This window comes from Coloeus monedula (assembly GCF_965178545.1).
Source record: "Coloeus monedula genome assembly, chromosome: 13".
Classification (NCBI taxonomy): Eukaryota; Metazoa; Chordata; class Aves; order Passeriformes; family Corvidae; genus Coloeus; species Coloeus monedula.
Genome location: NC_138793.1, coordinates 1,336,377 through 1,440,041, shown reverse-complemented (window position 1 = coordinate 1,440,041; position 103,665 = coordinate 1,336,377). Strand labels below are relative to the sequence as shown.

The following is a 103,665-nucleotide window of genomic DNA, read 5'->3' as shown; positions in this document are numbered from 1 at the left end:
GGTTGTACCTCCCCTGTGAGGGAATCGCGGTGTCCCCGTCACGGCGCAGCGCACCTTGGGGTCCAGTATCCGCCCGCGGCTGTGCGGGGCCGCTGCTCGTGCGGGTGCACGGTGAAAATACCGTCCCTTGTCGGGGTAGTTTTACCCGGGGCTGGCCCCCGGCCGGCTCTGCGGCAGCGCTCGGAGGCGGCCTCAGCACCAGCCTGGGACAGGGCTGCGTGACATCCGCACCCCGACAGCCGCGGTCCGCCCGGGCAGCGAGTGCCGCCCTAGGTGCCAGATCCCAGCTGTGTCCCCGGGTTCCAGACCCCTGCCCGTGTCCCTGTGTGCCAGATCCCTGTGTGCCAGACCCCCGCCCGCGTCCCTGTTGCCCTCATCCCTGCCCGCCGTCCTGTCCACCACAGCCGGCTGAGCTCTGGGCAGGCCGGGGCAGAGCAGCAGCTGTGCCATCCTTGGACGGAAAAGTTGTTCTTGGGGCGTAAAGCAGGGCGTTGTTTAAACATGGGTGTGTAAAGGAGTTTGTCAAATTCCAGAGATTGCACTCTTCAGCTTAGGGGAGCAAATCCCAGTGAAGTCATATTTTAAGTACCTAAGCCCCTTTATGGATCTGGGCCCATATTAGAGTCACAGAGCATGAACTTGACTCAGAGCACTAAAACTACAGCCCAAGTCTTAAGCTGCAGAATCAGCATCTTGTCCTTGCTGCAAAACAAATTTTCAAAATTGATCCTTAACAAAAGTCCTTCCACACCTCACTCTTGCTTGTTTCTAAGGTTTGCTTTTTCAGACTAAAATAAGTCTTTAATAGACCAAAACGTTTTTCTTCAACAAAATAAATCTTAATCACTTGACATATTTTCAGGTTTTTTTACATTTTTGGAGGCCACTCTCAAGCTTCCAGTCATAGGTTTGGGTAATTTCCCCAAGACAAAGCTGCTTCTCTCATGCCACCCAAATCTACCTGGCCATTCCTCACTGCATGTGGTCTCCTGCATGCCTTCATGTAAGGCTGGAAAATAAAATGGCAAAAATTGAACTTTGGAGTTGATTCCATAGAGAAGAACACAAGTGCCCAGTAAGTCTTTAGGAAGACGTATCATGCACATTGCGATGTCACCTTGACATATGTTTCTTCTTGTCCAAGACCTTTAGGATAAAACCCTGAATAATCGCAGACTCCTGTTTTCAGTCAGGAACTGTAACCCAGTTGCAACCTGTGAGGTAAAGTTCTTTGGCTTAATAAATATCTCCTATTAGTCACAGGGAGAGAGTAAATACCCTTTTCTAAAATGTTAATCTTACTGATAGCATTTGATAGTCAAACATGAAACACTCCTGACTCACCTGTCAGATTTTTCTCAAATCAGGGGAAGCAGAATTTGTTGAAGTGGTCTTGCCACATCCCTACCAAATCCAGGGACCTCACAGACACATTTTCCCTAGCTTCTCTGCTGTTATTAGCAGTAGGCATTGTTCTCAGAGCACGTTCTTTGGCTGATCAGCCAAAGGCCTGCCGTGTTTACACACTAGCAGTCACTTCTCCTGCAGGTCCTCCCAGCTATCCTATTGTTTTCTTAAATGGTAATAATGTCTTGATTTTGCACCAACTTTTCCACCTGTATTATTTCAAAACTGGCAAATCCCATCCTGCCTTTCACTGTAAAACTTGGGTGGTGTCTGAGCTGTTAACTCTCTTCATGTTCGGGATTTCACAGTCAGGTTACAAGACCTGCTAAAAGGTCCTTTGACAATTCTTAAATCCTCATTCATTACTATACACTATACTTCTCTTTTCTGGCTACTTCACTTTTCCACTTTCTTTCCAAACTACAGAATCACATTAGCTTCTTGCTGCTCTAATCACAAGAATTGTTATTATTGAAATAGTTCTTTTCACACAAAATATGAATCCCATGGCCTTGTACAGCACAGCTGCTCAACTGTAACTCAGTCCATGTCTGAATTTCAATTCATTCGATTTTGACTGAGACACAGGTCTCAATTTGGTTTCCCCTTCCCTGTCTTATTTTATCATAGTCCTTGCACTATTTGAATTATCTAAAAATCCTCCAGGTCTTAAACCTCGAAGATCTTCAAGTTTATCTGACCCAATCCCAAAGTAAGCAGGGTTTTGTTGACTTCACATCCCAAGTGTACAAGCATTCTTATGCTTAATTGTATCTGTACAAGAATTTATAGGCTCAGGTAATCAATAAGGTAATTGATAATCTATTGACTCTAGTTCACAGCAGGGACAAATTGACTGTGACATCACTGCCTTGCTACCAATTCTGCTTTCTAGGACACTAATTTGGTTGCCCATAACTAATGTTCCTGCTGCTCACATAACATAAATTCCATTGTCTTTCTTTTGTAACATTTTATTCTAAGATTCTGAGATATTCTTTCTCATTTCATTAACCTTAAATTATATAAGTTGTCCGCCATTCATATTTTCTTCCTTTAGACTGCCTCCTTTGGGACCGGCACTTTCTTACTTCCTCTCTTCTTCCTCTAGAATGCAGCGAGTTCTAGAGTTCAAACTATTCCTGCAGCAGACTATGTAAATTTTATGACATATAAGAAAGATAACCAGGCCAAGGTCCTGATTCTAATTCTGCAAGACCACAGGGCAAAGTCTGTAGCAGTTCCAGGAGCTGCTTGTCTCTCCGTAAGCTGTGCAACAGCTGAGCACTACAGGGACAGCAAGGCCTTGTCCCCTGTGAAAGGACCAGTTCATTTCATTGTGGAGGTACAAGGAAGGTTTGTCTGGGTGTTCAGCAGTTAAACCAGCTGTTCCTTTGACAGCTGAGAGCTGTAATACCGATTTCCCTCAGGATTCATTTTAAGGAAGCTCTAATGTAGATGGAAGAGATCAAGTCAAGACAAGCCCTTATCTCATGAAAGGCAGGTAGTGTGAGCACAGTGGTGCTTCAGCTCCTGCAGGATAACCCACTGAAACACATGCCCATTCCAGAAAAAGCCAAAGGCTACCACAGCGAGGGATGACATCCTTTGGGGCTAAGAAAGGGCATTTCAGTAAAGGATATTCTGTAATTGATGGACATCAGTTTTGTAGTTGATAGGGCACAATGGTGGATTTACCATTTCACAAATGCCAGCTTCTATTAACAACAGCTGCACAATGACCTACTTAAAAAAAGACAAGTGAAAATTCCATTTTGGAAGACAGCTGCCTGGAAATTAATATTTCCAAATTAATGTGGAGAGCCTAAATACTACTGCCTCAGGCAATTGTGTCAGAAAGGTTAAGTGGCACGTTTAATAGATAATCTCTATGATTAATTTATCAGAAAGAACCAAGTGGCTAATTTCCCCTAATTGAAATTTTCTGTCCTGATAAAAAATTTTCATATGTAATTCCACTTCCATTTAAATCCATTGTGCTAACTTATTATACAAAAGCAAACAAAGCTACAGTCTTGAATCCTGCTTTCTTCTTCCACTAAAGGAACAAAATACTTGCATGGCCACACAGAAAGTAGTAGAATGGATTCTCCTGAGGACTGACGATAAAAAAAGGGATCAAACTTTCAAATCCAGTCCCTAGTTTCAGAGACAAAAAAGGAGCCAGATTTGCAGAGTGCTTCACAGCCATCAGCTTTTGCTTTTAGCTGTGGGACAAAGCTGGGTGCAGCTCGCTGTGGGGAATTGGGTGGACTAGGGCTCACTCAGAGCACTTTGGAGGGATTGGAGCAGCTGTGGGGCAAAAGCACAGAGCAACCTGAGGTCAGGAGCAGTGCCACTGCCCTGACTCAGAAATACTTGAGCTGCTGCTCTACACCTACATTTTGAAGTATTTCTAATAAAGTAAGTGTCCTACATTTTCAAGGGTGGGATGTCTTGCAAGGAGAGGTAGTCTTTGTTTTTCAGACTGTGATGGTCAGATACAAACTCCTCTACAGATCTGGCACAGAGAGAGCAAACTTTACGCTAAGCATAGACAGGAAGAAATTGCTCTGAATTTAACTTTGCTGGGTGAATCAGTTAGACAACATGAGGAGGAAAAGAAAAGGGTACCTGGCACATGCAACAGTGGAGGAAACTTGCAAGGGGAAAAGTAATACAGGACAGAGAGCAGCAGTTACCTGTTTCCTTTGGGCCACGAGGTGATTTGTGTGTGGAAAATGTCATGTACTGTAAGATCAATATCTCCCTTATATCCAAGTTGTTTCTACTCAGTCATTTTTGTTCCTGGGCTTGTCTTTTCAGAATACTTTTTAAGTCTTTCTTGATGATCAGGACAGCAATCACAGGTGGTCCTTACTTTGGTTAAGGCTCCCATTGCTAATTCTGCCTATGTTGTATTGCTTGTCTATTGGAATTAATTTCTGTATGGAATAATTGTTTGGTTCTAGCAACTGTGTGGTTCATATTGTCCTCATAAGGACTTTTGATTCATTAGATAAAAGAAAAATTTGGCAAGTCCAGGTTTAGGAAACATGGATATTGGTGGATCTTGTGCAGAGTTCAGCACTTCCAGGGCTTTGAATGCACTGTACAGATGCTTGGTGCTCCTGACACTTGCTGCAGAGAAGTTCTGTTCGGCAGTGCTGACAAAGTGAACCTTTACACAGTTCTCTGACAGGTTCCTGAGGAGTCCCTAGAGCTGGGACTCCACACGCCCAATCCCAGGTCTTGCACCACATCTTTTGTGCTTAAAAGTACAGCTGTCGATTAGATTCGTGATAGGTAAACATGTCTTGGCTGGAAAGTAGAACTGTGTTTTCAATACGCTTTTTATCTATCACAGGTTTTACAGGTTGTAAAACTCAGGCAGAGAAGTTCTGCAGATTACACCCTCTCCTTTCCCCCTCAGAGGGGTGGGGGATTCTTAAATATTCCTGTTTCAGACCTGCCGGGTGTCCACAGACTTTGCCCTGGGAAGCAGCCCCAGGTGTGGAGGAGGGTGTGAACAGCGCGAGCAGAGCTGGAACCCCGGCCCGCTGTCCCGCCCAGCTGTGCCCGGCAGTGCAGGACAATTCCTGCCGGGAAACGCCGCCTTCCGGGAGCAGCCAACGGGAATCGCTCACAGCGAGGCGGGGGAGCTCGGGAGCGCCGAGTGCGGGAGCGCGGGAGCGCGGAGCGAGGGGTGTGGAGAGTGAGAGCGCGGCATGCGGGGCTGCGGGGTGGAGAGTGCAGGCATGTCGGCCGCGGGATGCGGGAGCGTGGAGGTGCGGTGTCGAGTGAGGGGTGCGGAGTGCGGGATGCAGAATGCGGGGTGCAGAGTGCGGGGTGCAAGAGCGCGGGATGTAAAGTGCGGGATGCGGGATGCAGAGTGCGGAATACGAGATGCGGGGTGCGGAGTGCGGAATGTAAAGTGCAGGATGCGGGATGCAGAGTGCGGGGTGCAGGAGCGTGGGATGCGGGGTGCAGAGTGCGGGATACGAGATGCGGAGTGCGGAGTGCGGGATGTAAAGTGCGGATGCCGGATGCAGAGTGCGGAGTGCAGAGTGCGGGATGCGGGAGCGCGGGCTGCGGGATGCAGAGTGCGGGATGCGAGATGCGGGGTGCAGAATGCGGGGTGCAGAATGCGGGATGCAGAGTGCGGGGTGCAGGAGCGTGGGATGCGGGATGCAGAGTGCGGGGTGCAGGAGCGTGGGATGCGGGGTGCAGAGTGCGGAGCGCGGGCTGCGGAAGTGCGGAATGCGGAGCCGCTGCGCTGCTGCGCTGAGCGGGACCGAGAGATGGCGGTACCGCCCCGAGAATTCGCCACCCGCATGCGGGACCCGCCCGGTCCTTCCCTGCCCGGGAGATGCCTGAAAAGGAATTCTGAACTTCCCCGCTTTAGCTGTTTGTACACGCGATGGTGCTTTTGGGTGCCATCAGGGCGGTCCATCTCTTTACCCATGAAAGGTAACGGGAAAGTCGGTAGTTTCACTGGGGGTTCTCTTAAAAATAAATTTTTTTGAAAGATATCACCCTTAAAATACTCGAGATTTGTCCAAAGCACCAAATTATTTTATAAATATATATAAAACTAAGTTTTTGAAGTGTGAAACTATATTTTTTTAGTAAGACTTTGTGCTGGTTTCAGCTGGGGTAGAGTTAATTTTTTTCACAGTACAGGGCTATGTTTTGAATTCGTGCTGAACACAGAGTTGATAATATAGAAATGATTTTGGTTTTGCTATTGCTGAGCCAAGACCTTTTCTACTTTTTGTACTACTACACTGGTGAGGAAGTTGGGGGTGCCTGGGATGTTGGGAGGAGACACAGCCAGGGCAGGTGGCCCCCAACTGACCAGAGGGATATTCCAGACTTTATGACATCAGTATATGAAGGGGGAGAAGAAGGAGGAAGGGGGAGGTTTGCAGTGATGGTGTTTGTCTTCCACAGTCACCATTCCAGGGGACGTGGCCCTGCTCTCCTGCAGGTGCTGAACACCTGCCTGCCCATGGAAAGCAGGGAATTGATTCCTTGTTTTGCTTTGCTTGTGAGCACAGCTTTTGCTTTCCCTATTAAATTGTCTTTATTTCAGCCCAGGGGTTCTCTCACTTTCCCCCTCCCTGTTCTCTGCCCAATCCCACTGCTGGGAGGAGAGCGAGCCCTGCAAGGGCTTGGGAACTGCTGAGGTTAAACCATGACAGGCATCTTATCACAGAACCATAGAATCACAGAATAGGCTGAGTTGGGAGGCACCCATCAAAACCATCCAGTCCAGCTCCTGGCCCTGCACAGACGCCCCAACAATCCCACCCTCTGCATCCCTGAGAGTGTTGCAAACTCTTCTTGAGCTCAGGCAGCCACGGGACCAGGACCATTCCCCGGGGAGCCTGGGCAGTGCCCAGCAACCTCTGGGGGAAGAACTTTTTCCTGATCTCCAACCTAAACCTGCCCTGGCCCAGCTCCAGCCGTTCCCTGGGGTCCTGTCCCCGGTCAGGAGAGTGAAGAGATCAGAGCTGCCCCTTGTGATGATGTTGAAGACCGCAGTGAGGTCTGACCTCAGTCTCCTCTCTCCAGGCTGAACACACCAAGTGCTCTCAGCTGCTCTTCATTGAGGGCTTCCCCTCCAGACCCTTCCCCATCCTCGTGGCCTCCTCTGCACTCTCGAATAGCATCATGTCTTTTTTATCCTGTGGTGCCCAAAACTGCCCCCAGCACTCGAGGTGAGGCCACCCCAGCCCAGAGTGGAGCAGGACAATCCCCTTCCTGGCCTGGCTGGTGATGCTGGGCCTGATGCCCCCAGGACAGGGATGTCCCTCCTGGCTGCCAGGGCACTGCTGACTCAGATCCAACTGGCCATTGACCAGGACCCCCAGGGCCCTTCCCACAGCTGCTCTCCAGCCTCTCATTCCCAGTCCATCCACACAGCCAGGGGTGCCCCCTCCCAGGTGCAGAATCCAGCACTTGCCTGTGTTAAACTTCCCATGGGTGGGGATTCTCCATCTCTCTCATTTGTCTGGGTCTCTCTGTAGGGGTTTTCTGCCCTCAAGGGAATCAACAGCTCATCCCAATTTAGTGTCACCAGCAAACTTCCTTAGTGTTCTTTGAGCCCTGGGTCCAGGTTGTAATGAAGATGTTGAAGAGCACAGGGCCGAGGATGGAGCCCTGCAGAACCCCCCAGGCCCCCAGTCTGATGTCACCCCAGTCAGTGTCACCCTTTGTGCCCAACCCGTGAGCCAGCTGCTCACCCATCCCATGGTGTGTTTATCCAGCTGAACACTGGGCATTTTGTCCAGAAGGATCCTGGGAGAAATGGTATCGAAAGCTTTGCTGAAGTCCAAAAAGATTCCACCAGCTGGCTTCCCTTGATCAGCCAGGTGGGTTACCCTGCTGCAGCAGATCAGGTTGGACAAGCAGGACTTTCCCCTCCTGAAGCCGTGCTGGCTGTGACCAGTGACTGTGTGGTCCCCATGGAACCTCAACACCTCCTGGAATAATCTTTTCCATGATTTTACCAGGCACTGAAGACAATCCTACGTCAGTCCAGGGTCCTTCTTGCCCTTCTTGAACATTGGGACAACCTTCACTAGCTTCTAGTCAGCTGGGACCTCTCCAGATTCCCAAGACTGCTCAAAAATCTTTCTCCTTTAAGAAATAATTATGTGGGCCAAACCCCCTGTAACACAGCAGGCTAAGAACATGAATTGTACTATTATGGGAAAAAATCCAATTATGTGTAATAGAGGTATTTTCCATCAGTTTCTCTTTATTACAGATAGCTTTTCATCTGTGGAAAAGGGAGCCAGAGTAGAAGTAAGCATTAAACCACCATATTTTAAATTACTTGCCATTCTAAAAAAGGTAATGGCTACTAAAGTTTGAAACACAGGTAGGAAATGGGCTAATTTTCAGAAAGACATAAAATTGTCAAACTAGAGCTTTTTTATATTGGAATTATACTAGCAATTGTACTAAATAAAATAATAGCACTTTGTGATTTAATATATTTATCACTGATTTGGAAAAAAGGAAAGATTTGACAAGGGAGCAGCAAAATCTGTAGATGACAGGTTATTTACATGAGGGTTAGAGAGGCCTAGAAAGAATTGCAAAAGACCCAATTAGGTAACATCACCTGGGCAGGCTGACAGTAAACAAAACTCAAATTTGATAAGTACCAAGTATTGAGCTATAGAAGGGAAGAAGAGTTACTTGTATTATTCATTCTTAGAAAGGGTCACAACTTAGAGAGCAGACTGAGGTCATGTTTAGCTGTGGTCAAATCAAGTAAACAAAATGTTGGGATGCATAAAAAAGAAGATAATTAAGAAGTTGAGAAATATTAGAGAAATCAGTATTTTCATCTGGAAGAAAGTGTAACGATACGAGCTGCAAAAATCTCAATAAATGATGCCTGAGGGTTAGGTGAAATTAGTAAAAGGATGAGAAGAATGACCTGGACAAGGGAAAAGACAAACTGAAAGATGTTTGGTTTTTACCCTAAAAATGAATCAGGCATGAAAGGCCTTGATCAAAAAAAACCAAACATAAAAACTGCAGGACATTGCAGAAAAGGTAGATTTTGAACCTCAGTTCTTGCTGTCTTGTAACAGGAAAACAAGGGAAAATTTGTTGTGAAATGCAAAAATAACAATAATAATATAAACATGTAATTATATTACAAAACTTAATTGTTAAGGGAAATCATTGAGACAAACAGTTTCACAAGATTCAAAAAGAGTTTCAGTGGCTAAATTGTTACCAGTGGGACTGGAAAGCAGGGATTTCTTTGACTAAAAACTTGTGGGAAGTAGATGAAAATGTCGTGCTTCATGTTTTTACCATACAGACAGATTTAAGATTGAGATCTAATGCATACAGCATTATTCCTTACCTATGGGTCTTCTACACCTTCCCCCAAATCATCTGCTGGTGGCTTCTGTTGGAAACAAGGCATGAGGCTGTGCATGCGTTAGGTGAACAAATTCTATACCCACACTGCACAACATTTCTGCGGTGAGTTGTGTTTTGCTGTGATCATATAATTTCATTATACTGAAACCACAAATAGATTTCAGCGATGCATTTCAATGGACCAAACAGTGGCTTCCTAATTCACACATTATTTACCCTAAATGATTAGAGCAGGCAGCTACCTGAAAAAATAAATGTACTTAAAGTGATGCAAACATTTCTGCAGAACAGCCAGCAGTGTCTCTGTTCTTTCCTGGAACATGCAACTCCTTCAAACCCTTAAGAACACCGCCTGGCTTCTTAGCTCTCAGATTTGGGCTCCCAAATACCCAACACAAAGCTTCAGGCTGCAGAAACATCCTGCTTTGTGTACTGCTGAAGTCTCTCCCAAAATTGTTGCTCTCCTTTCGGGCTAACTTGACTGAAGATCCATGGAGTTCACTACTGCATGAGCAGTTAACATCTCTGTAAATATCTGATGGGGAACACACATGGAAGAGAACCCCAATCTCATTCTTTCTGAAAAACATACTAATTCCATGCTTTGTTTATCAGGCCACAAAACGAGTGTAATAGTAACACTTTACATGAATGGTAATGAGTTAATTAACATTTCCTTAAGTCCTAGGACCTCAGATTAATACTGCTCTGGAGTATAAAGACATAATATTATTTCACTGAGCATTTGTCATTTAGAAAGCTCTATGCCTAAAGCTTTAATCAAGCTCTGTAAGATGAGAGCAATTTCCTTTTCGTCACATTTAGGTCTCTTGTCTCTGCTAAGATGCACATGTAGTTAAACCATGTATTTCCTTGGAGAGGAGCACGGGTACCGCTGTTCATATGATCATGGAAGGCAAATCCAGCAGTAGAATCCTACACCTGAGAAAGGTCTACAGTTGTTGGAAGAGTTATTTTAGGGGATGCATTTCCTGAATTTACGAATTGTGATAATAAATCACTTCTATTAACACAGAAAAAAATCTCTTCAGTTAACTATTGTTTTGCTAAAGCTACCAAGTAATAGAGTTTCTAAAATGTCTTTTTTTTCCTAACAAAGACTGCTATTTTTTGTTAGATGGAACAATTAGTGGCTACTAGATATAAATCTGGTTTGGTAGCATAGGAATACATTCATTTTGGGTACAATTCCTCTTTACACAATAGATTTTAACCATTGTGTAGGAAATTAATTTGTAATTTACCATTATATCAGAAAGCAAGGGTATTTTTTTGAATAATAAGCACACAACCATGAATTTTCAGTAACACTGCTACAGAAGGCAGAGCTTTGGTCAAGAACGCTTATTTGAGTAGTGCAAAATCCCTTCAGATATGTATGTGTGACTGGAGGCTAAAATTTCACGGGCAATTAGCAGCTGTGGCACAGCCATTACCGGGGGAACCCGGCTGAAAACGCTGCTGTGGCATCAACTGCGGGAGCAGCCGAGGCAGGCCCGGTGCAGGAGCTGCTGCCGAGCCGCAGGTGACACTGTGGAGCGCCAGGCTGCTCACGGCGACTCCAGAGCGCCCATGCAGGACGCTTTCCCCCTCCCAAAAAACCTCTGGCAAAAAAGACAACCCAGAGCACAAGGTGTCAGCCCAGTGCCATCACCCGGCTGAGCGCACGGGGGGCCCGGGCAGTGCCTGCGTGCCCAGCACGAGCAGCGGCAGCACGGTGGCAATGCCCCTGGCAGAGGGCTTGTGCCGGCTCTCGTCCGGCGGCCAGGGCTGCCACAGCAGCTCCGAGCACAGCTGCTCTGCTCCTGCCTCCTCCTGGCAACCAGCTGCGGGCAGGGAGCGATGCTGCGGAATCCGCACTGACAGGTAAACTCCTTCCGAGGTATTTTTAGACATGACACAAAAACTTCATCTCTTGCAGTCCAGTGTTTGTTCCCCTTTGCAAGCAGTGAAGCTGAAATAAGATTTTTCACTCTTATTTCAAGTGTTTGGAAGAAAAGCAATGGTGCCTCCTCTGATTTTTATATCACATTTGGTTTGCAGTTTCAATTTACTAGTTGTCAGCCTGGCCCATTTAATATTAAAAGTTACTATAGCTGACTTCAATATGAAAAGGAAGATAAATTCAGGAAGTGCAAGCAAAAATTCTGCTCCTGATGCAACAGCCAGGGAGCTTATTCAGTCCTAAGTGCATTAGTGGTGACACATGAACGAGACAAAGCAGCAGGAAAAGGCTCATCTAAAAAGAAAGCAAGCAGACATTTTTTTCATGTAGAAGGGTAGCAAAGTTGTTAAAATACATGTACTTTCAGCCTATATTCACAGTAAAAGCACTTGCCAAGTTCACCTTGCCCAAGCCTGGTTTGCAGGTCTGTGATCCAGCTGTCCTGGTCTTGTCTTCATAAGGTGGCTCCATCAGCCAGGGAAATGGGGTTCTGCTGAAAACAATGGGGAATTCACTCTGATGTTAATTGAATTATGTCAGTTCTGGTAACTATTACTTTTTCAAGTAATTGTTGTATTTATTATTTGTTGTATTATCATTAATTAAACATTAATCATTATAATGATGCGTAATTATATACAAATTATACACTGTACTTAGTTTGCACATACACTATACAATAAAGGTCTTAAAACATGCTATTGAGATTGGATGCTACATCTTTCCAGTTTAAAGGTACCCTTCACAATGGAAATGGTTTAAAACAGACATTTAAGTTACTTTGGTTTCTAGAAAAATAATTTTTTTGCAGTCATAGGGCTTGGTTCCTCAGCTAGATTTAACGCAAAGATTGCTGCACATTTTAAAAGCAGCACAACTAAACTCTCAGAATATATTCCTTAATATACACTCACCTCTTCAAATATCTCTCACTGCTGCAGTGAATAGAATACATGTCTGAGGATGAGGAATTCGCAGCACCAAACAGGAGGTGACTTTAACTGTTTTGGTCATGTGCATATTAATTCAAAGTTCTGGCAAATTCCCCATGTGTGATATTTCAGTTGCAAGTCGAGTCCCTGAAGGGAAGCAAAGACAGCTTTAAGGCACTGCTCACACGCAATTCTTGGCAGCTGACCCACTAAAGCAGAGTTCTTTAGAGGCTTGGACTTTGCACCACTCTCATTTCTGCAAGTGGTTTCCTTCCTCCTCTCTTGGTGGGGCTCCTGCTGGGAATGTGACCCACATCACTGGAGTAGGCAGGGATGTGCCAGCCTGCATCTGCTACAAAGCAGCCTAAAAATACCCCCAGCTGGGCAGTGTCATTTGGTGCACAGCAGCACAACATCTAGAAATGAAAACCAGGCTGTCAGCAAAGACAAATGATGGTTCAGCTGCATGACAAACAAATCTTGGGGTCCTAGAAAACCCAGAAGCAACTATCTGATATACTGTTATAAACGTTATCTCTCAAGATTTATTATTTATTATTATTTATTATTGCAATTTAATGCATTTGCATCAGTGAAAGCATAATAAGAATGTTTCACCCAAGTTTACTATTAATATTTTAAGAAATGAGCCCATCTTGCAGCTTGTTTCAGTTCAAGGAAGTTCTCTGGATATGTAGATTTTGTTCTAGAAGATGCTACCCTCAGGTTGACATTTCTTCCTCTGCATAGCAGATGAGCCTGATTCTTTTGCCAGTCTCTCTCTTTAAAATCCCAGTTCTATAGACTGAAGCTTTTCAAAAAGATCTACAAGTTACTGCTGTCCTTTCTACAGACTCTGTTTGAAACACCTGCCTGTTTTATTTCGCTTGTCTGTGTTATTAGACACTTGAATTTAAAAGGTATGGTCATACAGGGGGCAAAAATTACTACACTGCAAATAACTGCAGGTTCCCAAATTACAGATACAACTTTGTACCTCATCATTCATGGTACTATCCAATTTTTCAGGGGATAAACTCTCCAGATCTTTGCATTTTTGAGGTCTTCAAATTCCTATTGAATTGGATTTTGAGGATATTTACAATTATTAATAAAGAAATTGCTGACCTTGAAACGACCACCCATCTTCGTTTTATGTAAAATGGGAGTGTGATTGGACACAGAAAAGAATAATATTAACTACAGCTCCTGGGCCTTCAATGAGATCTGTGTGCAAATGGATCTCACTGTAAGACCAGCACCATGAATTTTAAGATCATTAAGAAAAAACATGACTGAAGCTCACAAGCTTTTGTCAGTGCTACTATAGTTATGGCTGAAAATCCCCAAAATACATGTGTACCACTGTACAGCTGGAGAAAAGAGATTTACAAGGATTTCTGTTTACATGTTTTCAGAAAAATGGTCACAGACTCTTAAAAACGTAGGGTGTAAAACCACTACAGATTGAACTTCATTCTGATTATGTTCTGTGCTGGTTTGCCAATTCTGCATGCACAGAAACCATGAGAGAGAGACTTCCAAAGTCTTGGGATTTTGTTTTTCTCGTGAAACAACCATTCTTAGAATTATGAAGCAAAACAAGAAGTTTCTCGGAACTTGCAATCAAAAAGGCCTAAATTAGCAACTCTGAAGACTGTCAGTGTGTTTTTAATCCACATGAGGAGAAAACCACAACTCCTGCTAGGGACACATGTGTCTAATATCCAAATCCGACTTTTCTGTAACCATCCATCCCTGGGATCACTCTCCATACACAGGCAAGGGTTTGTTAGTTTAACACAGGGGTCAAGCTCATGTTGGTGGGCAATTATTCCAGGAAAGAGCAAATTGTGTTACCCAATAAATCTACAGATTGTTTCTTCTCTAGAAACAATATTGAGTAGATTGGGGGATACATGTGCACGTTCTACATCTTAATTTGACAACTCTATAGGAGAAGTTTTTCACTGCTTTTATGATTACTCATTGATTAGATTTTTTATTTCCTATATGACTATACATTTCAATCTCTTTTCTCCTTTTTCTTTTATGCTAAACCAAACATTTGTCAACTACAATGCCATAGCTGAAATATTTTCCTATTAAAAAGGAAGAAAAGCATACCCTGTATCCTATTATTTATTGCCTTCTCATCTTCCAGCTCCTGGAATTACAACAACCCTTGAGATGTGAATACAGTGTGTTGACACTCAATACCACTATAAAAGCTTAACTTTGCAAGAATTATATCATAAATTTCCTTACTCTTGGAATTCTGAAAGAAAAACTAACATATGCAAAACCCAACAACAGAAAACAACTGATGCATAGAATTTGTATGGCCTATGATCACTTTATCTTATCTCCCTTGTCTTTTAGTAACTGGTGGCTTGATGGGTGCCTAAAAGGATCTGATATACACATATTTGGCTTATAGTATCTTGACTCATTACTGTGAAATGAAAAAAAGATTCATCTATAGGTACTGTTTATCTCATCTTTGAATTATTTAGCAGTGCACACACAAAGGGAAGATCTTCCTTCCCTCAGTTGTCAGTTGCTACCACAGGGCTGTTGTCTCACGATCCCCCGCCCTCACAGACGTGACAACTCACACAAGAGCTGCATAATTTATATGTGCCGTTCTGGTGGGACTGATGGTTTGTTTCCTGCCTCTCACACCAGGCACAACTGTGATCTGATAGCCTGATACAGACTTGGTAGCTTGTTCCACCTCCTTTTACAATACTGCAATTGATTAGACATCATGTAAAAGAGCTATGGACCACAATTATCAAATTCAACAAAGCTACACACAATTTATATCGACAGAAGAATCGTGACCTTTGGACCCCAACAACAATAGAGAGGTTTGTATGTGCCTCTTGAAACAAGGAGGGCACAGAAGTTGAGACAGGGGATGCAGAGAGCACCATTAACCAGTCACTCTGACGTTGAGGGCATCTCTCTGCCTGGTGCAGCCAAAGGATCTCAGTTTTGTGGGATGCCAGAGAAATAACTTCTGGTAGCCCTTAATGTTCAACTGAGGAATTTCAACAGCAGAGTGAACCATAACCCCTGTGAGATCTGATTCTGCATCCCCGGCATGTGTCCAGCAGTGCAGGATATCTGTACCTAAGAACACAGCCACTTGGGTACCATTTTTGATGAGGAAGCTTAAAGAGCAAGCAAACAAACAAAAAAATTACTGGGCACTGTATCATCAACTTTAGTGATGAGGGGAGTGAGCTGCTCAAACCTGGTATCAGATGTGTCAAGGAGAGCCCGGCCCCGGGGGAGGCCGATGATGCAAACAAATCACATACACTCCTGGCAGCAGTTACTGAGAAAGTATGAAGGCATTGGAAGCTGACTAAACAAATCAGGAACCTGAAACCAGCCAGTGAGGTCACCTGTGCTGGTGCCAGGGAGGTCACCTATGCTGGTTTTCCTGTTGGAGCCAGAGGAAAATGGTCCTCAGCCAATCAAGCACTCAGGGCTGCACTCTCCCGTGGAAAACAGACGAGCCTGGGCTGCCAAGTTTTAGTAGGTAAGTCCCACTCTTCTCTGTCAACATCCCGAATATCTTCTCAAGCACAGGACAAACAGGTGGCCAAACCCCATCGTGGCCAAAGATGAACTCGTGGGCATCTCATGTTTCATGATGTCACCAGGAGACCTGGCCTGGTTTGGATAGGACACCCAAAAGAGGCTCTGCATGGAGGGTATAGCAAGAGTCATTTAGGAAGGAAGCTTTGTCAGTCCCAGAGGTTGTTCTTCTAAGTGGATTCCTGCCTTCCTGTAAGGAGGTTACTGAAATCCCAATCTCAGGCACAGACAGATCTATGATACACAGTGAAACACTGAGCATGTCAGCAATTAATGAAGAAACTCTAGAGAAAAGCCTAGTACGTCATGCCTGCATCAGATCACAGCTTTAGCTACTACACTTTTTTCTATGGTATCAAGTAATTTAGCAAAGTTTCATCCATGAAATATTAACTTATATGTTTCCCTGTTATCCTTCTATCCAACCTACTTTCATAATTCCATGTTCTCAATTACGAAGTTGCTCCTTATTTGGCAGTCTTCCACGATAAAAATCTGTATAGGCAAAAGGTAATAACAGTACCACTAAGGCAGTTGAAATTTAGTTGCCTTTGTTACAATGCCTCAACAGAAACTAAGTCAATGCAATAGCATTTGGGCCCCTATCCAGTCCCCCTGCAACAACCCTGTGTTGCAGGAATTACCACATGGAAATTATTTTAAACTACCATTTAGGCTTCTTTCTAGACCATTTAAAATGTTCACATGTATTTATAAACGTATTATTTTGGTGTATTTATATTAACATAAGTTAAATAAAATTTACCATTTGTATGGTAAAATGTTTAGTATAGACTGTTCAAACAACAATTTCATATCCAATATAAGACACTTACTAAATGTTGGACATTGTTGTTGGATTAACAACTAAAAAAGTCAAATTTTGTTATCTGAAACATACACAACAATTTAAAGGAATCATTTGAACAAGGTCAAACAAACAGCATCATTTGGTAGGTAGCCTCTAATTTCTGACACTTAGTAGAATGGACACTATTTTTCTATTCCTGTTTATAAATGTTCTAGAATTAATTCTAAATTTTGTTTCACTTCCTGTTAAATAGTATTTAGACTCTATAATATTGCAAGTCCTTAAAACCCTATTAATAAGTGGGGTCAGTTACATAAATCTACACTTTACTTTTTGTCAAACCTTACTGAGCCATATACTTAAATGCCAAATTAAGTAGAAAAAAAATTAGTCTAGTTCTCATTCCCACATTTGCAGCATATCTGTTTTAAAACAATATTCTAAGTTCTAGTATGACCGAATGTCAACAGTTCTTTTGTCACACAAATATTCTCTCAGCACCTCCATGTTTGAACAGTTCTAAGCCAACTGCTAATGCCTTACTAATAATGAATTCATGTTCATTTTTCATTCATCAGAATACTTTTTTTTTAAATATAAAGACTTTTCCAGTATTGAGATGGCCATGCAAACTATTTTACCACAGCTGGCTGAGAATGACATTTTTGTGGTTTTGCAAGCTGATTCCTTTTTGTGAAAGTTTTCAAAAAACAAGCAAAATGAGATCCCAGACATCTGAATCACCAGACAGTCAAAAAGAATTATGCATATGTTTAAGTATTTGACTTCCTAAAGCAAAAATATGAAATGCCAGTGACCCCTTTGTGTGTGCAGTTGGGAGCACCCCATTCCTGTGCTTAGGCTGCAACAGGCAAAGGATTTACTTCAGAGCCTAGTCCTTCATTTCAGCCCAACTGGAAGTCCGTTTTTTAAGCAGAACAACAATTTAAAACCAAACACATTTTCTCTTTCTTCTATGGACTAGGGACACTGACCTTATAAATATCTGAAATTCTTCCACTGCCCATAAACAAAAATGGACTGCAGGCAGTCATGATCATATGTCACTCTGACAAAACATTCTTACTCCTTGGCTACTTTTTGGAAAGGTTGTTTGCTGTCAATCAAGTGGCAAGTTCTGCTTATAATAATGGTGATGACATCAGATCTGTAGAAGAGAAGATTAGTATGGGGAGTCTAAATATATAAACCAGAAGGTCATGGGACACATCCAGCGCCAGTTGAAGTCAATGGCCTCTGTTCAGTTCGATCAAAACTGGACTGATCCATGTAGGATTAAGAGGTTTATATACTTTATATATTTATTTATTTTCCCTATAGCCAGTATGGCTTGCAGCCTAGCATTTTTTTAAGGTGACCTGGATCTTTGATTTGTCTGACAAGAAAAGGTGATCGTCCCTATTTTTATTTTTAGGTGGCCATATATAGCCAGCCATGTTCACTCTTTCCAGAGCAGGACTGGCCCTGCGGAGATAACAGCAGGAATTGCTCCAGAGAGCACTGGGGGCTCTGCCCACGCCTTGCTTTTGCCAGTTGGTGCTGTTTACAGAGGCTCTGGGCAAGAAGCCAACCCGTGTGCTAAGCCTCAGGTTGGACACAATGGTGGGGCAGAGCACTGAGGGCACAAAGCACAGGTCAGCAGCTTCCCTGGCAGACAGCAAAGGACTAAATTTCATTTGTCTGAAATGGGGTTTTCGTTGTCCAGGGCTGCAGGACAAAAGGACTGCTCTCACCCTGACAGCTGGAATGGATGACTTGTGAAATGTATTTTTAGAAGCCTGATTCGCCTACATGTATGCCTGCATTGTCAGACATCCAGGCAGCAGGAGTGGGTCAAGCTGTGGCCATGGGGGCTGTGGCACACTGTATGCACTGCACACCACAGCCCCAGCCAGACCTGCGTGCTCATTGCTGCTCAACTCCACCTGCACACACAGCCCAAATATCAGTGCAACACTGCTGCTGCTCATCCTGCACTTCAACATGCTGTCACTGCAGCATTCACTGTAATTAGTAACCACAAAGGGAAAATCACTGCTGATACAATAGGACATTAGTGGTCTAGTCTGTTTTCCAAAATCACCTTGGTTTTCCCCACATTTCCTTTTCCTAAACATATCTCCCTCTGATTAATAGAAACAACCTCTTGTAAATTAGGTTTTTCCTGTAGCGAGACAACACACTCTTGAGGGATTGTATTACTAATATTCATCCTCCTAATCTTATCCCACACTTTGCTGATAGGCATATCCTTATTAACATCTGCACATGGCTATTGTGCCAGTGCTGTTTTCCCAAGATAATGATTTCTTCCTCCTACAGCCCATGACATCGAGTTGCACTCATAATACATTTCAAAGCTGCTTTCCTCTCTCTCTAAACAACATTGTTAAATTTTTTGTTTAAACTGTGCACTGATTTCCTTCCCTTCCTATTCAGTGGAGGTCTCGGAGAGCACTTTTCACATATATGTAACATCCAATTTACACAGGACTTTACTAAATAGTTTATCATACTACCATCTTTCAAAATAAAATTCACAACATAAAAAAAAATAGACTACTCAGTATAAATACTGCATTGTAAGACTCCAGAAAAACAATTTTAAGGTACAATGTCACAATAGATATCTATACCACATATTTTCTAGCCCTTGAGAGTTTCCTCTTTATTCTGCATTGGTTATTATACACTCTGTTGAATTGCATGTTTTCATGCCCTGTTCATATTAGGAAGTGTGAACTTCCTATTTATTTCACAGTCTGTCTAAAATTCCTGCCATCTGGTAAGACACGTTAACTTTGAGGCTACAATTCTTACCAGTCCTTTGTGCCTGTATGCTCTCAGTCCACAAATTTAATCTGCAGTAAATTTCAAATGAAATATCTGCCCTTTAGAGATAGTTATGTGCTAAAAGTTGTTATACAGCACTGTAAAAGAACCCTACAACAATATGTAAATAAATCCAGGGAGTCAAAATAAAAAATATGCCTATTGTGTGTAACTCCACTGTTAATGTTGACAGAACCAAATTCTGCACACTCCACTGAATACAATTAAATCAGTCGGATAACAAAATAGGAGCATATTTGGATACCTCCAGATAGTGTGAAAGAACATGTTGATGTATTGAACTGTAAGACTCAGTCTGCAGAAAAGATTTCTGCCTGTGAATAAAGTGAACTTTAGTCAGCATGGCTCGTGTAGTTTTGGGATCTCTTGGTAAAACTGCACGTTGGTAAAACAGAATATGATTAGAAAGGGTTGTGGTGGTGGCCGTCAGTTCCTGCAGCAACACCTGCCAGCTGTGCACCAGGACAGGAGGGGGCTGTGTCCTGTAAGCAGCACATCACACTCTTCAGGTGGCCAGGAACTGCAAGGGACATGGCTTGGAGAGGAGAGGTGCCCTGCAGAGCAGAACAGGCAACAACAGCTCACCAGAGCCCAGCCTTCCTCTGGGACAGCCCTGGAGGGGACATGCGGCAAAACCCAAGCGTGAGTGGCAGTGTTTGCCTCAGTAACTCCTGCAGTAACTCCTGCAGTAACTCCTGTAGTAACTCCTGCAGTAACTCCTGCAGTAACTCCTGCAGTAACTCCTGCAGTAACTCCTGCAGTAACTCCTGCAGAAGGCCCAGCACTGCTCAGACTGACACAGCCTCAGCACTCAAGCTCCTCAAGAGCTGCTCGCCGATAAGGAGCTCCAGATGGGCCACCCTGCTTCCCAAGGCCAGGAAATACAAGCATCCTTAAAAATACGTCTGTTTGTGTGTGTTAATATCTTCCTCTTCATTCCTGAAAAAAACCCAAAAGCAAAACAACACTAAAGCAAAAAAAAAACAAGAGGCATTTTGTGTGTGCGGGGGTTTAGATTACCTGTAGGTCTTGCCTCAGTATCTGTACTGGAAGGAAGGAAAATTCATCTCAGTATTTTATTTTCTTTTCCCCTTCCTCTTCAGCTGCTTTTGAGTTCCTTTCCACTTGGTTTTTGCACTTCGTACCTACCTCCTTCCAATTGAAAGCTCGTTGAAACCTTATCAGTCTTTTTATCTTTTTTTTTTAAATCAATGTTTCAGAAACCATTTAGTTAAAAGGAGGGGAAAAAAAAAAGTTACCATCTCCAGTCCTTTGTAGTGCTCCTCCAACACCTCTCTCTCTCAAAGGAGCCAACAATATGACTGCCTTCTGTTCCCTTGTGTCTTTCCAAGTATTTCCCAGGTATCTCTTAATTTGAGGACTAAATTTACGAGGAAGAGACATGCTTAGTAGACATGCAAAAATCAGAAGAGTTCAGAGGGAAGGCACTGATGAGAAGCCCGGTCTGCCAGCAACCATCTGTTCTGGAGAAGGAAACAAAGCCACAGATTGCTCCTGGGCAGCTCCCCGCAGACACTACTTGAGGACTATTTCTAGCTTGTGGCTAGAAGGTGTCCAATAAATTGACAATTTCACTTCTTCCCACAGAGTTTTCTGATTAGCAGCACTGAAATTACTGTTATTTTCACTTTATGAGTATCATATCCAAGTGTGTGGCTTTGGGGTTTTTTAGGGGGGAATTAGAGCCAGATGATTGGATGCTGAGCTCTGTAGGCAAAATTTTTGCTTACATGTATTTAAACAGTTTTTAACTACTCTCCTCCTCCTACACATTACCTTATTTTCTGACTTTACTAGACATTTCTGTACATTATTAAATGCTTGTTCCATTTGAAATGTAAGATTCTAAGTAAGTCATGGAAATAAAGAGCAACCACTTTTTACTAAGGAAGACGGGATTAACAGAGCCTCTTGGTATGGAGATAAGATTTGAAAATTCATCATCTGGTACACCAAACTTTTCTGTATAAAACCTGCATTAGGCTTGAGAAATAATATGAAACCACTTTAAACTCACATCCTTGACCAGGTCTATTTCTGAACAATTCCTAAAGCTGGTAGCACCATGACAATTATGTCAAAGGTATCAGTTTGAGATGATGTTTGTGCGTTTTACTTAATTCCCAAATAAATCCATTGAACACCAGTGTCGAATCGTGCAGTTTGTTCAGCAAGTGGACAGAAAAGGAATACAGAACTTTGCAGGTGCCCCCGGCAATCTCCATCTCAAACAGCTCTCCTGAATCGGGACACTGCATCTGACCCCACAACAAAAGAGTGAGAAACCTCACAATTTTAAGCTCATATAAAATAGTCACTGATTAATTCTTCCCCCTCTCTCTTCTTTTGCCGCCAGGCCGCCCCTCAGGCACTTTGCCCCGCAGCCGGGGCCGGTCCCCGGCGCTCCGTGCCCCCCAGTCCGGGACCCCCCGGTGCGGAGCGGTGCCTCCCCTCCCTCCTCCGTCCGTCCGTCCCTTCCCCGCGGCCGGCGCCGCCCGCCCGCTCCCGCCGCCCCTTCCCGCTGTCACTCGCGGCTCCGCCCGCCCCTCGCCGGCCCCTCCCCGGCCCCGGCGGAGCCGCCGCCGTTTCCGGAGCGCTCGGCGCGGGGCCCGGGGCTGTCGCGGGCAGGTGAGTGAGCGCCGCGCCGACCCCGCCGAGCCCCGCGGCCCGGCCCGGCCCCGCCCGCGCCCCGCAGCCCGGCCCGCGGGCCCGGCCGTGAGGGCACCGGGCTGGCAGCGCCCGCGGCACCGGTGGACGCGGCGCGGAGGGCGGCAGCGCCCGGGACAGCCCCTGGGCCGCTCGGGAGGCGCCGGCGAGGGCTGGGGCGGGGCGGGAGCCCTGGCCGGGGGAAGACGAGGCGGCGGTGCCCGGGACCGTGGCCGCGGTGCCCCGGCGGGGCCGGGCCGGGCCCGCCGTGGCGGCGGGGGCAGCCCGGGGCGGTGTCGGGGCTGCGGCCGCCCCCCCCGTGACCCGTGTGCGGGCAGCCCGGCGGGGCCGGGACTGCGCCTGCGGGAATTCCTGCGCACCTTCCTGCTCCACGGTGACCCGGGGCGCCCGCCCGGCCCGGCCCCGCCGGCCCCCGGCGCTGGGGCGGCCCCGCCGCGCGGCCTCTCCCGGGCGGCGCCGGCCGGACCTCCCCGGGCAGCGCGGCAGCGGCGCCACCCAAAGCACGGCCGGGCTCGGGGCCCCCCGGCCCCTCCGCGCCCCCCGGCCCGGGGCCTGCGGGCAGCAGCATCCCCGGCCGCTGCAGGGGCTGCGTACAGATTGTTCACCTGATGCGAGTTGCAAGTGCCGCTTGTTGTTGCCGAGCCTTATGTTGTGTGCATATGGTAACTGCCAGAAGAAGAGGATAACGCATTTTGGGCTGTAGCTTAAAACTTTACTGATGTTCCTTTGCTTCTCCGTGCTTGAGGGGGTTTTATTCGTTTGAGTGGAGAGGAAATGGTAGAGGTATGTATTTGTCGGGTGAATGTTGGCTTAGGAACTTGAAAGCAGTTGGAAGGTCTTATTTGTTTGTTTTTATGTGAGATTATAAATCTTGTAACAGGTATAAATTGGCCGTTATTATTATTATTACTGCTTTTATAGTGGCACAGAGGTCTGGGTGTTGTGAAGAGCGGCCATACCTCAGTGGTGTGTAGCTGCAATAAACTTGGTGTTACAGAGTGGCTCGTCCGGTGGCTTTGGAGGCACACGCAGCTGGCACAAGGCTGAAGCTTGGCTCCCAAAATGGCACTGCATTTGTAATTGCCAGGGTGACTGTTGGACAATCTCAAATCTACAGCTTGTGGATTTTAAGGCTATCGTTGCTAGATGTTTCTATTTCCTCAGCCTAGTGCTGTCGGCAGAGAGGTAGTGGTGCTCTTGAGGAATTGTTTTTGTTTTCTGTGGGTACAGGCAGCTGAAGCTCCCCTTCTCTCACCTCTCTGAGGTATGTGGTACGTGTTGTGTGGCTCCTGGCCACATGAAGATTTTGGTATGCAGCTCATGGGATCAGCAGTGTTGGCCCAGTTCGGTATGTGCACAGGTGCCGTTTGTGTCTCACGGGTACCAACATGATTTTGCACTTGGCTCGAGTCTTCTATCAGGCAACATTTCTACACAAGATAAAGCTGGACTGTTCTGTAAAGAATGGCAAGTTTTCCAAATTCAAGACTTGCAGAAGGTTTTTCTTTCTCCCTGTATCTTCTGTTCTTTCCTTCCTAGAAGAACTTTCCAAGTATTTAATCTGTGGTTGTGATGAAGGTGTATTTCAGGTCAACGTACGTGTTTCTGGTGTTTGGAGGAACCGGGCTGGAAGCAGCTCAGAGCTGCTGCTTTCCATCCATCTTGTGGTGCTGCTTCCTAGGTCGGTGTGAGGCAGAAGTGCTGGCGTTTCTCATTCTGAATGGGGAGTTACTCAGGGTGCTTAGGAAACTAGAAATAATGCACATGGGGAATATTTTTCTAGTTGAAAGTCTGTTCTGAGACTCTGAAGTTTGGCTAACAGGTAAATAATCCCTCATAAAAAGTAATAAGGAAAACACATGCTGCAGATGCTTAAAAGTGAAGTCTAGGTTTCTTCAACTTCTTGGGCATCAGCTTGGATTTGGTCACTGGCATCTTATTTTTCTGAGGGTGTGCTGTCTCCATCTTGAGATCTTTATTCCCTACTTCTTCCTGCTATCTATTACTTTTCAACATCCCTTCTCCCCCAGCATACAAATGATGGCCAGTTTTTCTTTGCAGCAAAACAATTGTATTTTTCTGTTCTGAATAAGCTTTTCTTTAAACCTGGCACTGACTGTCATTTTAAGTGCTGCCACTTGCCTTACTCAAAACAGGGTTATGTCAAGAGAAATTGTGCTGCTGCTTTTGTTTATGTAGTAATACTGTAATAGGAAAAGACTTTTCTTGGTACAATGAATGCTGGTACACCAGAAATCCTGCTAATGATAGTGATTAATGGGTACTGCTCAAAATAGCTATCACTGCTGATATGACTAATTGTGCTGTATGAAAAGAGCTCCTTTATTCCCAGTAATCTCAAGGTGTTTCTACAGTTTTAGAGAAGTGCCTGATCAGTGCAGACAGATAGCTGTACAGGGAGATGCAGAACTTGCAGTGGAGTGTGGCAGCTCTCTCAGGAGCTTGCTGCTGTGCTGCAGAACAAGTCAGGGCTGAGAATGAGTATTTTCTTGTGGTGATTGTAGGTAGATAGAATATTATTACTGGGATTGGATGTTAGCCAGTGCAACACCCTACGTGTTGCAAACAATGCCAGGGTATTGTTAGTAGCTACAGAAGGGGTTTATATCATACATGAAAGATGACATTTCCAGCAGCATGGGTAACCTCATCACAGGCCATTGTGCTGGGGCTGGCTCCGAGGGCAACTGGCGCTGCTGCGCTTGACAAAAGTCTGTGTTGTAATTGCTCTGGTCCTCCTAGAGCTTGGTGATGTGTCTGGATACCCTTCCCAGGCCTTTGGGCAACAAGCAATAGTGACATGCTGCAGGCAATCCCATGCTCCTGGGCTACGGCATGTTCCAGGTTCAGTTTGGATTTTATATGTAGTGTGGCTGAAAGCAATGCTGGAAACTTAATGGGGACTGTGGATCTAAACCATAGGAGGTGCTGTGTCTTGATACCTGTAAAATCTGAACTTCTGGCTAGTAGGATGAAAAAATATTTTGAAAATTAAGTAGAATATGTTAAAGATGGGTTCCAAACTCACTGAGAAGAAGCTTGAAGTTATGTTAGTTGCACTTCTGGCTTTGTGTTTCTTCTCTTCTGCTGTTTATGTGCCTCAAGACAGTTTTACTTCAGGAGTTGTATAGACATTTGTCCTTTAAGCCATCACAGAAACCCTTAAGGTGTGTGTGGGGGGAATAGGACACATTCCATTGATATCCTGCTTTCTAGGTTAATTGCCAATTTGGTCTGATAGCATTCCACTCTTCTAGTGTTCTGTGGATAAACTGGTTTAGTCCAGTCCTTGAATTTTGCCAAAACAGTGATTAAAACAAGGAGAAAAAGAAGATTTTTTTAAAATGAAACTTCAAAATGATAATTTTGGTGTTAATGAGGTGTGTTTCACTTTGAAGAGCTCTAATGTGACAAGACAAATTGTTTTGAGAACTGTGGTCTTGGAATATCAATCTTGTCTTACCCTGCTGTAATTAATGAAGATTAGTGTGTTGGTTACTTAAGATAAATTTTGGGGAATTGATCTGTGTGATTCTGTGAAGGTCACAAGCTTTGCATGAGGCAAACCAACTTCCGCGGATCCAGGCTGGAACAGCTTTGGAGTAAAAGAAAAAGGAGTGAGTGTGTGTGAGAAAAAGCAGATTAGAAGGTTTAGAAATGCTGGTCAAGCTTTGAAGAATGAAAGAAAAGGGCTGAAAAGGGGAATACAAAGGACTCCAGGTACAGCTGTGGGGGAGTCCTGGGGTGTCTGTGAGTGTATGGATGGGTCTGAGGTGGGGGTAGCTGAGGCTCTGTGAGGCTTTCAGGCATCTTCGAGAGGCTGTGCAGCACCTCAGGCATTTTCCCAGCTGTGATGTTGCCATCGATGGCAAATTGGCTTCAGTCTGGTGATAACATATGGCAGCTTATCCAACTCAAGTTGGAAGTGTGATATTCTATGACTCGGCTTAGAAGAACCATTTTCACTACAGAAATAATTAGTCTACCTTCTAAGGAAAGCCCTCACAGGAGAACACGATAGCACTTGTAGATAGAATTTTTGATATATTAGCTAAAAAGCAAACAAAAAACTTCAGAAATTTTGCTGTAGAGTAACTGCCCATGTTTTACTGTTAGGGTCACATCAGAGAACACAATGCCTTAGGAAGCATCTTTACGATACCTCCCTAAATTACGATACCTACCTACCTACCAATTCCTGCTTGTGTTTTTAGTAACATTTTCTCCCTGAAATAACTGATGAGTATTTGCTGGTTTAGGCTAGCTAGATTTTCATTGTTCCTTCTTCATGGTCTTTTGTTGCTAGCTTTCCTAACAGTTTTCTGCTTTTTCAGTGGTTGGGGATTTGGGGTCAACGGGACTCTGTTTTGGTTTACCGAGTCATATTACAGTGGGGTACTTGCCAGGCACTAATGCTTTCTGATAAGTGCTTCTGTACAACAGCATTGCAAAAGACAGATTTTTTGGAAAATTTCAACAGGAAAATTCCTCCACCACCCTGTCGGTCACTCCTCACGTTGAGATATTCTATTTTTGTTCTTTCCTGACACTACCTGTGTGCTGTTTGGAATGCTATAAGGGAGCATGTCAACTGGCTGTTTAATAACAGTATTTTAGGTGCGACTCTTGTTTAGTTGTGCGCTCAAAGCTGACATTTAAATGGTACTATCCAATTATAGAAAATTCCTCGGACTCTGTGTTGAGTACTCTGCAATCTGGGAACAGAATAAATCTCCTCAACCTAAACAACTAATGAATGTAAGAGAAAGTTTGTTTCCCTTGTTAGAAACAATAATATTGAACTTTGTTTCCTTAATGCTTTATTTTAACATATGTTGGGAACTCTAAAGCAGTGTATAGAATGAGTTGTAGAGGAGAAGGTACAAGAAGAGCAGGAAGAAGGGACCGTGGTGGACCTCTTTTCCACTTCTCCACAGGCATCTCTAGTGTGATTCATTCATGTGAGGGTTGTCTACCAATGAAATTTATCTCTACTCCTGTCAGTACCTGAGTGTTTTTAGTTTCCCAAGTAGATTACCTGACTGTCATAGCTCATATATTTGTGAGTTTCTGGATGGTGTTGGGAATTCCTCTGGATTTACTGGGGTAAAATTAGATCCTTTGAAGCGTGTCCACATGATCTGTCTCATACCAGGATATTCAGGGCAATGTTCCTAGGTATTTTTTAATGAAAGTTGAACTTCCTGCTCTTCTGTACATATTACAGAAGTTGGCTGTGTACCTGGGAACAGTTTGAGTCCAAGCACAAGAACTTCCCTGGAGAAAGATAAAACACCTGAATGTCTACAGCTTATATTCCAGGAAAATCTGGAGATGTTTTAAGTATTGCTTCCTAATAGTCTAAGTACAAGGTAATATTTTTAAAAGTTCCTTAAAAATATTTGAAGCTGGCAATCTCATCCTGAAGAAGCCAGATATTCTTTTTATGTGATCATGTAACAAAACCGCTGAAAAGCAGAGAGAGCTGTAGTGTCTGGGAAGGACACGTTCAGAAACACTCTTCTTCTTTAAAGACTTTTCTTGTGTCTGCATCCTCACAGGTGGGTAGGGGAACCTGTGAGATAAAAGACTGGGGAATCCCAGGGGAAGGATCATAGTGGGTAAATGTAGTTCTGTGCCAGACTCCAGAAGATTTGAGGAACATAACCTCTTTCTGGTGAGTATTTCAAAATGTTTCTCAGAATGCTCTTTGCAAGTCTTGCACCAGATGATATTATATTATGTGGAAGGAGGAAGAATACAAGGAGGAAGAGGGTACCTAAAAATGTCATTCTTCAGTTCTGTATGTTTGGCTTCAGGGGAGCTTCAGTGTAGGATGAGTTTGTCATCTCCAAATACTCGGAAGAAACCAGGTTTGTCAAATGCAGGTAAACATGACTGCAGGTGTTCCTCATTTGTTAGAGGCCCCTGTGTTTTGTAAAAGATGGAAAGATCCTGAGGAGAGGAGATGTTTGGTGGGAGGGAAGGGTAGCACTGCTGCTTGTGTTGAGTGGTCTGCAGTTCCTGGTCCAAGCAGGAGTTAAGGCCAGGTGGTGCAGAATGGTGTTAACTACAACTGTGCAAAGACATTGTTACGGAATCCTGCTTCATCAGTGCATGTTTCAGAGCTGCAGAATAAACTTTATTTAGCCTTACCAAAGACATAGTTAGGTATTTGTGGTTTTTCAGCTGAGCAACACAGCTTGCAAATATTTAAATAATAAGGTAATAAGATGAACCCTTTTTGCTGTATGAGATGAGCATTTGCAAGCAAATGATGCAATCAAGAACTTTAATATGATGATGAAAAATAGGTCTAGTGTTAAATATGCATATATTCTTTAGGAAAAAACTAAAACCTTTCATTTGTTAAATAAACAAGAGAATGAAGGAACTTGATAACGATCAGAATTTTGTTTTACTGAGTTCAGCTGTGAGTGGTGCAGATGAAACCAAGACTGCTGTTGTTGGCAGGAGAGGATGGGTGTGAGAAGGTACTTGGACACTCTTTACCTACAGAGAGCAAACTGGGCATACTTTAGTAACTCATAGTGCAGTAGAAATAATTTGTCTTTCCTCCACATCTTCTGATAGAAACAAGGTAGTGTTATACTTGCACTTCTGTTTTGGCTGTTTTTGAAGAGAAGTTGCTGAAGTTTGTGTATAGGAAAGCAGGGTAGGTCAATTAAAAATTAAATTTCCTAAAATAATGCAAGTGTACGTGAACTTTTAATTATGTGGCTAATTTTTGTTTCATGCTGATGAAAATTTTATGGAGTCCTGGAAGGAAATGCCAGTTATTGGAGCCAAACCCTGAAAAACAGAGCATGTTATAGCAGCATCCTGCTTTTGAGAATATGCTTGGTTCTGTATTAAAATGTTGGAAAAGTCCTTACTCAGAAGAGTCTTTCTGTCTGTCTTGTACTGCTTTCAGAAGGAGAATGAAAACTATTCTTTTTTGAGCAATCCTATTAGGTCTCATAATTAACTTCTTTGTCTAAACATTGCAATAATTTCCAGGGCAACAGATTGTGATGTTGAATTCAGCATTTTGACCTCCTCCAGAGAGGAGCAAACATTGTAAAATTATAGGGAGGTATTACAAAATAACTTTGATAATTAGCAAATTTTATATCAAATTTGGCTATGAATTTAACACAGGCTTGTTCACACCTTCTTCTTAGCAAAGGTATTCTACAGATCCAGGTTATCAATCCTAATTTAAATGTTGTCTTTCACATAAATGGCTATTTCAGTTTTAAGACCAAATGCTGAGTCTTGGGATGGTGTATGGTCTGGTTTGGCAGTCTTTGGTCAAGTGCAATTAGGGCTTTATCTGTGTGGAAAAGTGGTGCATCTGACCTGTGCTATTTTGAACTTAATCTGTTGCTTGGTTTAGTGGTTAGAAAAGATCCTGCTCTGGTTAAGTGAATCCATTGCTCTGCAGATGTTTCTCGATATGAAATCTGTTGAAAACCACTAATGATACATCTTTTGTTTTTGTATAGGAATGTTACATTTTTGTGGTGATGAATTGGTATGATAGATTAAATCTGTAGTTGACACACAAGATTTAGGGAAATGGTTTTTGGGTAAAGTGCATTTTCTTCATTTGAAGACACAGTAGGAAAAGAGTTTGTTTGGACGTTTGGTTTTTTTTTTCCATCTTAGTTTCTGGAATGGTTGGGTTGTAGGAGGTTTGATTAGGATTGTCTGATACAGTCAGACAAATGAATAACAGACCATGGTTTGCTCTGGAATTGTGCTTCTTCTGAGCTTGGGTTAGAAGATGAGAGCTCTGTCAGGTGTCAGGAGGTGCCAGGTTGTTGCTGTGTGTTTGGGCACGTTTCTGGAGGGTGGTGTTCGCTCAGGTGTGTTGGGTGAACACAGGGTGTGTGAATTGCTGTGGCTCAGGGTAGCAGAGGGCAGGGCTGAGGAGCTCATCGGGCTTTAAAGGTACAATATATCAGTTTAATTTGTTCTTGAACAGCTGCACAGTTTGTTGCTTGTGCAGTGCATTGATGGGGGGGTTGTTACAATTTGCACTGATTTTTAAACTGAGCTTCTCAAGTCAGTTTCTGAGGACCCTAGGTTGGCATGTTGCTGTTCTTCAAGTTCCTCTGTCATTACCCTCTGATTCATTATTCTCTTGCACTTAGGGGGATTACTGATGGAAAATGTCTGTCTAGACTGCCTTCTCTTGTGTTTCACTTGAAAGGCCTTCATGGCCCTCAACTTTGTGCAGTGTGAGAGATGAAGAAGACTACTGCTGGTTTCATATGACTGACAACATTTGGCTTAAAGTTGTCATTTGTTCTTTTTCCTGAGACATTCACATTTTTATGGGCTTTTTTTCAGCTTCACATTGCAGCCAATGGGTGCTTTTCTCTGTCTGATGTAATATGTTGTTACTGGTATTTTAAGTCGCATTCTGAAACAGGAGAAAATTATGTATTTCAGTCAGTCTCTTACTGCTAAAAAGTTGTATCTGTATTTTGTTCTGAAATTGTTTTAGGACAGATGAGGCAGCTTCTTTCCAAAAATTCTTGTGGTTTCAGGGAAATAATATGTCTTCTTTGCATATGCTATTTGATATATTCTGATCTGGAGCCTGAGTCCTGTTCTCTGCTGTATTGATTGTATTTCACTGCACATGAAATGAAAGATTAAGAACAACAAGGGTAAGTATAGTAGATGAAATTTTTTACACTATGTAATAATGCTCCTTTTCCTTTTAACTTAAAGCTTTGTAAGTGATGCAGTCCTCATAATCATGAGTATTCCTAGGAAGGTATGCTGTGTTTTGACTCAGATCTTCAGTGTTGAAGAATAAATTATAATATGAATGCAGGGCATCTGGCATGCTGTGTCTATGCTAAATATTTTTCTCTAAAATGAATTCTAATGTAAGCAAAGTTAAACTGGTATAATTTGGAACAGTAGACTTGAGGCAAAAATGCAAGTAGCTGTGTGTGAATATTGATTATTGTGCTTGGTAGCATGTGAAAAACTTCATCGTGCCTCAAAGCGCTGTTGCCTTAGTGGACTTAAAATCCCTTATTTAGCTGTTGCTAAGGATTTGTGTTGAGGAGTTCTTTTAATTTCTTCTTTTACATCACCGAAGTCCTGTAGTTCATTGGCTTTCTCTGACCTTGCAGTGTCACAGGCAAGTAGTGTTTTGGCCAAAGGATGGTGGGTTTCTGTCTGAAACAGTCCAAGCCTGGTGATCTCAGAGGACCCACTTAATATATTCTGAAAAAAGGCAGGGAGTGGTAATTGCAGCTGTAGAGTAACCCTCAGAGAAGAGCAGCACTTGACAAATTGACTTACATGTAGCAGTGTGTGTCCTCAGGTGTAAGATACCCTTGTCTTAACTGTTGGGTATTGCAGCACTGTAGGTAAGATGTTGTGTATCTTTTTGGTAAGAACCAGCATTTTAAGGAGTAATACTTCAAAAATGATGCTTTGTAGTTGATGAAGGGAAGAATTGGTTTTTGTTTTTACTGGTGAAATGACTTTTTTCCTAAAACTGCTGCTTAGGTTCTTCCATATGGAAGATACTGTCTCAGCCTGGACTGGTTCTAAGCTGAAATGTTGTGTGGCAGGTACTTGTGGCTTACTTGCACTTACTTACACTGGGATGCCTCTCCTTTTTTTGTTTCTTTTCTTTGTTCAAAATATTGGGTTTTGTTAAATACAAGGAGACTGTAGTAAGAAACATAGCAAAGCAACTGCTCATAGTCATGACCTCAGTAAGTAAATGAGACTACTCAATGTAATCTTTTAGAATTACAAATATTAGGTAAAAACCCCTTTCCTTTATGAATAATAAGCTTAAATCTGTCACTTTTCACAAGGGCGTGTAGTGTTAGGAGAAGGGAGAATGGCCTTTGCTGAGGGAGAGTAGATTTAGATTAAATATTAGGAAGAAATTCTCCCCTGTGGGGGTTGTGAGGCCCTGGCACAGGGTGCCCAGAGCAGCTGTGGCTGCCCCATCCCTGCAAGTGTCCAGGGCCAGGTTGGACAGGACTTGGAGTAACCTGGAATAGTGGAAGGTGTCCCTGCCCATGGCAGAGGGGGGTGAGATGGGCTTTAAGGTCTCTTCCAAACCATTCTATGAATTCAGGATAAGATAGTCATGTATTTACAGTATTGGTATGTGGTGAAAACCTCAATGCCACAAGATTTTTTCCTTGATGCTTTTTCTTGAGTGGTTATCTAGGTGCTTACTAGTAGAGATTGCTTAATATAACATTGAAATAGTATTTATTAGTAGTAAATAAGTGTCAGTTCTGACTAAAAAAGATCCATTGTTTTGACCAAAGTGTGGACAAAGAAATGGCTCCTAAACAGAGTGTGTATTTCAACTTCAGAGGCAAAGGAATGCCAGCATAATCACCTGAAAAATGTGAAAAGCAGTCCATGGAATAATTTTCTGTTTCAGACAGAGAATAAAACAGCTGTAAGAGGAGCTCAGGTTCCATTTTACAAGTGACTCTGGTGTTTAAAATGTTTTGCTGATAGGCATGCAGCAACTCAGAAAGCAGCAGGATGCCTCACTAATAGCATTTGAGATCCCTAAAATGTAGTTTCATCTTAGTTTTGAATATGGTTGTATTGATATGCTGTAAAAAACCCCATCAGTTTCATTGCCAGACACAGAATCATCTCATTTTTATTATGTTGCTGAATCCAGTCACTCTCCTTTTCCACTGTGGTTATTTTTGTTCTTACTTTTAGTTTTACTTTTTTTTTTTTTCCTGCTTTAGACTTTAATTCCCGTTTAAAACTCTCCTGATTGTATGTGTTACACAGTGAGGATTGGAATGTTAGCTGAAAGATGGGGAGAGCAATCTGCTGTGCTGAAAATGCAAAAGATTTCCTGTTGTTACTCAGTTTGGTGTGAGTTAGTGTCCCTGAAGCAGCTAAAGCACTGCTTAAACTCTCCTTGCTTAATGTATATGTACAAGTGGTAGTAGAGGATAAAACCTCTTGATAAATCCAATAATACTCTGATTGTGGTTAGCCTTAGTTCTGTCTTTAGAACACATTGTTCCTAATAAAATAAATGCGCAAAGTGGTATGGCCTGCTCCAGCTGCAGAGTGTTACTGGATGCTTTGAAGGAAGGTAATTATTTTATTTATTTATAGACTTGAAATTTTGAGAAAATGTCTCACTGAAATTCAACTCCCTCAGTAGGGAGAACATGCATCTTGCAGTGTGCACGTAACAGGCATCGTTAGGTACATGCAGGAAATCCATATTTTGTATTGCTGTGGATAAAACCAAATCTATAAATACCTCAGTGTGTAGTAAGGATGCTTGTCTAATACTATGGGGTTTAGGCTGGCTGGCGTTAATCTGAAAGTAGGAAAAAGAAATTGGAAATAGACCAGTGTAGTTGAATTGGAAGCAAGAAAACAGGTTGTGTTTAGTGTTCCAAATTTGAAGGAAACTACACTTCATGTTATAATAGAAATGCAGAAAATAGATGTAGCATGCCTGTGTTTATGCATTGTAGTGTAGAGGTTTTCCACAAATACATATTGTGGACTTACGTAGAATATGGATATTGTAATTGCCTAACAGAGTAGTTCTAAAAGTGGACCAAAATCCTTACAGAGCTGTAGAAGGAAGGAGTACTGGTCGAGTAGGAACAGAGTTCCCTACTTTTTCCCGTCTAGCACTGTGGAGAACAGGAGTGGATGGAAATCCTCCTGCAGAAGCATTTGCTGTTTTGTTTGGTTGTGCTGTAGCCATTGGCACTTTCTGCTGCCATCAGTAATTCAGGGGCACAGGACATACAAGTTCAGGTTTTTGTCAGAGCCTACCTAATGGGGAAAAAATGTGGACGAAGGGGCATTATCATTAAATAGAGAACATAATAGAGAACTGTAGTGGAAGTTCAAGCCTGGTTAACTGAGCTCTGTTACTGTGCTGCTTATCTTGAAGCAGATGCAAGGAGAAATCTTTTCCTAATAATAATTTCACTTACCTTCTCCAGAGCCATTGTGGAAGTTGTTGTTTCCGTAATACTGATTATGGAAGAGCAGTGGGCATTGAGTTTTGTCCAAAATCAGCCTGGCTGAGCCATAACTGCTGTGTGATGGTTCCACTGGGGCTGGGGGGACTTGGAAGTGAAGGTGTGGGAATGCTTAGATGAGATCTCTGCTCAGATAGAAGATTCCTGCTGTGTTTCTTGAGGGGGTGGATTTGCAGTGTCCTCCCAGCAGGCTCCAGGCTGCCCTGACAGGGGAGCTGTGTGAGCTCAGCCAGGTGTGTCGGGGAAGGTTGTGGCAGGTAACAGTCACAAGGCACAGTGTCTAATAGAGTGTTTACCAGATCACGTTGGTATCCTTGTAGATCATATTAATGTACTTACTAGTTTAAATTGAATTGTTCAATTAATTTTTAAACATTAGTTTAATGACTATGTTGTTAAATATCAAAGAAAACCATCAGCTACTCTGGTGCTCAGTGTCCATTTCACCCCACTCCAGTACAGACAGCAGTGATTCCAGCACTGCTGCCCGCACTTACTGACTTACCTGGTGATGCTAGAGTGCTCTAAGTGAAAGGCTTATTTTCCAAAAAACAGTTCTCAGGTTTCCTTTCAGAAATTTTAAAAAAATCGTGGAATTTTCAGTGAGCTTAAAAGCTTTTCTTGCGTTCATTAGTAATTTGAATGTTTCCTATAGACCACTGTGTGTTGAAAGGGTTGTTTTGACTTAGTTGAATGTGCATTGCATGCTTTATTGGAAATGAAGGCACGGATCAGCATGCAGCTCCAGCCTGCATCAATGACTGTTCCAGGAGCCCTTTCCCTATGAAGTAATGATTTTAAAATGGTGTCACGTATGGATTCACTCTGCTACAACTTGGGTTTTTTTCTTTATGACTAATGAAGAATATTCTTAGCATAACTAAAACCACCTATGCTGTGTTTGCACAAGTTTATGAAAGATGGGAGTGGAAACAGTGCTGAAAAATTAAAGACTTTAATGCTGTCCTCAGTGAGGACTTAGAATTGCTTCAGTACCTTTCATAGTAAAGGCAGAGACTGTGGGAAAATTAACTTACATTTGCATTGATGAGCAATATTATATTAGTTCTTTAATTATGCATTTTATTACTATGGTGTCCATAAAAATGCTTAATTAATTAAATATTTTGAAATAGCTGGGTTATTGGACAGTGCTGTTGTGATACTCTTTTTCCATTTGACTAACAGTATCCGTTTGAAAACATATTTTCACATATTTTCCTAGTGGCATGATAAATTTTTGTGGCTGTCATTCCTTGACATGAGAATCTCAGTGGGGTTTTTTAAGATGCTTCAAATCTTCATTTTGAGGTGGGGTAGAGAAGTTTTCAAATGTTGACCCTTAAGACTCAATGAAGTTACCATTCAGAATATGGGTTTATAACATGATGGTTTTTCTGAGGGATGAGGCAGTCCTGACTTGCATTTCTTTATGTTGACAATGCCATTTTATAGATTTTTTTTTAAAAAAGGAAAGAAAGTATTGTTATCCCTCAGGAGTCATCCAGGAATGAATCTCATCGGCTGCTCCTGGGCGCCCTGCTTCTGTCATTGATAACTTTTGTTCCATGGTATCCACTGATGGATAAATACGTTAATGAGATCACTCTCGACTTCACAATTTCTCTGTTGTTTTTCAGTCCATTCCAAAATCCAGCTCTGCTACCTTAAAAAATTCTCACACTTGGTTTTCTCTAGTCTCATATGTGTTCACTTATCTACTTTTATTCTTAATTGCTGGAGGCTGTCCTCCCACTTACACTGTTCAATTTGTGTGGAACTGGTAAGAAATTCAAATGATGCCCTGCTGAGAATAGGATGGAAGCTGAAGGAGTGGGAGAGAGAAGCAGAACAAACCCGATGGTATTTACTAGAACTGCCTGTGCAAACTGCTGTGGAACAACCCATACTTATTGTCAAGCACATTGGTGAGGTATATATCTAAAAAAAATTAACAAATTGTGTCGTAACACCTAATGTCATCGTTCAAGGATTATTCCTCTTTCTTAATTTTGTTTCAGTGGTCAAATTGTCCTGATTGTCTAAAATATAATTTGGAAAGTAATTTTGTGAAGAACTAGTGGCAATTTCTTTGCTGTTAACATCCTAGGCTGACTAATTCTCTGATTAATCAAGTCATATCAGTATAGTTGGCCTTGTTTTGGAAGGCTTGCTTCTATCTTGGTGTGTTATAAATATTTTGGGGTGTGGGTCCATGAGAATTCCCTTTTTCCCCTCAGTTTCAGTAAGGGTGTTACCTAAGGGGCAGGGACCAGGTCGACCCCTCTGTGCAGGGTGAGGACAGACCCAGCTTGGCAGTGCCCGGTGCTCCCTCCTGCTCCTGGGGGTATTTCCTGGGACTGAAATCCCTTATTTTGGAGTAGGCAGAGGAGTGCTCAAAGAGTGGCTGCTGAAAACCCAGATGTGGGCCCAAGAGGGCCTGGCCATCTCAGGCTGCAACCTCGAGGCTTGGGATGCATCCTGGAAACAACTTGTTTTTCAGCACTTCGGAGACACAAGAACCTTTTTTCATTCCTCTGGGAACTGTTCTGTATCAAAGTGTTTTTGTGGGAGAGTTTGTTCATGCAAAAACATTTTGCCCTAGCAGCTGTACAAATCAGGTATAATTGGTAAAAATATGAAAGAGGTTTATGGATAGTGGTCATTAATTAAAAGTTGAGATCTTGACCACTGCCATTGTGGCCTAGATGGATGTCTGGTCTGGTAGGACACTTTTAATTGGTTTTGTGTAACAAATGTTACAGAATCAATGGTGAGCAAACAATTATATTTTGTTGTTGCAAAAACCCACACAAGTTCAAGCAAAGTTCTCTGAAATAGATGGTGTCAGATGAGATTTGCTTTGTAATAACCCCCTGTAATTTGTAAGACTTTAGCTTAATGTCCACAGATAGTCTCTCAAGTATGAATAATTGCTGGAAGTTAATGCTCTGCATTGCAAACTGCCCTGAAGTGCAGATCTGTTGTATTTTAAGGTCTTTAGATAAACCTTCCAACAAATTAAGCTGTTTCATTGCAGTGGAGTACTGACAGTAGTATTGAAAATCTTTTTCAGGGAAAGCTTTAAACCTATATTGTATAAATACATTGTTTCTAATGCTTTTAAAAGTAATGTTAAATTGTCCTCAACAAGAAACATATGGCTATAAATTCTGATGTACTCCATGCACTGTCCTGACTGTCGGAAGCAGAGTGTGCAATGTGGAGGATATTTAATTTAAAAAATTGGGATAAGGGTCGTGAATTGTATGCTAGAAATAGAAAATAAGATTAGAGGTTATGTTTCAGGCATGGAGCTGTCTCTGGGGGGGGAACAGAACAAGGTTACTTCAAGGTTTGGAGCCTGGATGGGGGATGGGAGAAGGGAGGAAATCCAGCAGTGGCTAAAAATGGTGCCTGGGGGAGTTTGTAGTAATACACACAATAGGAATTGCCAGGCATTGCCCTGATGCTGAGCATTGTGCATTGTAGCCTTCTCCTTGCCAGTGCCACATTAGTCATGGGCAGTGCTTGGTACCAGAGGGGGGTCCTGGCACCAGCACAAACAGTCCCGGTGCTGAAAAGGTTGCTTTCTCTAAACCTGATACTTGGGAAATGTATGTGGAAGGGGCCTGGCCAAATCCATGGTAGATGCATCAGCTGGTCTTGAAACATTGCTTAAATGTTTGGCATCTTTACAATGTCTCATGGCTGGCAGAACTTAACTGTGTCACAGGTAGTGCAGCAGAAAAGCCCTTCGTCAATAAAAGTTGCTGGGAAGGAGTGTCAGCATGGCTCAAGTCACCTAAATATCATTTAACTGAAGCCTAGTCTTTCGTGTTGCTAATAAATTTAAGTATAATTGACACATCAGAAAGTGCCATTTAAAATTTTAGATGTTTCTCTCCAGTCTTAGTTTGTGAACAAAAGTCAGCTCTTTTAAGGAGTATGGAGAGATGCCATAGCATATACTTGGTTAGGTGTGGACTTGGGATCTTCCACTTGTGTGTGTGCCACTGTTGGGACTTGGTGTTTCAGGGGGAACACAGCTGAGGTTTCAGAAAGATCTAACAAATAATGAAAGTTTAAGTCTCCAGGTTTGCCTCTGGGTGTTGTATTTCTGCTGAATAGATCAATTCCATCGTGTTAATTTGTTTTATGGATTAAAACGTAACATTTGTTCCTCTTTCCAAATGCATTATACCAGTATAAATATCCCATTGTATCCTCTGCTGCACAAAAGAGTTCTTGCACAACTCGGTGCAGAAATATTTGGCACATAACCTGGTGACAAATCATGCCCATGATTGAGGGCTTAGTTGTTTATATAAAGCTATCAGTACTTTTAATTTCAGGGTGTGGTAGAATGGTGTGACTGTGTTTTATATATTGTAGATTGGGATTGATAATTATTTGACAACTGATGATTTTATCAGGAAACATTTAAGAGTTCTTTGGTGAATAATTTTCAACCTAAGAACAAGGCAATTTTTTTAAAGGAAAAAAATCACCTTCTGTCAGCCATATGCCATCAGTATTTCTGTGCACATCAGTCTGACTGCTGTGTGCCTTTCCCTGCTGTATAGTTAATGCAGCAGCTTAGAGCCGGGAGGGAGGAGAGCGCTGTCAGGATTCTGTGTATGCATTTGTTAGCAAGGAGCTCTTGGGGAAGTCATTTATATGCCTTGGTAGCATCTACACCAGATTTATTTTCCAAATGTGTGAATTTATTTGTATTGAAAGAAATTAAACATCATTACTAAGAGTGTTAACTCTGTTTTGAAAGAAGCAGCGGAACAGTTGTTAAAATATTAAAATACTTGCTTTTCTTAATAAAAGGAAAGTAACTTTAATCAAGCTAGTCTTTGCAGGAAGAGCATATAAATGTAAACCCCAAGTAACTAATTGCTTTTGAAGACAGAAATTTCTTACAGCTTTGTCTGTGTAAGGAGTGGATGGAGGAGACCCAAGGTTGCTGCAGAGTTCCTCAGCCTGCAGCTTTTTGATGTTAAATTGACCTGTGGTGTATTTTGGCATTTACGTTGTGTGGATGAAAGGCAACAAATTACTGTGTGGACTGAAATAGCAGGTGGGATTACTGGAGCAGCTAATGGAGGGCAGTGGAATCTGGAGTCTCAACGATGGAAGCTGCTGCCATTGTGGCCTTGGCTGGGACGCTGTGGACAAGGCAGGAGGAGGATCCCTTTGTCCCCAGTGCTGGTGTTTGAACCAGTTGTTAACAGCATTTGCAGAAGATTGAGCAGCTCGGGGAAGGATTTTTTCAGTTGTCTGCTGTGTAAAGCAGGCAGAACAACTAGATAAGCACTAAGCTTTGGGTGGTCTTGGAGAGGGAAATGTTACAGGTGGCAAGTTTGGGCTCTATCTTTTCCTTTTGATTTGTATTAGAGATTTATAAACTGGAAGGGTGCTATATTTGATCTTATAACTAATCCTATTTTGGCCCCAGCTATGCAAGATGAGTTAGGGCTATTTTAAAAATCTCATCTATATTTAATTAAGCTTTAAAAATTCTGGCCTTAATGAGGAGGTGAATTCTGTGCCCAAGACACACAAGTAGCTTTTTTGATAAGAAAAAATGAGGAAAGGTTATGAAGTATGCATGCTACTGCTTCTACTTTGCTAATCTTTATGATCTCAAATTACTTATCACCACTGTTCCTTCATCAGCTACAGAGATTAGTTCTACATAAGATAATATATTACAAACCATAGATTTGTTAGAAATAAAGCATTTTGACAGTTCCAAAAGTCTTCTGTTACAAAGGTCTAGTTCAATAATGGTTTTTAGAATTAAAATGAAAACTACTCAACTCCTACTATTTATGGAATTGCTATTTACAGTAGTATTATGCTTTTGTAGTGTTATGTACACACTAATGTTTGGTTTTGTTATGGAAGGGAGACTGTAATTCACACTGGATTGCTCTGGTTTATTCATATCCTGTGACAGTGAATCAGATACTGCTGTCTATATACAGACTGAATTGCCAGCCAGCTTTGGGCCCAAATATGGTAAACATAATTATGTTCATTTGCTGTAAAAATACATTCTCCTTAGTTTAACATTTTCATGATTACAGTTTTCTGGTAATTCCATAATTTTCAACATGAGAGGGATATGAAAGGCGTAATCATCATGTCCCTCTCTTCAGTGTAGAATATAGTTTGTTTTCCTGGGCAAAACTCCAGCTGTTCAGTGATGAATTTACTGCTGCTCAAATACAGTGAGCCCATAAAGCATTTGGAAGGGCTGTTCCTGGGACAGGAGCTGTGCTGTGGAGACAGAATCTCTGTGTGCACAGACAGCAAAAACCCCATGGCTGCAACTGTCCTGTGGCACTGAGGGGATGTGCTGATGCCAGTTTTTCTGATACGGACTCCTGTTTCCTATTTTTGGAAATGAAATTAATATCATTTCAGAATACTTAATACTTCTCAAGTAGGAGCCTTTCAATGAATGAGTTGGGGGAGCATTAAGATAAAGCTCCTGCTCTGTACTGAAGAGAATAAATATTAGTAAATACTGGATTAGGTTTTAATTTGTTACAAAGGAGTGTTATGATAACTGTTATTAAATGAAAAAAAAAGATAGTTTACATGTGGAAATGCATGCTAATAGTTGCCAGTTCCTTTATACAAGGGGGTTAGGATTAGTGCATTTAATGCAGCTAAGAAAATGCATTTGCAGGGCTTTTTCTTTGTTTCCATATAGTCTAGTACTGAGAATGTTGTAGATGAATTCTGTGGCAAGTGTTGAGAATTCAGAAGCAGCACAGTAATTTGGGTAAGGAAAGATTGTTGGTGTTGAGTTACTCCAAATGTTTTGAAAGCTTTCATCATCCTTGCTGCAAACAGGCAAAAAAAAATCACATACAGGCTTTACAGGATTTGCTGTACATAATCTGTCTCATGTTTCTAGTACTCAGAACTTCCTTCTTCATAGAAGAGCTTTAAATGTGTAGATGATCTATAATTTTCTCTGCCTTGAAAAACTACTTTTATCTAACACTACTAAAATAATTAAAATGCCTACTGAAGTTACTCTGAGGTTGGGGTTTTTTAAAGTTGTACAGCTTCACAAGCTCTTAAAACAGTTTGGCTTGGGGGTATTTATTTCAGTGCGAAAACTCGAAGGTGTATGTGCTGGGAAGTGTGAGTCCTGGGGTGTTTGAAATGTGGTATCTGTGTTTGCAGGAGTGGCAGAACTGCTGGAAGTCTGAAAGGGACCAGCTGAGCTGGGATGTGGAAATGTTTCTGTTTGCAGAGGAGTTGTAAACAGTGTGTCCTTGTGGCACTTCTGGCGTGGTGACTGTTCCGCTGCTTTCAGGGGTTGCTGGCGTGGAGAGAGTGACAAGTTTTGGCTGATTCAGGCTTCAAAACTGACCCGCCTTAACCTCCTTTATCCCTTGGAGGTTATAAATGGGTATCTAGGGAAAAGCAAGAAAAGGATGAATTTGTGGGCAATTCTAATTTAAAGCTGTCCTCAACAACTTGCTTTGTCTGGGATTTCCTGCGCCTGTGGTCAGACTGTTCAGTAACCCAAGTGAGCCCCTCTGTAAGGAAGGGTGATAAGAGACCAGAACTGCACACTAAATTTGAAGTGTGGGTAAACCATGGATTTATGCAGTGGCATAAGTATGTTTCTGGCTTTTCCAACACGGCTGTTCCCTTCCAGATCTATTCTTGTGACTGCCATTCAGCATCAGGCTGATGTTTAGCAAAACCATCAGTTATAGATCACCTTCCTCCGTGGTAATGATCAGGCCAGAGCCTATCATTTTGTATGTGAGTTTAGGATTCTTTTTCCATGTATGAGTTGATAAATGTATCCCTAATTAATCTAGTGTCTTAAGTCCCTTAGTCCTCTCTGTGTGTGTGTGTGTGTGTGTGTATATATATATATATATAAAAAAAATATAAATATATATAAATGTGTTAGAGCTTGTAGTATGTCAAGACTAAATAGTGTAGTGTGGACCTGGGCTCTTATTGCCACTTGTCTTTCCAAGTCTTGTTTAAGGTATGATTTGTTTAGGACAATGAAAGCATCCTCAGAAGAACCTAACTTTTGAAAGATGTGTTGAAGAATCTTTCATTTATTTCTCTATGTATTTTGTCAAAGAGTGGGAATTATTCCCATTTTTCTAGGTGTGGAAGCTTTTTCTGTTTGAGTCCATGGACAGATCATTTTAAGCTGGTGGGAATGAAGCTCTTACATGGAGCCTTCTGCCTGGTTTCTTGATCTGCACTGACTCAGCAGTAACCAAGTTCTTCAAAGTGATTTCCTAAATCTCTTTAACAAATTTTAGTAGAAATTTTTAGCATGGATCTTAAAATGTGTACTGAAAACATCTCTTCCCAGTGAATGTTACTGAAAACTAAGTATGGCATTTGCTTATGCTTTAAAGCTGCTACTGATGGTGTAACAAGGAGTTCAACTCTCACCTTACTGTGTGGGAGACACCACTAACTGGCCCGGGAACTAAACATGTGCCTAAGTCCATTACTGAAGTGAGCCCAGAGGTTTAAGATGTCTACTGTAATCTCATGGGATTGTAGGATGGTTAAGTGTTGGGCTTTTTTGTTGATGTTTTTTACTGTATTGTGTTCATCCCCCATGTGAAAGCTGGTTTTCTGCATAAACTTGAGAAATGGTGATTTTTGGAGTTTTCATTACACAACTGAGAAACAAATTTGTTTTCTTAATGCTTGTGTTTTCATTTAAGTTTTAACAGCATCCTGGACTTTATGCTTACATTTTTACTTTTGAATACAGTAATCAAGAGCAACAGGGTGAAGAAGAATTGCCATATGGTGGCTTCTGGTGTACCTTAGAAAGACTTCAAGTGTGTATGTGATGTGCTGGCTGGGGGTGCAGAGACAGACTTGGGAATTGTCTCAGATGGCCATAACTGGACCATGGTGCACAAGCCTGACCAAGTAATATTCCTGTTCGTATATGCTTAATTGAATATTTCTCTAGCTCAGCCTTTCCTCCCTGACTTCCCTTCAGCAGGAAGTGAAATCTGTGGCCTAAAAAGATAATTTACAGGAACATGTTAACTTAATCTCAATATTTTCTGGAAATTGTCAGCTCACTGTCCCTTGGTTGAAAGCGTGGCTTGCAGTTCTTCCCTCTGTTTGGAAGGGAAGTGTATTTTTCCTGTGGATGGCTTTGTGTGTGCACAGGCATCTCTTCCTGAGCAGTCCTGTAGGATCAAAGAATCCTGTAGGTGAGCTGTTCTGGGAGGCAGAGCTGTGCTTTTTCTGCAGAGATCTGTGTTGCTTAGGGTTGCTCTCAGTCTGGTCCCACAAACTTTTTCTTCATCCTAGCACATTTTCCAGCCCTGGTGGAGGAGTGTGCCTGTGGCTGGTGGTGAGTGCACCCTTTAGGGAGGTGAGAGATGGAGCCTTGAGTCTCCCCTGGCTGACAGTCACGTGAGGGAATTTTTCTTGCTGTGTGCAGCGGCTTTGTTAGGCTGCTCTCTCAAAAGAATGGGCATTATTTTCTTTCTCTTTTCAAAGGGGAACTGGTCCTGCTTTCAAAATAGACAACGTAAGCACCTATTGCCAAGGGAGGATTGAAACAGTGCTCCTGATCTGACACAGGCATCTATTTTTGACATTGGCGGAGGCACCCAAGTCTGAAAGAAGCTCTGGTTTAACACATTCCTTCCACCAGCTTTTCCTTTTGCTGTCATATCTTACTGCTGAGACTTGAGTTAGTGCTATTTGGAGTGTTACGTGTTTTACTTCAGACAAAATGCAAGAAGTCTCCTGGTGGACTGTAGGCTGCTCTGTCTTGGAAAAATCCAGTTCACTGTGATGACAATATGAATCTGACTGAGGAACACCTACATTCTGTGTATATCTTTTAGGGAGTGTAGTTACACAGGTTTATAGATTTTATTCTGAAGGGTTAAGAGTTGGAAGTGAGGTGGTGTAGTGCTGAGCAGGCAGGACCCTCAGTACTTACCTGACCCCAAAATTTGATGTTCTTCAGCCTTTTCCAGTTCTCTCTGTTTCTGAGTGGTTTTCACGACACTCTTTGGTTATTTGGGTTTTTTGGGCAGGGCATGGCCATATTTTTGTCTTTGCTTGTCATTTCAGGCATAGCAGACATGTGCCTCTAGAGGATTTTTCAGTACTAAGGCAAAAGACACAAACCAGCACAAATAATTTACTGTCTTTGTTTTAAGGAGTGTCATTCTGAAGGGAAGAAAACTCTAGACAAAAGCATAATAAATTAGTTCAGAGACTGTCTATAAATATTAGGTAGGTATATATCATCAGTGAAATAGGTCTTTTGAGTTAATAAAACCAAGTTGCTGGTTTAACAGATCTCAGTGCTTTGGTTGGTAAGTGGCACAAATGAGATCAGATTATGAATTAATAAATTACTCTGTTGAAATTTGAGGTGCTCAATTTGATTCTAGTTAAACTGTGCTAACTGCACAGGCCCTGTGGAGCGTGTTCTGTGAGCTCTGGTCCCCAGCTGGAGCAGGGAGGACACGGGGTCAGTTCCAGTGTGGCTGTTGACACACATCTGCCCCTGGAGAGCTGGTGCCTGGTGAGCTGGTGCTGGGAACGGGACACCCTGGAAGAAGAATGTATCCAGCAGGAGCTTCATGGATTCACTAAGGATTCATTTGACTACTTTTTTGTTTTGGTTTGGTTTTTTTTCCTCCATCTGTTCTGGGCAAGCAGCCAAAAAGGAATCCCAATGAGCAATTCATGAGCTAACAAGAACTAAAATGATTTTGGTATAATGGTCTATTTCTGACTTTCCCCCATCCTCCTCTAACAGGAGATTTTTACAACTTGGGTGACAAAAAATCCCTGTACCAAAAAACCCATCCAGGAGGTGCCTGGGTGTCCTGGAGGCTGCAGCCCACCCTGTTAGAAAGCCTTGGAAAGCCATGCTGGTTTTCCTTCCTGGATCTGTAGCCCCGGACCAGAAGCAATCGGGGTTTGGTAAAGGAGAGTCCTCTCCCTGCTGGCATTCCCAGGCTGCTGGGGCTCTTGTCCTGTGTGTGCATCCTGACAGCTGTGCGAGTGAGTCTGGAAAAACCCGAAGCCTCGTTTGCCCTGGTAGTGAAGATAAGCAATACTTGTCAACCCCTATAACAGCGTTTGCATGCTTTAAGTATTTATGATGTGTTGGCAAGAAATTCCAGGTGCAGAATAACTTGGTTGATGTCGGAGGTGAATGCATATCTTCTGCCAGTCAGCATTGCTTGAAGGTGGCTTTTCTTGTTGACTGAGAAGTTTAATTATTGAAACGTAGCTTCAGCTGTTGTATTATTCTAAAAAGTTTTATGTTCAAAACAGTGTTTGAAAGTGAAACCAAATTTTAAAAGCCCACACACATTTCATTTTATGTGTTTTTTCTTCATGGGTGGATTGAATATATTAGAAAGATGCCATTCCTATGGCAATTTTAATATTAGTAGATGTGGTGTATTGATTGAGAGTAGTGGAGAAGTTGTAGGCAAAGTCAGAATTTAATTTATCAGGTTGAGATTTGTTGCTGAAATTAGAGCTATTCGTTAATATTGAATCCCTGCTCTGTGGATTCCAATTTTTAGTATTTTTGAAGGGATATGTTTTGTAGATGTAGTCCATCTTCAGTTTGGGATAGTGTAAAATTAATCAGCTCCCGGTTAAAAATATGATGTCTGTCTTAAAATCCCTCCCTTAAAGTAATTGGGGATACCCGACTGTTTTTCTTAACCTATTTATTCATGAGGATCCTGTAAAGTTTACTTGGAGGAGTTTCCACCATCTCTCTTAGTCCACTTGTGTTGTTACCTCCACTGGGTGACCTGTATAAAAGGAGGAGCAGGAGAGGACCTGTTGCTCCTACACAGCCCTGGCTGTTCCCTGGGGATGCAGGCTGGCTGTGGCTCATGTGGGCACACTGGTGCTGCCCTGTGCCAGGCTCCCACCTGGGACTGCTTCCTATTTCTCCTGGTAATGCCCGTGCTTTCAAACCACACTGCTGGTCTGAAACTTCTGTACTCAGGGCTGTCTCTGCTGCCTTCTGAATCCCTGGCTGTTCTCCCTGCTGTCCTTGCCAGTGTGGTGCTCCAGGTGAGCTGCCCAGGGATGCTCTGCATGCTCTGGCTCTGTGCTGGACATCCTTCCCAGCCGGGGTTTCCTTGGCCAGGATGTTTGTAGCTGGATGCCCACACACAAATTGTTGTTGCCTGGTCACTCTTCTAGCCCTGAGCCAGCTGGTGGTGGGGACAGTGAGACACTGCCCAGTCCTCAGGAAGTGGTGTACGGGCCTCCCTTGCCCTTCTGCTCCCGGTTTGCTGTGCAGGTGTTGAGGACCATTTAGAGTATCTTTGGTTTTACAAATGTGTTCACATTTGGACTTTGATTAGCCTGATGGATGGGATGTACACATTAGTGACAGGAAACTGTGAAGGTGGAATAGCACCTTTCCTCGTGGAGTAACTTCTGGATTTGCACAAGATTTCTATCACTAAATGCCAGAGGGAATCAGTGTGTTTTTGACAGGAGGCCCTTGGCTCCGGCAGCTTCCTGGCCTTTTGGCCTCGCAGTGGGTTTGTTTGTTCAGGCTTTTCCTGGGTAAGCGATCTGGCTGCTCTGGGTTGTGTCTTTTGGAGTTAACTTTTTTTTTTAACATTAATTGAATTCAGTTTGTTTTACAAGAATGGTGGGTGCGGTGTTAAATCCATCCTGAGATTTGGAATCTGTATCTCATAAAATTAAAACCAGCATGAAATAGCATGAAGTGTTACATTAAAAAAAAAATAGTTCAGGTGTTTTGCTCTTCTGTGTTATATTGCATATTTGCTGGAAGGACAACAGAATCCATAAAGAATACCATTTGAAGGCAAACTTTTGCCAATTTTTAAAGCTGAGGTCAGAACCTTTTTTAGAGCGCTGTTTCCTCTGCTCAGTTTCCTGTGTTGATTCAGGGAAAAAGTTGCCTTCTCTTCTAGCAGGGTAGTCCCAAACAGGACAGATGGGGGATTTGACCCCTCATGCTGGTCCAAAACAAACTGCGGGGTACAAGATTCCACTTGTCTCAAAGTCTTCCCTGTTCATTCATTTCTCTTGCGACTGGTGAAGTTGGGAAAAAGCATTTTTCTGTGAAGTATCTAAGCAAAAAATTTTGGGTGCTACATTTAAAAAAAGTAGCGAACTCAATTTGCATTTGCACTCATTTTCCTGTGATTTCTGTTCCCTCTATGCAAATGTGGCCATTTTTAGAGCAGCTTGTGCAGCTGTCTGATTCTTTGGAAGTTCTTGTATCACTGGAAGGAAACACCTTGATTTTTTTTTTTTTTCCCCCCTAAGGTGGCAAGAGGTAGATTGGCCTAAAGTGCATCCAGTCCAGTGTGGAGCCCTCACTTTTAGTCCATGCACCAAAAGCAGTGGGGAGCTGTAGCACTGGGGAAGGGAAGGGAGAGCGTGGGAACCTTCTGTGCTTCACTTTTTCAGGAAAAGATGCAAAAGGAGGAATGTTTATTTTGTATGTAGCATGTCAGAGAGCTCATTACAGAGTTTCAGACATAGTATTCAGACACATGTCTGGTGTTGAGGCATGCAGCGTTCCTATCTTTGAATAAATATTAGCTGAAGATACAAGCTGTCCTCTTAAACTTCTGTGTAGATTTTATTAGGAGGGAATTTTGAAGCTGAAGAATTGAGTAAGTGCCTGCAAGTTTGACGATGAAGTTGTCTAGAAGCAAAACACAATGATCTGTTGTTTTTGTTTATAACTGTAGAAAATATGAAACCACCTTATATTTTCTATCCATTGCATTTATGTTCTTTTAGGATGCAGCAGGTTTATGTATTGGCTGAATGTCTGACCGTTCCAAATGATGAGTTCAGTGTTTGATCCTGAAAGGCTCCATGTGTAATCACAACCACCGAGCTGAGGTGCATCTCTGATAATCTCATCTCATTCAGTGCTCCAGGGCTTGAAAACCCCTCCTTCCTAGTTTTTTCTTTCATGATCATTTCTTAAGTTCCTCTGCAATGGGAAATTTCATGTCTGCTTAGGAAAAACAGTCACTAATTTACTTATATGTTGCATTTAAATTAACCAACTCTCTTGTTCCATCTGCATTTATATGCAATCAAGGCAACCAATTTAATCATGCTCTCCACTGTAAGGCACCATAGCTTCTAAGGCAAGGAGAAAATTATTTTCAGCTATGCATATGACATCAAGACTTCCTAGAAAATTAAGCTTTTAATGAGTTTATTGCATTTTGACACATTCCATGTGAATTTTGAGAGAAGTGTAAAGTAGTTAGGGAGGTAAGTAGTCAGTTTGGAGTACTTCAAGGATGCTGAAATGCGTATGGCAGTTTCTCTGAGTTTTAGGTTTTAAAAAGTGGGAATACAAAAGAACATTTGCTCTAGATCTCGGAAGCAGAATCCTCTGCAGCAATGACTTCCTGAAAAACTTTTATCCTGTTGTTTTAGTGGGAGTGAGACTATCCAGCTCTGGATGTTGTTTTGTCCTGCTGTGTCTTGCCTTCTTCTGTTTCTGTGGGATGCTTGTACCCTACATATGTAGGGATATGGGAATGAAGGAATATTGTGTGTGTTCGGGCAGGTGGAAATAAGAAATTTTGACTGAAAATAAAATATTTGTTCCGTAACCATTTTGACAATACTACTGCAGGTTTAATTTCTCGAATATAATAGCTAAAGGAACATTTTGCTGTTAAATGAAAAGGTTTCCAGATTATTCTTCAAGTACCTGGGAAAAAAACCCTGATTACTGTTTGATACTATCCTTGTACATTGCAATTGCTGCAGTAAGGAAAAAGATGTTCATGTTTGATAGAATCAAGTGGGGTGTGTGTAGGAGAGGGAGAGTGGCCTGAAGTGTGACTGGAGCTAGGACTGGGCAGACTGACGGAAGGAATTGTATCCTTCTGATATTGGCCTGTCACTGTTGATCAGTGTCTTGAACACCTCGTGCTCCATCTTGGTCCTTTCCCACTGCTCAGGCTCTGTTCACCTTCCTGCAGATGCCTTCAAGGACCTCTTGGCTCTCCAGCTGCACCAGGGTTTGCAGTAGGAGCAGGGCAGTATAGAAGTTGTATTTCCTCCCTACTTTGCTGTCTGCTGAGACTGTTATTTAGACCAATCTCTCAGGCAGTTGTGCCTCATATACCACCTTGTGTATGAGAGATGCTGCCTGCCCATCACACTGGAATGGGACTTGAATGTTGTATTTCTCAGCTAATCTCAGGTAGGATTAGGCAGATTTGTCTGTTGTACTAAAAAAGAAATTAAGGACTTGTATCTGTTGACATAGTAAACTATTAAAATGAATGGGAGAGTTCTGCAATAATTATGATGTATGAAAAAAAGTTTAAATTTATTTCATTCTTTCATTATTTTTAAAGGATGAGGTTAGAAAATGTGATTAACTCCCCTTGAGCTCTGCAGTAATAACCTTTCTGCAGTAATAACTCCTTCTAAGAGTAATAACCTGCTCTTAACTGTGCAAGACTTGCACTGGGAATTAGCCAGAGTCTTAAAGTTTGACAGCCTAGAATGAAAGAATTAACAAGTAAGTATTCAACAATGTTGAGTTTAGTAACAGGACGACACTGACTTGTAACAGCCTTTTAGGCTGTCAGTGTGGCTCTCGCTCTCTTTGGATCTTGGGTGTTGTTGACAGTGTGTGCCCAGAAATGTGAACCAGGACACTGCAGGAGTTAAATTTTTAAACCTTCTCATTGTTCTCTAACATGTAAACTTTTTTTTTTTCCCCCCTTCACAGGAAATGACCTAGAGGCCTTACAAATACATTTGTGCATTTTTGTTCTGAGTCTGCAATTGAGGGCAAACGCAGTCTGGAAGCACCACTTCTTAATGTTACAACGGAAACAACTACCTCAACAAACAGGGAAAGGGGAGGAAGGCTTGCAATAACAAACACTCTAATTTTTAATAACTTATACTTGCAAAGTCTTCTGTAAACAGTCCAGATTTTTTTTCCCCCTCCAATATTAAGAAGAGACACTACAAGTAAACTGAGTTGGCAGACTGGATCTGTCAAAACATTTGAAGATATTTGATCTGCTGACATAAGGATTTGCTTTTTCAAGGAAAGAGCCTCTGCACTGCTTTTATAATCGCTGTTGATCGGTGGTTTGCTCCACTTTTCCTGATACTGCTAATGGGAAAATTGTATTAAGGTATTGCTTCTGAAACTATTATTTGCATTGACAAAATTAACTTTTGTAGACATAACAGCAAGTGACAATGTTATGCTCATGAAGAACTCATAGGCGATCACTTCCCTGCTCCAGTTGGCTTTTCTGCGTGCGGAGGGGATACCAAACAAGAGACAGAGCATTATTAAGATACTTGGGCTTGCTTTTTGAATACAGTTTATAACTGCAGCAGGGCTGCACCGAACACTGAAAACACGGAGTCAGCAAATCTGCTGCCTTTCCCACTGCTGATACAGATTATACAGACGCTTGCCTTTCTGAAATGCCTTTTGTGAAACCTATGTACACAGTCCTGCACTGTTACTGTACATAGATACTCGAGGAAGGAATTTGACAAGTGATTGTTAATTCAAGAACTCTCTGGACAAGCACTCACTTATGTATTGCTGCAGTGCACAAGAAAGCAAAATGGACTATAAGCGGCGCTTTTTGCTTGGCGGGTCCAAGCAGAAAGTGCAGCAACACCAGCAGTATCAAATGCCCGAGCTGGGCAGGACCCTGAGCGCCCCGCTGGCATCGGCCACCCCCAGCGCCCCCCTGGTGTCCCCGGCTGCTGCGGGCGGCTGCTCCCACCCCGCCTCCCACACGACTCCGATCGCAGACATCCAGCAGGGAATCTCCAAATACCTGGATGCACTCAACGTGTTTTGCCGAACGAGCACTTTCCTTACAGATCTTTTCAGCAGTGTATTTAGGAACTCGCACTACTCTAAGGCAGCTATGCAACTGAAAGACGTGCAGGAACATGTCATGGAAGCGGCGAGTCGACTCACAGCAGCAATAAAACCAGAAATAGCAAAAATGCTGATGGAACTGAGTGCAGGAGCTGCAAACTTCAAAGATCAAAAAGAGTTCAGCCTCCAAGATATTGAGGTAAGTTACCTTGGAGGATACTGTTTTGCACGTGAATTTGTATCATTCCTTTTTAACTGAATTTCTGTTCTCAATCCCTTCTGCACCAAAAGTTTTCTCCACCTTGCTATGTAATTGTGGGTAATGCTGGTGAAAAAAGAGACTCTTCATTTCTTTTTTATCAAGAAAGTACTAAGTCATTTGCAGGATCTGACCTCCATCTATATTAAATTAGGTATTTAGTAGGTATTTCTGTAGAAGAACCAAGTAGACAAAAGTTTTCAACCATTTTCTGTTTCATGTTAGCTAATGTTTCTAACAATGTTACGCCATCATATTCTAAATCAGCCTACACTTTCCTTGGTATTATCCATTCCAAGGGAAAACATGAGTACGTGGGAGTAGCATATTGTCATCAGTGTTTGAGTAAAACTGCGTATTAGTTGACTAATAATATTTTATCCCTCTTTAGAACATTTTTGTCTTTTTGAGCTGTTGTGTGTAAGAGGAAAATACCAGACTGTGTGAGAGATCAGTGCTGTGAAAATTTGTCATGACTTTGCTGTAATGTTCATACACCGGCAGCAAATGCCCAAGAATCAGGATTCAGAGAGGATCCCCAACTTCCTGCCATGCCTGGCTGGGAAGGTCTGGATATTTCTCCTCTAGTAAATGTGTTACGTAGCAGGCAGCGTTAAGTGATAGTCACAGATAAATCCCTGGAGTTTTAAGTAGTTCCTTGTGTTTTGACATACTTCTTTACTTCGCAGCAGTCTTTGCAAAGTTATTCCTTCAGAACTGCATCCTGAGTGGAAAACTTACTTTGAAGTTCTCTTGGTTTTGATTTAGATTTCAGGTAACTTTGTATGAGTGAGTGTTTGTGCCTGTCAGGCATTATCTGCTTTCTCTAGCTGCACCACTTCCAGATGGAGTCCTTAAGGAGGATGCAATTTGTCTGTCCTAGCTCTCCCTGCAGTTGTGTACTACAGTTCTCAGTGTTGTATACTTGGTATAGAATGAAGTAGGATGGGCTATATATGTGTTATAAATGCCTTCTGTAGACTGGAATTTTTAAAGACAATCCAGTAGCATCACTCTTTAGCTAAAGCTATAGCAAAAAAAAAAAAAAAAAAAAAAATATAGCTTTGGCTTAAGCAGCAACAGAATGTAAGGATTTGACAGCAACTCATGTGGTTGTTCTGTGGGTCAGTCAGGACTGTGGTGTAGATGTGTGAATTCCAGAGGCAGAGGGGTTGGGTGGTTGTGCCCAAGGAGCAGCAGCTGCTCACTGTTGAAATGGACCTTGGCAGAGGCCAGTACAGGAATACATTTTGTTTGTAGGTGACTTGAAAGCACAGGATGTAAGTATGCTGAGAGACCTGCTGAACTAAAAATAATCCTGAACAAACGAGTTTTCCAGTTGGGATGGAATTCAGAGGGGAAAGCAGAATGTTGCAATATTTAAATAGACTTTTTCACCTCAGGAGTGGAGCTCACTGGGCAGCAGTTCTGGAGAGCAGTCCTAGGGCTTGTGGGAGTCATGTGTTGGGTGATAGTGTTGTGCAGTTGCAAGTAATAAATCAATGCTGTTTCTGTTGTGCAAAGAGGCAGTTACCATGTATCTAACACAACCCTAACCTGCCAGAACCATCAACTGAGCCCTGAACTCTTCACTGGTTTTTATGGCCTTAAACACAACAGTGCACATGCACAACGCTGCTGGTGCACTTGGAGAAACAGGGAGCAACTGGAGAGGCAGCAGAGGAGAGTAGCAAGAGTAGTCAGATATCCAGGAAATAGGACATCAGAGGACAAATTGAAAAGATGGACTCCACAGAAGGGGAGGCTGAGAAGGAAAATGAGAATTGCTCAAGTATGTGAGAAGCTGCCAGAACATGTCAGTGTCTGTTCTTCATGTCCGTGTAAGGTGGAGCAAGGAACTTAAATTTCAGAAGGAAAGATTTACATTAGATGCTGTGGAAATCCTTTGTAGTGTTAGTGGAGCACTGATGTGGATTGCTATAAAGGGTAGGGAGCAGAGCTTACAGAAGGGATTAAACCTGCATCTGGCAGAACTGACCCAGGTGAAATTGCTCCTTGCTAGGGGCAGAATGATGACCTGGTGAGATCCTCTCCCATTGTGCTTTTCTGGGATTTGAAGACTGAGCTGTTGATGCTGAAATTTTAATTTAAAAGTATAGTTTCCTTTTTTCCCCCCTGGTGGATAGAGAAGTTAACATTTCATAAAAACTGCCAGCAGGATTAAAAAACTCACAATGTAAGCAGAAAAATATAAAGGGCTCGCCTGACTTCATCAGAGTTTGCTGAACAGGGAAGTGATGGGGGAAGAGTGTGAGGCAGCGTAATTGTTCCCCTGGAAAATACCAGGAGGGGAATACAGGTCTGTCTGAAGTTGTTTTTGGCAGTTTCTCCAGTAGGTGACTGAAAGAACTCTCAGCTCTGTCAGAGAGAATTGAGAGATGGTCAAACACCTGAGTGGCAGCTCAGCAGTTCCCTAAGAAGGGCTCTGCAGTCTCTCATTTGGTGGATGGAGGCTGGTGGTGTAGAAGCAGTGGGAGGTGAGTTGTAATTCTGGGTGCAGTGGGACAGAACCCCAAATTCATGAGAAGGACATGAGAATGAGACTTCATATGCATGAGCCCAGCTTAGGAAAATGCAGTTTCCCTAAACCTTGCTTAACACAGGCTGTATGTTTTTGGGAGGAATGAGGAATCCAAGTGGAGCAGCTTTGGCTTTAGGAATCAAGCAGAGAGCTGTGGCTTTTCTGAGGTGCCACACGTCTTTATTCACTGCAGTGGGCTCTGCCCCCCAGGGAAGGCAATGTCAAGAAAACTTAAGCTTTGATTAACATACTTGACTTGAATTTGGACTGAAAACTGTTGTGCAGCCTGGGCTATAGCACCACGGGGTGAGGTTTTTAATTTATTTATTGTTACTTAGAACAAAGCTTGCTAGTTCAGAGCTGTCTGCCAGGCTGTGTAAGAAGGTGACTTCTCTTGATCAAAGTGTGTTGACAGATGGAGTTTCCCAAGGTTTCTTAATTTCAGAAGTGCAAATGCTGATTTTTTTTTTTATTATTTTTTATTTTCTTTTCCCCATTCCAACACCTTTGAATTCTCGGGTGTTTTGTGCCTGTATGGGTGAAGAACAGCTTGGAAATCAGGGTAAATGAGGGTGTGTTTTCCATATCTGTTTGTCAGCTGGGGAAATGCAGTAACTGTACTTCAGTTAATAAAAGCATTAAGGGAAATCCGTGGGGAAGAGTAAACTGGTAAAAGTAAGTGTATTTCCCCATCTCTTGTGAAGCTTTGCAGAAGCCTCAGTACTGCAAAATATAAAGAATGACCTGTAGTTACTCAGGGCTTGTGTATTGTCTCAGAAGTGGTAGTAATGAGAGGGATGTACACGTTGCCTTCCTGAACAAAAGGGAAGCACGAATGGGCAACAGATCTATTCTAGGGTGCTCTGTTTTGTATTAAATGGAGATAATTTTTGGCTTTTATGTGTGTAAAATAGCCTAAGATTTTTAAACAAGACGCTTGTGAGACAAAAATGTCTGAATAATTATTAAATGTAGGTTTTCTGTAGCAAACATTGTAAAGCTCAGTTTAACTGTTTTTTAAAAGATTCTTTCCTGGGATTTACAGGGATTGGCTCCAGACTCTTCAGAGTTGAGGAACTGTTAGTAGCAAAAAAATATGTTGTCTTACATTTTAATTGCTGCTTTTAATTTTTAAAATGCTTCACACTTGATTGTTTTTTTGCTAAATGATAGTGACCACTTCAGTAGCTGTCAAGATTGGATTGTCACGCGTGGCTTTTAGGGTCACTGTTAGAAGAAATGAGTCTGTTGGGTTGTCCAAGTCTCCTAATAGTGTAAAGGTGCAGCTTCTGCTGGAATGTAGTTCAGTCTGCAGGTGATTCCTTCCCATGGGCAGGATTGAGTCTTCCTTTGGAGGTTTCTGTTCATGAGATCACTCACTGGAACTGCAGGGCATTGCTATGTAGTGAAAATGAATAATATTCTGCCCACTTCTGGTAATGTACAGGAAGGTTGTTAGTTCATGATGGGACACACCAGTTCAGTGGCAGCCAGGCCATGCCAATACTGACTCTGTTATGAGAAAACGCTGAATAATTCTGTTGTGATGTTTGGATTTTTGAGCATTCTGCTTGTTTAAGGAACCAGCCAAAAAAAAAAAAAAAAAAAGGAAAAAAAGAAGAAAGTTCTGCTGCATAAAATGGTACTTGGAGAACTGCAAGTCAGTGTTTGTACCAAGTATGGAAGACTGGCTCTTGTTATTTGCTAACTTTATTACTGGTAGTGTTCTGTTTTAAGGAATCTGTTGTACAAGATTTGCTTGCCAAGCAGTTTGTATGGCATCACTGTTTAGCAATGAAAGCTGGCAATTTGTGTACACTTTGTCCAGTGGAATATTCCAAAGTTGATTGCATGCCCCCATTAGGAGGATAAAGTGGGACAGAGTAACCTAACACTTCATCTCACCTGGTGCTCCCCTTGCTAGGGAACCAAAAGTCCCATTGCTTCCAACTGCCTCAGCAGGAAAAGAAAGATTCCTTCAGGCAAGGCTCTGCTGAGACAAACAGCTCTCCTGCCTGGTACAGGTCAGGGAAGGCAAGGTGCTGGGGCTGTATTTTGTGGGATGAAATGTTGGAAGCTGAGGACCTCATTGTTTATGCAATATAAATGAATCTAAGGAATTATTTAAGAAAACATCACCACTCCCAAGGAGATCTCACTGGTTGACACCTGAGATGATTCCGGTTCAGCTTTGATTCCTGCATAGTTTGTAGGGTTTGTGCTTATTCTGGTCTAAAAGGAGGAGAGTCACACACTTCTGCATGGGAAAGTAGGGAAAATAAACTTGAAAAAGAGGTGGTAGTGTCTCTAACTGTGGAGAACTGCATCTGTGTGCTGACACTGTTGCAGGGATGTGCAGCAGAGATTCCTTGTGTTGCTCTGCACAGGGGTCAGTGCCCAGCCCAGGCTGGGGGAGGTCACCACCAGCTGCACCTTCCCCATGGATGAGGCAAAGTTTGGGCTCTTTGGCAGAAAATCTGACCAAGTGAGCTTTAAAGTGAGCTCTTTAAAGTGAGTTTGGCACCTGCCATTAGTCCAAAAGAAATGTTTAACAGAAAGTCCTTCACCACTTTGATAGGGAAGCAGTGAAAACCATCCTTACCCATTTTGGAGGAGGGCTGAAATGGATTTTTTTCAAATAAAATAAAAAGTTCAGTAAAGCAGATGTTACTATTTTTGTTCACTGTTTAACATTGTAAATTATAGTAGGAATGTTGTGTGCTGCCACTTAAAACCTAAATCATTTGTTTATTTTGAACGTTATTCCCAGGCTGGGGAAACTTCAACCTTTGTACCTTAAATATTCTTTGAAATTTAATCAGCTTGAAATTCCTAATGAGTACTAGTTTCATCTTCCCCTGAGAACTGCATTCTTCCTACACAGAAATAATTCAGATCACCAGTTGCTTCTTCCTGCAGTTTTCTCATAAATCTTTCTAATCTTGTAGAAAGGAAAGTTGGAGTTTTCTTCATTTTATCATTTGCTGACTGTTTTTTTTTAATAAGGCAAGCTCCACTTTCAGAGGTCAGTCAAAGTACCAAAAATGTTTAATTTTATGCCTTGTACAAAGAAGGGAAGTGATTGAACCAGAATGGAATGTCAAAAGGAGTCTGGATGCAGTGGAAAAGAGCATTGCCACCAGTGGTTCTTCTGAAGTAGATAGTAAATGCATGTAACTGTTCGTGTGACCGGAGAGTCCTGCCAGGAAGATACATTGTGTCTGAATAGTTTTATTCCAGAAGAATGTAGCTGAAAATAAGCCAGATGATTTAGTGGCTCCAAGGCATGATGGCTTTGTACATTATCTGTGTATTTTATGAATTATTCCTAAAATGGAATTCTAGTTGAATCTTTTTTTAATAAATCCAAGTCAAATACACATTTAAAAGCGCTTTGTCTGATAAACTCCATAAAAGAAACACTTTGAATAGCTTTTAAATACTTTCTACAGGGACTTGGAAAATCCTTCTTTCTCTGCAGCTCTCTAGTTACACTTGGTTGTCAGCTTTTTCCTGCCCAGGGCGCGCGGCCCCGGAGGCAGACGGAGCGTTCCCGCTGGAGCCCTTGGCTCTCCAGGATGTCCCTGGATGGTGGCACTGCTGGTTTTTTGCACCAAAACCCTCTGACACAGAAGCTTTGCTGTGCTCATGGTACCTGAGGCATCTGAGTGTGTTTGGGCACAGTTAGAGGGACGTGGATGCTGAGGTGGGATCTCCTCCCGGCTCCGTGCTGGAGCTGCCCTGGGCCGCCGTGGCCTTTCCGAGGGAGCGGGGCAGGGCCCATTTCAGCGCAGTGTTCCGAGGGCACATCGGTGCCAGGGCTCAGCTTTGGGCAGCGAGCGTGGGGCTGTGGGGAAAAGGCTGCTGATGCCCATGGCCTGCCCATTCCACTCTGCCTGGAGGGGGAACTGCTGGGCAGACTCCTCACATTTTATGTTAGTATTTTTAAACGATTTGCATTTTGTTGTTGCTGTTTTGGGTTTTTATCAGAAATTCAACCAGGTCTTCGTGCAGGTAGGTTTTGCTGTTGACTTGGTCCTTGTGATAGTATGCTACTCCCATTTTTGTGCTTGATTTTGCCAAGTAACTGAGCAAGTTTTTCATTTGTCAAGTAGTCAGAACTTGAGTACAGAACTAAAAATGACTCAAGATTAGTCTGGTGTCCCCTTCATTTATAGAAACTAATGCTCACTTACTCTTATTTTAAGTAAATGATTGAATATCGTATGTTACTTGTGATCTGAAGCATTAATTTAAAAAAATCAGAGTTTAATGTAGTTCCTTACCCCAAACACCAAACAAAAAGAAAGAAGGGAAACTTCCATGAGCTTTCCTATGTGTGTGAAACTGGTTTGTTTGTCTTCCACAGGTACTTGGGCGATGTTTCTTGACAGTGATGCAGGTCCACTTCCAATTCCTGTCACAAGCTCTGCAGAAAGTCCAGCCAGTGGCACACTCCTGCTTTGCTGAAGCTGTAGCTCAGGAGAGGAAGAACATTAGTGGGACTGGAGCCTCAAATATAAGCCCCACAAATGAGCTGGAAGATGCAATAAGATCATGGAGAGGAGCAGCAGAGGTATGGAGCTCTTACTGTAGTCACAGCAGACTTAGTGAAACCCAAAGTCAGCCTGGGCATCCTAACAAAGGAAGAAAACAGCTGATTTTAAAGACATGCTGCATTTGAAGGGGGGAACATGGCACAGTTGGTTTCAGACACTGAAATTCATTTTAGTTATGTGATGATTGCACTATCTTTCCCACTTGTAGTTTCCTACATAGATAGGGTTGTGCATTAGGAGCACGCAAATAGTGCAATCAGATTTTTGTTATTAGTAATGAACTACCAGTGTTCAAATAGGGCAGACGGAGGGAATTAGAAATAAAAAGCTCAATGAGTTTTTGTGAAAACAGAGCAAAATCTTGATGAAAAATAATCTAGATAATATCTATTTCTCTCACAGTTTGAGCATGAATTCTATTTCTTACTTGAAAGTCTTTGTGGTGGTTTTTAACACTTTTGTCTTCATGCTGTTAAGCTTGATGTTGCTTCATCCACCCATTGCTGGAATGTGACCCATCTTACTTAAATGTGCCACTCTCTGGACTTGCACTTTCACAAACATGTGTCGTCTGTGAAATCCTTACTTTGCCAGCCAAAGCCAGTCCTTTATAAAGACATTCAGTTTTATGAGGTTTTCTGCTTTCCCTGACGCTACTGAAGTCTGGAGACTGATAGGTCAGAATGGATTCAGACAGAGTGTGTATTTTCCCTGAATTCAGATGACTTGCAGCATGTGCTGTTGCAGTCTCATGTGGCCCACATGGCTTGTTAGTCATCCTGGCTGGAAATCTTGTCTCCATTTATCACTAATATCTGCAAGGTGTAGAAAAGCAAACGAGTTATATGAATGAAGAGGAATTATATGTGATTTTTACTGCAGCCTAAATTTACTTCACTGGATGAAATAGGGATTTGGGAGTGCTTTAGGTGTATTACAGATAATCATAACAGTCTAATCCTGGTATAGCTGTACTCCTTTGGCAAAAAAGTAGTTAATTTTACATGTAATATGCCTAGTTTCTTAAAACTATTACAATTTCTAGAAATGCCATGCAATTGCTATCAAATTTGCTCAAAACGTGGTTAAAATTAAACTTGACTTCACAGAATCCGGGAGCTTAACTTTCTTTTTTTAACTTTTGAACAACCCACTTCAGCTATTTCTGTTTTTCAGAAATAAAAAACCTGTATTTCAAAATAGTTTAATACAAGTGTTAAACTAATCAAATCCTGTATTAAACATACATGGAGAGGAGAAAGATAAAATACAGATTCTCCATAGTTCCAGAATAACAATAGAAGAAACTTCTCAATTTTTATGATGGACTGAAGTAACTGATTGGGAGTATTTGTGTGGGTTATTAGGATAGCATAAGAAAAACATGTGGTTTCTAACTAAAGAAAATCTCTCTCTCATAATTATAGATAGACTAATATACAAATCATTTTGATAGAAGGGAGATTTGAAATACTGAACTCTTTACCAATTTTCACTTTGGAGTGGAAGGCAATCCATTGTTTTCCTATAAAATCAGCCTGTCTGGCAGGAGAACACTGATGCTTCAGAGTAAAGTTTAACGTGATGCTTTGTCAGTAGCTCAGAACTGGTTTTGCTCTTTAAGATTTACTTTGGGAAATACAGTAATTCTGTCCATGAGGTGAGCCCATGTCTGTCCATTGGCTGTAGTACCAGAACTCCCCAATTTGGACATCCTGCTTTAGAGCAAGACTCCTTCCTAGAATGGAAAATAACCCACATCTATTTGCTTTACCCTGCTCAGCGATGTAGGATTTTACAGCTAAAAGTAGATATTTGGCTTATTTCTTGTTTTTCAAAATCATATTACACAAAGCTATTTTCTTGCTGTGCTAAGTTGATCTTAGCATTGTGTGGCTCTTCTCAAATTGCACCACAGAAATCACCCATAATTTTATGAAATGTGTCATCCTATGAACACAGGAGTGCTTGTACACATGATTTAGCATATTTTCTGTTTCTGGGGCAAGTTTTTGTTGTAGTTATGAGTCCCTCCTCAGGTAACCACAGCCATGGTGTGGCCTGTGTAACAGGATCCCTGGTCCTGAGAGGGAGCTGAAATAGTAACAGCAAACAATGCTGAATCCAAGTGCTGGCCCACACCCCTGTGCTGTACAGGTTGCGTCAGAGTTCTGCTTCCAAAGTAGCAGTAGAAGCTGAGTAAGTTATAATAAAATCTCCTCCAGGTCCTTTCCCCCAGGTGCTGCTTCTCATCTCCTGTAGAAGGTTTTAAAGTCTGTGGGCTTTTTTGTTCTTCTTTGAAATTTAATTAAGTTTGACCTGGTTTAATGTTGACCCTCCTCACCCTGGATTTTTTTTTTCACATTACAGGCCACATCTCGACTGCGAGAAAGAGGATGTGATGGATGTTTGGCAGGAATTGAAGTTCAGCAACTTTTCTGCTCACAGAGTGTGGCCATCCCTGAACATCAGCTCAAAGAGCTAAACATGAAAATTGACAGTGCTTTGCAGGTGGTTTTTCAAGTCTGCTGCTTTCATGTGCATGTAGTACAGTCAGTGGGTCAAGGAGTGAAATAGGGAAGGAGTGTGTTCCTGCAGGATTGTGTACCACAGACAGCTCAGAGGTATTTGGGAATTACAGCTTTGGAATCTTATGTGATAAATGTGTGTATGCCATAGAACTGAGTGGGGTAAATCCTGGTGCCAATCCCTGTCTGCACCCAGACACACTGACTGCGTGCTTGCTTCCTTGCTGATATGCCTGTGCTATCTCAACTTTTTGTTTAATGTCAGGCTTACAAAGTGGCTCTGGAGAGCTTGGGCCATTGTGAATATGCAATGAAGGCTGGCTTCCACTTGAATCCAAAAGCTATTGAAGCAAGTCTTCAGGTAGGATCTACTAAACCTGCTCTCCTTCATCCCTCCTCGCCTTGAAAACGGCTACTTAAGATACACAAGAATTTGGACCCATATTAGGACTTTGTAATGTCTTAGTTTCTTCTATTTGATCTGTTCTTCTGTACTTCAGGGCTGTTGCAGTGAAGCTGAAGCTCAGCAAACAGGAAGGAGACAGACTCCACCTCAGCCCATTCAGTGTGAGCTGCCCACTGTCCCTGTCCAGATTGGATCCCATTTTCTGAAAGGAATCTCCTTTAATGAGTCTGCAGCAGAAAACCTGAAGCTGAAAACGGTAATAACTCCTAATTAACCACAGGAGTAAAGGTGGGGGGAGAAAGAGTGGAATTCCTTAAAATGTAGACAACAACAGAAACAGAAGTTTAGTGCCCAGCTTGTGTTTAAAAGTCGTTTTTTTCAGCCTGGCTTCCTCTGGAAACACAGTGTTGATAACATTGGAGGGCTACGCCTGTTTCTGATAACATTTTGACCACCTGAGCAATTTCATTCCAATCTGAGAGAAGCACAGGCATAGAGATCTAGGAGGCTATGAGGCATCTGTGAACTTTCTGAAAATAGATGTGTTAGGTATCAAGAAGTACAGAGGGAAGTGAGCCCTTACAGATTCCCCAGCCAGGTGATGCATGTCAGAGCCTTCATCTTCTTAGGTGCCCAAGTAAGTCAGCCCAGCCTGGTGCTAAGGGAGGTACTTGAAAAAAACACTTTGTAACAGAGCTCCTTTTGATGTCATCTTACAAACTTGAATCAATTTTTTGAAAATAATTTTAAATTATGGAGAAGTTAATTGTATTTTCAGTATAAACAAAGGGAAAATATGTCCATTCAGAAGTAATTTGGGCAATTTTAATCAGTGCTTTCACTTTTTAGATAAACCCAGTCTTGCTCCTGAAAGAGTTGAAATAATAAGTTGCTCAAAATGCTGCTTTTCTGTTGTCTTTGCAGTGCTTTTTGTAGTTTTGATTAAACTGGTTTGCAAGAATATAAGCAGAAATAGTGTTTATAATTTTGGAGCAGTATTGTGTTCCGAACAGCAGAGACGATCTTCCGTATTTCTGTTCTGCAGTGGAGCTCTTCTAGTTCTATAAGACTGTTCAGAGGTTGCAGACATTATAGCTGTTTGAAAAGCATGTAGAACAATGACAAATCCATCTGGAAGCATTGGTGGTACCATTTGTGAATCATGTGTTGGGTAGGACAGAGTGTTTATTATTTTTCCAGCACACAATGCTGCAGTTGATCAAGGAAGCCGGATGCCATAATGGACTCACACCCCGGGACGACTCTCCTGTGACTGAAGTATTGAACCAGGTCTGCCCTTCCACGTGGAGAGGAGCCTGCAAAACTGCTGTGCAGCTGTTATTTGGCCAGGCTGGGCTGGTAGGTGACTACCAATGGTCTTAGGAAAACAAAGGTTATGCAAACACCCTGAAGAGAAACTGGATATTTTGGAGTTTAGAAATTAATTTGCAGTGTCTTATTCTGTGTTGCTCTATTTGTAGTGCTGCAGTTAACTTGATTTCTGAGCAAAATGTATCCTTGTAGAATGGGAGTCTGTAGGTGGTGTCCATAGTTGACAGGAACAAAAGGATGCACTGGCTGCTTCCTGGTCTCTGTTACAAGAGAGAACACAAGAAATGACACTTCTGCTTCGCAGAGAAATAGATTTATTTTCAAATCTATAGATGACCATGTTAAAAAGCTAAACAGACCCAAACACACATCTGCCCCCCTCTCAAATTAGCTTCAACACCTGCCATTTTTTCATTTCCTCTCTGCTTCAGATGGAAGCTGGGTTTCCTGCCCAGCATAAACTAGCAAGTCTCTGCACCAGGTAATGCTACCTGACATCTCCAACAGAAGACAGAGCAATTAAATGCCTTGCTGTAGACATGTGTGTTCTTGAGGGGAAGAAAACCAGTGGAATTTACAATATCTAAGCAGCTGATAAAAATAGATGCTTGGAACATACTCTGATAAGAAAATGTGTTTGTGCTCCCATGACTAATTACTGCAATCTCTGCACTCAGTGAAGTGTTCATGCATGATGTGTAGGTTTTTTGGACTACTGTGGGTAGGGGACAAGGCTGCACCTTCAACATAGGAAGGAAATGCTCACGTAAAGGTACACTGTAGCCTATGATAGTTCTGTCAAGTATTCTTTGAATTGTCTTTAACCTACAGTGAGTTAAATGCTTCTTGCTGGTACGGTGGTGATTCCTTGTTCAAGGTGATGCGAGGCCATGAGGGCTTCGTAATTAATTTCTGATTAAAGGACCCAAATAGCTGCATACTTTGTAAATACGGTTTTCAGACAAATCACACAGCTGGTTAAGTGACCTAGACCTTCCATCCTAGCAAGTTAAACCATGTGCTTTTGGTACTGTTAATAGGTTCTCCAGTAATGGTGAATGATAAATTGGAAATGATGAATTTGCCAGATATTTCTACTTCAACATCCCTTTGATACTAGGTATCAGATCTTAGATATTCCCTTCATATTAAATACCTGTTAGAGAAGTAGGTTCCAATTGTACTGGAATTCAACTGACTATTCATGTAAGGGCAGCCTAAAATGCAAGGTGCATCATTGTCATAACAGCAGTGCGCCTGCTGTCAGTCCTTACCTCACTGAGATACAGGGATTTAAGGGTAGGAGATGGTAGTGCTTTGTCTACAATGTTTTACAGGGAGGCATAAGGAAGTGGTGTCTTTGCAGGGACAGAGAAACTGTGGAACAGTAGGATTTATCACATTTCTCCTTAGGTGTTTTGAAGGAAAACATGTATTAAATATTAATAAATACAAGGAGGACTGGAAAAAAGGATATGGTTAAATGGGATTGTGTCTTCAGCTGCCACAGTTCGTGGTAGGATGCTGGGAGTCAGCAGCGAGGTACAGGAAATGAGGCCAAGAAGGAAAGAGTTTCTCAGCAGCCCTATGGGAGTGTGCTGTAATTCAGGAGCAGTTCTTGGCTCCTGAGTGTCTGGATGAGGAGTGCCTGGGAGGATGCTGCACCTTCCACCATTTCCTTTCCAGGGGGTTTCAGTGTTGTGCACACCCAAGTCCTGCCCCGAGGAGGTTTGAGGAGTGGCACAAGGCACATTTGGACTCAGGAATCTGGAAATCTGGTGTCCCCCAGTCTAGACATAACGAGTTAGACCTGCTGGTAATTGAAGCACTGGCATTCTTCAGGTTTGTCATCACTTTTGGAGAGTGTCAGCATAAAACTTACACATTCTCCCAAATGACAGTGCTGAGCTATGGAGTTTTACTTGTGTTGAATCCTCATGTCTCCAAAGATTTTTGCATGGACCTGAGGTTCCGAAAGTAGCAGGCTTCACTCTTCAGAGACATGTAATGAGCTGTGCACATGACAGAAGACCTGCAAGCCTTCTCTCCTTCATTCTCACTTTGATTTGTTACAGTTTAGAGGGGTGTGAGCGTTGAGGTTTTTCTTTATACACTATGTGCCATCTTTTTTTACAGCATCCAATTATGTTTGTATGTAGCTTCATGCAGTGACAAGAAATTGTAATTTGCATCTTTAAAGAGTTCTTTGGGTGGAAGGGAGAGAGGAAGCACCTGTAAAAAAGAACAATGGATGTCTGAGGTGCAGGAAGCTGTTCTCTAAGCACCACCAGGCAGGGAGGGAGGATGTGTTTATTTTAAGTTTATTTTGTGAAGAAGGCAGATAAGTGAATCATGGCACAGTATTATGTAGGCTTTGGTGTACTGCTTTTAGGTACTGGGCTGTCTGCATTCATTCAGAATTGTGTGTGGATCTGTCACTTAAATGCCGAAGTCAAAAAACAACATGACTTGACAGTCTCACTGTTTTTAACCTGTCTTGTCTTGTGCCTTTTGAGAAGCAGATCATTAAGTGTGGAAAGCACAGTGAGATGTCCCTTAGTGTGCTTGGTTATTTTGGGCTGTAGTTTATTAACATAAGAAATAATTCGAAGTGCGGATTTTCAGTTTTTACCTTAGCATGTATATAATAAGTGTATTTTCAGATTTGGGTCAGCTGAAGAAATCTGCATGTCTGAATAAAAATAATGTACATTCAAATAGCTGAATTCAGAGGATGAGCAGAAATAAAAGTTCCAATTGGCTTCATGCAAAGAGGTTAACAGATAAAACTTTTTTTTTGTGCTAGTAGATCTTTCCATAGCAAAAACCAACATGCATTGCAGGAGCACTAAATCTCCTAGTAAAGTGTAGATCCCAGATGTCCTGACTGACAAATGTTGAGAAATGGAAAGCTTTTTGCAAAGGGAAGAAATGAAGGCGTGTCCAGGGGGAAGGAACACCCTAACAAAGCCTGGAACATGGGCACTACCATGCACCACAGGCAGAAGCTGGCACAGGTCTGCACAAATCAGAGTTTCAGCTCGGACTTCAGGTCTGAGGTGCAGATTGTGTTTTTCTTAGGAGTTGAGAACAATCACTCCCGAGTTCAGTTCTCCTTATCACAGTTATAACTGCAGTAGGGCTGAATTGCAGATTACCAAATTAGATAAAATGAAAACATACAAACACCAGGAAAAGAGTACTGGGGTTGCTCTGTTATGAAATAAGAGGTATTTTCATGGGTGGATGATAGTGTGGCCTTTTGTCACCGTGCTTAGACATGGTTAAGATTGAATAAACCTGGGCAAATGCTTAGAGTCAGCTGAAGGAAAATGAAGGCCTTAGGCTAAAATACTTGAAAGGTGGGAAATAATTATGTTCAAGTGTTACTTGATGGTTTTGTTAAAGTGAGAGAGGAGAAGCTCAGCATTATGTTTTACATTTTTTCATACCCAGAAACAGGACCAGTGTAGGTTAGGTGATGGCAACAAAGTCAATAATGTCCCTTGGGGCTTCTTTATACCAGAGGACTTTTGCCATTTCAAGGATAAATGGTACAGCTAATCTGCTAGTCACTGAAGCAAGAACTGCTGACTGCTGCCAAAAAGCTGCTGTTTTCAGTGTGACCAAAATAGGAAACTATGGAAATGATCAAAAAGGCCAACCCATACAGACTGGACAACAGCAGAAAGCATGAACCAAATATGGAACTTACTAAATTAAAGGTTAAATGAAGCTGAAGTGAATCCCTTCCTTTCCCATTCCCTAAAAAGAAAGGTTTGTGACGCAGGGTTGATTCTCAAGGCTTTTCTCTTCCATATGTCTTCATGACATCTTACAGATGGCTCAGTGTCCAACAACTGAACAGTCACTTTGCTTCTCTTTATTTAATCAGGAATTAATAATAGTACAGTTTCAGTAGATGGAATAGAGAAATGGTGTGGAATTTTATAACCTTACGGGGGGGATGTATGTTAGGAATTGTGAATGGTTTCTGGCTGAATGTTACTTGTCTGTATCATACCATGTGCTGCCGTTAAATTATTTAAAACATTTTGCTGAGTAGGTGTTTGGGAGCTCTTAAAGTAAACTGTGCTAAACTTCTCAAAAATAAGGGCTGTCATGTGGAGCCACTGAGAACTACCAGCAGGGAGGTAAAGCATCTGGTAACTGCATAGTGATGTATTACTACAGGATGTAACTGAGAAGAATTAAGTCCTTGAAATACAGGTTCTTGTACTAAACTAATTTTATATTAAAGTAGAAGTAAACTTATGGTGATTTAGTGAGTTGGTTTGGTTTTATTTGGGTTTTTTTTTAGCCTGTAGTATGGCTGGGAGGTGAGATTATTAGAGTTTAACTAAAAGGGTGATAAAATAACTAATTCTTAAAGTAATTTCCCTTTTATTTTCATTCTGTTTGCTAGGTGGTAGTGGACACGGCACAGATTGAAAATAAAGAAGCCTATGCTCCTCAGATAAGTTTAGAAGGATCAAGAATTGTGGTGCAAGTTCCATCAACCTGGTAAATAAAAATACTGTATTGCAGATTGTGACTGAAATATATTGGGAAAATTGTTGCAGTACGAATGGAGGAGAGAATGTGCACAATTATGGCACAGCTTCCTGAAGTTCCTCTATGTGGACAGGTTGAACACCTCCATTCCTGATGGGCTGTACTTTAGCTGCCTCTGTAGGAGGCAAGGCAAGGGAGGCAGTGCTGGGGCACTTGGACTTGAAGAAAATATAAAAGCTTGATGATAAAAAAGAAGGTTTCAAAAATAGTAATCTGCCAGTACTCCTGTTGTGCTCTGCCCCAGCAGGTCCCAGCTGTAGCTCAGGAAGGCCAAGAATTGGCTGAGTTAGTGTGACAGCCTTTGCTCTTGCTTCTGTGGGCTGTTCTTCAAGGGCTGTCATGAACCATGGACCTCTGGGCTCCAAGAGATGCTGTTCCTGCCAGTTTAGTTACCTGCCTAGGAAAGAATGGTTAATCTACAGTTTGTGAGGATTTCTTCCCGTTCAAAACAGTGGGAACGGGAAGAAATGGGAGCACTTGTCTCTAACTTGGAAGCAGTCAGTGTTAGGAATTTCAGTCCAACAACAGTTGATTCACTTGGCTCCTTACAGGAGCAGCCTGTTCCTCGTGGTGCTGCTGGCACGTGTAGGAGGAATGTCCCGGTGCTGTTTCCTAGGGAAGGAAGGGGCTCCCGGTGCTGTTTCCCAGGGAAGGAAGGGGGTCCCGGCGCTGTTTCCCAGGGAAGGAAGGGGGTCCCGGCGCTGTTTCCCAGGGAAGGAAGGGGGTCCCGGCGCTGTTTCCCAGGGAAGGAAGGGGGTCCCGGCGCTGTTTCCCCGGGAAGGAAGGGGGTCCCGGCGCTGTTTCCCGGGAAGGAAGGGGGTCCCGGCCCCGTTTCCAGGGAGGGAAGGGGTCCCGGCCCCGTTTCCAGGGAGGGAAGGGGTCCCGGCCCCGTTTCCAGGGAAGGAAGGGGGTCCCGGCGCTCCGGGCTCGCTGCCGGGACAGCGCCTCCTGCTGCCGCTCGGCGGCACCGCGGGGCCGCTGCGGAGAGCGCCGCAAGCCCGCACGGTCCCGGCTCAGGGACAGCTCCCCCTCGGTGCTGGGTATGCGGAACCATCTCCTCATGGGCTCTGCCAGGCTCAGGCTCTCGCGTATTCCAGAAACGGGTGTTGTGTGTTTGGTGGTTGTTGCTGCTGTGCCTGAACTGTGCCTGCTAAAGAGCTCGTCAGTGTGGATTTCAATGCGCTGTACTGCTGAGGCTCCAGTTAGATTAGCTGTGTGCTCCACAGCAGGCAGAGACTGCTCAGGCTGCCCAGGAACCCCCAGGCATTCATGTGTTGTTCTGCAGGAGTGCAGCAATTGGCCATCTGTATTCTGAGTGATATGGTAGAATTGTTTAATGTAAAAAATGAGCGGTTTTGTTTCTAATTTAAACTTAACAATGGCAGGTGTCTGAAAGAAGATCCAGCTACAATGTCTTTGCTACAGAGGAGTCTGGATCCGGAGAAGACTTTGGGACTGGTAGATGTGCTCTATACTGCTGTGTTTGATACACACAGGTGGAAGGAAGGAAGGTACATCTCTTTTCTACTTCCAACTAAGCTGTCATTGCTGAATGATCTGTGCTGAGGGATTTGATTGTACCAGCTCATCTGAAGGGGAAAACAGGAGTCAAATTCAGAGTGAAACATTGTTAATCCCCACAGATACGTTCTGGGTACATCCAGAGATACAGGAGGCTGCTTAAAACCAAACCAGGCTTATCCAAGGGTAAAAAAGTATTTGCTTCTCTCTTACAGAAATACTTGATTTATATTAAATTGGTCTCCATTTAGGTCTTGAAGCACAATTAAAATCTAAGGAATGGAAAGTATTGCAAATACGAGGATAATTTACTTTGTTACCTTAAGAAGTAGCTGGTGGACTTGGCAGTCTGCTGTTGTTTCTTTCTTGAGCTATTATTGAAATACACATTTTCCCCCAAAGTACCAGATTGGTTTGTATTAGGTGGTTTGATATACATGTTTTTTGTTGATGCAGGGAGCAAGCTTTGCCTTGTATTCAGATCCAGTTACAGCGTGAAATCTCAGACTTTGGGAGCCAAGTTGACATGCCATCGGGGAATGGAGGCAAATCTTCAGGGGGTCTGCAAAAGACATTCTCAAAACTGACTTCACGGTTTACAAAAAAAACTTCCTGCACCAGTACAAGTAACACAGGAAGTTACTCAATCCCCAATACACCTTCAAAAAATGTCTTCATAAGTTCCAGCTCAGAGGAGAAAGCTAAAATGCCTGCTAACATGGACGCACGCTTGCAGAACATTCTGAACATCGGTAGCTTCCCTCGGACCGCGGATCCCCTGCAGTCAGTTCAGAGCACAAATAACCAGCTCGTCAATGGGTTTCTAGTGGAAAGACGGGACAGCTTCTTCAAACCAGATGATGGCAAGGATGACAAAGGTATGAATTTACCAACTGACCAAGAAATGCAGGATGTTATAGATTTCTTGTCTGGTTTTAACATGGGCAAATCCCAGCAGACTTCTCCGATGGTGAAAAGAAGGAACTCTGTTGCATCCTCTACAGCAACAGAGCAAAAGTCAGGAGCAGTTCAACAGCAGCCGCAGTCTGTGTCTCACACCCCACTGCATCCTCCTCAGCAAGGCTTGTCCCAGCAGCAGTCCCAAAAGCAGCAGCAGCAAATGCAGTATTACCAACCCTTGCTTCAACCTATTGGACCACAGCAACGTGTACCTGCCAAATGGCTCAGTAATTCTTCACAGCAGCAAGCCCCGGCTGTTGGAGCTGGATTGTCTCATATAAATCAGTGGAACAATCCTGGTTTTTCAGATTTAAGCTCTGATTTGTACAGCTTGGGTCTTGTGAGCAGCTATATGGACAATATGATGTCAGAGATGTTAGGACAGAAACCACAAGGACCTAGAAACAACACATGGCCAAATCGTGACCAAACTGATGGAGTGTTTGGGATGTTGGGAGAAATCCTGCCTTTTGACCCTGCAGGTGTGTGCCTTTTCCTTTATTATGCTTTTTGTAAGGATCCTCTGTGTGAATACTGTGAAAAATTGCTGGCAATAACTGTCATTTCCTCATGCTGCCCACCAGATGTAAGGGTGCTGACCAATGCAAGCAGGGATTTGTGTGTGTGCCTATTTGCTTTTTTAACAGAAGGTGATCTTAAAACTCTCATTAATAAGCAAGCTTGGGAACTAACTCACTTGTTTCTTGTGCCAGTTGTAGTAGTTCTGTAGTAGTTCTCCTTTCCTATATGGAGCACAGCAGAGTACTGAAATGATACTTACAGATGATGTTCCTCATGTTCTTAGTTTGTAAAATGGTTTAAAATCAAAATCTTGAGTGCAGGTGTTTTCCCTCTCCTCAAAATTATTCTTCCTGCTTTTTACCAGTCTTGTGACCTGAAGATAAGCCAGGTTGCATCTTTCCCATATCCCCACATTCTCCCTCCATTGCTCCCCAATTCCATGGGACTCATACTGGTTCCTGTTCTACAGCTGGTTCTGCAATGAAAAGCTTGGATGTCAAAGGATTAGAGACTAAAGAGCAAGTGCCATGAGGTTTGCCACATGTGTTTAGACCACCAGTAAATTGTAGACATAGATTAATTATTCATTCTCAAAGATGACGTGAAATAAAATTTTAGAGTCATAAGCAAATAGCTACAGACCAAGAAATTGACTGTGGAATGTAAGAGGAGATGAACCTTTGATCCCCATGCGGGCCATTGGCTCGGAAGCTGGACTTGATGATCTTTGTGGGCCTTTTCCAACTCAGAATATTCTGTGATTCTGATGGTAGTGTTAAGAACAGCTTACACAGCTGCTACCTTGTAAATGTAACTTCGGTTGGCCTCGAACACAGCTGTCAGAATGTTGTATTGTGCATTTATGGCAACTGCCTGGAGGGAGGAGCAGGAGAACAGGGAAACCTTTTATCAAAGTAGGGCTCAGTTTCCCGCGCTCATTTGCACTCATCTGTGTTTGGAATGTGTAGGCGTCTCAAACCAGCTCCTTTGACTCATAATTATGATAGTTATTTTGTCAACTTAGTTGATAAATTAGTGGAGTTTCTACAGCAAAAATAGCACCATAGTTATGTTGTTGCTTAACAACTGTAAGTCTGAATTAGCATCATCTTTCTTAAACAGAGTGTAGACTGAAGGATTATGACAGCCTCTAAGGAAGGACAAAATTATTTTCAGCAAGCACTAAATCCACATGTGCTAGGGAAAAGAAAGCAGGTATGCAAAGGACTGGCATTTCCAGCATTTTGAATCCATTCTATTTCTGTGGTATTTTCCTTTTGCACTACATAAAACTACTTGGTTTTTTCCATTTAATTAATGTCGAGGACATAGGAAGTGGTACTTGGAAAAGGTGACTTACTCAAGTTCATAAATGGTGCTCAGTGGATTAAGATACACACTTCTGCAGTTGTAGTGATAAGTAAACAGTATTTTTCACAGATCTGGAGTTTAAAAAACTAAAACCAAACAAAAATCCTTCCAACTGAATACTTTTCCATTAGAAAGAACATTTCTTCATAGAACTTACCAGGTTGAGCTGTGGTGTAGAAATTTTCATTTTAAGCTTTAGTGTAGTACAAAAGGCTGTAAAACAGAAAATGGTTTTTCATTTCCAGGCTGTACCCTAGGACTGTACATTTGTAATTTGAAACAAACTACATTACTTTTTTGATAAATACTTTGAGAGTCTGAAAATGATGGCTTTCTTCAGATGCAAAACTGCTGATTAACAATTTATAAAATCCATGGGTTTTCATGTTGAAGGCTTAACTAGTCCCAAAAATGTATTTTGTAGTATTTTTTATCATCACTAAGAACTTGATGAAGGAATATTGCAATAAGAGCTAGCAGAAGGAATGTTGGTAACTCCAATCTTTTGGAGTAAAAAAACTATCTGATAAAAAACTGTTCATGTGGTGTTTTCAGTGAGGTAAGAATTAACACAAGTTTCTATTTTGAATATACCAGCACTTTAGCACTTAATGCTGTCCACAGGTAAAAAATGCCTGGATGTCCTTCAGAATCCATATATTCTTAGATCTGAGGAACTGTCTGGCTTCCAGCCTCATCTTACTCAGAGGGAGAACAAGCACTAGTGGGCATGTTTTGTTCCTAGATGGCTCTCAGCCCTTGCTTGATAAAGGATGCAGAGAAACAAAGTTATCTTCTTCACTGTCTTTTTAATTTGCATCCAGCAAAACATTGTGGAGCTCTTTTCTGGATGTGTCAAATGAGAACAAGGAAACCTATCTTCTAAATGCAGTATTGAATGTAGGGAGCTGTCAGATGAAAGAGATTTCTGCTTTGTGAGCTGTGCATGATTGTTGGATGTTCTTCAGTCTTCACTCTTAATCTCAAACTGAGACTGGCAAGGCAGTGGCTCATTAGTTCCCACTGCAATTACTGTGCATGTAGTCTAGACATTTTCCATAAATCCAGTCAGATTGCCAAGTTTTTTCCCAGAGAAGAAAAAAATAAAGGCAAAAGAAAGAGAAGCTGTGGAAACTCAGTTACGGTGACTCGTATCAGCAGTCTTCTGAATACAGGAATTGGCTTGCTCTGATCAATGGAGCATTTGAAGCACTTGCATTAAGGCTTTTGCTGTGTCTGCTCAAGACAGTGCTTATTCCTTATTGGATGCCTGGGACACCTAAAGCACATTGAGAATGGAAGAATTTTTAAATTACTACTTTTTTCTGTAAAATACAATTATTATTCTGAAATATTTTGTAGGTCAGGATCAGAAAGTTTTCAAGATGGTCTCATCCTTGTAGGAAGGAAGCAGTTTTGGCACGCTGTGTTCTAATATGAGCTGAGATTCTCATTTCCCAAGTAAGCAGGATCGCAACATAGCTGGAAATCATGTTGCACTCTGGTATCAGCTACAGTAATTGTTCTGCTCTTTTTCACCGAGCGTGGATAAATGTACAGACAGCATCCATTTCATCAGTGTCTGCTGATGGATATCGGACCTTTCAGCGTGGACATGATCATAGTACAAACACAATTTCCCTGATGGAATGCAAGGGGCAGGTGTACTTCCATGTGATAATTATTATTCACCACAGATGCTGTGTATCTAATTTTTGTAAAACATTTCCTGTTTGGTGTCCTTCACTGCTCCGTGAAGACCTATCCACTATTGGTTGCCATTTATCATCAGGGAGGGAATGACTGTAGTGGGGTCTGGTCAAACCTAAAGGATTGAAAGTGCAGCAGAAATAGCTGAGTGTCAGCAATGGACTTGTTGGTTTCTTTCATTCAGTTGGCTCTGATCCAGAGTTTGCCCGCTATGTTGCTGGGGTGAACCAGGCTATGCAACAGAAGAGGCAAGCACAGCATGTCCGTCGTCCAAGCACCACGCGTGGCAACTGGCCTCTTCCTGATGATCCTCATAAAACCTGGCCCTTTCCTGAGTATTTCACAGAGGGGTAAGAGACTGGACAGGCTGTATGTTCTTATTGTATGAGTTTATTTTGCACCCAGAATGTGGCAGAATGTGGGAATACTGGGTGTTTTTTCCAGTTGCTGCTGCATCTGTGAAAGCTGCACTTCAGTGTCAAGAATGAGCAATATGAGCTTTGCTGATCCCAAGGCACTGACATGCTTGATGCCATCTTTAGAGTGGAATGGATTCCGGGACTCCAGCAGAGGAAATAAGGAATTTATAGCATAAATGCATTCAGGGTGGTTTTCTTTGAGTATTTTGAAAACAACTTTTAAGACCTAGTTTTGATGAAAAGTGATGCTGTCAAAGTTGTGGTGCCTGACTGAATTCAGTTTTCCAGATTTTAGCCACTTAATCTTGCTACTGAAAGGCAGGTACCTCACAGCAGGTACATTTGTAGTTCTTAATCTCTTCCAAATCATAACTATGTACTACAGCAGAAGTGTTTCGAGATTCTTTGTCCATTTGTAATATAATGTAACAGCTGTGACTCTCTAGCATAAAACCAGTAGGATGGGTATGTGTTCTAGCTCAGTTTCACAGTGAAGAAGTCAAGTATTTAGTGATTCCAAACCCAAGCATCACTTATTTCTCCTTCTTTTACAGGAAAGGTGCTTCTTATTAATATAATTATTTTAGTAAAATACATATAAAGAGGCTGTAACAGACAGAGCAGTTAATGTGACCACTCAGAGGTAGATAAGTGAAAGTATTTGTATTACTGGCACATTTTACCAAGTACTGAAATTTTGTGCTCCGAGGTATCACCTGTGACAAAGATTCAGCACAACTGCAGCACACAGTCTGGACCAGGCACTGTAAATACAAAGACTAATACAACTTTCTGTCTTGCAGTGATGTGACAAACAGCTGGTCTGGTACTCAAGGAGACTCTGCCAGCTCAAGTGATGAGACCTCCTCAGCTAACGGAGACAGTTTGTTCTCCATGTTCTCAGGGCCAGACCTTGTTGCTGCTGTAAAGCAGAGGAGGTGAGGAAAATGAACAGAAATAGACAACTTTATAAGATTCCTTTTGTTTATATATCATTTCATTTGAGTAGCCAGACAAAGGAAATTCCTGCCAATGAGACAAATCTACACAAACATGAGTTTGTATACTACACTGGTGATGTGGACCAGTGGATTCCCAAAGTCAGTTGTCTTAGCAGCTTTCTCCTTGTACAAGCACACGTGCAAACAGCCAGCTGTTCACTGAGGGTATGTTAGAAAAGATCTGATGCTTTCACTCTTCCATGAGAGTCTCCTTTGGGTGCCACTTCCTGGGGCATTACGGGATCCTCACTGAATTGGTCTGGCAGAGAGTGCCTGGCTGCAGCTGGGCCGTGCCTGACGTGGTGCATTTGGATGCCAACGAGTGCCTTTGCTGGCCTCAGCTGCAGCTCCGTGGCACTGAGGAGAAGCTGCTGCTAACCTTGTGTGGACTTGTCTCACCTCGGCGGCTGCTGCTGCTGTTCTGGGAGTTGCAAATACACACCTGCTTAGTCCTTTATTTCTCACAGTAGGAAGAGGACGCCAAATTGCCTTGGTAAATAATTTTGGTAGCGGAAAAACCAAGCCAGGATTTTCAACTATGAACAATCCACTTCTATGGGTAGTGTGAATTAGAGCAATTCTGCTTTTCTAAAGGGCTGGAACCTCAGTGATTCCACTGCAGATGGTAGTTAGAACAATAGTAACAAAAGGCACAAGATGAAGCATGAATACCAACCCAATTCCAGTCTGGGATTGTTCTCTCAAACTATTTTTCAGTCTTTTCTAAAAATGAAATAAGTGGCCAAATATTCTGGCTTTGTTTACAATCAAAGAACAATTTGGAGTCAATACATAGATACAAGATTGTCTGTCTGCTTTTTGGTGAATGGGAAAGAAGTCAGTGCCAGTTTCTCACAGATTCTACCTGGATAGCTATTTTTATAAGCATTGTCAGAAAGGAATCAACCGAAAGAGTAGCTACTTTCTGAATCTTTACACTTAACAGGGAGGGAACAAAAATTGAGCTTCAATGAATGTTAAATTGAAATTAATGGGAAAGAGCCATCTCATAAACAATCACAGAAAAAGTAGTAATTATTTTTATTTATTAAAAAAACAGCAGGGAAGGAAAACACAGCAATAAATAAAGGGTGACTTACTGTGCCAAGCCAGTAGATCACTAGAAACTGATCATGGAGCAAGAAGAAAAGCCTGTGGTTTATGTAGTGCTCTAAAGAGCAGAAGGTTTCCAAAGAGGGTGCTTCATTGACCAAAAATGTCAGGTGAAGTAACAGTACTACTGTCTCCTGTTACTTGTAGGAAGAACAGTGTTCTATAGGTGAGGGCCTGACACTGGAGCTAAAGCTGGGCACTAAGAGGAGGTAGAAGGGGTTGAGTGTGCTAAAGCTGACCTGCAAAGGGCTGCTTACCCACAGAAGCCTGATTGGAGCATGCTAATTGGGTTTTTTTTACAAAAAGGATGAAATGAAAGAGTGTGCTTTAATCCAAACCCATGCCCTTAAGCACTCCTCCTAAAAAAGAAAAAAAAGACCAAAAAACCCAAGAAAAAAAAATCTTCCAGAACATACGTGTGGTCAAGGACTTCTATTTGATAACTAGGCATCAGACCACAAATTTAAAGTGAAGGTAGAACATCTTTCCTCAGTAAAATCACTGTGCTTCAGCAGATGCTTCACTTGCTCAACTGTTCTTTTGTGTTGTCTGTTATTTCAGAAAAGATACTTAAAAAACCCAAAAAACCAAAAGAAACCCAGCCACAAGAGCAGGTAACAGAAGAAAAACCACAATTTCTGGCAGATTTCTTCCAAGTGGGCAAAAGTCTATCCCAGCTTCCTTTCACCTCCACAAAAATGTTTAAGTGTAGCTCCAAGAACTACTGCACTGTCAAGTCCCTGACAATTTCTGTATTGTTGCTTTTACCTGTACTGAACAAGAAGTACATGAAACCACATGTTTCTGAAAACACATGCACTGAAAACAGTACTGTAGGCTGCCAGGTTGACAGACTGAAACCACAGAATGGTCTGTGCCAGTGGCAGATTAATGAGGGTGACTCATTTAAAACCAAAAAGTAAATGTCTCTCTTTCTGGGCAGAAAACACAGCAGTGGTGAACAAGAACCCAGCACGCTGCCATCGCCTCCTCTTCTCTCTGCAGCAGATGACCGCAGTCAGGTGAGCTCAGCGTGGCTTTGCTTAGTCCTTTCTCCTCCTGGCATTTGGGGGTGGGCCTGCACGAGGCAGACAACTGGAAAAGCATCTGTATCTCCAGATTGCTTACTTCAGTGAGAACCTAAACCATCTGCACTCAAGTAGCATGAGATGCTTTTGTCAAAGTCACCAAGCTTAAATACTAAAATTGGAAGTCACTTATCTTTCTCCCTTTTAGTGGGGCCACTGTGTGTCATGCTGAAGTAAATGTTTTTTAACAGGCAGGTATTTTAAGATAGAGAGTGCTATATGTATGCATCAGTTCTGCTTTCAAATATAAACTAATCTTGTGAAAATATCTTAGGGAGGTGATAAGGTGACATGTTAAGTATTGTCTCAAAAAACCCAAACCAACCCCAACTGGTATCATTTTCTCAGGATAACAAGACCAAAACCTGGCCTCCCAAGGCCCCGTGGCAGCACACATCCTCTGTGGCGAGCACGCTGCCCAGCCAGAGCACGTCCCTGTACCCCATGAGCAGCCCTGTGAGCCAGTGGAGCGACACCATGCAGATGCTCCAGTCGCCCATGTGGGCCAGCGACTGCGCCCCGGCAGCCGGCATCTCCTCCAGCTTCGCCTACGCGCAGCAGCAGCAGCAATCCCAACAGGCTTCCCAGCACAAACAGATGAACAAGGGCTTTAAATCTTTCCCAGTAAAGCATGAACGCAGACCATCTTACCTGCACCAGTACTAACTGCTTTTCATACTGGAAAATGCAGCACAGGGCCAAATGAAAATTAATTACTTTCATTCACAGTGGTGTGTTGGCTATATCCTGTTTCTTTCTTGATGTGGGATTGAGGGGGTTTGGATGAGATAGACAAACTCTCGAATTCTGATTTACAGTGCTGAGCAAATATGGCCAATATGTTTGGTGTACATGAAACAGCCCAAAACTGTGATGTAGAAATGCTTTTAAAAATGCGTAATTGCCTTTACTTTCAAGACATTTTTTTTTCTAAAAAGAACTGCTGAAGGACTACCATACAAGAAACACTGTATTTTATAGCTATTTTTCATATAGATTTATAGTTAAAACATCTTACTGAAACACATTGAATATGTTGAAGCAAATATATAGCGGTCACTTTGCTCAACGCTGTTTGTGTTTAAATTTATAAAGGACAAGCTGTAGAGCCTTTGTATTCTCCATTACAGCCTGTGGGCAGCTTTTTTAAAATGGAGGGCAACAGCAGCTTTTCCTGTGCCACACAAGCGAGTTGAGAACTGCTGCAGAAACAGTTGCAAAACGGAGTTTTGTGGCAGTTTCCTTACTCTAGGTGAAGATCAGCAGAACCACTCAGCCTTGTGTCGCCAACGTTACCCGAGCTGCTTGACACAGATGGCACCTGTGTGGACAGGGGGCCCCTGGTTCTCACACAAACAGGGTCCTGTGGCTGCGGTTGGCCAAAGGCACTGTCCACACGGTGCTCCCGCAGTGTGTGAAAGCAAAGCCTGAGAGACTACTTGCATTTATTTAAAGTCTTATTTCAGATGCTACAGTTGATTAAAAATTGTGAGCTGGCTCAGAAGATACTAAAACTGAAATGTGGGGTAGCAGTTAGTTAAAAGAACATTATTTTTTTTAAAAGGATAAAGTAATTATTTGCAGTCAATATGTGCCATTAAGTGAACCTGTGGAATTAGGAATAATCTTCCAACCAAAGTGGATCGGGGAGAGTGACTGGTGCTTACAAATTGAAGAACAATGGTAAATATATGTATACCTATCCCACTGTATATGAATTGAGATTACAGAAGATTCTTTATATAGTTAGAGCTTATTTAAATTTTCATATTTCATCTTTGAAAGAGTCTAAAAACCACAATATTTTCTGGTATAAGAGTTTTGACAGTATTAATCTTATTTTTGTATTTTTCTTAAGTCATATCATTCTAATATGTTAACTACTAGTAAAATGGGTTATTAGTTCTAACTACATAATTTTTCAATGAAGATAAAGCACATTTTTTTTGTTTTGGTTTTACAAACTAAGTACATCTATATCTAAAGATACCAAAAATAAATACATTATATATATATATAAATAAAAAGTATACACAACACTAAAACTATTAAACATTTGGGTATTTAAAACCCATCCACCTTTTTTGTTTGTATGGTGACGGGCTCTATTTGCAGGCCCAGATTGTTACCTTTTGTGCTGTTTGAGGATGCCAATGTTGCCTGTATTTATGATATTGTCACCATGTTTTCTGAAACTTCATACTTACCATGTTTACAAAGATTTGTTTGCTGTACATAGACTTTTTACAGTAATGTGCTTTGCACAATCAGTGTGGCTTCTGTCTGTAAATTGTTAATGGTCTGTACTACTATAATTTTGAAAACCCTCCACTGAAAATGTTAGTGGTTATTAACTTGATGAATGGTTTTGAGTTTCCTAAATCTTGTTGTTTAGATCTAATATTAAATCCCAAATTTGGTTGTACTTACTTGGTTATTCATACTAAGACCAAAATGGAAGTTAATGAAAACACTTAATTTTGAACTTTTTTCCTAACAAGTGCCAAAATGATTGCTATAGTTTTTGCAGTTTATTCATAATTACAAATGCTGGCAAGTTTCTGGACCTACGTAAGTGAATTGTGAAAACAAAGAAAGTTTGTCTGCATTTTGACCACGGTGGGTGCTACTCTGTCCTTTGCTTCCGATTGTTCTGAACACTGGTAATTTTAAGAATTGTTGCACTTGGCAAATGAGTCTTGCCCTTAAACTTCACTTACACTGCCAAGTGCAAGGGTTTGGTGCTTAGTTAACTTACCCTTATTGCAGTGCTTCTTGTGAATAGCTAACGCTTCTGAACTGGAACTGTACAGTTTGTATTTTAAAGCTTCTGTAAAAGTAAACTATTTGCTTTATTAAAGATATACATTTGATAGGTCATACCTGTTTAAAATATGCACCTTGCTGAAAATGAGCAGCACCTTAAACTGTAACTTTGGTTTGTAAACAAAGATCTTATTTCATTAACATGGGATTATTTAACAGTTTGAAAATTGTCAACTGCCTACTTACTGACTCTATCATATAAAAACAAACTTAATGCACAGTCCAATCTTTAAAGCTGCTTTCTCAAGTGATAGCACAGAAGAACATGGTACAGACAATGCTTCAGCAGGGTCTTTGAACCAAGAGCACAGATGAACATTGTCAAAATCACATTACTTGAATTTTTAGGAATCAGAGTAAATGACTTTGATGGGAGTAAGCAAACAGTAAACTCTATCCTGCTCCCTGCTGTGATCAAGGCTATTAGATTAGTGTGTGTTAATTGTTTAACTGGAATGCTGTATGCAAGGTGTGCAAAGCTGCTTTCTTCCTTCCTGGAGAGGAGCACACAAGCATGCAGCTGGCCAGCAGTGCTGACAGTACCCAGGTAGCACATGAACCCATTCTGATTATGCAAGAATTGACTTGTTTACAGAGCATTTCAAGCACAGAGGAAAAGCCTTGATAAACTTGGGCAAAAGCTTCCTAAAATAACGGCTTGGTTTCTCCCTTGCGCATAATTGCTGAGTGGTGTGGCAATCCCACCAGTCCTAGGAAAGTTAACACTTCTGTTTCACTAAATCACTGAGCAGCTCCTTTGTTCATGTATTATATTAATTCAGAATATACTACAACTTGCAAAGAACATCTTTAGTTTATTTAGCACAATTCTTCTCATACAGGATACAAAAGAGTCTACTGCTTTTATATATGGAACACATGCCTGACTTTGTCATGTTGGAGGTAGGAGTTACCTAGCGTAATGTTTGCCTTGTTATTACAGAACCTTACTCATCAAACAGGCTCTGCTTCCCATAGTGTACTTCTGGGAATAGCCTGGTTGTCAGGACAGCACTGAACTGAGCTTTGCAGAGGGAAAAAGGAATGTGATAGTTATCATTCGTAAGCTGTGTTAGTTACACTAACAGGGGAAAAGCTGCCTAATACTACATTGAAAACTACATTCACATTTTAAACACAGAAGTACAGATCACTTTTTACATGCTTTTTTCAAACCCACATCTTCTTGCCTCTCAGAGTGGGACTCTAAACTATTTCTACAGCCTCTGAAAGCAGTACTGCTCACGTCCAGGTATTGCCGTCACTCTACAGGCTTCTGCGTGCTGGGTGGAGTGGCATCAGCAATTGTAGCTAAATAAATGAGGTTTCTGTGCAGGATATGCTGGTACCTATGAGAGAAGGAAACACAGGATCTGGGAGACATGTTTTCTAGACAACTCCCCATACCTGGATTTGTGTAAACTGATCAGTATTTGCAGTTAGGGAAAAAAACAGCAAACTAGAATAATGAATCAGAGGAAACTTAGCGTGTTATTCTGAATCCCGGTACAGTGCACTGAACTGCACTCTGCAGCCGAGCATATCTACTACCCAACTTCGATGGGAAGTAGGACATTCAGCTCGCAATCCTGAAGGCTGCAGAAGGGCAGCAGAGCAGGAGAAGACAGAGCTGCCTGTCGGGCTGGTCTGAGCAGCTGCAGCAGGTCCCCCGCAGGTTCCGGAGCGGCTGCCCTGTTCTGACACCACTCGGTGTGTCACACACGGGCAGGGAGGGCAGAGCGGGCGTCACAAGAACGCTGAGCAAACACCCTGAACAAGGCGGAAGGGTCACTCCGTGCTTTATAAATCTCTGAAAATTATTTTGGGGAAATCCCTTTGTAAGCCCGGACGTATTTTCTTCTTAGCGGCAGGAAAGGTCTGGGAGTTCGACTCGCGTTTTACTCCCGTTACCCACACCTGAGCCCCCAGCGCTCCGCCCTGTCCGCCCGCGCCGGTTACTTACTGCACACAGTCGGTGGCGCGGCCCTTGCTCTGGTACTCCACGATGCACCGGATCAGCTGGTCGTTCTCCTCCAGCAGCTGCGGCACACAGCGCTGTCACCGCCCGCCCCGCCCGGGCCGGCTCTGCCCCAAGCGGGCCGGCAGGGCCCGCGTCACGGTCCGGCTCAGTCCCGGCCCCGTCCCAGCCCAGTTTCGCTCACCCGCTGCAGCGTTTCCTGGTTCACCTCCGCCTTCCCGCGCAGCCGCTCCGGCACGAACGCCACGGACATGGCGGCTCCCGGCTGAGGGGCCCAGCGGCCCCGCCCCGGCCATCGCGCACGCGCGCTGGGGCGCAGCAGGGCCCGCCCCGAGCCCGGCCCCAGCCCGCCCCGCGCCGCAAGAAACCACCGCCGGCGTGCCGATTTAACTGAGCAGTTTATTCTGGTTTAAAATAAAAAAAACAGAAAGCCTGGGCGGGCGGGGCGGGGCGACGCAGGGTTGGCCTCCGCCCGCGGCTCCCGGCCCAGGTATTTACAGCTGGAACACCTCAGACAGTAAAGAGTTATTGCAACAGGACAGCACTTGCCTCTACGGTCAAAAATCTCAACAGGTGTTCAGAATCATGACTTGTGGATCCCAAAAGGCAGTTGTTAAACATGCAAAAACATTACTAAACAATATTATCTAACTTCTACAGCTGTCAAATACTTGACCTTAATAAGGAAACCAATTACAAAATACTTCCTTGTAGTGCTATACAAAAGTTATAAAATTAAGATTCTATCAACCACTTTTAAATATTCCAATTTTTCAACAGTGCAGTTTTTCACGTCTTTATCACCACTGAACATTTTTAAGTAAAAAAAATAAATCAGCAAATTAGATCAAAGTGATGTAATCTTTGGATCCCTTTATTCCTGTGGCCTTCACATACATACACAGACACAAATGACCAGGTTTCTATTTCAGCATATCAGAAAGTTGCAACTAGTTATCCAGAATTGGCAAAAAGTCCGTACTGTCATTTGTGACTTTGTGGTCTTAGAACCAGAGTCTCAATGTCTCCAAGCTACGGTCTATCAAAATGCAAACAACTTCAAACACTAAGAATTCTTTGAATTGCTCATGTCTACAGGTATTACAACAAAGTTAACGTTTCAAGAATTGACAAATGGACACAGACCTGCATCCCAGGCATTCCAGGAGAATCACCAACTCATGTGCCTGGTCCATTATTAAAAAAAGTTAATATTTCTCACTAAGTAAAATTAATTGTAAATCTTGACATATGAAAATTCCTTTGCTTTTTTCTGAAAATATCACCTTAATTTGGTCAAATCCTGTGATATGCCAGAAACTACAAAATCAAATTCTTGCAAGAGCAGTGAAGCGTGTATCCAGTTTTGTGTAATGGAAGAATATCTTCATTATAGTCCAAATATAAAATCAAACATTTAAGCTTGAAAAGCTGCTAAAGAAAAAAACCCCAACTAATTCAGTGATCTTCAGCATATCAACTTCTGCAATAACAGTATGTTTACCGACTTAAAAATGTTTATTCTTTAAAAAATTAGTTGCTTTTTATACAGCTATACAAAGTTTGTAATGTTTCTTTGGCAATGGGATATAATGGAATTTTACAACTATATAAAAACTTTCCTTTGCCTAAGAAACAGTATTTACTGTGTGTACATATCTGACTGACAAAGCAAGTTTTCTACTGTCCAGCACCCTAGTTGATACAAGAACAACTACCTCAAAAGGGATTTTACAGGATTTCCAAAAAACAACCTTCGGTGGGTCAAAACACTCACAGTATCGACGGCCTTCTGCATACAATTGTCCTTACAACTTGAAGCAACTATCAAATACAGTTTAGTAATAAGAAAAATCCTTTCAGTGATGAAAAAATACTTAAACTCCATCGAAGTACTGCTTATAATTAACTATACATAAGAAATTACTTATCCTTCTGTCTCAAATATATTTAATGCTCACTGTCTTCAAAGATGGCCATTTCTCAAAAGTAACTGCATTACACCCCTTTGAAATTAAATAGTTAAATCCCAGTGCTGGTGACAAGTATACAGCAAATTAACTTCATTCTTTGCAGAGATCAAAACTAACTCTCTGATTCACGAAGATCTAGACGTTCACCTGGTTTCAGCTTTCTTGTAGACTACGCAGCAACTTTGTTGTCTTTCTAGAGGGAACAAAAGTACAATGTTAAAATTCATGTTGCAAAACAAATCCTACTGACTAATCTGGGCAACAGCCCTGGGAGCAGTTGTACTGTGCTGGCTATTGCCCATGTCCTGCAGCAGAAAGGAGACCTCCCAAGGTGATCAGGTTGGCGTCGGCCAAACCCGCTCAGCCTGGCACTAAGTGGAGCAGCTCGTCACTCCGACTACAAGCGCAGCACAAATGCTCAGCCCTTACACTACCTCCTACTCGTCTGAAAGGCAGCAAAATTTTTGTTCAGGAATTCAAATTGCTAACCTGCAATCCCTCATTTCCATTCATGTTCAGCTACCCAAAGTTTCTTTAGATCACAGGACTAACTGTTGCAAACTAATCAAGGAACAGCTGAGGTATCTGTCTCACAACAGAGAGAAGTCTGCTGTGATGAAACCCCTTTTTAATTAAAAAAAATTAAAACTTCTATCAGAAATCAGAGACTCTTGTTTGCAAAACTCTTAACTGCTCATGTAGTAAACTACTAGAAGTTGTTGTTCTGTCCCAGTCAGAACTCTAAAAGCCTAGTTTACCTGAACCAATCTGGACAGCTGTCTTTGTTACTGATCCTAACCAGTACAGCAGTCTACAGGCTTTGTGCCAACCAATTCGCAAAGAATTCAAAAGTTTGTTGCACACTGGAAGCAAGTTAAATTATTCCCTCTCCTTCTTTACATTGTACAATATTGCTTAGAAAAGTGCTTTCAATTTACATTTCTAACACTTTTTTTCCCCTTCTTTTTCTTTTACTCCCTAGTATCAGCTATCGAGTAGCTACTCAGGGCATGTGACAAAAGGCAACCTTTATTTTTGGTTGCTGTTGATAGTAAATTGATGCTACATAACTAAAATCTCAGCATTAATGGACTTTCAGTAAAGTAGCTCCCAGCCCCTGCAAAATACTATTCAAGAAATTCTAGTTCAACATCACATCAGATCTAAAAGCAAGAGATTTGTAACCACTCCTTTCTAAGAACAGCACACTGGGTCACAGTAACATGAAGCATGCTTTACCCTATATTCAAAGTCAGCGAACTCCCTGCCTCCACGGCCTCCTCTGAAGCCACCGCGGAAGCCACGGGGGGCGGTGAAGCCGCCTCTGCCGCCCCCCCGTCCTCTGCCCCCTCGGAAGCCGATGATGCCCCTGCCCCTGTAGCCGCTGCGGCCGCGGTTGGGGCGCAGGGGGATGCCGAAGGTCTCGGCGTTCAGCCGCCGCTCCTCGGCCCAGGTGGGTCTCCGCTCCCTGCCGCACAGAATGAACAGGGATTGCTGTGAAACACTTGGGAAGGAAGAGAGAGGCGCCAGAAAGCCCATGAGATGAAAAATGATACATTAACCATATTGTAAATCTCCACAGTATTCCTTCTGCAAGAACCTAGGTGTCTGCCACTGTTGACTGGGCTCATCAAGAAGGAACATGTTACAGAGTCATTAATTAGATATTAATAATGCTCTAAGAGTTTGCCATATTGAAGAGCACACTCAGTATTCTCTGCACACAGCATCACTTAAAGCAAGAAACAGTTCACAGTTACAGATGTTATTTTATCTGGCTGCGAGTACAACAAACAACTCCCCCTCCCCCTCCCGCAAGTCAAAATAGGTCAGCAATCCACATCATCGTGTCTAATAAAAAGGCAGCAGCAAAAGATAAGCTTTAATTTTCCTGAAACGCTATCTGCCCATTTGAACAACACTACTGGCCGAGACAGTTATATAATCTGCTTAGAAACCATTACCAAAGCAGGGTCATAATTGATTTAACTGAAGTGTTAATTTAGGAGCAAAGCAAAACAAACAAACCCCCCCACACACTTTAGTAAATCTGAAAAGGAGATTCTAGGGCCTGTGCATTAAGTTCTAAAAGCAAGGCTCTACAGCATCTTAAGATAGCTTCCTATGAACATATTGCACTTGCCCACAAAGAAATTTTGTGCTTCGTATCCTTGTTTTATTTTTGCCTGCTGCATGTGGAGGTAAGCTCTAATCACCTTTGATTCAGAGTTGATTGTAATGAGTAACACTGACAGCACCTTATGATATAAACATGCATTAATCAGACTAACACGCTTCTCCTTGCAGGCCATACCTATTGTCATCACAGGAAATGTTATCAAAGAAGGATTTGGTTTTGTCATAATAGCAATTGGGTCCAAGTGGATCCTCCTCATCGGCATTCCCTTCGCTGTTTTGGGTATCAACACCTGAGTCACCCTTGTCTTCTCCATTTACAGGCTTCTCTGGTTTCTCAAGTTTATCTTCTGGAAAATAAAAAGTAAACAGAAGCCTAAAAAAGGCAGCACTGTTAACTTATTCCCAGTCAGAGACAAACTATATTGAATGCTACAAAAATTAATTTAATGTGGAAGTCAAATAATTTGACATGTAAATTAGGATGTGTCGCTGCTTCTGTCTGGAGGTTTCTATGCTTCCTGTGGGTTTTGTTAACAAAAAACCCTGTGGCAGAATGGATGTGATAGCCATCTACTTTTTCCCCTCTTAGCTACCTCCTTCCCGGGCTTAAGAGCCTCATTCAGTCAATCCTCCTAAAAGCCATCCCATGGTTTTGCTCATCCCCATTGTCCTTCTCCTTTGTCTTCTGGCTTTGCTGTTATCTCCTTTGAGATGTAGGGCCAGCAACCTGACTTTATGATCTATTTATTTCCTAATAATGCCTCAAGTTCAACTTACTGTTTTGAAACAGTAGTACTGAAAACAAAGCTGCCAGTTCAACACCAGCAGCTATTACTATTTTCAAACCTCATTTCTAAATGTTTACAGTTTAAATCTCATGATCCTGTGCATAAACTTCAGATAACCAGCTCAACCTTTCCACACCACACACAAGAATTACCACACTCACAAACATTTCTATAGCTGTTTATGGTTAGCTTTCCCTTTACTATTCGGAAAAAAACAGTATCAACAGCAAACCATCAGCTCCTTGAAAAATTATCCAGAAAAACAGGCAAGCATCACAGGACAGATCTTACGGTACTCAACTGGTGTTTTTACTCTACACTGAAATCTGACCATTTATTCCTACCTTTTGTTTCCCACCTTTCAGCCAATCATTCACTGAAATAGGGAACTCGCTATATTAACCTGCAACAATTTTGTCCAAAAATAGTAGCAGCAGTGTAACAAACAGGTGGCTGGTCACAAGAGAATGAGGTAATCAAAACAGAAGCCTGCTAGAAAACAAGTGCTGGCAGCACGGTTTCTAACTACTCCTGTGTTCCTTTGGAAAAGGATAAAAGCAAGGAAATGCTAGAAACTTTCAAACAAACTCTCCTGCATACTACAGTGAAGTTCTGATCCCAAACTCCTTTGCTTTTGGTCTATAATTGACATTATAATTTTGGTCTAATAATTGAAAACCTAAAACATGGATTTTCTTTTATTGCATCCTTTCCAGAACTTTAAAGTAACAAACATTATTGGGACTTCTGGTCAAGTACTCTGCATTTTTAACAGAGACTGGTTGGCACTTGACAGATGATATTTGCTAGTTAAAATTCGTTAAATACTCCAACACTGGCCCAAGTATTTAATTCACATATGATCCCAGTTTACTTATTAATTGGTTTTTAAATTTATTTTTTAATGACTCCAAACAAGACTTAATACTATACGCTTTTTAAGAGTAGTTCTCCAAGGTAGGCTCAACACAGCAAGATACAGTTTTTCCATGCTCAAGTCTAAAGCAAAAATTGGTTTACCTTTTAATTTAAGTTTATTATGAAATTCTCTATCAATTTCCTCCTTGTTGAATTGCGCATTTGCACTTTCAAAGTCAAAGTCCTTCTCAAACTTCATCGGACCATCCCTCCTAATACCAAATCTTCCTCGGCCCCCTCTGTGACCTCCACGGCCTCTCCGTGCTGCAGGTGCACCTGGAACTGAAAAGAGGGAAATTCCGTCTGGTTTTGCTTTGTGGATTCGCTTTTCTCTGAGGGTGGTGGAGGGTGTTTGTTTTTTTTGGTTCACTTTCTAATTCCTGGGGTAACAGGTAGGGACTTCAGAAGTGCAGGAAGAGAATGCATGTTGTTTAAAGTCCCATCAGAGCAGCTTGAAATTCGTAAATTCACAGTAACAATGGCAGTGACACACAAAGCATAATAGTAATAAATTTGTGTGTTAAAAGACTCTCTAGAAGTCATTAAAAACTTTTGAAAGAAGAGTTAGAATATTAATGTCTTTTCAGTCAAATGTTTTTTTAGAAAGGCTTTTATTTCATGCTATTATGTTTATAAATCCCTGAATACTCCTTCATTTACATTTTTATTTAAATTGATTGCTTAATATAAAGCAACAAGAAGAGGTTTTTCTCTTTAATGTTGTCTTCATTTGCTTGTATTCTTCTGGCTCAATGCAAAGTTGTTACCCTCTAGAAGCAAAGTGTGAAAGAATTTATGTATTTTAGCAAATTTTAAAAAAACTTATTGGTCTGAAAGCAATGATAGCTATTTCTCAAAACATGATTTACCAATTTGTCGTTTGTTTTCATTTCTGAGTTCATTTTCTGATCTTGAAACCTTGTGTGCTTCAGCTAAAGTTGGAAATAAAAACATGATTTGTTTATCCAATTAGGTATTTTTGATCATACTTTTGTATAGACAGTTCAGATTTTTAAAAAAATCCAAACCTGTAAATGTAAACTACATGTTTAAATCATAAAAGAAAAAAAAGTAATTTAGAATATATGTTTAAATTTAAAAAGAAACATGTATCTAATCCAGGTCTCTGCTGGCAAGCCTACCAGTAACAGACAGCAGGAAAATTCCTATGTATTACCCTTTAAAAGAGCACTCTGTATGTGTATGGAAAGAAATAAGCTGTACGAAAATTATGCAAAGCTACCTCGTCTGTGTTCTTGGTTCTCTAAGGATTTTTGGTTTGCAGACACCAAAGGTCTGGTTTGTACAGGACTCCTCCTCCCAACTGGTGCTGGAGTGGGCAGGTGGGCTGAAGCTGTTTGTACAGCTTGTTCCATGGTGGGGCTCCTTCTCAAATGGTCCATCGGAGGGCTTGAACGACCTGGGGAAAAAATAAAACAAAACCAAAGCCCAAAGGGTTATTTCTCATTATTTCTCATCTACAAAGGTGAGTTACTGCTCTCAACCAATCTAGACTGACAGGTTTATCTGCCTTAGCAGTCAAGACAGCTGTGTCCAAAAAAAAAAAAAAAAAAACTCTGCACCATCAGATCCACTGATTCAGAATGAAGGATATTTAGCAACACCCCTTCCCCCCATCTCAAAGAAAAAAATGGGAAGGACACCCAATCCCCACTAACCCACTAATGATGTGCATTTAGCTGTGGAATGAAAGTTTTGCATTGATTTGAGGTAAAAATGCTCCTTCTGCCTCCCTGGGATGCCAATTGGGAAGAGGATGCTCCCAAAGGCAGTTGTGATGCTGTTCAGGTACTGCTGCAGGATCCCTGCCCATGCAGGGAACAGCAGTGGCTGGGGCCAGGCTCCCTGCAGGGAAGGAGCTGTGGAAGCTGCGCCACACAGCACTGCTCACCCAGTGGCTGGAGGCAGAAGCATGTTCAGAACAGAGCCACTGATCCAGCCAGACAAGTTTACAACATCAAATAGGTAAATCTACTAAGAAATTAGAATAAGACTCAAGTCCCAATAAGTAGAAGAATAAGGTTCTATCCCGTGACAAAACTAACAAAAGGAAAACCAAACATAAACCAAAACCACAAAAAACCATAAACTAAACGAAACAAAACAATAAATCCAACCATACCACACTTCAACCTACAAAGATGAAAAATATTTTTAAAAGCAAACAAACAGAAAAAAAACCTGTTGGTGTCCCAAAGGAAATGTGGCAGAATGTATGCTCACCTGGAGCATACATCATACATATCCATCCATGTCCACGAATCATACAGGTTTTAACTACAGAAAACCAAACTACTATTTCAACAGATAATTTATCAGCATACTTTTCCCCCCTTGAATTAATCCAACAAAGTAGAACCTATTTCTGGCAACCCACCCAACTTGTCCTACAAACATTCCTAATGGGTACAAAAATCTCAACTGGAATTTAGGGAAAAAATCTGTTTGCTTTAAGTGTTTTGCCTTTTAACATGACTGCATACTTTAAAAATAGCATTAGGAATGTATCGCGGCACACACTTTTCCAGCAACGAAGAGCGCAAGAGCAAGAAATAATGGGGTTTGGGTTTTTAAGGAGCAACGTTAACAACATTTGCATGAAGGATGAGGGTGAAGGTGCTCAAATGTTTAATTTCTTTTTTCGTTGCCATTCAAATTCATCCAGAATCTCCTTTTTTCTAGTATTACATAAACTATCCATACACTTCCTGTTACCATTAAGGTGACTTAAAAGTCGTATCACCATCTGTACAGGAAATCAGGTCTGCTGTTAATATCATCTATGTAACTATACATGAACAGAGACACTACAGTTAGGAATAAAGATTCTAAAATTGTAAGCTGAAGGACTTCACATTTCAATCAGCATGAAGTATCTTCAGTTCTGTCATGTTATCAATAAAACTAAATACTAAATTTCCACATGCACCTATTTGCTAACATTATTTCACTTAATTAAAGTCCTACTTCTCAGTACAGATGCTTTAAGGGTAACAACAAATGTGTTACTACCTGCAGCACTACAAGATGTAGAGAAAACACATTTAAAGAGCAAACACAAAGCCTCTCAGCGTTTCCTGGGTTTAATACCAAGTGTTTTCATGAGAGAATTCAGCTGTTTCGTTGGCATTTCTGCTGACCATCAAAGTCACAGGGACACACAACTGGTCAAAAAAAGATCAAAGTTACTAAAAAAGATTTTACCTTGAGACATCTGTGTTTTTAGTGATCTTGCATCTGCTGTAAATGCAGACCCAACTGCAGTGCTTTGGGACATGCTAGCACTGGCCGACGAGTCTGTTCCAAAAGATGTTAAAGAACCTCCTGCTTTAAAAGAAATAATATAGTTGTAAAATCTTGTTTAGACTTTTTTTTTTTTTTTTTGAACTAGCACTAAATGATTAGCAAAGCTTTATTAGGCAGTTATTCTAGAGTACACATAAGTCTGCCCTTCCCATACACTTTTAGTCTGAACTAACATATGTATGCACGTAAGTTGGTAAGACTAATATCTCTATCTTTTAATCTAAAACGAAAAACATAAGACCACTTCCAACTTCAGTATCACAAGTATTAACAAAACACAGTCATCTTATGGAGCCATACATGTTACTGGTATATACTTCCATTCAAGATCCTTTCAGCAAAAATATGACTGCCACATCTTATTAATTGATATCAAATTACAGCCAATTCTACAGCCTTCTTTTTGCATGGCTAATATTTTCAGTACCAAGAGTAACACCGCTGCCATAACAGTTACGAGACCGTAAGTTCCCATGAAAAAACTAAACTGTGAAATAAACTCTCAGGGAGGAAGGAAAGCTGGTTGGTGAATCTCAGAGAGAACGTGGAGTATAAAGGAGCAACTAGCCCATGCAACTCACAAATACTTCAAGCATGTATTTCCCACCTAGCCAACTCCCCACGAACAGCTGGAGGACTGTGCTGGCACATAGCTGCTGAATAATCCAAATCCTTAGTTAATGCACACAGCATCTGGTCAGCCCAACAGTACAGCTATGGGGCTTCCCTGGAGGGGCTGCCTCTACCACTTGTGAAATATAATGAACAGTGGTCCCTCTGTGATCGGTGTTTAGTTCTCAATCATAATTAGTTTGATTTAAGATGCAAAGACTATGAAAAACTCTCTACTTTGGAGCTGAACTGCAGGACTAACAGAGAAGGAAGACTTTGAATCTGCCTTAGGATAAGACACTGATGAAATTCTAAGCAGTGATTACTGTCTGTGCACACACAGCTTCACTCACAGGAAAACACTGGATAATCAGAGTGAACCTACCAACTCCAACAGCACCGAACTGCTGCCCCACCAGTGGGCTCGGGCTGAACTGACTGTACGCAGGCATCCTGCCAAAAGGACCATAGGACCCCACAGACTGGAATGAAGATGTAGTCGAAGATCCTAGTGAAGACTGAAGACAAAACACACAACACACTAGCAAAAACTGTATTTACAAAAAATTAGGAAATAGTTCTGTTGGCAAGAAATATAGAAACTCTAAAATAAACATTTTCACAAGTATGTACAGCTTAGAAAGCACTTTTACCCTTCCACCATCACAGACCTGTAGAAACAGTACCACAAAATTTTGCAATCTTTTCCCTACAACCTCAGACACTGGACTCTCTTGTCAAACACACACACAAGCTTTGCTGGTAAATCTGGAAAATGTCCCTTTTCCTTGAAGTTTCAAACCCCACAGGTACAATAAGACACCCAAACATACTGGAGGACGCTGAGGTTATCACTGTTATTGGGATTCACAGTGATGCAACTTCACCACTCTTGACTATAACTGACAGAAGGAGTTGCACCAAGTTTAATAAAAGTCCTTGGAGAATTGCAAGGACACCTCATAATGAGGTATCAAGAATTTTCTCCTACAGAATAGATAAAGCAGTAGAATCATATTACATGGAATTGTCAATCTCCATTTGAAGCAAGAGTTTTTCTCTTGCTCTCAGGGATGGTTTTAAGATATCCCATAAGCACAACTGAAAAGGCAACAAATTTCTGAGAAAACTATTTCTGTCAGTCCATTTACTACAAAATGACAGACTAACTAAATCTGAAGGCTTCAAGTTTAAGCTGCTGTCCCTTCAGAAACCAAGTATTCGCTTTTTGAATAAATGCCTTATAGTATGAAGACTATTTAAAAACACATAGCTAGCTGAAACACTTTAAAGTCAAAGTCAGCAAAAAATGTTGAACATTAGAACAAAAATAAAACAAACAAGCAAAAAAAAACCCACTAATGATCTGGAGATATTTCAGCATCTATTCTGTTTGATTTATACCAAGTCTAATCTTCCCAAGAACTATCTGTCCTCCTAAGGCAAGTCCCTTTCAAAAAAGGCATCAAGACCTACAAAACACCATTAGTTGTTTCTGAAAAAACAGCAGCTTTGGTTTGTAGTGCACTGTGCTAGAGTTAGATTTCAACTTTCATTTTCACAGTTAAAGACTGTGAAGGGAGAAAATTCTTCCAGAGTTCTTTACATTGGATTGTGAACTTTACAGTGATAAACATTTTAATTTTTAAATACTCAGCTAGAGAGTACTTAAGCTAGCAAGTTACCTCTTCAGCAACAATTATTTAAAACTCCGTTTTGACTTACCTGAACAATAGCAGGGTCCTGTGGCAAGGAGCACTGAGGTTTTGGTGGCTCACAGACAGTCAGGTCTTTAATGTCACTGCCACGGAATATAATATACTCGAAGACTTCATCGCGAGGTGGGATGGGTCTATCCGTTGGTCTGTCTTCTGTACCAAAGGAGCGAACTGCAAAGTTGGGAAGGCAGAAAAAGAATGAAACATCCCACATTCAACAAAAGGGTTTCAATATACTGCAGAGACCAACAGCTTTAAATAAAGAGAATAAAATTTCATTGAGAAAAAAACCCTTATTAAATAGGCACCATATTCTTTATCATTATCAACTCTCCTCAGACAAACAAGTAATTTTATCTTAAAAATCTGAGTTAAAAACCAAGCTGAAAGACTGAGACATCACTTATGCTATCAATTGCATGTTGAATATTTTCAATTGTTTTGTGAGGGTAAGGGGAAGCAGCAATGCAGGTTTTTTTGGCTGCCAAGTCAATTCTATGAATCAAAGAATACATGAGTTTACATATTTCACATTCTGTACTTGCAAAACAGGAAAAAATATGCTAATACTACTAGAATCTAGAGTATTAAAAATTATCAAACGTGAATTTCTTAATAGATTTAAGATTTAATAAAACAGCAGGAATTCTGTGGTGTATATATATACAATTTTCACCAAGCAAAATGGATTCTTCTTGCTGGTGTAAGGTTCATATGATGTCATATGATCTCTGTCAAATTAAGCAAACTCACTGGGGCCTTACTATCTTCCTAGTGTGCACCATACCAAGACATTGAATTACTTGCATGAATTCCAACAGCTTTCTGACTGCACAGCAATGAAGCTTATCAAGCTCTTCCTTTTGCACTACATATAATCACTACCACTGTACATGGATACCATCACCTTGCTGTCAGTGCCCTCTCAGAAACTTTTCCCCACCTTTAGACTGCCAGCCTGGAGTGAATATCAAGTGAAACAAATGAATAACTGAAGAAGAGATTTGTCTAAAAGGGCTAGTTTTGTAAGCAAAAACTAAACAATGGATTGAAACCAGAGAGGGGAAAAAAACCAAACCCCCAAAATCATGACAGTCACATTCAATCACAATCTCATTGACTTGTGGCAGCTCTAACAATCCCTCATGACTGCTTTTGCTCCAGCCTCTTAGAAGGTGCTTGTTTGCTTTGCAAGTTAAGGTCATGCTGAGAAAAATCTGTATTTTGCTTTAATTTACCAGAATTAGATTTCCCTCCATTTTCAGATGCATCAACATTTTGGAGACATCATTAGGCACTTATTTGCAGCCATAGAATCATTAGTCAAGAAAAGCAGAGTTTCCTGTAGAGATGTATAAAGTGATACTGAGTCATTTCTCAGGCTGCACCAGCCATCTTCCATCACTGTTGCGTCTTTTAATACTGCATAAACAGAGCTTAACAGTCAGGTATTAAAATCTTTTCAAGAAGCATAATTCAGCGGTAAAGAGATCATGTCCACGCTACAAAGAAAAATAACATTAAGTGGTTACAATTATTTTGTACATGTATCATCTAGTGAGCTGACTTTCATTATCTTTTCTGTTTCTGTGCATCTGAAAGTCTGTGCTGAATGGTACTACAAAGTGTGAGCAATGTAAAAAGGCACACACTGTTTAGTTAATGTCAGTCCTTGTTAGAAGAAGAATCTGTCTCCTTTTCCTCTACAGAAAAAAAGTGTCTGAAGCTTAAGAATTCACAGAAATTAAAGTAACGCACAGTAGCTTAATAACATTATCAATTGGTCATGTGCATTCTTGTAATTCATTCAAATGCTTTTTATTCACCAGGCTTTTCTATTTCAGTATCTTGACCGCAGATCTAGCCTCACTTTCTGGCCATCTTATATTCTATTTATCAGATAACTAATAAATTATCTTGGACTTTCATTCCATCATTTGACCTGCTGTCTTGGTAAGTAAAACCACAGTTGATTTTGTATTGCTTCTCTCTGTCCCACATTGAAATGGTTTCTTTAGTAGACATTTTGTCTATGAAGGTGCACAAAAATGGCCAGAGTATGATCAGTAAGTTACCAAAGGATTTTACTTTCTAGCTAAAGTGAAGAAACTACTCTGTAGCAACACCACAGAAAAAGAGTAGTAAGTTAGAGGGCTGCATCTTGCCTTTACATGGAAGCAAAAATCTGATCAACTATGGAAGAAATATGCTTTGAAAGTATTTCTCTTAAGTCAAAGCTACATTGTGCAGGTAAGTATTTTAACATTAATACTAATGTACCTGACACATATAGGAACAGTTCTAACACCTGGCAATTACCGTTCTCCATTCTAAACCAATCCGAGAAAAAAAAGTGAGCCACCAAACTTTCATCTACTGAGATGCTGAAAGAAGTAAAGGGATTTCAGTGTATGTTAAAAAACGTCTTTCTCCACACCATGAAATTACCATAACATCAAAAGGAAGTATTTTCAATGCCACAATTTAGAATTCATCTTTAAGAGATTGACTGTCTATGCAGCTAGCTCAAGACACTGTTATGGTTGCCAATGATTTAGCAATAAAACACATCAAGATTTGCTACTGAAAGTTTGACTCTTTTACTTTACTTCTCCCTTGCCCCAAATCAAACTGGTTTTATCACAACCTTCTGCAAAATATAAACACAATTTCATCCAGATTTGCTCTGCTGGAGAGGAGTAAACAAACTCCCCTGATTTGCAGTTCAGACCCACCCTCACACCACAAGCAACCAAAATAACCACCCCCAGTCCAATTTCCTTTTAAAGCAGGAACCAGAACTGCATGTGCGGTGACTGTAGGAAGGGCTACTTAATGTGTCCACCCCAGCCAGGTCCCTCAGCGTAGTGTTAAGATAAGGAGTTGAAAGTTACTTTTTGTATTTTACAAAGGCATACCTATCTTTACAGTTTCTGCTTTCCTTACAGAAATACTAAGTTGCCAGAGTATCAAAAGCACAAGGTATTGGAGCAGCAGCAGGCTCAGAGCTCTATCCAGCTCTGTCTCTTGGGCAATTTCCTCAGACTACCTCCTTCCTCCAGAACAAAGTGCATATACAGCAAAACACTGAAGAGTGAAAAGAGATGAAAATAAGCACATGAAAGACAATCTTACAACTGTGGTAAATCTAGTCAATCTTACCTTGTTCATTTCAGGATTGGTTTTTTCTTTTGTTTTTGAAAGAACTAAACTGGATTAAGGATTTGCAAACAAAAGGACAAGCAGTACATGTTAAAAGCAAACTTATTTTTTGTTAGTGTAAATACACACAATTAAATACCTAGCTAAAATAACTAACTCTGTTGAGCCTATCCATGTACACACTTGTGCCCAAGTAGTTCCACTAATTTGATATTAAAGTGCTGTGAGCAAATTTTTGTACGAATTTTGACTGTGATATTACTACTATATGATATTTTAATGTGTATTACCATATTATACTACTATGGCATTCAATGGCAACATTGCAACTTTCCCTGTGAGTTAATAGATATGATTACTCGTTAGCACAGGGAATTTAAGCAGAATGTTAATCAGAAGTGAAGCTATTTACTCTGCTAGCAAGAGGACTCTGTTCCCCTACAACGTGAATTACTGCAAACAGGTAGTTCAGTCTGTGTGCACAGCACTGACACTCTCTCCTCACTCCCTGAGGAGCAAACGTACACAGAAACCAGCTCTTCCCTGCTCCTAAAGCACCCAGGAGGAGCATGACGACTAAAATGAGACCACCACAAGTGAACAAGTCATTTCAATTACCACCTCTCTCCAAACATCACAACCCTTTCACTGCAAACATGCTTTGATGCCTGCACACCACACCGAGCTCATACCAGGCTCATTTCTCCAGAACAATTAATTCAGCCTTACTCACAGGAGTGGTGACTTTGCAGGGAGACAGATGAGGGCAGTAGCCAGGAGTGGGCTTTGACAAGAGGAATTTTTCTGCTGTGACATACTATGCACAAGTTTGGTTTGGCACACAGGTCCTAACCCTCAAGACAGGCAAGGAGCCTGTTACTTAACTGACTAAAAAAAATACATTCATAAAAACTTGATAAAAATTTAACCCTTCCCTTTCCTGCTCCCACCCTTGCATGAGTTCAAATCTTCACAAGAACTTAACTTTCCTTTGTCTACATTTCAGAGTCTTTCACCTGCAACTAATGTTCTGTAGAAGTCTAAAAAGGAAGTTTTCCTTTTGATGTGTTTTGATGTGACACCACAGACAAACACTAACACAGATGGTTGAAAACGCCAGAAGTTTAACTACTTCTTAAAACTACCAAAAGCTGTTTCATTAATATCTATCAATTATAATGGTTCCAAATGCAACTATCAGTGGTGCAAGAGTTGCTAAGTGAGAACTGATGCATTATAGCAGAGACAATATTTATTTTTGTTTCTTACACTCACATATCTAAGGATTCCCTGCTGTTGAAGGAACAAAGCTTTTTCTGACTCAACATGGCTATTCTTACACAGCTTACCTGCCTTAAAAATAACTCTAAATCGGTGCCTTGAAATAGAAAAGCATTATGTATTACTAATATGAAAGATCACATCTCCTTTTTAATGCCACAACATTTAAGATCAAGCACTGTGATTATTCTGTAAATACCCCAGGTAGGGCAGCAATCGTTTTCCAGCAAGAAAACTAACCACGGCTTGCAAACTCCTCTTAAATTGCTTGGGCTTAATGAAGTTTTAAAAATTAATAATGATTTTTTTAAAAAAAGTAAGTATTAATTAGAACCATGAACTAGAAGGACATTTCAAGTTAATTTTTAAGGCTTCACAACAGGAGTGAGTGGTTTTTGGTTCCAGACACTGTCTCTGAAAAGCTATTGATCCAAAGAAAACATAGGCACCAATAATATTTAAGAACCTCAAATGTTTGCATAGCTTGCTTAGTATTTGGAATCCACTATGGATGGGTGTTTTCCCTGTTATTTAAATAACTATATACTTAGACACTTTGTGAAAGGATGCATCATGTCCCCTTATCAGACTCCAGCTTAGGTAAAAAATTTTATGCTCAATATTTAACAGCTCCTATCTTTCTCTAATTCATGAGATAGAGACCACAAGTTTTGCTTAGTAAAAAGATCACAACATTGTAAACAAAATGTTGATTAGAGAACTAGAGCAGATTGCCCTCAGTAAGGGAGGGCTACAGTCTGTGCTGGCAACCCAAAGTCTGAAACCCCAGACAATTTAAGACAAATGAAGGCATTCCACAAATACAACTTCATGAGATTAATCTCTGACTTTGGTTTAGCCCACACAAATCCTATTGTTGGGCAAATCTGTAGTTATTCAAGAACAGACTCTACCTCTAATTTTCCACTTTATGTCACCATTTCAGTAAGTTCAGTTAGAATGTGAATAATGATAAGCTGCCCTGCATTCAATTCAGGGAACAGTCATGTCACACAGACTACACAGCTGAGCAACTGAAAGCATCAAGTCTTTTGGGGGTTTTTTTGTCTCTTTCTGGCAAGAAATTTGACATGTGTAGTCAGGATTCACACTAAACAGTTCTCGTTTGACTTCTGGACTCAGAACAAGAAGAAGAGGTAACTTTTACCTGATTAACATACTTACAGCTAGAGTACAAGTTCTGCTTCTTTCATATACGGACGTGGCCAATAATTAAGCACACTTGCCACCTCACATATACACTGTCATATACACTCAATGGCCTAAGCCTTCAGAAACTTGAATACTCTCGAGAGGAGCATTCTGTTCATGAGCACAGAGAACCGCTCTGCAGTCTAATATGGTTGTTATCAGTTCTAGATTAATCTCAAGATTTTTGGTTCCATGCGGCCTAGAAATACTGGTTTATTCTCTTCTGAATCATAACACTGTATTACAAAACACACATTCTTCAGCTAACTCAGCCAAGTTTTATTAAAGCAAATTCGGTGGTTTAGATTTACATTTCTGATGAGAGCTATGAGAAGAGAGTAGATTAGACTCGTAACTGTAGTTTGGTCTGTCTTAAATATGTACACTTTGGCAGATAGACCACAACATGACTTAACCACTCTTGAGAGAAGTCGTGCAAAATTGGCTTAGTCAGCACTAAATCAGTCTAATTTTGGACAAGACTATCACAAGGTCCTCAAGGATAGGATTCTTCTTCTATGTGCTTTTGCACAAACCTTAACAATCACAGCACGCAACTGGAATTTCTGAACATTTATTTTTAATCACAGTATCCAGCTTTCACTTGTATAAACCAAAACCAGCTGTCCTTTCAAAGTAGATAATGCAACTTCTGCAAGGCAATTTAACCTAAAAGCAACTTCAGAAATAAGTAAAAATTCACATAATGAAAGCTAACTGCCCCATAAACAAACTGTGCAAGCCTGGGACCAAACCCACTGTAAGGTGTTTCAAAGCCCATGTATCAGAATTTACAAAAGAGAGTAATCTATTTCTTAAACAATAACGGGGGGCGGGGAGGGGAGGAGGGAGGGGGTTGGTTTCGAGGAGGGAAGGCCTTAAAGTGTCACAGCACACAAACAAGAATTACCACAAAGGCCAGTGAAAGCAAATACACTCATGGTATCCACCAGCACCCACTGCAGCTGTGCAGAACAGAACAGACCGTCGTTAAGCCTTTCGTAGCAGCCAGGAACCGAGCTCTCGAATCCTCTCTGTTCCAAATATTTCATTTACACAAGCAGCAATTTTTCCTCTTACCTAATGGCTGGATAGACTCTCTGCTTTTACATATGAATTTAGATTACTTAGCAAGACTTCACAGATGCAAGAAGTGTAAGGAAAAAAAATGCCGAGTTTTGCAGAATCTTTTAAAAAGAGGTTATTAAAAGTTCTGACTTAATGTTTTACGTTGAGAATGCATTATCATGCATGAGAAACACTGAAGTCCTTCGGACGCCCAGTTTCAAAGATTCTCTTTTTTTCCCAACTCTCTTCCCAGTAAACATGTCTTTCTAACTTTCTTATACATTCACGCAGAAACCTCTCTCTCTCGAGATATATAAATATATATAAATAAATATATATATATCTTCTAGCGGATAGCATTCTCATACCATTTCGAACTACACTGTTCCATATACCTCCAAAATTAACAGCTCGCGTTCAGCTTTTGTCAGTAATCCAGCACTCAGGATTCCCTTCAGACCCGAGCTGTCTGCCGTCCTAGGATGCAGAGCAATCCAGTCATACATGGCCCTATACCCTGTAGGTCTGGAATTCTTACGATGCAAAGAAAACCTCTTTCTAGCCTCCCCCTCCTACTCCCTTTCACGCACTAGCTCTGGACCGCTTCCACCGCCACAGGCTTCATACTTGCACTCTATCCGGAACACCTCTGAGCAGCCCCCGGCGCGGTACCTACTCCTGGCTCCTTTCCGCGAGGGTCCCTCCCCGGAGCAGCGGGAACAGGGGGGAGCGGGGCCTCGCAGCGCTGTCGCGCTGCCGCTCTCACGGCCAGACCCTCTCTCGCTTCCACCTCCCCCGCAGCCGCCCTGTCGGGAGAACGGCGGGACGAGGCGGGCTCTGATCGAGCTCGGCCGGGCCCCCAGAGGCTGCAGGCCGCCCGCCGGGCCTCCTCAGAGCCCGGACAGCGCCGCGGCTCCAGCTCCTCGCTCGATCCCGTCCCGCGGCCCCGCTCCCCTCCCGCCCCTCGCAGAGCGCCGCCGGGCCCGCTCCTCCTTACCCTTGGCCAGCGCCACCGTGGAGTTCTCCGTGTCGATGGTGTACAGGATCCCCTCATAACGGATCTCGGCCTTGGAGATAAGGCTGATCTTGCTCCCGATATAGGGCGTCCCCCCGCTCATGGCGCTGTTTCTCGGTCAGGGACACCCCTTCGCCGCTGCCGAGGGCTCCTCAAGCCGGGCACAAGCAACCAAACAAGCCCGACCCTGAATCGTAGTAGGCGCTGTCCTCCTGCCGCCCCGAGCCGCCGCTCCCCGCGCAGCTGAGCCCTCAGCACAGCCCTCGGCGGAGCGCTCAACACGACCCGCGCCCCGCGGCTCCCAACATGGCCGCCGCCTTCATCTTCCCTCACAGCGCCCCCCCCCGCCCGGCCCGCCAGGTGTATGCCGGGAGCGCGGCTGCTCTCGCGAGAGCCGCGAGAGGGGACGCTGAGTTGGGGGGCGGGAAAGTCGCGGAGTGGTGTTGGGGTCCCGCGCGCGGCAGCGAGAGCGGAGCGCGGAGCTTCGGCCCCGCTCGGCTCTGCCCGGCCCGGCTCGGCTCTGCCCGGCCCGGCTCGGCTCTGCCCGGCCCGGCTCGGCTCTGCCCGGCCCCGCTCGGCTCTGCCCGGCCCCGCTCGGCTCTGCCCGGCCCGGCTCGGCTCTGCCCGGCCCCGCTCGGCTCTGCCGGCCCGGCCCGGTCCCGCCCCGCTCGGCTGTGCTGGGGCACGCTCCGTCGCCCGGCCCGGCCCGGCCCGGCTTCTCCCCGCGCTCCCCCGCCGGGGCAGTCCCGTGTCTCCGCTCGACACCCCCGGCCCTGGTGCAGCTCGTGAGCTGTCCCCGGGCAGGTGACAGCAGCTTTGGTGATTGGGGGTTTCGGGGTGTTTGAGGGGCCCGGTCGTTGAAGGGCAAATCCTGGTGACCCACAGGAGCAGTCGAGAACATGCGGAGAACTGCAGAAGTTGGGGGTGATAATATCGGTTCGTGTTTCACGGGGATTCCCTTTTTACTCTGCTGACAGTCTTGAGAGTCACATCCTGGCAGCCAACACTAAGCAACACAACTGTTGATGAAATCTTGACCAAAGTGTGGGATTAATCCTGAAAAAATACCCTTTTAGTACGAGTAAAAACACACCAACACCTCATGATTTTGAGATTGCACTTGATTTGTGTGCCTTAAGTAAGAATCACAAATAAGGCTTCTGTTGGAGGCCACGATACTGCCTCAGGCCCCCCTAGAAAACACCACAATAAAGACCAACCTCTGGAAAGGGGATTTAGCTTTTGTTTCAGCAACTGGACGTTATCATGTTGCAAAGATTCAGTAAGTATTTTGTTCAGAATAGGCCTTTGAAATGCAATAAGAAGCCAGATTTTTCCAGAAGGGACCTGCACGTTCCTAAACAGGAGCCAGACTAGAGTCCTGGAAACTTTGTAAAGTTTCCAGGAAGACTGGAGTGCCCAGGGAGCTTTACTGTAATTGCTTCCAGCGTGTCCTGAACTACTTGAAAGATCATGAAGCAAAGTTCTGCTGTAAATGACAGGATATACTGTATGAAGTCTGTGGGACACCACTGTTGAAAATTTGCATTTGTAATTCAGCTCAAAGTAAAGCTACTGTTAGAGAAGTAACAGAGACACCTATATTCTGTTACAAGAAAAGAGGCTGGTCTGTGGCTGCTTCTCAACCTCTGTTGGAGGAGGTGGAGAGCCGTGTAACAGTGTAGAGGATCAGCTACACTCTGTGTTACACGGATTTCCTGCTGCCTTACAGAAAGTAGGAAGGAAGGCAGGAAAGAAGGGAAATTCTAGTACACATCTTCCTAAGACTTCTCTCGTCTGCCTCTCTAAACTGGAGACGGTGGCTTTTATGGAAATACTCAGTTTAATGCCACAGTATTAGAAAAATGGACACTAAAATTTATTTCATAGTCAGGACTAGTTGCAGAATCATATGTCTAATTTTCCATTCTACATTTATAGAATTAGGGTTCCAAGGTCATGTGGTTGAAAGAGAAAGCAGAGAGGGACAATTCTTTGAGCTCAGGACACAGTAGATGAGCATTTCAGGAGAGAAATCAAGTGGAAAACTGTCAGGGTTTATTTTTCACAGAACCCCAGGATGGGTGAGGCAGGAGGGGCCCAGGGGCTCCTCTGGTGCCACCTCCCTGCTCCAGCAGGGCCATCCCAGAGCCCAGGGCACAGCAGTGTGTCCATGGGGCTCTGCAATATCCCCAGGGAGGAGACTGCACAGCCTCTCTGGCCAATCTGCTCAGGGCTGGGCCCTGCCCAGGGCAGAAGTTCTGCCTCCTGTGCAGGGGGAGCTCCCTGGGCTCAGGCCCTGCCCGTGGCTCTGGTGCCATTGCTGGGCCCCGGAGCAGAGCCCGGGCCCTGCTCGGAGCCCTCCCCGCACCCAGGGACACCCAGGGCTGAGGGCCCCTCTCAGCTGAACAGGCTTGACAGCCTTTTCTGAAACAACTTGTAAGTTTCTGGAAGAGAGAAGTTGGCCAGAAAGAATAACAAAAAACAAACAAACAAACAAACAAACAAACCACACCAAAGCAGACAAACAAAAT

At 42.1% G+C, this 103,665-nt stretch overlaps 3 protein-coding genes across 7 annotated transcripts; 1 reads left to right on the top strand and 2 right to left on the bottom strand.

The window, feature by feature from the left end:
- The first annotated feature begins 22,105 nt into the window (after positions 1-22,105).
- On the top strand, positions 22,106-79,994 carry GARRE1 (granule associated Rac and RHOG effector 1). Of its 3 annotated transcripts, none has more exons than XM_082290091.1 (14): positions 22,106-22,165; positions 50,078-51,407; positions 58,379-58,585; positions 60,939-61,079; positions 61,362-61,457; positions 61,597-61,758; positions 62,703-62,792; positions 67,261-67,358; positions 68,795-68,920; positions 69,387-70,372; positions 73,678-73,843; positions 74,716-74,850; positions 76,970-77,048; positions 77,463-79,994. In XM_082290091.1, exons 2-14 carry the CDS (start codon positions 50,913-50,915, stop codon positions 77,778-77,780), a joined length of 3,099 nt encoding a protein of 1,032 aa, XP_082146217.1. In that variant the 5' UTR covers positions 22,106-22,165; positions 50,078-50,912; the 3' UTR covers positions 77,781-79,994. The 3 variants fall into 3 exon arrangements, with proteins under 3 accessions (XP_082146217.1, XP_082146215.1, XP_082146216.1); XM_082290089.1 differs by having other exon boundaries at positions 62,703-62,861; XM_082290090.1 differs by lacking the exon at positions 22,106-22,165 and adding an exon at positions 22,904-22,987 and having other exon boundaries at positions 62,703-62,861.
- Positions 79,995-80,100: 106 nt separating this feature from the next.
- On the bottom strand, positions 80,101-82,261 carry SS18L2 (SS18 like 2). The gene is made up of 3 exons (XM_082290096.1): positions 82,103-82,261; positions 81,904-81,980; positions 80,101-81,289 (listed from the first exon to the last, which is right to left on the bottom strand). Exons 1-3 carry the CDS (start codon positions 82,169-82,171, stop codon positions 81,202-81,204), a joined length of 234 nt encoding a protein of 77 aa, XP_082146222.1. The 5' UTR covers positions 82,172-82,261; the 3' UTR covers positions 80,101-81,201.
- A 38-nt stretch (positions 82,262-82,299) lies between these two features.
- Positions 82,300-101,460, bottom strand: LSM14A (LSM14A mRNA processing body assembly factor). Of its 3 annotated transcripts, none has more exons than XM_082290092.1 (10): positions 101,114-101,460; positions 93,401-93,564; positions 92,061-92,193; positions 90,962-91,084; positions 88,980-89,156; positions 88,606-88,668; positions 87,839-88,018; positions 86,206-86,377; positions 85,131-85,359; positions 82,300-84,084 (listed from the first exon to the last, which is right to left on the bottom strand). In XM_082290092.1, exons 1-10 carry the CDS (start codon positions 101,232-101,234, stop codon positions 84,061-84,063), a joined length of 1,386 nt encoding a protein of 461 aa, XP_082146218.1. In that variant the 5' UTR covers positions 101,235-101,460; the 3' UTR covers positions 82,300-84,060. The 3 variants fall into 3 exon arrangements, with proteins under 3 accessions (XP_082146218.1, XP_082146219.1, XP_082146220.1); XM_082290093.1 differs by having other exon boundaries at positions 90,962-91,081; XM_082290094.1 differs by lacking the exon at positions 88,606-88,668.
- Positions 101,461-103,665: the final 2,205 nt, after the last annotated feature.

Bases quoted from the DNA above. Each gene is read 5' to 3' on its own strand.
- GARRE1 (XM_082290089.1), top strand. From the start codon at position 50,913: ATGTATTGCTGCAGTGCACAAGAAAGCAAAATGGACTATAAGCGGCGC. The intron at 51,408-58,378 runs GTAAGTTACCTT...TGTCTTCCACAG, and splicing joins TCAGCCTCCAAGATATTGAG to GTACTTGGGCGATGTTTCTT. The intron at 73,844-74,715 runs GTAAGAGACTGG...TCTGTCTTGCAG, and splicing joins CCTGAGTATTTCACAGAGGG to TGATGTGACAAACAGCTGGT.
- LSM14A (XM_082290092.1), bottom strand. From the start codon at position 101,234: ATGAGCGGGGGGACGCCCTATATCGGGAGCAAGATCAGCCTTATCTCC. The intron at 91,085-92,060 runs GTAGGTTCACTC...TTTCTTTTAAAG, and splicing joins GTTCGGTGCTGTTGGAGTTG to CAGGAGGTTCTTTAACATCT. The intron at 84,085-85,130 runs GTAAAGCATGCT...TGTTCCCTCTAG, and splicing joins TCGCTGACTTTGAATATAGG to AAAGACAACAAAGTTGCTGC.
- SS18L2 (XM_082290096.1), bottom strand. From the start codon at position 82,171: ATGTCCGTGGCGTTCGTGCCGGAGCGGCTGCGCGGGAAGGCGGAGGTG. The intron at 81,981-82,102 runs GTGAGCGAAACT...TGTGTGCCGCAG, and splicing joins ACCAGGAAACGCTGCAGCGG to CTGCTGGAGGAGAACGACCA. The intron at 81,290-81,903 runs GTAAGTAACCGG...CTTCTCTCATAG, and splicing joins CGCGCCACCGACTGTGTGCA to GTACCAGCATATCCTGCACA.